This window comes from Equus caballus, chromosome 15, assembly GCF_041296265.1.
Source record: "Equus caballus isolate H_3958 breed thoroughbred chromosome 15, TB-T2T, whole genome shotgun sequence".
In the NCBI taxonomy this organism is placed as follows: domain Eukaryota; kingdom Metazoa; phylum Chordata; class Mammalia; order Perissodactyla; family Equidae; genus Equus; species Equus caballus.
Window position 1 is genome coordinate 27,084,054 of NC_091698.1, and position 121,953 is coordinate 27,206,006.

The following is a 121,953-nucleotide window of genomic DNA, read 5'->3' on the forward strand; positions in this document are numbered from 1 at the left end:
GCTGTTTGCATTTTCGGTTCCCTGACTTCTAAGGCAGCTGAGCCTCTTTTAGTATGTTTATTGGTCATTTGCATTTCCTTTGCTGCGAACTGCAGAGCTCAACCACTCGGGTGGGCAAGCTCCTTAACCTCTTTTTTGCCTCAGTTCCTTTTCTTTAAAATGGGCATAGCACCACCTCTGGGGCTGTTGTGAGGACTAAAGGTATTAACACTTGTAAAGCACTCAGAACTGTGCCTACCACATTATAAGCGCCCAGTTAATGCTGGCGTACAAACTATTTAATATATTCATAGTTGCTTGTGTTTACCTAGAGGAACTCTGGGAGGATGCACAGGAAACTAACACAAGTAGCTACCTCTGTGTATGCACGGGTTGGGGGGACACGACACTGGGCCCCTGAGGGCAGGGGTGGGAGTGAGACTTCACTGCAGACCTCTCATGCTATTTGGGGTGTTTTAACTATGTGAATGGATTACCTATTCAGAAATAAAATAAACAGTTTTTTAAATTGTCTATTCATATTCTTATTTGGGGAGGTTGTTTATCTTCTTGACCTTCAGAGACGCTTTGAATGTTAGGAAGATTACATCCAGTCCTTTCCACGGGCCAAGGCTGGTCACTATTCAAGAGTGAGTAAAACGTGGTTTCTGCATGGAATCTCAAAGTGGAAGGGCAGGAGGTTGTTCTTGATTTGGGCAGAGTTCACACAAGCTTGAAGTAATGTGGTCAAAAAGGGACTTAATCTGCATTTTTGTCACCCGAAGGAGCAGCTCCGACCACAGAGGCCCTGACCACTTAGAAGGTACAAGTCAGGCCAGTTTTTAATTATAACAGGGAGTCGGGGAGATGGTTGCTGAACGCAGGCCTGCCCAGATCCCACATCAGCTAGGGACAGTCCAGAACCCCGAGGGCCCCCTATGGAGACCTGATGAAGATGTGACAAAGTGGCTTAACCTCCGGCAGGCTGCTGGGAGCTGGGACCCTTCCTGCTGAAAAGCCAGGTCAGAACAAACAGAACGTTTTTATGCAGATGCCTCAAATCCAAAATGGGTCGCACGGAACAGCTGTCAGCATGGGGCCTCGCCACAGTTGGGGCTGAGGGATCAGAGGAGGTTTCTTAATTAAAGGTTTTCTGTGTATGTGGTTTTTTAAGAAATAAAAGGAGTCTGGTGAGCTGACAGGCAGCACAGGGCACCTCACACAGGAGAAAACATGAATTGCCACCCTTCCCTCCCAGGACCCTTCGCTCACCCACTGACCCCCACTTCCCAATGCCCTGGAGCCCCACTTATTATTCCCGAGAGGAACTTGAGCTCCACCTGGGAAATTCTAGTATTCCTCTCTTCCCCCACACCCACCTCTTCTTTCCCCTACTCCTTCTCCCTCCACCCCCTCCTGCTGGGCCGGCCCCACCCCCCTCCTTCAGGGCCCCTGCCGAACCACGTGGAAGAGGTTAGTAAAAGACTGCTTGCAGAGGGGTGTGCAGGGTTGAGGGAGCCCCAAGGGATGGTGAGGACCAGGGTCAGGCACGGTGGGATGCTCTGACCACCCTACTAGCCCCGGTGATATTGGCACCTGGTGAGAGCTGTAGCAGCAAGAGGAGCTGTGCCAGTGCCAGAGCCTTGGTGTGTGTGTGGGGGGGGGGGGGGGGGGGTTGGGTGGAGGTGCCGGACAAATATGACATCTCTCTCCTCCTACTCTCTTCATTCCTGCCAGTGAACCTAACTGGCAACCAGAAGGTGAGAAAGTCCCTGATGGGAGTCACAGAAGACAACCCCCCAGGCACAGAGAGTGGGGAGAAGGCTGCAGGGCAGGTCTGGAGGGGCAACAGGGGGTGACCAGCATGGGTCTCTACCTGGGACAATCCCCTGCTCAGATGTTCAACCACACTGTCACGGACATTCTCGGTTCCTTTCTCCCTTGCCCACTGATACCCAACACTAAATTTGCCCAATCATTTGTTTTCTGGGTTCCTGCTTCCAAGGTGGCTAGAACTGCTGGAAAAAATCATACACCATGACAGGCCTGTGACTGTCACCCTTGGCTGAGCCATTGATGTTGGGAGTTTAGCCATTCTTTCACTCTCGGTCAAGAAGAATTCTTTCTTATTCATTCATTCTTTTGCTGTCCTTAAGCCCCAGCCCTGCCCATCTTGTATTTCACTCAGCCTCCCTTCCCTCCTCTTCCCCTTCCTTCATCCTTTCCCTCTGGTCTTGGAGGAACTGGGTCTCTCTTCCCCAGGTCTACCCTTTCAGCTGCTGGGCTCTTCGCCCTCTCCCTGCATCAGGCCCCTTCCCTTGGCCTTTGAGGATGCTGAGACACAATCTTTCCTCAGCACAGCGCCTCTCAGTCATGAGCTGTCTCCTGCTTCCATTTACTTCCAGGCTTCTTAGAAGAACCGCTCCCTCTCTCTGTCTACGTCCTCACCAACCACTTATGGGTGGTCTCACCCAACCTGCCTTCCTACCCCACTGTGCCCTGAAATTCTGTTACTAAGGTCACCCCTGGCCTCCTATTTGTCACCTCCAGGCTCTGTTTACAACCTCATTCTCTTAGACACCTTCCCGTTGTTAACCACTTCCACCTTGCCTTCCCCCAAACTAAGCTTCCTCGACCCTGCCTTTCGGCCTCTCTTCTTGCCTCTCCTTCCTCTACTGGAGCTTGGTCCACAGCTGCTGTTTCTCTCGTTCACGCCCCAGGAGAGCCCTCTTTCCACTCCCAGCCCTCTCTCCCAGCTAAGCTGCCTATCCTCATCTCCACCTCATGGTTCTTTGGGACTGCTAAGTCAAGTTTTCCAAACTCACCTTCTTTCCCCTCCAAGTCTCCTCCACCCCTTCCTCTCCCATCCCTCTCTTCCCAGCTTACAAGCCTTCAGTGACTCCCACTCTCCCAGACAAGGAAGGCCAAATATCCTGGCAAGTCTTTAAATCCTGCCCCCTCTGCTCTTGCCCATCGCTTTCCAACCACAACACATTCTTTGCTGTTTCCCCAAAGGCCTCTCTGCTTTTTCCCTTTAGGGATTTCAGGACCAGTTCTGATACTTGCCTCCTAGGATGGGGAGTTAATCATTCCCCCATCTTGTTTACTCATAGCACTTTGCACAAACCTAAGGAGCTGGGTTTGGATCCAGTGTCCTCTTCTTTTTTTTTCAGGAAGATTAGCCCCGAGCTAACATCTGCTGCCAATCCTCTTCTTTTTGCTGAGGAAGACTGGTCCTGAGCTAACATCTGTGCCCATCTTCCTCTACTTTATACGTGGGATGCCTGCCACAGCATGGCTTGCCAAGTGGTGCCATGTCCGCACCCAGGATCCAAACCTTCAAAGCCCGGGCCGCTGAAGCAGAACATGCGAACTTAACCACTGCGCCACTGGGCTGGCCTCCAGTGTCCTCTTCTTTATTAGCTCTGTGACCTTAGCCAAGTAGCTTTACCTCTCTGAACCTCTGTCAAGTGGTGATAGAAATGCCCACCTCAGTCCAGAAATAACCCTACATATTTATGGTCAATTGATTTTCAACAAGGGTGTCAAGACAATTCAGCAGGGGAAAGAATTGTTTTTTCAACAAATAGTGTTGGGACAACTACACAGCCACGTGCAAAAGAATGTGGACCCCTTCACGGCACGCACAAAAATTAACTCCCAATGGATCAAAGACTTAAATCAAAGCTAAAACCATAAGATTCTTAGAAGAAAGCATAGGTGTAAGTCTTAGTGAGCTTGAGTTAAGCAATGGTTTCTTAGATATGACACCTTACGTACAAGCAACAAAAGAGCAAGTAAACAAACTAGATTTTATCAAAATTGAAAACTTTTGTGCTTCAAGGACAGTATCAATAAAGTGAAAAAGAGAAAATATTTGCAAATCATATATTTGATAACAGTCTAGTATCCAGGATTTATAAAAGACTCTTACAAGTCAACAGAAAGACAAAAAACCTAATTAACAAGTGGGCAAGGGTTCTGAATAGACATTTCTCCAAAGAAGATACACAAATGGCCAATAAGCACATGGAAATATGTTAACATCATTAGTCACCAGAGAAATGCAAGTCAAAACCACAATGAGATACCACTTTATACCACATAAAGTGGAAGCTATGTGGTTTATTCATTCATTTAATAAATGAATAAAATAATTGAAAGTGTCACTCCAGGCTGGCCCTTGGAAGAATAAGCAGCTACTTACATGGGATGACTTGAGAAGGAGCAAGGCCAACTTGCCTAAAGCCCTTGTCTCCTGAGTCAGCCCCATCACTAGGGTCACTATTCAAAGGACTCTTGGAAACACAGCTTTTGAACTGGGTTAAGTAAGAGATCAAGTCACTAGGAGTGGGCACACACAGCACATGGTCCCACAGAGCAGGGCCTGAGGGAACAGGGGTCCTAAAAAGGATGCAGAGGAGGAGGAGCAGCAGGTGGTTGACCTGGAGGAGGGAGAGACTGGGCGGGTCCTCAGCTGTGTGTGGTCAGGCCATGCAAGGGCCCTCTACTGGGGTCCCTAAGCAAACTTTCTTGGCCAAACCTCCTTTTCTGCTCCTTCCAGGGTCCTCTGGGAGGAACGTGGAGGGCCTCAAGGACACAGAGCCTGAACAGACAATGAAGTGAGGACAACGGGTCCCTAAAATGAAGGCAAAACCCTGGGAGATGGGGTTAAAAACGTAGGCCAGTAACAAGAGCCCTGGGACTCAGTGTACGGCCCTGGGCCAGGCAGGTGGCCTCCAAGCCTCAATTTCTCCATCTGAAAAATGAAAGTAGTAATAGTGCCTCCTGCCTGCTGTGAAGATCGAATGAGGTAATGTTGATGGAAGCAATTTGTACACTGAAAAAGGATTATTCTTGCATAGGTTATTTTCAATTTTGCCTGGGGCCGGCTCGGTTTCTTTATTTTAAACTTTCAAATGCTCATCACAAGGGATCTACCTACGTATGTTTAAAACATTGAAAATGGCAGTTCTCCAAAGAACAGTACGGAGTTCAGATGGGATCCTTTCAACTTTTCCAATATCCCTTTTGGCAACTGGAAGTCAGATGAATGAATGGGCCCAATCTCTGAGAGGAGTTGATCAAAAGAAGTAAAGGTCAAGTAGCAATGTTGCTGGGAAGGCCTCCCAGTGCCCCAGGCCCACTGCCTTCCACCCATCACATCCTGGGCCCAGAAGGGCCAGCTCAGGGGATGGGCTTTGCCAGAGGCCCAGCCGTAACATTGGCTAGCCGAGTTCTGCTCTACCACCCTCCTCCCTGGAGAACCAGGAAGGAGAATTATTAATTAGTTCTTCACAATGCCTAATTAAAAAACGGTTTCCCAGAAGAGTAGGAGGTGGGTTTTAGCTGATGACAGGGCTGGCTGAGGATAAAGAGAAACAGTGTGTGCCAGGCACAGGGGAGAGACTCAACCACTATTTGTGAGTCTGAGGGCCGACATCACACACACTCAGATACACGCCCGGAACAGATCTGTTCTCAAAGCAGAAAGAACGCTGCGAATAACAACGGTGGACGGTGAGCGGAGTGCTCTCCACACACAAGGCCTGCAAGTGTCTCAATTTTGGAAAGACCCGAAGCGGTCGGACGGTGGCCAAGTGGCCAGGCTCCGTTCTGAGTTCAAACCTTGGCGCTACCTGCTTCTGTCTGTGTGCCCTAGGCAAGTGGCCCTTTCCCTCTGGGCCTCAGTGTCCCCATCTGTAAAATGAAGTCATGGTCCCCAAGTGAGGATTCACTGATTTACTAAAACGCGGCACAGAGAAGGGGCCCGAGAACAGCGAGCCGTGGTCAGCGCAGTGGGCGGGCGAGCAGCAGACGGTGTGACCTGCAGGAAGAACCCCACTCCGGCTCCCGCGCACGTGGGCGCGCACGCAGCGAGCCTGCAGGAAGCGACCCGCCCGGCCTCCCGCGCGCGTGGGCGCGTACGTGGGTGCGCACGCAGCCGGCTGCGCACACGGGGCGGCCCGGGCGGGTTGCGGGGCGCGGGACCGCAGGACTGTCCTCACGGCGAGCCCGGAACTGGCTGGCTGTTGCCTGCCCGGGTGCAACGTTGGGGCGCGGGGAGCTCGGCGGCCTGGGAGGTAGGGACCCGCGCCTCTGCCGGGCCCACCAGCACCCCCGTCCGCCCCCCACCCTCCGGGAAGCCTGCGCCCGCTTCCTTTGCCCTCCAAGGCCTGTGCCCGCGCCTCTGGCCACCCTCCCTGGCCTCCTGCCCTGCCAGCCCTTCAGGGTGAAGGCTTCCTGCTGTGTGTGGGCCTCACCCCGCAACTCACGTGGTGGCAAGCTCTACTTTACAGGTGAGGAAACTGAGGCTGAGGAACCTCGGGGCCCGTGGTGGGCACACAGTTAGTCAACGGCCACCGGGACTCCTGCCCGGCCCAGGCCTGGACAGGGTCAGCTCTGGCACAGCTGGGCGCCGCCTCTTCTGCGCTGTCACGGATTCCTTTGTTCAACACGTGTGTGTGCCTTTTACTCTGAACCGGCCACGTGTTGGGCGCAGGGCTAGCCCAGACCAGGACCGGCCAGGCCCTCCTCTCCTGGGGGGCACAGTTTGCTTTCTTGAGGTGACAGTTTCTTCAAACTAAGTTGAGAATTGGCTTGTTTTGCTTGATTTGGCTTTTTTTTTTTTTTTAATGTTCCCCAGGGTACAAAGTTGCTGAGAATAGAGCAGTGAATAAAATAAAGCCCTAAGACCTCATGGGTGGCGGAGACAGACTGCGCAAATGAACTGATAATAGCTAGTAATGATCTATTACCATTATTATGAAGCAATATAAGGTTTGCAATGCCGAATAGTACTGTCCCGGCTGTTAAATAATGGGGCAAGTATCTCTAAATGAGTGCTGCAGAAACTTGCAAAAGGATATGCCAGACCAAGATATTTTATTAGAAAATTTGCATTTTAATAAATTTTCCTTATCATATACATCTATTCTGTGGTTGACCTAAAAAGCCAGTAGCTGCTGTTTTCTTTCCAGAAAGGCTTTGTGTTCCCAGTGTGATGGATGTGCAGTTTATGATGTTAGAGACTGTTTAACTTTTCTTTGTGGGTTAAACTCATCTCGTTTCATCTTTCAAATTGCAGGCAGAGTCCTCGCTGACCAGGGCCACTGCCCTCACGAACATTCCTAAGCTATTAAATATTTGTTTAAAAGGACAGACATAAGGCTTGGTGTTAGGAATAAGGCATCTTGAAAAAGCAGTATTCATAGAAACAGGCCACTTGTAATATTCTGAGTTAATCTTCGATCTTTTTTTTTTTTTTAAAGATTTTATTTTTTTCCCCTTTCTCCCCAAAGCCCCCCAGTACATAGTTGTACACTCTTCGCTGTAGGTCCTTCTAGCTGTGGCATGTGGGACGCTGCCTCAGCGTGGTTCGATGAGCAGCGCCATGTCCGCGCCCAGGATTCGAACCAACGAAACACTGGGCCACCTGCAGCGGAGCGCGCAAACTTAACCACTCGGCCACGGGGCCAGCCCCAATCTTGGATCTTTTTACATCAAGGCTCAGTGCATTTTGGATTCCATAATTATTTGGCCTCATGGCTACACTTTAAGACAGGATTATTTTTTAATTATTTTACTGAGGTCTGACTGGTTTATAACGTGTAATTTCAGGTGTACCTTATTTTATGTCATTTTCTGTATAGGCTGCATCATGCTCACACCCAATATTCTAGTTTTTATCTGTCAGAATATATATGTGCCCTTTTGCTCTCCCTCGACCCTTGTTCTCTCTGGGAACCACTAATCTGTTCTCTTTATCCATGTGTTTGTTTATCTTCCACATATGAGTGAAATCAGACGGTGTTTGTCTGGCCTGTTTCACTTAATACCCTCAAGGTCCATCCATGCTGTTGCAAATGGGATGATTTTGTCTTTTCTGATGGCTGAGTAGTATTCCAGTGTATATATATACCACATCTTTATCCATTTATCCACTGGTGGGCACTTGGATTGCTTCCACGTCTTGGCTATTGTGACTAATGCTGCAGTGAACATAGGGGTGCATAAATCTCTTTGTAGTGTTGATTTCAAGTTCTTAGGATAGTTACCCGGTAGTGGGATGACTGGATTGTATGGTATTTCTATTTTTAATTTTTTGAGAAATTCCCATAGTTTTCCATAGTGGCTGCACCAGTTTGCATTCCTGCCAGCAGTGTATGCGGGTTCCCTTTTCTCCACATCCTCTCCAACATTTGGTATTTTTTGTCTTGTTAATTATAGCCATTCTGATGGGTGTAAGGTGATATCTCATTGTAGTTTTGATTTGCATTTCCCTAATAATTAGTGATGTTGAACATCTTTTCTTGTGCCTGTTAGCCATCTGTGTATCTTCTTTGGAAAAATGAAAGACAGATTATTTTATTTTTCTTGTAGCCAGGAAAGTAAGAGAAGGAGAAAGTGAGGTGACATGTTGAAATCACACTGTGAAACAGTGATGGGGAGTGGGAGAGGTTGGGGAGGGAGGCTGAAGGGTAAAGGCTGTGGGCTTGGGTTTGCAGGATTTGGGGAGGGACTGACCCTGCGGTGGGATGTGTTAGGCAGATGGAGCTGCAGTCTCTGGGCTGGACTAGAGAGGAGGGAGCGTGGCTGAAGACGAGATGGTTTTAGTCCTTAGCCTGGAAGGAATGAGTGAGCTTGAGGAGGAATGGAGTCCTGGCTGGTTGGGTGTTGGGGGCTTGGGAGGGAGAGGGTGGAAGAAGTAAAGTTTATATGTTGAGTGTGTCTCCTCATTTGACTGTGGAGGGGGTGGGGGGGCCCTTCACCTTGTCACTTTTGTCCCCTCTCATGTTCCTGTCTTGACACCTAGCACACAGTGCTTGGAGCATGGCAAACTAACCAGAATTGTCATTTTTAATGATTCTACAGTGCATCTTTGTTCACATTTTAACAGCTCTGAAGTTGAGCTGGCTCTCACAATGAGTGGTGTCTTCCTTTGTGTCATCATTCACTTGGCAGCTTTTTGTTTTTCTTAGTGACACAGAAAGTCATGGTGCTCTTAACATCAGAGGCATCTTTTTTTTTTTTTTTTTAAAGATTTTATTTTTTCCTTTTTCTCCCCAAAGCCCCCCGGTACATAGTTGTGTATTCTTCGCTGTGGGTTCCTCTAGTTGTGGCATGTGGGACGCTGCCTCAGCGTGGTCCGATGAGCAGTGCCATGTCCGCGCCCAGGATTCGAACCAACGAAACACTGGGCCGCCTGCAGCGGAGCGCGCGAACTTAACCACTCGGTCACGGGGCCAGCCCCAACATCAGAGGCATCTTAGCTCTGATGAAGTACTGTAGTTACCTGTGGCCTTGGTTCAGTAATGGCAGGTTTCGGAGTTGGAGACTCAGGCAGAAAAGATGACCTGTTATCAGACTGTACCTATCTACTGTCATTCATTTATTTTTCTTTAAATGGTAATGTTTTCAAGGAATGTGAGGGAGGAGGTTGGTAAAAGTGCAGAGCAACAGGTTCAAGTGTGAAGAATGTATTACGTCATGGGTTAAAGAGGGAAGAAATAGCTGGTGGCTGTGTCTCCTTTCCAGGTAGAATTGGACTGCCATATAACCACTGGTAGATCAGTACTTTTGAGTGAGCCTTGCTCTGTGGCCGCCAGGCTTAGCTGTCCACTGGGCTGGCAGCCCTGGCCCGTGAGCCTGCTCATGACCAGCCAGTCTGAATACACCTGTTGGAACAGTGAGGCCCAGGCTCCGCCATCTTCTGGAGTCTTGGTGACCCACTGCTGTAAGCTTCTCAAAGGCAAAGACTTTATCTTCCCCATCCTCGTTTCCCATGCTCAGCACAGTGCCTGACACATCAGGGATGCTAAATTGGGGTTTGCTGAGCAGGACTGTACTGACAGATTGGGGCAAGTTGTCTTCCAGGTGCCTAAGTCGAAGTCGTCATCTTGTGGGAGTCGTGCTCTGGGTCAAGGTTCTGTTCACACCCTTAGTCCTCTGTGCAGCTGCTTTGTGAGTTGTGAGTTTTGTGAGCTAACCTGGAGACCTCCAACCCCCATTCTTAGTTGTAACTGTTAGCTTGCAGGATGAGCTGACTTTGCTCCCAGAGAGCCTTGCTCGTTAAGCCACAGGATGTTAGGATCCTGGTTGGTGAGTCAGCTCTCTGTGCTGGGTTTGGTGGTTACACAGGTGAGCAGGTCCCAGCCTGGGAAGAGCTAGAAAGGTGAGTGAGAATCTCCTGGAAACACAAGGCCAAGGTTTACCTTTTGCTTTGTCACCAGAGGAGACATGGGCTGGACTCCAGGGGCCCTGAGGATCTGCTGAACTTGACCCCTGCTCCCCATCCCCATATAGAGTGTTTCGAAGTGGAGACTTTGAGGAGAGTTCCTTGTCCTCTTTGGCTAACTCTCAGGCTTCCCGAGGAGGGTTCCATTTTGCTTGGAAAGGCTGCTACAGTGACCACCACCACAGTTTACCAGTTTTATTTTTTTTAAACTTTGAAGGTGACTTTGGGGATGTTTTTAGGGTAAATGTCTGATGGTTTTCCAGAATTAAGTCTGATTTGTGAGAATTACTGATTATGACAGTAAGATTTTTGAAAAATTTGAAGCTATTAAAAACAAACAAAAACTAGGTTTAAACCACTCCCTTAAAAATTGTTTCAGGTGGGGCTGGCCTGGTGGTGCAGTGGTTAGGTGTGCTCGTTCCATGTCTGTGGCCTGGGGTTCGCCAGTTCAGATCCCAGGTGTGGACATGGCACCACTTGGCAAGCCATGCTGTGGTCGGCGTCCCACATATAAAGTAGAGGAAGATGGGCACGGATGTTAGCTCAGGGCCAGTCTTCCTCAGCAAAAAGAGGAGAATTGGCAGCAGATGTTAGCTCAGGACTAATCTTCCTCAAAAAAAAAAAAATTGTTTCAGGCAAGATGATGCTAAAACTAGGAAATGAAAGCATGATGAGAGACAGGATGTTTACATAATCTCAAAGCATCTTCCCATTAGATATGGATTAATTACAAAGGGAAATAAGAATATTACAGTGGAGAAACCTGGCAGATACCACCTTAGCCAAGAGATTAAAGTTAGCAACACCAGTAAAGGGACAAATCTGCATCATGTGCCTTCTGATATGACACACTAAGAAGAACACAGCATCACAGCTGTGTATTCCTGCCCAAAACATATAACCTGAATCTAATCATGAGGAAACATCATGCAAATCCAGATTTATAGAATCTACAAAGTAACTGGCTGATACCCTGCAACAGTGTCAAGATCATATATTTACACGCACACATGTGCACACGCACACATTAGAGAGATAATTAATGATAAAGTAAATATAGTGAAATGTTAACACTTGAGGAATTTGGATGAAGGGCATATGGGGATTTTTTGTATTATTTTTTGCAATTTGTGGTAAGTCTGAAATTATTTCAAAATAAAAAACAGAAAAGACTGGTTTTCACAATTTTTTTCCAATAAGAGTTATAGATATGGGAACTGAAAAATAGCTAGTGGGAGGGTAAATTCATTCTACCACTTTGAAGCTGTTTGCTCTTTATCTACTGCAAATGGACACACCTATTTGTGACCTGTCAATTTGACACCTAGCTGCATTCCCAACAGAAATGTTCGTAATTGGGTGTGTGTACAGAAGGCAAGTATAACAATGTTCATAGAACCATTATGTATAAGAGTCAAAAATTGGAAACGACAAAGGTGTCCATCAATAGTGGAAGAGTTAAGCCTATATTCGTGCAATGGAATACTATTCAGCAGTGAAAACATGCACAAATGTAACAGTGAACAAAAGAAATCAGACACGAAAGAATCAATAGTGTATGATTCTCTTTATACATTATCTAAAAAAACAGGCAAAACGAATCTGGGGTGTAAGCTCTTACCTTTGGGGCAGAGTGTGGAAGTACTGACTGGGAGGGAGCATGAGGAGGCCCCTGGGGTGCTGGCATATGCCATTTATTTGACTTAGGTAATGGTTACCTAGGTGTGTTCATTTTGTGAGAATTCATCAAGCTGTATTCTTACCCTGGTACACTTCTCTGTGTGTGTATTGTACTTTAATTTGAAGTTGACTGATTGGATTTGTACCTAGCATAGTGATGTTTGGTATATTGCATGTCGCTAAGGACTGAATTGTGTCTCCCCCAAATTCCTGTGTTGAAGCCCTAACTGCCAGTGTTACGGTATTTGAAGATGGGGCCTTTGGGAGGTAATTAAAGTTAGATGAGGTCATGAGAATGGGGCCCTGTGTCGGGATTAGTGTCTTTATAAGAAGAAGAGAGCAGAGCACGCCCACATGCTCTCTCTCTCTCCCACCCCCCATCATGAGCACACAGAGAGGTCGTGTGAGCACACTGAGAGATGGCAGCCTTCCACAAGCCATGAGAAAAGCCTTCAGAATAAAACCTACCATGCCAGCACCTTGATCTTAGACTTCCAGCCTCCAGAACTGTGAGAAATAAACCTGTTGTTGAAGCCCCCCAGCCTATGGTATTTTCTTATGGCAGCCCGAGCAGACTAAGATTCTTGTAAATGCGCGATAGCATCAGCCACCTAATTTCCTGAGACTCCATTCTGAGTGAAGCCTGGGCTGGGCGCCGGGGTACCAAGACAAGACTTCATGTGTGCACTCAAGTGACTCGAGGAGAGAACTAACTCATCAGCGTGGTGAAGAGCATGGCAGTGCTGTGAGGGTGGAGAGGAGGGCCTGAGAAATCGTACAGTGCCCTCAGGCAGCGACGACGTACTTACTCCTCTGATGCGCTCTAAAGCACTCCCTGCTCTATGCTCCACCTGGAGCAGTGAGCCACTGAACTCTCAGAAACCCGAGTGTGCTGCTTTTCATGATCTTGAGGAACAGCCAAAGCTGGAACAGCAAAAACCAGCAACTCTGGAGTGGAAGAAAGGCTGGTGTTGTGTTTCCTAAACTTAGTGGGCTGTGCATTGTTAGGAAGACACAGAAAGCACTTGTGCCCAGAAAAGAAACCAATTTAAAAAGGAGAAAATATCCTTCCCTCCCTCCCACCTCGTCGCCCGCAGCTTTTGCCGCATGGAATTGGTCTGGTTGTATCAGCAGTTTCTGATTCCTTTTATATTTTATTTTATCATCTCTATGGACGTCTGAACACTGAAACATTTGCTTGGTTTATGGCAGTTTTCTTGTCTTTGGCAAGTGTTGCAAACTCAACTTGGTACTTTAAGTTCTCCAAATGAAAGGTTTTTTAAAGAGCAGCTTTAATTCCCCTCCCCCCAATAAATTCTTAAAAGGCATGGTCAGTCACGTAGAATATTTCTGGAAGATTTTAGTGATACTTTTTATCCTCTGTTTCTCTTTTCCTTCTTGATTAGCATCTGCAGTGTGAACAGCTTTAAACACATTCTCCAGCTTCCTGTTGCTGTACACCTTTGTCCTCTTGGAAGGTTCGGCTGCACCATCAGCCTTGACATTTAATTTAGGTTTCCTTGTACTTTCTCTCTCTCTTTTTTTTTGGTGAGGAAGATAGGCCCTGAGCTAACATCTCTTACCAGTCTCCCTCTTTTTGCTTGAGGAAGATTGTCCCTGAGCTAACATCTGTGCCAGTCTTCTCCTATTTTGTGTGTGGGATGCCACCACAGTGTGGCCCGACAAGCAGTGCATAGGTCTGTGCACGGGATCCAAACCTACAAACCCTGGGCCACCAAAGCAGATCATGCAAACTTAACCACTATGCAACCGGGCTGGCCCCTGTACTCCTTTTTTTTTTTTTTTTTTGAGGAAGATTAGCCCTGAGCTAACTGCTGCCAATGCTCCTCTTTTTGCTGAGGAAGACTGGCCCTGAGCTAACATCTGTGCCCATCTTCCTCTACTTTATACGTGGGACACCTGCCACAGCATGGCTTGCCAAGCGGTGCCATGTCTGCACCTGGGATCCGAACCAGTGAACCCCTGGCCGCCGAAGCGGAACATGCGCACTTAACTGCTGCTCCACCGGGCTGGCCCTGTACTCTTTTTTTAAAAACAGTCTTTTGAGATATGATTCACGTACCACACAGTTCACCCACTTACAGTGTATAATTCATAGAGTTCTGCAGTCATCACTGCAGTGAATTTTAGACCACGTTCATCACCGCCACAGAGAAGTGCTGCACCTCTTAACTATCACCCCTCAATTTCCCTCTTCCAGTTCTGGGCAACCACTAATCTGCTTTCTGTCTCTATAGATTTGCCCATTCTGGACATTTCGCATAAATGGAACCACACAATATGTGGCCTTATGAGTCTGGCTTCTTTCACTTAGTATAATGTTTTGAGGGCTCATCCATGTTGTAGCGTGTGTCAGTGCTTCCTTCCTTTCATGGATGAATAATATTCCATTGTATGGACATACCAGTTTTCTTTGTCCATTTAACAATTGATGGACATTGGAGTTGTTTCCTCTTTTTGGTTCTTATGAACAGTGGTGCTCTGGATATTCATGTACAAGAGTTTGTGTGGACGTAGACTTTCACTTCCCTCTTGCATTCACCTAGGAATGGAATTGCTGGGTCATATGGTACCTCTATGTTTAGCCCTCTGAGAAACTGCCAGGCTGTTTTCCAAAGCCCTTTTCCTTGCATTATCAGTAAGCAGAGAAAATAGTTGACCGCTCTTTTAACTTTTGTAGGATTTTGCAGATTTTACTACTGACCAACTTTGCATTTTTGTGTTAAAAACTTTCATTAAAAAATTGAGGTGTTGGGGGCTGGCCGAGTGGTTAACTTCGTGCGCTCTGCTTTGGTGGGTTAGGGTTTCACCAGTTCGAATCCTGGGCATGGACATGGCACCGCTCATCAGGCCATGCTGAAGCAGCGTCCCACATTCCACAACTAGAAGGACCCACAACTAAAATATATACAGCTGTGTACTGGGGGGTTTTGGGGAGAAGAAGGAAAAAAAAATAAAGTCTTTAAAAAAAAAAAAGTTGAAAGTGTGGGGCCGGCCCCGTGGGTGAGTGGTTAAGTTCGCTGCTCTGCTTTGGCGGCGCAGGGTTTCGCTGGTTTGGATCCTGGGCGCGGACTTGGCACCGCTCGTTGGGTCATGCTAAGGCAGCGTCCCACATAGCACAAGCAGAGGCGCTTAGAACTAGAATGTACAACTATGTACTGGGAGGCTTTGGGGAGAAGAAGAAGAAGAAAAGAGATTGGCAACAGATGTTAGCTCAGGTGCCAGTCTTTAGGAAAAAAAAAATTGAAAGTGTAATCAGCATGCTTACACCTCCTCATCGCCAGGTATTCCTCATCCTCTTCAAGTCCTCAGTGACATTTCCCCTAGATGCATTGTTATTTATAGACCAAACAGTTTTTCTGATAATTCTGTTTATAAGAGCAGTTTCTTTTGCTCATCTTGACCTGTGGTCTTATTTACGTCTTGAACCATCGCGAGTTTCGGTGGAAGGTTGCTCACAACTCTTGGTTGCTTGAGCTGATTCTGGGTTGTCCTTCATGATCATGCTGATGTCGTGGCCATATCAACAGCAAATTGATGTCCAAATCAGGAACATGGGAAAGACCTTGGACTTTGAGTATCACTCTTTCTGATACACACAAAGGATTTTTAACATTTTCCAAGACCTCCACCTTCCACGGAGATCAGGGCTGTTGCCGCCAAATGTACAGTTGTGGGCTGAGTCGTGACCCCCTAAAATTCATATCTTGAAGTCCTAACCCCTTGTACCTCAGAATGTGACTATATTTGGACATAGGGTCTTTAAAGAGGTGATTAAGGTAAGATGAGGTCGTTGAGGGTGGGCCCTAATCCAGTATGACTGGTGTCTTTATAAGAAGGGGAGATTGGGACACAGACACACACACGGAGGTACCGTGTGACGACACAGGGAGAAGACAGCCGTGTGCAAGCCAAGGAGAGAGGCTCAGAGGAAACCAAACTCCCAGCACCTTGATCTTGGACTTGTAGCCTCCAGGATTGTGAGAAAATAAATGTGTGCTGCTTAGGCGCGCCCCAGTCTGTGGTATTTGTTAAGGCAGCTCAAGCTGACTGAGGGGTGCACCCTGAGGTTCCGTTGTCCTCACACCCCGCCTGCTCTGCCCTGTGGGCCTCATGGACAACTGCTCCCCTAATCCCAGACCATATCCTCCGCTTGGGTTGTCCCGAATCCTCTGTGCTGGCTCCCTTTCCCCTTGGCCTCACCCTGTCCTCCTTGTTTCCTCAGGACCAAAGGTGCCTCCCAGGTAGAAGGCATACCCTGGCCCAAGTATCACCCTACGTGGGGAGAGGAAATACCACGGGGAACTCCTATCAAGCCTTGAACCGCCCTCCCCCTAGCTTCCACCTCTCCTTTACAAGGGGAAGTTCAGTGATTCCTGACCAGGGTCCCCTAGGAGGGCTGGACTGGGAAGGCCAACAGTGGATGCTTTATACACAGAGGTGGCTATGGCCTGGTGGCACAGTGGTTAAGTGTGCACGTTCTGCTTTGGCGGCCCGGGGTTCGCTGGTTCGGATCCCGGGTGTGGACATGGCATGTCTTGGCACGCCATGCTGTGGTAGGCGTCCCACATATAAAGTAGAGGAAGATGGGTACAGATGTTAGCTCAGGGCCAGTCTTCCTCAGCAAAAAGAGGAGGGTTGGCAGCAGTTAGCTGAGGGTTAATCTTCCTCAAAAACAAAAATAAATAAATAAATAAAATACACAGAGGTGGCTTGATTATCCCAGGAGCATTTGCATTTCATTTAACAGACTTTGCATCTGTGTTTTCCGCCAGATGATTTCTAATGTGGAAGTAATGTTGTATGTTGAGAAGTTGGCTTCAACTTTGACTCAGTGGAAGCCGGTGATATTTTTAAGTTAGGTTTGTCGAAGTATAATTTACATACAGTTAAATTCACCCTTTCTAGACCTGCAGTGCAGTGAGCTTTGACAAGTGTGTGTAGTTTGAGTAACCACTGCCACAATCCAGATGGAGGACATTGTCACCAGCCTCTGAAGATCCCTCATCGTGAACCTTTGCCTGGCACTGGCTTCTGAGCCGAGGAAGTTACACGATTGAGTTGAAGCTCTAGGAAGGTTGAATCAGAAGCAATTTTTATGAAGACAAAGGAAAGGAGAGTGTAGAAGGAAAAGAGAGTGGTTATTTTTTGAGGCAGGAAAACTAGGAAAAAATTCCACTGGTGAGTGGAAGGATGGGTGATCCTGGGCAACACCTCTCAAAGGCCCAGAGGTGGGCAGGGTGTCAGAACCAGGACCGAGGATGTTTTTTCAGTGCCATCCTTGTCTCACTGGACCCCTAGGAGCTTCCGATGCTGCCCTCCAGTGCTTGGATAGGCACGGATTCAGAACACTTTATTATTTAAACAATTGTACAAAAGTTACATTGTATAAATCCTTCACTTAATATGGTTATTTCATATTTCTGTATTTTCCTCTTTTTGGTCCATGATTACTATCAAGTTGTATTGACCTCTACTTACTTGACATTATTTTACGTGCACTTTTCCTCCACGTATATTTATATGTATATTTATCTGTTGTTATGGTGAAATACATATAAAACTTAGCGCTTACAATGTGTAATTCTGTGGTGTTTAGTACATTCACGGTGTTGTACGACCATTGCCGCTTTCTAGTTCCAGAATATTTTCATCATCCAAAGAGGAAACCTTGTACCCATTAAGCAGTTACTCCCCGTTCCTCCTCCCCACCCCCACCCCGCCGAGCACCTGGCAATTACTAATCATCTTTCTCTCTCTATGGATTTGCCTATTCTGGACATTTCATAGATAGAGAATCATACAATATGTGGCCTTTTGTATCTGGCTTCTTTGACTTAGCATAATGTTTTTAAGGTTTATCCATTGTTATAGCAGGTATCAGTACTTCATTCCTTTTTGTGGCTCAGTAATTTTCTGTTGTATGGATATACCCCATTCAGTGGTTGATGGACACTTGCATTTTGGCTATGTGAATAGTGCTACTGTGAACATTCATGTACAAGGATTTGTCTGAGTACCTATTTTCATTTCTTCTGAGTATATCCGTAGGAGTGGAGTTTCTGGGTCATATGGTAATTCTGTGTTTTACTGAGGAACTGTTTTCCACAGTGGCTGCACCATTTTACATTCATACCAGCAATGTATGAGGGTTCTAATTTCTCTAATCCTCACCAACACTAGTTATTTTTTGTTTTTTTTCTGATGATAGCTGTCCTAGTGAGTGTACTTTTCAACAACAGAATTTCTGTTTGGTTCCATTTAATAATTTCTGTATCTTTATTGTTATTCTCTACTTGGTGAGACATCATTCTCCTGGTATCTTTTAGTTCTTTGTCCATCATTTCCTTTAGCTCTTAGAACATATTTTAGACAGTTAATTTAGTTTTTGTCTAGTAAGTCCAATATCTGGCCTTCCTCAGGGACAGTTTCTTTTCATTAATTTTTTCCTTTGAATGGGCCATACTTTCCTGTTTCTTTGCATGCTTTGTAATTTTTGTTGAAAATTGGACATTTTGAATATTCTAAGACAGTAACCCTGGAAAGAAGATTCTCCCCTCTCCCCAGGTTTGTTGTTGCTGCTTGTTGTGAGTTGTAGTTTTGTTTCTTTAGTGACTTTTCTAAACTATTTACTCTTTTTGTAAAGACTATATTATTTTGTTGTATATGGTCATTGAAGTTACTATTCCTTTAGCTTGGTGGTCAACTGATTATTTGATAGAGATTTCCTTAAATGCCTAGAGCCAAAAAAACCCTACAACAACAACAACAAAGCTCTCCTCGTCTTTGCAGACTGGCTCTGTTGGAGTAATCCTCCAATGCTTAGCAGGCTGTTTGCAGCTGTGCCTTAGTCTTCATTTCCTGATTATGTGGAGCCTAACAGGCAGCTGGGGTGGAAGCTCCCAGTCGTCTCAGGTCTTTCCTCAGCATGCCTTGGCCCTGGGCTTGCACGTGGCCTTCTAGACTCTCTGGTTTATATGGGAGCTTTTCAAAACCTTTATTCCTCTATGTATCTCCTTCCTCAGCCTCTTCCTTTTCAGGCTGTTCAGTCTCTCTGCTGCTGCCCCATCTGTTATCCCTTGCCTCAAGTGGCTGTGGCAAGTAGATGTGCCTTTAAACACTTAGGACAGCTGCTGCCCAGAAGACCATGCTAGCCCTGAGAAAGTGCTGAGGGAAGTAAAACAAAGGCACAGCCCTGAGTCGATCCCCCAGGGAACCACCAGAAAGGTCAAAACACACAACCACAGTTCTTTGAGAACAAGTTGGTATTGCCCCCTCTGGCATCAGCAAGCCATACCACGAATGCAGTCCCCATGGCTGCCCCTGGGCTGGGCAGTGAGGGCCGATAGGTGGCTAAGTCTAAAAGCCAGAGTGCAACCTTGCTGGAATTTAGCAGCTTCATTCTTCATTAAGCATTACCATACTTCTTAGTTTTTTGTTAGATTCCGGAGTTCTGTAAGTGTTGGTTGTGACAGTTTGCCAGCTTCATTGTTGCTTTTGTGAAGGGACAGATTTTTGGGGTTCCCTACTCCAAGGTATGGATATTTTTATTTCTATATTGATAGATTGCCTTCTGAAAAGAATAAACTGTTTTACTTTGCTATCAACAGTGCATCTCCTCACAGCCACATCCACATTCGTTGTTATAAATTTTCAATTTTTTGGTTATTATTGAATAATACTTCATAGTCGTATTGATTTGCATTTCCTTCACTGTTGTTGAGTTTGAACGCTTGTTGAGTTAGTGTTTGTTTTTTTGTAAACTGTTGTTTCCTTTGATCATTAGACTCTTTAGCTCGTTCAGATATTAGCCTTTCATCTGCATTTCAGTTTATCCGAGCCTGAGCTTGATGTGACGAGAGATGTTTATACATTTGGCATGGTCCATCTGAGCTGGAGATGGGCAGCTGCAAACACTGGAGGAGGTTTCTTGGGCTAGTCCTGGGGTCTCTTTAAATCATTTGTTCATTCAACAGAAATGCACTGAGCCCTACTGTGTACCAGGTCTGTGCTGGTGTTGGGGAAATGGCAGGGACCAGATAGCCTGCCCCACCCCTTGTCAGCAAACAGTCATACAGGGGTGACACCGAGTAAGCAAGACATGCAGGATGTCATCTCAGCATATAGCTTTCCTACTGGGCTGTGCTGGTTTTAATTTTATGCAGGTTTAAAAAAATGTGATGTCCTTATACTTGCCCATCACATCCTTGGAATGAGAAGTCAGATCAGGCCCCCTACACCTCAGCAGCTTGATCTTCGTGGTGCATGTGCTCAGTCCCTGGGCTGGAGCTGGAGGGGGAATTCCCTCCTGGGCACCAGTGGGCCAGGCCCTCCTTTCTGGGGGAACCTAGGGATTCAGAGCATTTAGCTTTCTTCTGGAGACTCCCCTCACTTGACAGGCAGCTCCTTCCAGGACAGAATGTCCAGCGGTTTGCAGATGGCCAGGTCCCAGAAGACTGTACAAGCCCTTCCTCAGAGAGAAGGTAGGTGTCTTTCACCTGCACAGGTAGAGCCCTTCTGAGGTTTGGGACCACAAGGGAGTGGAAAACCCATGGTTGAGGGATTCCCCTTTCCTGCCCGCAGCACTCCCAGCTTCCCCTTCTCACCCAGAGTGCTGCAGTGGCTGGGATGGTGGTGGGCAGGTGGGGATACCACAGTGCCATGTCCCATCCACAGAGGTCCAGGCAGCCGCCACCGTGCCCATCCTCCTGCCCAACCTGAAGTGCAGCTGCTTCAACCATCCCCGGCACCAGGGCCTCTTCCGCGCCACCCGGCGCCTCTGCAGTCCCACCTCAGCTCCAACTCCCAAACTGTCGAAGAAGCCCAAGATGCAGGCAACTGGGGACATGTTCCCCACTGACTGGAGCCCACCACCTGTAGAGTTCCTCAACCCGAGGGTACTTCAGGCTGGCAGGCAGGCCCCAGCCCAGAGCTGCCTGGGCACGGTGGGGCCTCAGGGCCCGAGGAGACTGGCCTGCCAGCTGCCTGAGGACTTAGAGCAGGAGCGCCGGGACTCAGACCCCAAGGGAGCCCTGGCCTCCCTGGAGGAGATGTTCTGGAACATGGCAGGCCCTAGCAAGAAGGCTGCAGCTCCAATGGTGGACACCCACACCTCGGTAAGCCAATGGCCACCCCTTGGCCTCCTCTCCTTACCACCGATCTTCGGCCATCCCTCTTTGGTCACCTCTCCCTTTATTTCTGCTCCTAACTCCTGCTAACAGATGGTGTGGGGGTAGTGCCAGATTTGATGTCACTCCTGTGTGGTGCCCGTCTAGGCCTTCACAGCCAACAGTGGGTTTATGGCCGTGGAGAAAGGAGGGACTGTGGTACTGGGGTCTGGGCTGGGTCAGGCACGAAGACTCAGGCTGACTCTGGTCCAATGGATCAATATTCCTAAATGGACTCTTCAGTGATGAACTTTAAGTTGGGAGTAAACTGCTGTTGCTGGGTAGACTGTGAGGGCATGTAAGGGTCCGTAGATCCAGGAAATTTATTTTAAGAATAGGGCTTAATTATTTGTAATAGCCCAAGGTTGTCAATAACCTAAATGCTTACCACAAGGGAACTAATAAGTTATGTTCTGTTCATACATCAGAGTACCCTGAAGGGTATTTTTTAAAAATTGTCTCTTTAGTATTGATATGGAATGATCCTCAAGCAGACTGCTAGTTGAAAAGAGCAAAATGCAGGATAGGCTGTATAGTATGCTATCATTTGTGCTAAAGAGGGGATCTGCGCTGCATTGCTCTCCACTTGTCTGTGCATAAAATGTCTCTGGCAGCAAACAAGGAAAGAACGCCCGTGGTCACCTGTGGGGAGGGACCTGGCTGGTGGGGCATAGGGTACGGAGGAGATGTGCTACTGTGTGCCGTATACTTTTTGGTTTTTTAATCATGTGAATGTATTGCCTATTCAGAAAAGTAAACAAAATAAATAAAAGACTTAATTTAGATGAAATGTTATTCTCCCCCCCCCCCATCTTTGTTTCTCTCCTCCTTCCCCATTCTCATGTGCGGTCTCTCCAGTTTACCTCTGGAGGCTCCGAGAGCTACATCAATACCTTAGACTACTTACTGCAGGAGAAGAGGTGAGTGTGGGAAAGGGTCCCTCCTGGGGTGTTTGTTTTTGTGGGGTTGGCAGTAATTTCAGGGGTTCGTCCTCTAATACTCATAGTAAATTCCTCTCAGATAAAGCAGCCTACCCCACCCCTACACAGCGTGCCTCCCGGAGCCCCACCACGTTCAGAGCCCCTGTTCCTGGTCCTCTCCCCACCTGGGCTCTATTCGGCACAATTCATGCCAGTCTGGGGGTCTCTCCACTCCCGTTCACATGTTCTATTAGAGAGAAGTGGAAAAAGCAGTAGCTTTGACAGAGGGGTGCAGCCTGGCTGTTGCCTCAGGGTGATGCAGGGCAGGCGTAGAGTGCTGCTCTGTCCTATGCCAGCACTTAAGCAGCTTCGCTCCTTTTCCCACAGCACTGCATCTGTTTCACGTCTGCCTTCTCCCTGGTGTTAGGGTGAGCCTCATCGTATGTAGAAGTTAGTTTCTAAAGGTGAAAGTCACATCCAGTCAGAAAAGGAAATCCCTTAGGGAGGTGGAGGTGGCATTGGAGACCAACAGACCAACACCACCGGTGCTCTTTCTTTAGTCCAGCAGCGTGCTAAGTGGTTGGCTTGCACTGAGGGCCCATTTTGAGTGAAAATACTAGAATCCTACTCTACACAATAGGCTCTTCACACTGCCCACAAGGGCTGGGGCCAGCGAGACAGCATGCTCCTGCCTTCAGGTGGACTTCACTCCTGGGCATGCTCTTTGATGGAACATATGTGTGGGACAAATTATTGTTTTCTCCCCTCTGTCCATTCCTGGCCTTCTGGCCCACCCCAGCATCACCTCCCTCCTCCGTACTACTCTTCTGGGCTCTTAATAACCCACAACTTTTGTTGTTTGACTCCTTCACCTGGGTATATTTTCTCCTGCCTAGAGTGTAAGTTAGGGGCAGGGCCGTGTGTGTTTCTTTCCACAGTGCCCAGGACTGTGCTGCAAATACAGTAGATGCCTTTCCTTTTCTTTTCTTTTTTCTTTTTTGGTTTGAGAGATGCAACAACCTTTATCATTGCAGCAAGTCTGATATGTATGTGCCATTCCCGGTTGGGCTTACCCCCACCCCACCCCACCCCTTGATCCTTGCCACTGTGGAACTTTGGCATGGGGCAGAATCCCTAAGCAGAGCAGGAGGGAGGCAAGTAGGACTAGTGAGTGTTGGGGTCACCCAGGACCAGGGATTCAACAAGGTCAGGACACCTGAATCCTTTGCCCAGTGGGGGCTGGGAACACTTGGGTCTTGGGTTCAAGATTTGGCAATGCCTTGAACTGGATTCAAAGCTGGGCCTTGGTCCAGGGTTCAAGATTTGAGAGTGCCTTGGTCCCAGACCTCAGCTTTGGGGCTGACCATGGGGGACAGGTGGGTCCCAGATTGCAACTGGGGGGAGTATTGCTGGGTCCAAAGTTTGAGATTGGTCATGGATGCTCTCGTCCCCAAGCAAGGAAGGTGAACAGTTGTGGGAAACTGCCATGCCTGCTCATCAGAGCACCTGGCATTGGGGAATTGTCCCTCTGCCCTGGGCCCTGGGCCAGGCAGTGGATACACAGAGCTGATGGTGCAGCCCCTGCTCGCCTGGTGATTTAACATGATGATTCTAGTATTTCCCATGCCGTAGAGTTACTATGGAGGGGCCCACCCAACTTAACCTGCAGGTCAGAAAAGGCTCCACAGAGGTGTCCCTGTCCTTGAACCTTGGAGGATAAGGAGGTTTGGGGGGTGGGGAGCAGCAGGGGTGAGCAGGGGTGTAAAGGTGGGTAGGACAGAAATTCTGGTGCCTGTCTAAGACTGAAATTGTCGGCGCTGGGAACTGGGGGATGGGGCAGTGGTCGTAGCAGGAGATATGGCCAAGATGTGAACCGGGGCTGGATCCTGAGGGGTCTCGTGGACATAAGGTCGAGTCATGGGAGAATTTTAAGCAGGTAGTGATGTGTTTTCCCATGTGTTTAAGTGAGATCACTCAGGCTGCATTATGGAGAATGGATGGGCAGGGCAAGAGAGCAAGTAGGGTAAATGGTGATAAGATGGGGTACCAGGGAGCGGCTCACAGCCAAGAGGCTCCTGGGAGGGGGGCAGTGGGGCTTCTGGTGAATCTGCTGACCTGGGTGGCTGGGTCGTTGGGGACTGTATAGAAAGGAATTCAGAACTGGACATGTGGTGTCAGAGGGGCCAGGGCATGTTCAGCTGGAAATCATCCAGTTTAGTGGCAGCCTAGGAGGATCTGAACTTGAGACGGAGATAAAATCTTTGAGAACTGAGGACCTGTGGGCAAAGCCAGGGCGAGCATCTAGAGGGGCAGGACAGGGGCTGGGGAGGCTCCCCGGGCTCCCTCAACAGCCTGAGGAAACAAGGACAGAGAAGGCGAGGGATGGGCTGGAGTCCCCTTGGGTTTGGGTTTGCCTTGTGGTTATGGCAGGAGGAGGGTGAGAGAGTTGGGCTGCTGGCAAGATAATATGGGCATGCAGGGCCTGTGCAGGGGCTGGTTGAAAGAGAAGTGAGGTGCTCAGGGCTGGGGGAGAACATGGGGCTCCGGGCCTCTGCAGCTAAAGGTCTCAGGGTAGGGAGAGTAAGGGAATGAGCAGGGTCTGGAGGGCTGTTGTTGGGGCTGGCGAGGCAGGCCATGTGTCAGGGCTCCAGGGAACTGGGGCACGGGGCCCTTGCCTGGTCATTGCAGCTGGACCCCAGGAGGAGCAGAAGGGCTAGGCACAGGCCTTGGTGTGATAAACAGTGAGCAAATGCTGAAACAAGGTACACAAATAAAGGCGCATTTGAAGTTGTATGGTGAGAATTTTCTTTCAGGCCTGTCTGCTCGTTCTCAGACAGCACAATCCATGCAATGCAATCCCTCCCCTCTGCCCCCCAGAATCTAAGTGTGAAAGCCATTGTGCAGGGAGACTGGGGCAACGTGGCCCTCTGGTCCTCCATTCCTAAGCTTTGCTGTGTTGGTGGTGGTCCCTGCAGTCCAGTGATAGGGCTGGATGACCAGGAGCAGTGCTGACCCCTGACGTTGGCTCTCGTCTCCCTGCAGGGAACAGGCCCAGGAGCAGGAGCGAGAGAAGCTGCTTCTGCAGGACTGTCCGGATCTCAACTCCCTGGATCTCAATGAAGATGAAGTCCCACTCACACCTGAGCACAGGTTGGGGGAGTGGGCACGGGGCAGTGGGGGGTGATGGTCTGCCCACTCAGGGCACAGTCCCCGCACCTGCCTCTCAAGGCAAAGGATTTAAGTGCTGACCTGCTCTAGGTTTTGGACAGAGTTTCAACCAGCAATTTGTATACATTTATGAGTTCCCAAGCTGCCTCCTTCTCTTAAACCTATATTCATTCATTGATTCAAGAAATATTTATTAGGGCCGGCCCAGTGGCGCAGCAGTTAAGTGAGCATGTTCCTCTTTGGTGGCCCGGGGTTCTCTGGTTTGGATCCCGGGTGTGGACATGGCACTGCTTGGCAAGCCATGCTGCCAAGTAGAGGAAGATGGGCACGGATGTGAGCTCAGGGCCAGTCTTCCTCAGCAAAAAGGAGGATTGGCAGCAGTTAGCTCAGGGCTAATCTTCCTCAAAAAAAAAGAAGAAAATGTTTATTCACCTACTGTGTGTCAGGGTCTAGCATGGGCCTTTGAGGACACAGATATAAAACACAGCCTGCTTTGCCCCTTGTCTGCCCAAATTTATAGAACCAGGTCTCTTGGGAAAATAACTACACAAAACTACAGTCTAAACGAAAACTGCCTTTAAAGGGGGGAGTACAGCCACGTGACAGTTTTCATCTTCCCCTGTCTGGGGGAAGGAGGTGGCTTCTGTCAGGGCTGTCGTCTAGGCAGGAGTCTGCAGGCCCATTGGCTAGAGGGAGGGCTGGATTCATCTGTACCACAGAGGCTTGGAGATGCCTGAGGCCCACAGTTGAATCCACCTTCAGAGTACCCTGTTATCCGACCATCCATTTGTCTGTCTGTCTATCTTTTCATCCTTCCTTCCTTCCTTCCTTCCATCTATCCTACAAACATCTATTGAGTGCCAACTTTGTGCCAGGCTCTGTTACAGACTCTGGGGATATAGCAGGAACAAATTGAAGCAGAAATCTCTTCCCTCATGTTGCTTGCTTTTGGGCAGGGAAACAAACAGTGAGCAAGATGAATGAAGATATGTGACAAGTGCTAATGAGAAAGGATAAAGTAGGGAGGGGCATAAGGAGGGTTGGGAGGGTTGGGAGATTTTGGACCAGTGATCAGGGAAGGCCTCCATGAGCAGATGACTTCTAACCAGAACCCTGAAGGAGGTGAGAGGCAGCTCTGGCAGGGCCCTGCAGTGGGAGTGCAGCTCGTGTGTTGGGGGAGCAGCGAGGAGCGGCAGGTCGGGGAGAGCAGATCAGGGTGGGCTTGGTGCCAGAGCTTTCTGCCTGAGCTGGCCATCACTCATCTGAACAGGATCCTCTGTCGCTGTGTTGAGGATAGACTGGAGGGGCCAGGGGGGCGAGGGTGGAAGAAGGGAGACAGAGGGGCAAAGGAGACCACGGCAGTAATCTGGGAGAGGTGGGAGTGACTGGGAGTGAATGTGGGGTGGTGAGGAGTAGGCAAGTTCTGGATATGTTTTCCGGGTAGAACTGACTGGATTCGCTGATGAACTGGATGGAGGCTGTGGGAGAAAGATGGGAATCAGGCACCTGAGGGTCCTGAGCAACTGGAAGGTTGGAGTTGTCTTTAATTAAATTGGGGAAGACTAAGTGACACCACCTGGGGTGGAGGTGGGGGCGTGGGATCAAGAGTTCGTTCGGGGGATCCCAGGAGTGAGATCAAGTAGGCGCTTGGATGCCCTTGTCTGGGGAGGCAAGCTGGGGAGTCACCACGTAGGAGTGATATTGAAAGCCACAGAACTGGATGAAATCACCTGGGGAGTGAGTTTATATAGAGAAGAGCAGGGGTCCCAGGGTGCAATGTAGAGGTCACAGTCACCTTGACAAGAGCAGCTCTTGTGGATGAGTTGGGATGAACCTGACTGGAATAGGTTTATAGGCGAACAGGAGGAGAAGTCGAAAGAGAAAAATGGGCAGTAATTGAAGAGGGAAGTGGCATCAGGATAGATCTGTCTTTCCTTTTTTTTCCCTCCTTCCCTCCTCCTCTTCCTCCCTCGGGAACCATGTGTCAGGAGGAACTGGGGTGGGCTCCAGAAGGAGGCCACCTCGGCCGTGTGACTGGGGCAGGGTGGTCAACATGCCCTGGATCACCTGCCTGTCCAGGCTTTGCTTTTTCTGTAAGTCTGAGTTATGTTATTTAGCGTTGGTCCAGGCAGCAATAGGGCAAGTTGTGATGCACACTCGAAGTTAGCATTCTGCATCCACTCACTAAGGGATCATTAAGTCGCAACATAGGACTTCCTCAGGGCCTCCACTTTTAGGATCCCCAAATTGTTTACATTGCTATTATTACCCAGAGATGATTATGAGCCACGCCTTGGCTGGCTGTTTGCTTTTTTCTCATGTTTTTCTGATAATTACATCTGGACTAGATCAGGGATCAGCAAACAGTAAAGTTTGTAAACAGTGAATATTTTTGGCTTTGAGAGCCATACAGTCTCTGTTGCAGCTACTCAGCTCTGCTCTGGTGTTGTAGCGGAGAGCTCCCGTAGGGGATACTTAAATGAGGGAGCCTCTCTTTGTTGCAGTAAAACCCTGTTTACAGCAACGGGCAGGCATTGGCTGCAGACTGCTGTTTACTGACCCCTGGCCTAGAGTAGGAGGACCCCTACCTCCTAATTGGCATCAGTTTTCACTGTGAAAATCTGTGAGTGTTGAGATTTGAAGAGCCATCCAGATAGGCTGAGAGCTACTCACACACTGCCCAGAGACCCAGGAAAAGGGTACTGTGCAAGCTGAATCCCAGAAGGGCAGATGTGGTGGAGCACAGAGACCTGGTGGAGTCAGCGGGATTGAGCTAAAGGCCTCCCTGGACAAGAGTGCCTTGGTGGCATCCTAAGTGATGAGAGCAATTTTCTCTCTGTGTTGGGGCTTGTGGATTTGGTTTCCAGGTTCCCATTCACTGGATAGACAGCCTTGGAATTAAACCTTTCAAAACCTCTTTAAAATCTCTGTAGCAAGAATAATTATTCTAGCTCTTTGCCTTTCTACTGAGTACATCCAGGATTCTGGAAGTCAGGGCTTGAATGTTTTGAAATTCCCCACAGAAAGGGAGTTATCTGGGCAGCTGGTGTAAGACAGAAGGTGTTCCAGGCTTTGAAATTGCTGATAATTTTCTGGGCCTGTGACATTTTCTAGTAGTACTTTGAGAAAGACTTTTTGACAACAGCCACTTTGAAGTGGTTGTTTTAATGTGGGATCATTTTGATGGGACTGTTCAACTCTGCTTCAAAGAAAATTACTCACCAGTGTACAAAGCAGCAGGCTCTTCCATCCCTGACTGGGGCCAGGGAGGAAAAAGGAGGGTGTGGGTCTGGAGGGGTAAGGCCAAGGCTGGGGGCTAGCCGTCATCTGCCAGACAAGTCACCTGTGAGCAGGAGTCACATGACTACCACAGTTGCCCATTGGAAAAGGACCGGAGCATCCCGAGCAGGTCATCTGCTCCTGGTCTAAGGATTGGCTTGCATCTTGAATGGATGATGTCCTGTATTCTCTCTTTCTTAAGTTAAAAGACCTTATGTGTGTGCTGATGCCGGGGGGTAAGGAGGGGGACAGAGAGGATATTTAAAGCACAACATCATCCTTTATCCTCACTTTTGGACTGCACAGGAAATCCTCAATTAGATGTGTGAGAGTCATCTCAGAACTCTTAATAATGCACATACATTATATTTAATATCACAAAAGTCCCTTTGTACGATGGTTTGAGGGACAGGGCTAAGACCCTTTTACAGATGGGCCTAGTTCTTATAGATGTTTAATAATTTGTACATTTTTAAAAATTATAAAAGGAACATAGGAAGCCATAGATACTCAAAAACGCAAACGGCAAAGAAATTAACAAAACAGAAAATTGTTTTACCACTTGTGTGGTGGTTTGCCGAGGCTGCTTCCAAAAGGCTGTGGGATCAGAATCTCTCTGGTTTTCCAAATGTCATTCCCATTCATTGTGCCATTTCATCCTCGGGACAACCCTGTCATGTGGGTCAGCACCTCACCTTGGGTCACTTGTTCAGAAAGTGAGACAGATTGTAGCTGGCCAGGGGCTGGCCACCAGCCACACTCCTCCACCTCCAGTGCCAGCTGCTTGTGTCCCAATTCCTGACAGGAGCCCCAAGTGCTGTTCCTTCTCCGTGTCACTGTCTCAGAGTTGGGCTGGGAACCTGTGTGTGGGCCACCCCTGTGAGAGGAGGGGCACAGTGCCTGTAACTTCTTTTATTTTGTTATTGTTGTTAAATGTGTGTTGTATTGCTACAAAGTCAAGCAGAACACAGCTGTATGAAGTAAACAGGAAATATCTCCCCTTCCTTCCCCCTCCCCTGATCCTGTTCCCTAGGGATGACCCGCAACCACAACTGGGTATGTCAGATATGTGTGGGGTGTTGCATGTGTCTAAGAATGTGTGTGCACATGTCTCTGTGTACACCTACACACACAGACATGCACACACACACACTTCCTGTTGTGCTGCTTAGTGTTTTCATCCCCAAGGTGCTCTGGTCAGGTGTCCATTCCACTCCTTCGTGTGCAAAGATTTACCTCATTCTTAGGAATCATCTTAACTGCCTCCCTTTCCCCCATTCCCTCATAAATGGATCTTGAAGTCCTGCCAGTTTTTACCCCTCCCGATATAGTTGGAATGCATGCCCTCTTCTTCTCCCTTTTCCTTCTCTCTGTGGGCCCAGCTCTGATCTGTAAGTCAGACTTGCAGGGCAGGGCAGGGCAGGGCAGGGCCTGGGCATCTGTGTTTACAGGCTTCCTGCGGAGTTCTTCTGATCACAGAGCTTGAGGAATGCTGCCCAGGGGGAGAGTCCAGGCTCCTTTACTGCATGATGCTGTCTTTGACCCTGGCTGCGCCCGGCGCTTCTCTCCTCAGCCCCTCACAGCCCCATGTAGGCAGCTCTGTGGCTGGTCCACTTACTGGAGGGCGTTGTGATGATTTGTTTACACTTTTCTTCTGCCTGCAAGGGCAGCCCACCCCCTTCATCCTGACCCATCCTTTACCACCTGGCACCCGCATGTCGTGGGCACTCAGTTAAAGTTTGAACCAGACACAGCCCACAGGTGGGGCTGGGTTTGGGACCAGGACTTCTGGCTCCTGGACGAAGGCTCTGAGGGAGGGATTGGGGTGTATACAGAGAGTGGGAGGGGGAAGGGCTCCTCAGTCTACCTCTCATGGGCTCTCCCTCTGTCAGCAGGTGGCGCTGTCCTCGCTGGTCCTCTCCCTACTAGGCCACCGCTGCAGGGGAGGTGCAGCCATCTGGCCTTCCCTGGCCTCTCCCATGCTGCAGACCAGGTGCACCTGCTGATTCCCGGCTCCCCTACCCCTTGTTTTGCCAGGATGCTGGTGGAGAGGTTCTCCGTGTCACTGCAGGTCATCCCACCAGTACATCCAGGCGAGACCGTGTTTCTACCCAGGTGTCACCCCCTGCCTTGCATCCTAGACTCTGCACACCTGAAGCCACGCAGCCACCTGGAAGGGCTGTTCCTAAGGTAAATGTCGGCCATGTGGCCAGACTGCCTGCCTCATGGAGTCCAGTGAGAATCATGGACCACCCCAAATGAGGAAATCTAGAGCTGTGTTTAGCCAATTGGACATGTCAATTTTTAGAGAGATAGATAGAAGTAGTCACATGTGTCTACTTATAATATTTAATTTACTAATTTAGATGCACATACTTTAAAAAAAATCCCACATTACAGCAAATATTAGACTGTATTGACATATTTATTTGGCTTTTTCCTCCCCTACACCCTGGTTTCATGGAATAACTAGGCAGACCCGTCATGCATGCTTTTGGGGTTATGTCTCCATCAACACTGGAGCCACTTTCTGGGCCATCCAGTAGTTTTCCAGAGCGTGTCATCATCCCTTGCATGTACTCATTGGAGACACTGTACTTCTTCAGTCTCTGTGTGATGCTCACACTGAAGAGTTGTCCCCAGCCACAAGTACCCTCTGTTTAGCATTAGGACAGCTGCCTGTTCCTCTTCTCTTTGGAAGTAAATTCACAATCATTGTCACATAACCACCATGCTGCTTTTTAAGGGGATTTGGAAAAAAAAAGCTTTACCACAGTAACATCCAACACTTGCAATTGTGTGTTCATATATCTAAGGATAAGAGAGAAAGCCAGCAGGATTCAGCGCAACCTGCTGGGCCTTGGCTGCCCATGGGATGGAGAGGCAGCCACCTGGCCCACCCCAGCCCATAAGGAGCACAGAGGTTGGACTGCTTCCGTGGCCTCTTTTAGCCACGTTAGGACTTGAATGCAGGAATCTTGTTCTCTTTTCCAGCTATTGAGAGCTTTGTTATGTCATTTCATTATTTCTAAATCCATCTTTTATATAATAGAAAGATAACGGTTTGATGTGTTTCCTTTAAAACTTTTTATCATGGAAAGTTTCAAGCATATGTAAAAGTAGGAAGAACCGTACAGTGTACCTCCATGTACTCATCACTCAACTTGAGCAATTATCAGCTCAAAGCCAATCTTGTTCCATCTCTACTTCTGCCCACTAACATTGTCCTGGCAGGATTATCTTTTAAGCAAATCTCAGACAGATATAATTTAACCTGTAAATACTTCAGTTTGTGTCTCTAAAAGATAGAACTCTAAGCATAATACCATTAAATACCATTATTACACCTAAAAAATACAGTCATTGCTTAATATCATTAATATCAGTCAGTATTCAGATTTCCTTGATTGTCGTGTAAATGTTTTTAATATATTGGTCAAATCAGGAACTAAATAAGACCCAAACATTGCAAATAAGCAATGTAATGTTAATGGTGAAATAATGCTGCATGGCATTGATACCCCAACACATTTAACCATTTTCCTCATTTTTTTGACATACATGTTATTTCCACCTTTTCCCTGTTATAAACAATGTGTTAGAGAATATCTTCATACGTAAATATTTGTCTGAAGGTCTGGACTGTATCCCTGGATGTGATGTGAATGATTGAGTCTGAGTGAATGAATATTGGTAAAGGTTCACTTTGCCAAATTGAAAAAGTATCCAATAAAGAGATGATGAAAAGGGAAAAAAGGAATGAAGGGAAACGAAGAAAGAAAGTAGAGCTAGAGAAAGGAGAGGGATGAAGCCTGTGCTGGGCAGGAATGGGCAGAAAGGGGCAGAGAAAGGAAGCATTTTTCAGAGCTGCTCCAGTCGCGCCCTCCTCTGGGTTTGTGCTGACAGCAGGTTCTCTGTCTGGGCTGGATGGCAGGCAGGAAGTGCTTCACAGAGGAGACTGCCCGTGGAGCGGGGACCTGAGATCAGAGCAGCCCTGCCAAATGGGGCCAGGTGGCTGGCTGGCTTCCCTGGAGCGAAGAATTCAGACCCTCCTCCCTTGAGTGTGCTAATGGAGCACAGAGGACACGGTGCGGCCAGCGCCTCAGATCTGAGGGCCTGGAGGAATGCCCGGCGCCTCGCACATGGTTGGGTTGGGGCCTCCTGCCATGCAGTGGGTAAGGGCCACTTCCTGAAGGTCACCATTTACCCTTGGGGTCATCTTTTATTTCCTGTTTGTGCCAAGGACTTCAAGTCCAGGCAGAAGAGTGGGAGAAACCAGTCATTCAATAATTATCCCGTTGTCTTCAGCAGGAAACATGAAAATGGAGGAAGAATAAAAGATTACTTGATCTCTCAAAAAGCGTTATGGTTCAATTTTTTGCCATACAAAAAGTTAACACTTTGTGAGATTACAGGTGGACTTTTATTTTCCTCATTATGTTCTCCTATGTTTTCCAAACTTTTATAATGAACATGTATCATTTTTGTCATTAGAGGCTTTGGAAAAAAAAAATGTGAATATGATTTTATAAAATCACCCTGGAAATAGATACACTTCTCCTTACCCGTCTGTGAAGGGGGATATTATTTCTCTTCCTACCACACAAAGTGGGAAATCTCGGCACCGAGTAAGCCCGCACTTTGTCTCAGATCACAGGGCAAGTGCAGGGGGCCTTGGTGTCTGAGCTCCAGGCCACGTCCTCATCCTCATCCTCGTCCTCCGGGATTGGACCTACGCAGGTTTCTGTGCAAGATCGCGTCTCCCAAGAGCCCACAGCTGTGGGACTGGAAATGACCTGGATGATCCTCTCTTGTTCATCACCCTGCTGGATGTGTGACCTCAGGTCAGTTCCCTGGGAGCAAAGTCACATGCCTTTATGACAGAAGTTGGTACCAGGGGCTGAACTTTTTCCTCCTCCTTTGACAACAGTCCAAAAGGAAATCCAATCCCCCAAGGGGAAAAGCTTCAGGGCCCCACGCCCACGTGCAGCTCAGAGGCAGGAGCAAGCTCCAGGGAAGGGTAGAGATTGCCTACGGAATTATTCACAGTCCTTTTGGGGCCCCCACAGTGTGCACAGGAGTGTCAGGACCCACATTTGTCCTCCAGATGCATCTGCCGCTGTTCCTGCGAGATGTTCGCAGAGTGTTTTCAGGGAGCCCAACATGCTGGCGGGGGGCCTCTGTCCAGGAATACTTCAGCAGGCAGGACAAAGTGGGGGGCTCTGAGCTTCCTTGATGTAAATGAGGCTTGTGCACCAGATCTCCCTGAGGCCAAGCCGCCCCAGCTCATGCTTGGCCACCACCTCCTCCTCTTCCTGGCATGCTGGGTTGAACCCTGGGTGAAATAAATTCAGCAGTTACGGAGTGTGGACAGGGCTGAGCCACCCAGCTGGCTGCAACTGCCCCCAGAAATCAAGAGGCAGAGGAAGCAGCCAGCTGGGGCGTTGCTAGGGTCCCTGGGCTCCTGATGGGGTCATACTCACTTATCTTTAAACAAAGGAAAGAAAGAGAAAGAAGAGGAGCAGGGATGAATGCTCTGACCATTACTCATTTCTGTCCTCCCTGGGCATTAAAGTTTCATTTGAGTGACTTGGCAAAGATGTGGAGACTGATGCTGTATAAATAACTACACTTGGTGTTTATCCCTCTGTGCCATCACTTGGGATTCCCAAGGCATTTAGAGACTTTGCCCTCTGGGACTGCTGCCCATAAAATAGACGAGGAGTAGAGGCTGGGGGAAGATTTACTTGGGCATTATCAGGAACAGAAAGTACAAGTACAAGGTCAGAGCTCTTCCCAGGAGCCCAACATGCTGACCCAAGCTGGCCCCCTCTTTTATTGTCCCCTTGTTTTGTCTTTTTGGCTAATTTCCCCCTTCCTTCCTTCTGTTCCTGTGGCCCTGTGTCCTTGCCATGATGGCTGGGAATTAGCAGTATTCTGACTGTGGTTGCTCCTTGTCCCAGGTGGGAACCTCCCTCACTGGGATGTCCAACAGCTGGGGCTTCGCACGCAGCCAGGCCTGCACGGCATCTGCTGCCAAGGGAGGCTCTGTCCTCCCTGTTCTTGCTCCAGGGTCCTCTGACATTCTCAGGATAACTTCTGACCTTAGCGTCCGCCCACTTGGACCCAGTGTCAGCATTCTTGATTTGTGGATGAGACGTGGGGTTTTGTAAATCTACCAAGAGTTCATTCTGTAACCCAAGGCTTTTGAGCTTTCAGGGAACACACCTCCCACCTCCTTCCCTTTTCTCCAGCTTTCCTGGACAGGTGCTGTGTTCCCCACCTCTCCCTCCTGCCTCAGATCAGGAAGTATCTGCATGCAAGACCCATCCCTGCCCTTCCACCAGGCTGGAGGTTACTCAGGCCGTTAGCCTCGCCCCTTCCACTGAAGGGAGAGAGGGCTCGTGCTTCATGAGGTGAAGCAGCACTCCCCTCGCGCCTGGCACGCACACTCGGCGTGGGATCCTGCCTGCAGAGGAGATTCCTTGCATCTCATCCAGCTCCAGGCACAGAATTCCTTGAAAGCCATTCGCTTCAAGACACAGCTGGACTATGCCCTTTCTGCCTGTCTCTTGCTCCTGGTCTTACAGACTAAACCTGACTCAGCGGCAGTGAACTTCGAGTCTGACCGTTTCTGTGGCAGAAACTGTGCTGCAAGGCTGTGTAGCAGAAGGGAGATTTTGTGACCTGGGAGGTATCTCTCTTGGAGCAGCAGTTGGAAATGTGCTGGTCTGAGCCAACAGGGGCTTGTACAATCAATTCCCCTACTGAGAAACTGGCGGGGTGCCCCCCTGAGCAGAATGCCAGAGCCTCCTCAGAGTGCCCGGAGCGCCAGCCTCCTTGCCACATGGCCCCTGGCCAGGTCCTGCCAATTTGTGAGGTCTTCCAGACATCGTTTGCTTGGGTATTGTCTGCATTCGGGGTGCTAGACCATGCGTCCATCGCACGGTCAGTTCGTGAAAGTGTCTGTGTGACCGAGCGCGTGGAGCAGAGTGGAGTGTGCCAGCAGCCCTGGGGTGCACACGTGTTTGTATGTACAAATAAAGGTCTATTTTAGAGCAGTCAACTTCACAAACACAGGAACAAAGCCGCTTTCTCCTCTGAACTTAAATGATTAGGGAAAAAAAATATACAATTTGTGAATTGCCTGGACATACTCAAGGAGACAGCAGCTTGGCTCGGAGGAGAATCTTTGTTTTGGAGCATTCTGTTCCTGGCAGATTAAAATATGTCCTTTTTTAAAAAGGAGAAGAGGGAGCTTGGGCTGACCAAGGAAATTTCTATCTGGAGTCATGACTTTAAATGCTGTCTGAAATGTTCTTTGCATGGATTTGGTGATTAAAAAGAAGAAAAAACATGAAATTATTTTTTCATTTCCTGGAATCCATATTAATTGCATTTAGGACATTATCTAGAAAGAGAAGGCAAGAGTATTCACAAAATGCAAAGAGAGTTGGAGAATCCTGCCCCAAACCCAGCCTCCCTGGGGAGGACCAAGAGCACAGCAAGGGTGATGACCTCCAGCCACCCCCTCTGAAATGACCTTCCAGCGGAGGCCCTAAAACCACACGGAATATTTCAACTGCTGATTTTTCAGGGATCTGGGATCCTGTAGGTCCAGATGACCTACCAGGGCAACAATGGATTAAAGCAGGCCTCCTTCCCACACCAGCAGTCTGATTTTGAGAGCTCCTGGTAGGAGGGAGTGGCTCGACAGCACCGCGTTGTGAATGGAATCGCAGCACGTGGCGAGTCTGAGCGCCATTCCCTCAGCTCTGTGACAGTTGCTACCCATTGGTTTCTTAAAAATCCTCCATGGCACCCTCATTTGTTATTTCCTTCCCAGAACTTCCCTGTCTTGGGCCCCTTTCTGTTATTTTCCCATCTTCTCAGATGTCCCCTTTGTTTTGGAAAACACAAGACCGGGCAGAAATGCTCTGTGTAACCAAACCCCAGACGCTGGCCCCACCTGGGCCTCATGGGTAATTCTGTCTGCCTGGTGCAGCCGGAGCCCTCGGCTGAGAGGTGTGACTCCTGGGTTTGTTCCTCATCTCGACACAGATCCTTTTTGCAACCTGGTAAATACCTCAGTTTTCCCTTCCATCAAATGGAAAGTATGCCGCCATCGTGTGTTTAAAACACTGTGAGATGTGTTCACGGAGAGCAGATGATTCTGATGGTGACGTGAGTTGTTTTCCTTCCAACAGCTGCTCACATCATGGGCTCTGTAAGCATTTTGTCCGTAGCAGTTCCTGAGGTGATTCTGGTGTCCCAGTGAAGCTGAAATATGAAAATCTCCCTCAGTTTTACTGAGACAGGTGTGTTGAGGACGGCTGCAGGCGGCCTCTCTTAACCTCGCTCCTCTGCCCCCGCAGCTCCCCGCCGGCCCAGCAGCTCTCCTTCCTTCGCAGCGGCCTCCTGAGCAACCTGTACCTCCACACGCATGACTGCCCCGTGCCCCTGCTCCAGTGGCTGTTCCAGGTGAGGACCACAGACCTGCCACTAGGTGGCGGGAGCATTCTGGCCGAATAGCTCATACAGGGAGGGGCTGGGCACGCACCCTCTTCTGGTCTTGGGGGCTGTTGCATTTGTCCCAGCTGAGGCAAGAGGAGGGAGGAAGGCTTGTGATGACTGAGGCAGGGAGATGCAGGGACCAGCCTGTGGTCTCACTCTGCTCCCCCTCAGGGCAGTGCCTCCCAGGGTGTTTCCTCTGCCACCAGAAGCCCTCTCTGAGGTTCAGTCCGTGCTACTCAACAGGGGCTTCCATTGTGTCCAAGCTGATCTCTACTCTAGGTTACAAGTCCTGGCCCTGGTCCCATAAGCAGCAGGAGGCCTGCTCAGGGGCCACCGTAGGCCCTGCAGCGCGCTTGGAGGTGTGAAGACATCTCATGAGTTTAGAGCTGTTGGTGCTCAGGTGTTTGTTTGCCTTCCTCTGTCGGGTTGTAGGTCAACTGGAAAAGCCTAGGACAGCTGCTCTGTCTTCCCTTCTGGTTGCTGCTGGAGCACTTTGCCTTGGGGGAACATGCATTCTGCCCCACACTTGAAACCTCTGTACTGAGAAAGACAGTGAGAAGCCAGCAGGGACAGCCCAGGAACCAGCTGCTGTGATCTGAATGCAAGGCATGAGGATGCAGCCTTGGCCCCCATCCAGGACCATCCCTGCCTGGGGACGGGCAGGTCACAAGTTCCAGCTGGTCTCATTCCTGCCAGTTGGAGCCTGGACCCCAGCTGTAAATTAGAGCCCCCGTGCTGGGTGGATTGTTCTAGGAACTTCTCAGCATCAGCAGACTGGCTGCCTTCCAGAAAGAGCCCTCCAGATCTCTCTTCTGCCCTCTGGGATCCTTCCTATTGCCCCTCCCTGCCCCAGCGGAAAAAGATACCCTCGGTTTTTGGGGCCCTTGTGTGTGGCTGCTGCTCTTGCCCTTCCCCCAGGCCCAGTGGGAATGGCAGGCCAATAACAGGGAACAGTGCGGCCATTATTCTCTGCCCCTAGTCAGTGCAGCTCCTCATTGCTCCTTGCACAGTGTATGACAAAACACATAATCGAGCATTGGGAGGTACAAAGAGCTCGTCTGAGACATCGCCGACAGAGGGTCCTTGTGTGACCCTGACACGGTGTGGACAGCCTTCCCTGTCGATTAGCCCTCAGAGGGTTGGCCAACCCCCCCCCCACCCCCACCGGTCTCTTCTCCCACCTCTGTCACCCTGGGAGGGGCCATGGAGCAGAGGACCCATCTCTGAGGCCAGACAGACTAGGTGCGAGTTCCAGCTCTGCCACTTAGTACTCTGTAACCTGGGGCCAATAGTCCCATGTGAAGGTTAAAGGAGGGAATCCTGGGACCTGTCTTGTCTGTGTGGTCCCCCCAAAGCTCTGCCTAGGGCCTGGCGTCATCTGGAAGGAATGGTGTTAGTGCAGCAGTTGGTTCTGGTTCTCCATCTTGAGGAAGGAGAAACGAAAGCTCCTCCTGCCCCACGGCTGAAGCCACACGGGTGGAAGGGATGCCTGGGCCTCGGGACCCTCCTTGGCCAGACTCTGTCCAACGTCTTTGGCTCTGGAGGGGAAGGAGGGGCAGGGTCGCTGACGGTTGCCCAACACAGTGACCATGTGGCCACTCACATGGTCTCACAACAGGCCTTAGCAGAATGGACTCTGATATTTCACTTTTGAGGTTTTGGTTTTCTTGCCACTTGGGACATATTTTCCCATAGAAATAGTAGCGTTTCTTCATTCATAGGCAGACCTGAGGACCTGCTACATCCTAAGCTCTAGGGGTAGAAAGATGTTGGAAATGTTGTCCCAAGTAAGTGCACAGAATGTGGCCGTGGTGCGCAGCAAACTTCAGCACCTCCGCTCTCAGTGAGGACTCTGCTTGCAGAGACAGAGTCCGTGGGGTCTCCCTGAAGCTGCTGAGGGGATTCTTATAAAGGTGCAAGGGTAGTTGGTGGGATCCAAGGGCAGGGATACAGCTGGGCCTCAGGAAGAGCTGGAACCAGGATGGAGAAGGGTCGAGATCCTAGGACAGGCCTTAGCTTTTCTCTATTCCTCAGGTTCCATGGCTAAGAAAATTCCCAGGAAGGAGAGTCTGGTTGGCCTAAGAGGGGTTAAGTGACCCCCTCAATCAAAAAGTCCAATCAAAGGCAACTAGGTGAACAAGGTCACTGGGGTTGCATACCTGGGTTGATTCTGGAAGGTAAGGGATGGGTGAGTTGGGCAGACCTCCCAATCCTGCTCATTCAGCCGTTTCTTTGGAAAAGGCATTCCGAGTTCCCATGGGGACTAGGTCCTGCTGCCTGCCCCCTCCCTTTCCCAGGGTCTTCAGTAAAGTGTACAGTGGGTGCTGGGTGAATAGTCTTCAACGTTAGTGCTCACGAATTACCTAAGCTCGTCACCTAGTTTGTATCTGCCAGGTGAGCCTTGCTGGGGAGGCTAGACAAAAGCAGGTAGCACACTCTCTCGGTGAATTTATATTCATGCTGGGAGACGAGCCAGTGTTCAACTGTGAAGACGTTGGAGAGGAAGGCAGAGTCCTGGTGTCTCTGGTCAGGTCCCGGGAAGCGGAGTCTGAGAGGCGGTTTCTCTGCAGGTTTCCTGGGGAGTGCTCTCAGGAACCACACCCTGGAGGGAGGGCGGGAGAGCAGCAGCTTCACAGAGAGAGAAGCTGAGGGGAAAAGCAAATGCACGAAGCCACAGCCACCTGCCGGGGCCTCTGGAACTGGGGTGACCCTTTAGAGTTGTGCTAGTTGAAGCAAGGGGTCCAGCCCTTTGGACCCCAGCATCGGCTAGTTATCAGATGAAGGCTGCACTTGGAGAGGGAGTGTGACCTCTGGTGACCACTCCCTCCTTCCAAGGTTGATGCCCAGAGAGGGACTCAGCTCAGGGCCCCCAGCCAGCAGCAGTGCCCAGCCCCTGGGGATGAGAGCCTCGGTCGTGAAAGCATCGTGCCCAGATTGCCCACCACAGTGGGCTTTCCTCGGCAGTCTGGGGAGGATGGCGTAATGCACAGCCTGGCTGACCACGGGCAGGAGCAGGGTGCCAAGGCACTGCCCTACCTCTGAGGTCTGGCCTCGGTTGTGTGTCCCCAGACTGGATGGCACTGGTGGAGAGGGTACTGTCCCACTGCCCCTGTTCATATCATGCTCTCTTCACATTCCAAATTCCCAGCTTATGGCCCTCAGACTCAAGGAGCATTCAAGTCAGGTGAGTTGAGTCAGGTGGGGACCTGCCCCCTGGCAGGTTGTTTGAGGCTCTGTGCGCGGTGCCAAGGACTGCTGGTGCTCTCAGATGGCTGGAAGTTAAGGTGCTGACCTGGAAATGACGTGAGGATCACGGACAGGGTCCGAGTTCTTGTTGTTCAGCTGACTGTACCTTCGAGTGCCTTCAAGTCCTTTCTCTTTCCTACACTGGCCCTGCCCCAGAGGGGCATGCTGTGACCACTGGGAGTGAGGGGCGAAAGGAGCAGGTCTCTCACACGTGGAGGTGGACAAAGTAGGTGATTTTAAGTCACAGAGACCTGGGGAAGTTGCTTGACCCCTCTGAGCTTGGTTTCCTCATCTGTAAAATGGCAGTAATGACAATATCCTTCTACCATGTGGACTTGTGAGGATTAAATGGTATTTACTTAATGTGGAGTGGTAAAGGTTTACTACTATTATTCCGTAGGAATGACCCAGTAACCTGTTTTTTCTCTTCCTAGCTGTTGACATGGCCTCCAGAAACTTCTTTGGGAGCCTTTGGTCTCCTGTGGGATCTCAGCGTGGATGGGCTCTTCTGTCAGTCCGGTCAGTACTGGGATGCGGGGTGGAGACTTGTGCCCTGAGTACCCAAGCTGGAGAGCTGATATAGTTCCCAGCTCTGGGGCCCTCTGGAGCCTGGCATGCAGGAGAGGTGCTAGTGGGGAAATTACCTCACCGGGATGTGAGACATCAGGCCATCTTTGGCTCTTGTGCCGGTGTTAGCAAAAAGCTGAGCCAACAGGCTCCTTGGCCTCTTGATCTGGCCTCAGATCTGTGTCACCGTGGCCAGGTCCAGGGTGACCTCACAGACTCTTGGGATCCTACAACAGTCTGGAAGGTGGGTTCTCTGTATTTAAGGGGCCAGCTTGCCTCTGAGCTCTTCCTGAAAGCCCCAGTTTGTTTGGGAGGGTTCCCGGAGCATCTGCATCAGATCAGGGGAGCTCCTTGGGTTGGAGTCACCAAGGGGGAGGGCCCTGAAGCTGTGCCCCCACCAGCAGCCCTCCTTGGTTCCTCGGGTGTCAGCAGAGCCTCTAAGTTTGGGCTGGGCTGAAATGAGAGCCTTGAGTCTGTGCCTTGGTCCTGACATTTAAGGGGTGCATTTAAGTCATCCTTATACGTTAAGATGTTCAGAGTTCCACAGAAGCAATTAATTTGCCCCTTAGTGCCTGTACCCTTCGCAGGCTGTCATCATTTGGTACCTGAACCTAGACACCTTGGCACCAAAAGATATCATGTAACCAGTTGAAAGTTGCTTACAGCAGAGGGTGAGAGGGATTCACAGGTGTCCAGACCCGGCCTTTTCCTGCTGGCTGTGATCTGCCCACCCTCCCACTAAAACACCAAAGCACATGGCTCTGAAGGTCAAGGTTATAGACAATGATGCACCATTAACCGCCCCCCTGCCCTTGAATTTCTGCTTTGTGTCTTCCCTACTTCAGGAGTTGGCTGAGCTGGGGGCCATCTGTCAAATTAGAGCATTCCAGACTCCTCCTGCTTCCCCCTCCCCCATACCCCACACCCACGCCTGGGACCCATCTAACTGAGGTCTTCTGAATAGCACCAGTCTTGATGTCCTCTCCCTTTTCATAACCTCTGCCCCTGCAGACTGGGCTGCCCTTTCTCCAGCCTCTGAGGCCGCCTCTGCGGCATGCCTGCCCTTTCGGGGAACAGAGGCCTCCCTTGTCCCGCTCTTCTCCTCTGTGCAATGGTATGTGTCTCCTCCTGCAGAGACAAAGGGGACGTCCCACTCATCTTTGCTTCTTGGCACATTGTCCCTGATTCCCTCTCCATCAGGAGGGGCCAGGAACCTGCTTCTGAGTTCCCAGTCAGGGACTCCAGAGCGTTTCTCATGGCATCACCTAAGAGCCCAGCCTGGGGTTCTCTTTCCCTCCTGTTAGAATAGAGGCTGGCCTAGAGAATTGCACACCCAAGGTCAGGATCTTGACTAATTCAGGAAAAGTCAAAGGTCCACAAAAGAAGTGAAAGCAGGGACTCAAACAGATATTTGTACACCCGTGTTCACAGCAGCATTAGTCACAATAGCCATAAGGTGGAAGTAATCCAGATGTCCACTGATGGATGAATGGATAAACAAAATATGGTATACACATGGAATTAAATGTTATTTGGCGTTAAAAAGGAAGGAAATTCTGATACCTGCTGTAACTTGGATGAACCTTGAGGACATTATGCTAAATTAAATAAGCCAGACACAGAAGAACAAAAGCTATGTGATTCTGTCTATATGAAGTACGTAGACCAGTCAGATTCATAGAGACACAAAGGAGAATGGTGGTTGCCAGGGACCAGGGGGAGGGGGAATGGAGAGCTGTTGTTTAACGGGTACAGAGTTTCAGTCTGGGATGATGAAGAGGTTCTGAAAATGGATAGTGGTGACTGTTGCACAACAATGTGAATATGCTTAACACTACTGAACTGTACACATCTTAAAATGGTTAAGGTGGCCAATTTTATGTTACATGTTTTTCACCATAATTTTTTTAAAAGCCAAGTCCAGAGCCAAGAGCCAGGTCCCAGGAGAGAATCTACCAGAAGCTGGACCAGAAAATCAGCATCCAGTTCAGGAAGCATTTGTAAGGTTAAATTAGACCCAGGATTGATATGAAAGGAAGTCATGCTCCTTAGGATCTGTCAACAGGTTGAGGTGCTCTGAGTGTCCTTGTCCTCGGCAGGGAGCACAGCGTCTGACGCAGAACCATGGGCCTGCCTTCCCTCCCATTTGCATCTGTGACTGGTGTGTGTGTTTTCAAGTTGCCTGGCCTTTCTCTTGTAAAATGGGGAAGATTTGTCTGTGTGTCAGTTTCCATCCTTTCCTGGAGTGTGTGGTGACTGGTGGTAATTCCCAGACTGACCTGGGAAGGGTCTTATACAATTGCCTTTATCCCGCTTACTCCTGAGTAAGGGGAGAGCCAAGGCAGGGCCTGGGATGCAGGCTTCAGAGTGTGCTCCAGGTGCCTGGGGCTCACGGCTGAGGAGCCTAGGAGTATTGGGATGTGGTGGGAATTATTCTCCTGGATTGAGAAGCAGCACACGTCACCCGTTAAAAGCTCCTTGGTGAGCCTGGAGAATGGGATATCCTGGAACACTGGCATTCTTTGTTGCAGGCAGTGTTTATTCATTGATTCAGCAAACATACATTGAATGCCTCCTGTATTCAGGCACCTCACTAGATGGCAGAGGGAGATACAGGGATGAATGAGATGTGGTTCCTGCCCTCAGAAGACTGATAGCCATGTGGGAGGGAATGAAAGACGCAATTACAGTGGGATTTAGAAAGGAGGCAGTGGCACAACTGGGAGTTTCCAAGAGAGGGAAATTACTTCTAGCTAGATGGGGTTGGCAGGGGGGAAGGCAGGAATAGGGAGTAGCTTTGTAGAAGAGGAGGCAGTTGATCCAGCTCTCAAAAGATACGTAGTGCAGGGATTGCAAACTCAGTTTCCTACAGGGACCAGCTGGGATCGTACCCGGGCTAAAGAGGCTGGCAGGTCCCGTATTGCCAGATCTCTCCATTTGCAAGAGAAGCTGTGTTTTAGTGAGGATCTACTTTGACTATAAGTAACAAATACCCAAGTAAGAGAGGTTTATCTCAGACAACAAGAAATCCAGAAGCAGGTCCATGGCCTGTGCAGCAGATCAGCAGGATCAGGGCTCTGGCTTAGCTTCTGTGTCTCCCTTCTCACTACTTCCCCCCAAGGTTGCAAAGTAGCTGCCATAGCTCCAAGCACCATCATGTTTTCTTAAAACAACAGTATTCAAGGTGGAGGATAAGAGATCTGCTCTTCTCATACTTTTCTCTTTTTATCAGGACATTCTTTCCATTTTGTTTCATTAGACAGAACAGGGTCACAGTCTTTAGAGGACACTTGCCGTGTTTTCTGACTGTCTGGTGCCCTTTGAACAGCATGGCTGTGTCTGAAGAATTTTCAGCCTCATGAATCCTACCCCTCAGGGTAGAATCCAGGAGATTCACTTTTCCAGCCTCCTTTCAAATACTTGAATTTTCAGTTTGGGAATGTCCGCTTAGTTCTTTATTTTTTTTTTAATAGATTCTATTTCTCTACTGGGATTTCTTATTTGTTCATTCAATATGAGCATATTTTCCTTTACTACCTTGGGCATAGTTATAATAGTTGCTTTAAAATCTTTTTATGTAATTCTAACATCTGAGTCATCTAATTCATTACATGGAAAACTAAGTATGAAAGTGAACATTTATTTAGAATGAACAAAGAAATCATACCAAATATTGAGCCTTGGGTGGTTCAGGTCCCTTTCTCCTATATCTCTTTAGGATATTTTCCAGAAATGTTTGTGTAGAAGTACCTGCTGATTGCCACCTGGCCTCCCTGCCTAACCTAGAACACTCACAGGGGGCCGTGCAGGCGAGGGGCCCTGGCACTGAAGCTTCATTAGCTTTATGGTCAGTTGGCTTCTGACATGTAAGAAAACTGTTTTCTGCTCAAACTGCCAGAGCCTGTTTCTGTTTCGTGTGGCTCAGAGTTCTGACCGTTCCAGTAGTCACCCTTGACCAGGCCCTGCAAAGATAATTGGGATGACGTGGTTCATCCGCTGGGGTGGACCCACTTTCCCTGCACAGTCACTGGGACAAAACCCGGGCTCCCTTACCAGGGAAGAAGGGAAACATGGCGCTTGGACAGGCAGCCAGCAGAATCTGCCATATGCAGTATATGGACATTTACGTGAAGTCTCTTGGTAACTAATTCAGCTAAAAAACAAAACCCAAAAACCTCCCACTGTGAACCCATCTGCAGACTATATTTCACTGTAGATGGAATATAGCTCCACTGGTTTGCAACCAGGGGATAAGATTTGGATGTGGAGAGATACGAGGTAAGCAGGGAGCAGTGGGAACAAAGACGAGAGTAGGGAGACTGGGGCATCCTTAAAGGGGGCAAAGTAGGAGATAAGCTGGAACTTTTGGGGCCAGATCTTGGAGGACAGTGGGGGCCCTTGCAGGCACAGTGAAGTATTTGGCAAGACTGGGACAGAATTGTTGTCGTTCACATACCATATAATTCACTCATTTAAAGTATATAATTCAATATGATTCATAGAGCTGTTCAACCATCTCCACTATCTAGTCCTAGAACATTGTCATCACCCCAAAAAGAGAAACCTTATACCCATCAGGAGTCACTTCCCACTCTCCACTCTTCCTAGCCCCTGGCAATCCCTAATCTTATGTTCTGTCTCCATGGAGTTGCTTATTCTGGACATTTCATATAAATGGAATTATAGAATATGTGACCTTTTGTGACTGGCTTCTTAGCATAATGTTTTCAAGGTTCGTGCATGTTGTAGCATGTATTAGTACTTCATTCCTTTTTGTGGCTGAATAATATTCCATTGTAAGGATATACCACATTTTATCCATTCACCAGTTGATAGACACTTGGGTTGTTTCCACTTTTTGGCTATTGTGAATGATACTGCTATGAACATTTGAATTCAAGTGTTTATGGGGACATATGTTTTCAGTTCTCTTAAATATATACTTAAGAGTGGAATCGCTGGGTCATATGTTGACTCTATGTTTAACTTTTTGAGAGACTGCCAAACTGTTTTCTGAGGTGGCTGCATCATTTTACATTCCCACCAGCAATGTATGAGGGTTCCAATTTCTTCACATCCTTGCCAACATTTGTTATTGTCCATCTCTTGACAGTTGCCAGACTAGTGGGTGTGAAGTGGTATCTCATTGTGGTTTGGATTTGCATTTCTTTAATGACTAAGGATGTTGAGCATCTGTTCATGTACTTATTGGCCGTTTGTATATCTTCTTTGGAGAAACATCTATTCAAATACTTTGCCCATTTCTTGATTGGGTTATTTGGTTTTTTTTGTTGAGTTGCAAGAGTTCTTTATATACTCTGGATACTAGACTTTTACCAGATATGTGATTTGCAAATATTTCCTCACGCTGTGTGAGTTATCTTTTCATTCTCTTAATAGTGGCCTTTGATGCACAAAGGTTTTTAATTTTTATAAAGTCTAATTAATTTTTTTCTATTGTTGCTTGTGCTTTTGGTGTCAAAACACCATTGCCTAGTCCAAGGTCATGAAGATTTTCCCTTATGTTTTCTTCTGAGAGTTCTATAGTTTTGGTTCTTGCATTCAGGTCTTTGATTCTTTTTGAGTTGATTTTTGTATATGGTGTGAGGTAGGGACCCAGCTTCATTCTTTTTCATGTGGATATTCAGTTTCCCAGCACTGAATTTGTCAAAAAGACTGTTCTTCCCCCATGGAGTTGTCTTGGCACCCTTGTCGAAAATCAGTTGACATAGATGTATGAGTTTATTTCTGGACTCTCAATTGTATTCCTTGATTTATATTATATATCTATCCTTATGCCAGTACACCAAATTTGTGATTACTGTAGCTTGTAGTAAGTCTTGAAATTTGGAAGTATGAGTTCTCCAACTTTGCGGTTTTCAAAATTGTTTTGGCTATTCTGGGTCCCTTGTATTACCATATTAATTTTAGGATTGGCTTGTCAGTCTCTGCAAAAATTATAGCTGGGGTTTTGATAGTAATTGTGTTGAATCTGTAAATACCTTTGACTGTTACTGCCTTCTTAATAATGTTGAGTCTTCCAATCTATGAACATGAGATATCTTTCCATTTATTTAGATTTTCTTTAATTTCTTTCACTCATGTTTTGTAATTTTTAGTGTACAAGTCTTTTGTTAAGTGTATTCCTAAATATTTTATTGTTTTTGATGCTATTATGAATGGAATTGTTTTCTTCATTTTCATTTCAGATTGTTCCCTGCTAGTGTGTAGAAATACAGCAGATTTTTATATATTGACCTTGTATCCTACAACCTTGCTGAAGTCGTTTATTAGCTCTAATCATTTTTTTTATGGCACAATTTGGTTTTGAAAGCAAACATATTCTTGTGCAACGAATTGCTTGAAAGAAATGACCTCATGTTTCTTTAACAGCCATGCTTTGGCTGTGCCAATGTAGGCCTGGCCAGTAACCCAGTGCCAATCATGCTGAGGGGGCAGCAGGGCCTGGAGAGAAGGCGCTCCATCAGGGAGATGGAAACACTGCAGAAAAGGAAGAAAACACGCCTGGGTCCTTTCCCGTTAGCTTCCAGGACAGTGTAGTTCATTCTTACCTATCCCTTCCATTCCCTGCCAACTTCTACAATATTTGTGTAGGAGAGGGAGAATATAATAAAATAAAATGGCCCTGTCCAGTACATTCTTTGGATGCTTTTTAAGTGGGTGAGAAATTCAGCTCTCAGAACAAATCAGTTTCATTTTCATGAACATGTCTTTGGATGCTTTGTTCTTCCTCACTTGGTCACTGTGCTTTTCACTCTGTCCCCAGAGCTCCAGTGTCGTGGTCGTTGGGGCTTTGGGGCTCTCTTGGACAGGCCCCTGTTTTGTGGGTCACTTTCTTTTCTGTCACTGCTTGCTTGCGTTCTCTCTCCTTTCTCCTTCTGTACCTTCCTTCCTTCCTCCCTCCCAGATAATATTTATAAGATCGCTTCTTGTAAAAAGAATAAAACCAAAAAAAGACTAATAATGTCACTAGCCAGATAACCCTTTTTTTTTTAAGTATTCTATATACCAAGTGCAGAAAATTCAAATACCAGAGAAAGGTACCAAATGAAAACTGAAAGCCTTTCTCCCACCCTCACTCCCCGGTGAGTTCCTCTCCCCAAAGGCTCATTATTAACAGTTTCTGGTGATTCGTTCCAGGCAGAAAATTAATGCACAGTCCACAGAATACATGTTTTTGTATTTATGGATTTATTCACACCGTATTTCTTCTGTCACTTTGGTATTCATCTGAAATTACCTCCCGATACTCTTCGCGGAGTTTCCCAGTTCTCTCCCCTGGATGTCGGGAGAGGCGACAGCGTACACAGCACAAGTCAGGCAGGGTTTTCTGGATGAGGGGTCTCCAGAGTAGAGGCTCCTAGAGGTGGGATGAGCCACCACAGTGCAGAAAGAAAACATTAACACTTATATTTATGTTTTAGCTCATCTTTTTTTAGAAAGCACTTTTATTGAGGTATAATTGGCATACATTAACCTGTACACATTTAAAGTGTACAGTTGATACACTGGACATGTGTATATACCCATAAAACTGTCTCCACAGTCAAGATAATAGTGTCCATTGCCCTCAAAGTTTTCTTGTCACTCTGTAATTAATTCATCTCCTTCACCCCTTTTGTCTCTAGGAAACCACTGACCTACTTTCTATCACTACAGATTAGTTTGCATTTTCTAGAATTTTATATAAATGGAATCATGCAGTAGGTACTGTTTTTTGTGTCTGACTTCTTTCACTCAGCATAATTATTTTGAAATTATCCATATTGTTGTGTATCTCAGTAGTTTATTCCATTTCATAGCCGAGTAGTATTCTTTTTTTTTTTTTAAAGATTGGCTCTGAGCTAACATCTGTTGCCAGTATTTGTTTTTTTCTTCTTCTTCTCCCCAAAGCCCCCCATACTTAGTTGTATATTCTAGTTGTAGGTCCTCCTAGTTGTGCTATGAGGGGACACCACCTCAACATGGCTTGATGAGTGGTGCCGTGTCTGTGTCCAGGATCCAAACCGGTGAAACCCTGGGCTTCCGAAGCAGAGCGCACTAATTTAACCACTCGGCCACGGGCCCGGCCTGGCCCAGAGAAGTATTCTGTTGTATGGATGTACTACAGTTTGTTTATCTAGTCACCCTATCGATGGGCATTTTGGTTGTTTTCACTTTGGGGGCTATCAAAATAAAGCTGCTGTAAACATTCTTATGCAAGGCTTTGTGTGGACATCTGCTTTCTTTCCCCTTGAGGTAAATATCTACAAGTGGATGGGCTGGGTCATGTCGTAAATGTATGCTTAAGTTTTTAAGATATTGCCAAACTGTTTTCTAAAGTGGTTGTACCATTTCCCGCCAGCAGAGTAGGAGAGTTCTAGTTGCTCCACAGCCTCCCCACCATTTGCAATAGTCAGTGTTTTTAATAGGTATGTAGTGGTAGCTCATTGTGGTTTTAATTTGCATTTCCCTAAAGACTGATGATCAGCTTATTTGCCATCTGTATATCTTCTTTAGTGAAGTGTCTGTTTAGGTCTTTTTGTCCATTTTTTTTACTGAGTTGTCTTCTTATTGAATTGTAGGAGTTCTTTATATATTCTAGTTACAGTTCTTTGTCAGATACATGTTTTGCAAATCTTCCCCAATCTGTGGCTTTCCTTTTCATTTGCATGACAGTATCTTTTGAAGAACAAAAGTTTTTGTATTTTAGTGAGGTACAATTTATTGATATTTTATAGTTTGTGCTTTTAGTGTCATATTTAAGAAATATTTGTGAAACCCAGGTCACTGAGATCTTTTCCTGTTTTCTTCTAGAAGTTTTTTTTTTTTTTTTTTTTTTTTTAAAGATTTTATTTTTTCCTTTTTCTCCCCAAAGCCCCCCGGTACATAGTTGTATATTCTTCGTTGTGGGTCCTTCTAGTTGTGGCATGTGGGACGCTGCCTCAGCGTGGTTTGGTGAGCAGTGCCATGTCCGCGCCCAGGATTCGAACCAACGAAACACTGGGCCGCCTGCAGCGGAGTGCGCGAACTTAACCGCTCGGCCACGGGGCCAGCCCCTCTTCTAGAAGTTTTATACTTTAGTTTTATAATTTATCATTTTTATAATTAAAATAAGTTTTATAATTTATAGTTAGCTTTACTTTTAGGTCAATGATTCATTTCAAGTTAATTTTTGTTTACGGTGTAAGATAAGGTTAATTTCTTTACACATGGCTATCTACTTGTTCCAACACCATTTTTTGAAAAGATTATCCTTTCTGAATTGAATTATCTTGACACCTTTATCAGAAATCAATTGATCATATATGTGTGGGTCTATTTCTGGACTCTGTTGTGTTTCATTGATTTATATGTCTAAGTTTACCCCCACTGTCTTGGTTACTGTAGCTTTATAAGTGTTGAATTCAGATAGTTTAAATCCTTCAACTTTGTTCTTTTTCAAAATTGTTTTGGCTCTTCTGGGTCCTTAGCATTTTCATATAAATTCTAGAATGAGCTTGTCGTTTTCCACCAAAAAAAATCCTGCTGGAGTCTTTATTGGGATTGCACTGAATCTTAGATCAATTTGGGGCAAATTGATACTCTTAACAATATTAAATCCTCCAATCCATGAACATGGGTGTCTTTCCATTTATTTAGATCTTCTTTAGTTTCTTTCAACATTTCAATGTACAAGTCTTAGAATTCTTTTGCTAAGTTTATTCCTAAGTATTTTATTCTTTTTGATGCTATTGTAAATGGAATTTTTTTCTTAATTTCATTTTTAAATTGTTAATTGCTAGTGTATTGATAGACAATTGATATTTGTGTATTGACCTTGTATCCTATAACCTTGATAAACTCCTACTTTGCTGAGAATTTTTATGAGGAATGGATGTTGGATTCTGAAATTATTAGATAATTTTTCTTCTTTAGTCTCTTAATATGATGAATTACACTGATTGATTTTTTAATGTTTATTCATTCATCTTTGCATTCTGGAATAAATCCTACTTGGTCATGATGTATTAATTTGTTAAATATTGTTGGATTCAATTTGCTAATTTTTTTTTTTAAGATTTTATTTTTCCTTTTTCTCCCCAAAGCCCCCTGGTACATAGTTGTATATTTCTAGTTGTGGCATGTGGGATGCCGCCTCAGCATGGCTCAAGTGGTGCCATGTCCACGCCCAGGACTTGACCTGGCGAAATCCTGAACCGCCAAAGTGGAGCACACGAACTTAACCACTTGACCCAAATTTTTGTTGCCAACCCTTACATTTATGTTCATGAATGATACTAGTCTGTAGTTTTCTCTTTCTAGTTTTGGTATCAGGATAATGCTGGCTTCATAGAATGTGTTAAGAAGTATTCCCTCATCCTCAATTTTCTGGAAGAGTTTGTGTAGATTGGTATTATTTCTTCCTTAAATGTTTGGTGAAATTAGCCATTAAAGCCATCTGGGTCTTGAGTTTTCTTTGTGGGGAGATTTTTAACTACAAATCTGATTTTTTAAACTAGATAAATGGCTATTTATACATTCTGTTTCTTCTTGAGTGAGCTTTGTTGTGTCAATTTCATCTAAGTTGTCTGATTTATTGGCACAGATTTGTTCACTATATTCCTTTATTATTTTTAATGTCTGTTGCATTGTTATGATGACCTCTCACTCTGATATTGGTAATTTGTGTTTCTGTCTTCCTCCTGACCAGTCACGTTAGAGGTTTATCAACTTTATTGATCTTCTCAAAGAACCAGCTTTTGGTTTCATTGATTTTCCTTATTATCTTTCTGTTTTCTATTTCACTGATTGCTGCTCTTACTTTTATTTCCTTTATTCTGCTTGTTTTAGGTTTGATTTGCTCTTTTTTCCCCCAGTTTCTTATGTGGAAACTTAGGTCATACTAGCTCATCTTTTTTAAGTTCTTTTTAATGTAAGTTATATCATGTACTTAGCATATCAGTATCATAGTACATTTATATAGCTTATCAGTGTATATTTGTTGGAGGCATAAATTAATTTTTTTTGATGATAGGTATGCACCATCAAAAAAGTATGGAGACAGCAAAAGCTTTGATTGGAGCTGACTCCTTATTGGAAATTTTGAGCAGCAGCATATCATGGGAACACAGGGATACATGATTGATGACAGAACATAGGTTGGGGTAGTGGAGTGGAGACAGGATACCCGACAGTCACTCCCTTGGAAAAACGTGCAGCAGCATGGAGCAGGACCAGGACCAGATGGAGCTCAGCCATCAGGCTGGCAGAGGTCTCACCTGAGTGGCCAGCACAGAGCACTCAAGGTTGTTTTCTGAGTTGAGAGTGATAATGTACGTGAAGTACCTGGTGTATAGCGGACACTCAAAATATGATAGTTATTATCAAAACAAAAACATATTTCTTTATCAATCAGAGATCATCAGATAAACCGAAGGAACTAAGTAGCACAAATGTTCTAAGTACAGTCATTATTGCTTAATGATGGGGATATGTTCTGAGAAATGCCTCGTTAGGCCATTTCATCGTTGTGTGAACATCACAGAGTGTACTTACACAAACCTAGATGGCACAGTGTACTACACACCTATGCTGTATGGTACTAATGTTATGGGACCACTGTCGTATATGTGGTCCATCCTTGACTGAAATGTCGTTATGCGGAGCATGACTGTACTATCTGTACCTCTTCTTAATGTGTATCATTTTGTTTTGGCCATTTGTATCTCAGTGTATTCTCAGATGGTTGGTTGGTGGTGGTCTTTTTGTTTTCTCAGATGGTTTTTAAGCAATCAGAAATCCTTTAGTCTATGTATCCAGTTGACACTTTCTGCTCTTCACTGTCTTATTAGGAGTTGTCCTCACTTCGCCAGATCTGCCTCTCATGGTGGTCAGGACTGTCTCCAGCTCAGGGGGGAGGAAACAATCCGTTCACAGCCTCCCAGAGTGGAAGCCCCACTGTTGACAGCTACCCCTTGGGGCTCCACACTCCAGCTGTCTTGTGGTGGCAGCGGTGGCCACCCACGTGTGAGGAGTACTTGTATGCCTGGCCCAGGGCACAACTGTCTATTCACGTGGGGCCGCCTGTCACTCCTTCACAGGGCAGGTGCCTCTCTCCCCAGGGCTGGAGAGGCAGGCTGGGATCCAGGTCTGCTGTCCAGCTGTGCTCTTAATCCCCACACTGGTCCTGTGAGAACGTTGCGTAGACCCAAATGGGCAGGAAAGCACTTGGAGGACCACCCAGGAGATCCCCTTGCCTAGTTCCCTTGGAGCTGTCATTTCCTCGGCATGGCCCCTTCAAAGTCCCCAGTTATGATACACGATAATAAGAGTAATTCAACTTCATAACTGATCCTCATTTTTAAAACGTATAGTTGTCTGTTGTGATAAAAAAGTAGTTTCATTGAAAATAATAGCTAAAATTTCTAGAGAGCTTGTGCCAGGCCCTGAGCCCAGGGCTGTGACCATTGCATTCAATCACCACAGCAATCCAACAAGTAGACACTATTATTTTCCCACTTTACAGATAATCAGGGGGCTGGAAAGCCCGAGCTTCCCATTGTGTGATGCACACAGTCTCGTGCATGGTCGCCCAAGATCCGGTCCAGCTCATTGTATCCTATTCTCTCTCTCACTCCCTGTGCTCCAGCCTCCTGGCCTTTTCTTTTCTTTTCATCTCCTCTCCTGCTACAGGGCCTTTGCATGTCCCAGTTTCTCCATCTGGAATGGTCCTTTCCCTCCTCCCAGCAGCTCCCTGGCTTTTGCCTTCTTACCTCCATCTCTCCCTCTGGATCTCTCGGCCTCTCTGGCATTGCCTCCTCATGGAGGTCTGCCTCGCACTCCCTTCCTTCTGCTCTCATGGCTCTGGCTGTAGTTGACATGTGGATTCTTTGATTAATATTGTCTCTCTCATTAGGCTGTGAGCTCCGGAGTGCGGGGACCATGTCTTCGCTTGTTTTAGTTTTAGCCTTCTCTTGAGTTCCTGGCAGCAACATGAGCCAGGCACACAGTAGGACTTAGGTAGTATTCGTTGAATAGCAGAGGACTCTCAGGGAATGTGTGCATTGCCCACAGCAGATATCAGCATCTTTTCCCACCGGCTTCTCTGATCCCATGTGGTCAGTCAGCTGTGGAGCTGCGTATTCCAGCCAAACTCTGAATGTGCTGTCTGGTCCTCCAAGGTCAGGACACGGGGTCCACTGACCCCATGGGGACAGGCACACGTGCTTTACCCCAGCTCAGCCAGCATCTCCCTCGTCTCCCTGCCTTCTGGAGCATTCACCTCTTGACCTGCCACTTGGTCCCACCACCTGTACATCTGGGGTCATGTGGTGCCACTCCATGGGTGCTGCTGAGGCGCAGGCTGGTTTGCTCCTGTAACACACCTAGAAGAGGTCCTGGCACAGGACTTTTTAAAGCCTCCCAGGTGATTCTAATGTGCAGCCAGGCTGAGAAGGCACCAGGTTAGGACTTTGACCAAGTGCACAAACCTCTTGGTGGAGCACAGAGAGGCCAGGCAATAACAGGGGCTTATCCCACCTCTTAAGCTGAAGACTCACAACCCCTCTTTTAAAATGAGGGGAAATAAATTTAAATGACTTGAACATGGGCAGCACTTCTTAATGCTTGTCTTTTAGACCCAGATCAGAGGGCGTCAGTGGCTCCCGCAGGACTCAGCCTCCAGCCGCCACAGTTTTCACCTGTGGCTGAGCATTAAAAAATGCTGAGGCTGGGGTCCTGCCCTCTGAGATTGATCTGGGCTGCAGTCAGGGCATGGGCATTTTAAAACCCCTCCAGATGATTCCAGTGAACAGCCAGGGCTGAGGAGCCCCTGGGCTACGGGGCCACAGGCAGGTGGCCTCAGGTGCAAGGCTGAGAGCTGTGGGTTTGACGGGGAGCTGGGGCTGCCTGCTGTTGATCCCTCCCCACCCACCCTGCCGGAGCCTGTGAGGATGAGCTGCTGCATGCTGTTCTGGAGCGAGGGCCGCAGCTTTCATTAGCTCAGTGGTTCCCGAAGTCGCGTGCGTACTAGAATCACTTGGGAATTTTTAAAATTTCCAAAGCCCAAGCCACGCCCCAGACTAGTTAAACCAGTCACTGGGGGTGGGACACAGGTGGCAATAATGTTTGAAGTTGCTCCATAAGTGGTTCCAAAATGTGCAGACAAGTCTGAGAACCGCTGCGTTAGGTTCTCAGCTGGGTCTTTGATCCAGAATACAGCAACCACCACCATCCCTTGGAGCACGGGGATCCGCTGCCCGGGTGCTGTGTGCAAACCTTCTCCTCGGTGTCTTTCTTTTAAGAGTTCTTTGTTTTTCTTCTTATTTTTTAGAGCAGTTTTAGGCTTACAGAAAAATTGATCAGGAAGTACAGAGAGTTCCAATATTCTCCCCCCACTACGGTTTTTCCTATTAGTGACATCTTGCATTAGTATGGGATATTTGTTAGGTTTGATGAGCCATTATTGATACATTATTATTAACTGAAAGCCGTTGTTTAAATTAGGGTTCACTCTTTGTGTTGTCCAGTTCTGTGGGTTTTGATAAATGTATGACGTGTCCATCATTACTGTACAGAATAGTTTCACTGCTCTAAAAAGCCTCTGTGCTCTGCCTGTTCGTTCCTCCCTCTCTCCCTTCAAACTCCTGGCAACCCCGATATTTTTACTGTCTTTATAGCTTTGCCTTTTCCAGAATATCCTGTAGTTGGAATCGTACATTGTGTAGCCTTTTCAGACTGGCTTCTTTCCCTTAACAATCTGCATTAGATGTTTCCCCATGTCTTTTCATAGCTTAATAATGTATTTCTTTTTATTGCTCAATAGTATTCCATTGTCTGGATATACCACAGTTTGTTTATCCATTCATCTATTGCAGGACATTTGGGTGGCTTCCAATTTTTGACAATTAGGAACAAAGCTGCTATAAACATTCATGTGCAGCTTTTTGTGTGGGCATATGTCTTCAGTTCTTTTGGGTAAATACCAAGGAACGCAGTTGCTGGATTGTATGGTGAGAGTATGGTTAGGTTTGTAAGAAACTACCAGACTGTCTTCCAAAATGGCTGTAACATCTTGCATTCCCACCAACAATGAATGAGCATTCCTGTTGCTCCACATCCTTGCCATCATTTGGTGTCTACTGTTTCATTTTATTTCGGAGATCAGGAATATTCTAAAAATCTCAGGTTCAGAAATCCAAAGTGCGGGGCCAGCCCCGTGGCCAAGTGGTTAAGTCCGCGCGCTCTGCTTCAGCAGCCCAGGGTTCGGATCCTGGGCGCAGACATGGCACCGCTCATTAGGCCACATTGAGGCGGCATCCCACATGCCACAACTAGAAGGACCCACAACTAAAACATACAACTATGTACTGGGGGGATTTGGGGAGAAAATAGCAGGAAAAAAAAAAAAGAAGATGAGTAACAGTTGTTAGCTCAGGTGCCAATCTTTAAAAAAAAAAGAAATCCAAAGTGAGAGAGAACCTGGTGGGCCCTACATTCAGGGGCATTACTGGGAGCTCTTTGGTTGAGTCTAAATCAGTTTCAAATTCTTGCCTTTTAAACCTGAGGGAGTGGTTTGCTCCTGTCTTCCTGAGTCACACTGAGGGAGCCTTGCATCCTTGAAAACAACTCGAGAATGTATGCTTAGGTGGCAAAGTGAGGAAGTTGTTGGTTGGAGTTGAGACATAACAGCAGGGCCTCTAGCAGCCATCCTGGACCGTGAGGCGACCTTGAGAATGAGAGGCATGTGCAAAGAATTCTTGGCAGAGCAGAAGGTGGGCACCCAGGGTCATACACATCAGTCGGGTCATACACATCAGTCAGGTCCCTGCACCAGTGTGGCTTGCCCACCTCCAGATTTCTTTTTCATCAGCGAGAAATAAAATTCTAGCTTGTTTAAGCCCAGGTGAGTTTTTTGCTTTGTTTTTGGTCTTTTTGTTATTTGGAGCTGAACCTAATTCTATCGGATACGAGTGGTTCAGTATTGGCACAATGCAAGTCTGTCCTACACACTGGGGGCCTGGAATGCTCAGCAGTGTTAGGTGACACCAGGCAGTGGTGTGAGTTACAGAGGGCAAGAGAGATGAGAGGTGGCCTGGGGACGTCATCGCCTACCCTGTACACACCCTCAGTCTCATGAATAAGAGGGGCTGTCAGGGGCTGATATAGACTCCGTGTGTGTATGTGTGTGTGTTGTGGGATGTATGTGTGTGGATGGGTGAAGTGTGTGTGTGTTGTGGGGTGCATGGGGGGGGTGAGTACATGGGTGTGTATGTGTGTGGGGATATGTGTAAATGGTGTGGCATGTGATGTTTATGTGGTGTGTATGTGTGTGGGGTGTGTATTGTGGGAGTATGTGTGGATGGGTGGTGGGTGTATGGGTGTACATGTGTGTGTGGTAGGTGGATATATGGGTGTGGGGGTGTGTGCATGTGTGTGTGGTGGGTGGATATTGGGGGGGTGTGTATGAGTGGGGAGGTGTGCACGGGGTATGTGGTGGGTAGATATTTAGGGGTATGTGTATGGGTTTGGGGGTGTGCATGAGTGTCTGGTGGGTGGATATATGGGTGTGTATGGGTTTGGAGGGAGGTGTGCGCGGGCTGGGTTACAGCAAGGCAGACAGGGAGGTTGTGGGGGCACCAAAGGGAGGGCCTCAGCTCAGGGTGAGTGGGAAGAAAAAGGAAAGCGAAGAGGCCATCAGGGTGGGTTGCATAGCAGAGAAGAAACAAAGAGAAGATTCTGAAAGAATGTGGGGAGAGCAGGTCTGGAGAAGGAGCCAGAGTGGGGAGAGGCCAAGGACGGGAGTGAGTCAGAGTTTATGGGGGTCCTGCTGAGCGCAGTCTCTGCGGTGAGGCAGCATTGTGTCAGGAGCGCCTGGGCTCCGTCTGTGCTCACGCTGTAGTCGGGGCAATGGACTGCATGATTTTAAAACAGGAACTTGATAGGATTCTCTGTGTTTTCCCCACAGACGTGGATCTCTTTGATAATGTCACTCCCTTCTTACGAGACGGTGGCTTTCCTTTGCCCTTCGTCCTGGCCCCAGTCTGCAAGGTGGGCAGACCCCCGCCCTCTCCCTGCCTCCCACCTCTCTGTCCTCACCCCAACCCTGGGCTCCTTGCTGAACCTGAAACAAAGGCCCTGGCCTCAGGGCTCTGCCAGGCTCTTCATTCTTCTGTAACATCGCCTCCCACGTGCCCTGACCACCTTTCTTCTGTGGCGTTTATACCACCTGGTGTCATTTTGCATTTGTTTTCCTGTGCCTTGTCTGTCTCCCCACCAAACCATCAGCGTCATGAGACAAGGACTCCTCTCTCTTGTACACTGCCACCCTCCTCCACCCCCCACATTTAGAACAGCGCCTGGTATTCAGTTACCGTTTGTTGAGCAAATAAAAATTTTAAATGACTAAGGCTAAAGCTGATATTGAAACAAGCTTAAGTTTAAGTACAAAAGTGGTGACGGAAGTTAAGTAATTAGAGTTGGGAAGATAAAAAACAACAAGATTTTAAGCCTCCCCTAAATGTTGTGACCCCCCACATTCCTGTTAGGGTTGGGGCTCAGGTTGCTTGCTTTCCTTTAGGAACCAGCATCCTCCTTTAAAGCTGATGGGAACTACCCCTGCTGTGCACTGTGGGGTCTCTGAGATGGTGTCAGAGAATCAGGACTCAGGCAGATGGTGCCATGCTGCCCCTCCCAGTGCAGTCACCCCAGAATGCTCCTTAGCAACTCAGTTTGGGGGGCGGGTTGGGGGGGTGAACAACAACAGAGGCCTGTGGACCCTGCTCCCTGTCATCTTACCCCTGAGGCCCAAGGTGGGACCTGGTGGGTGAGACGAAGGGGTGAGGGAGGCCTAGGGAGGCATGGCAGGCGCCCAGGAGGTTCTTGGGATGTGTGTGGTTTTCCCATTCCACACAGATGGTGCCAGGAGAACGGTGACGTTACATGAAGTAACAGCTTCTCCTGAGGCACAGATGGAAAAGTCACTTTTATTTTAGGTCTGATACTTTTCTTCCTCTGCCTTCCCCCAAAGCATCAGTTCCATCCCAGGAGAGCCACCAAAAGGGACGCTTTCAGACTCGCAGCCTCTAAACAGAGCCCAGATGCTCTGGCTCTTAGCACTGGAGCTCCCCAGGGGAATCGCCTCAAATGACTGTGCTGTGGGCGTGGAGAAACCGAGTTGGGGAGATGGAGCTTCGTGTCTGAATTTTCTTCTGTGTCAGCTCTCCATAAAACCCCCATTCGGGACAAACAGCGCTCAGGAAAAGCTGAGCACATGGCCTACTTATAGGCAGCGTTAATTATGGGCTCTGGGGTGGCTGTCGTCACTTCACCAACTTCCGGGGCTGTTGACTGACGGGCCTGATTTACCCCGAGGCAGCCCAGGCCCCTTTCTGTGAAACTACGCCTGACACAGCCTGGGTCAAGCTGTGGCATGGAGTAATTACTGGGTAGGAGCAGGGAAAAGGGACAGTGGAAGGCTCCAGGCTTGACGCCCGTGGGATCTGCGCTGCTGCTGTCAAGGGGCTTAAAGCAGCAGATGCTCCTGCGGGGGCTGAGGTGGGCGTGCGAGGGGCCGCCACACAGCACCCTCTGGGGTCTGAGACTGCTGGCAGGATGTTCCCGCCCAGCTGGGCCTCCCAGGGCCTCGCCCTAGGTTGATGCTCTTTCCACACACATCTTCCCCTCCCTGGAAAGTTCATCGGCCCGCCCACACATGTGTGCAAGTACGTGCACAGTCCCCTGAGGGCCCTGGCAAACAGTTCCCTCTCTGAGTGGAGTCTCATTGTGTTTTGCAGATTTCATTTTCCCAGCCTGTTTGAGAAGCGGGCAAGGGGTATCATTACCTTTCTCTTGCTTGTTAAGTTGCCTGAGAGGAAAAAAACAAACAAGAAAGTTTTTCCTCCTCCAAGAGTCTAATTACTTGTTGGGTGAGCCCTGACCCGTATACATTTCCGAAGAAGACGACACTCGATGCCGTTGGAAGAAATGTCCTTTGGCGGGATTCAGAGACCCTCTGCCCTTCATTCCACAGTGTGCTGGCTTTGCAGCCGTACCAGACTGTTGCCAAAACTTCTTGATAAGTTTGGGATGCTCTTTTTCTTGCCTTGGGTCACTGGACTTGCCGTACTCTTTCATGCCTCTCTGCATTTGTCATTTCTGTCCCTTCACTGGGTGTGAGCTTCCTTTCCTGTCACCTGTGCTGTGTTCCTTGTCTCCCCACCCCCAATTAATTTCCCATCCGTCCTCTGAGCAGGCTCTGCCCCTTTGACCTGCTCTGGGTTTTGCACAAACACACCCTCTTGTGTTTATTTATCTGTCTGGCTCCTTTCCCTCCAGACTGTGAGCTCCCTGAGGTCAAGGTCTCCACCGGGTCACCTTTTTATCTTTGGCACCTGGCATGGTTCATGCACACAGTAGGATGCATTGAGGTGGGCCCTTAGGAGGGAACACTTAGCCTCCCGGATGGCAAAGGTTCAAGCCTGCACTATTCATGCTCCCCCTAACCCAGCTTCCAAGTTCTTCATTGTGATGCCTCTCCCATTGTCAGTTCAACATTTGTGTTCTTGACACCGCCAGCTTATCTTGTGACTTGTTTTCAATTTCCCTCTTAGTCATGTACTACTTGATCAGGTTTGTTTAGGATTCTCTCCATTCATTCATTCATTCATTCATTCAACTTCTTACACCAGCCACTCCTCTAGGCACTGGGTGTGTAGGGATGAACAACAGAGAGTGGTCCCTGCCCTCATGGAGTTTACATTCTAATGGGGAGAGACAGACAGGAAGCAAGTAAATCAATAAATAAGGCTATGTGGAGGAGTGCTGGGGTGGAGACATGGACTCTGCCCCGCAGTGGGGCGTGGGTGGGTCCCGGTGCGCAAGAGCAGATGGGATGGGAGATCTTGTTGCAGCCGTCTTTGGGAAAAACGCTATGCCACATTGTGGGGTTTTTTCCTATTTTCCTGGTTCTGAAAATGTCCTTAAAGAGTCTGAGAGAAGAAAAAGCCCTGAGTACGTAAGGTTCTTCCTCTTTGTTGATGTGGCCAGGTTATCGTTCATGTTTCGTTGAACTAGTCATGTGATAATAGTACTCGTAGCTGGAGCTTACTGAGAAGACACCTCCCAGGCTGCAAGGAGTGCCCCCGGCAGGGACCATGGCCCTGGGAACACCCAGATGTTGCAGCAAGGGTGATGTCAAGTCAGCAGTAGGCTCAGAGCTGGCCTCAGCCCGTAGTGGCAGAGAGCCTGGGGTGCTGAGACTAGTGTCTTCTGAGTCGTGCAGTTTTGAGGCCTCTGGTTCAGGACTCTTCATGTGGCTCAGCTATGGGCAGCTCAGTGCCCAGAGGCTGCCTGAGGAAGAAGGTCTGGGTGCTGCCATCCCTCGGCCCTTGCACTTCATGGTGGCCATAGCTTGAAGACCAGAGAATGAACATCCAGGTTCCCAAAGCTCCAGCGAGTGTCTAAAAAACACTGGTTGCTTCATGTCTCCAGATCGCACCCCCAGTGCCAGAGAAGGCAGAAATGGGGCTCCTCGAGCCAGGGGTCAGCATGCCCAGCCCCTCCTGTGGGGAGTGCGCCTGCCCTCCTCTGCTACTCTGACCCTCTGCCCTCCCTTGGCCTGACAGATGAAGACGTGCACTTGTGGTGCCCCTCGCTGCAAGAGGTCAAGGAGGTGTTTCACAGCCTGGGAGCTCACAGCCCTGCTCTGTACCCCCAGGGGCCCTTCCAGCACAGAGGGAGGTGAGTAGTTCGCCCTCCTCACTGCCCCTTCTCATTTGTTCAACAGTTAATGAGCTCACTTCAAACCCATCAAATTGAATACATTAGATATGTGCAGGTTTTTCCATACCAATTAGACCTCCGTAAAAATGTTGAAAAACAAAACAAAATGTTACCCAAAAGAGAGAGATTCTTCTAAACACATATTCATGCTAGGAAATATTAAAGTATTTCCCATTCTATAAATGTAATACAACTGGCCATTCATTGCACAAAGCTATCGATTTTAGTATTGTTTATGGTATGCATCCTCAGCTCAATGAACATTTATAAGTTAGAAAAAGGAAAGATTTCCTCTGAATATTATATAAAATTATCTGCATTTTTTGAAGTAAAAAGTTACCAAACCGGGCCTCTAGCCCACCTGGGGAACCACCGAGTCTGAGGGACTTGCAGAACAGCCACACAAGTACCTGTGAATATAAATATCCCAGCCGGAATGGCGTGTGGGTTACCAGGCCCCCACCCTGGGTGGGCCAGGAAGACCCAGGCCCGGAAGAGTCCTGCTGCTCTGGCTGATGTCTGCCCCGCCCCTTCCTGCCTCAGAGCCCTCGCTGTCCTTCCTCCAAGACATGTCCCCAATCTCTCTGGTCTATCTCCAGGCCTCTCTTTTGGCCCAATACCTAATATCAACTCATGGCCAGCAAGGCACAGTTCTACATATAATTTCCACAATGCTCAATTTTGGTTTGTGGGTGCCCCCTTTGTACCCTGGGTTGGGTTGGGGAGTGGGGAGGGCAGTGATGCTAACTTGCATACGTGTTGTCCCTGCCCTCTAGGAACAGAGCCACATAATCATAAGTCACTGTTGTTGGGTGGAGGTGACTAGATCTGGGTTGCAGAAGCGTTACATATCATAAGCTTGTTCTACACATTATAGCACATCCAGACTCTTTCTTGAGAATTCTTTGAGAAGTTGGTTTGAGAGATAACGGTTTTTAGAACCCTGGACCGGCTGTTAGATGGGAGCCACCCCCATCCTGCCAACAATCCCTGGGCCCAAGGGGGTGCCGGGACTCTTTTCCTTGGAGTGGTGGGCAGATGTTACTCTGCAAGGAAAGCCAGAGAAGGCCGGAGCTTTCTTAAGAACCTGTTCCACGACTGTGTTTAGTAATTGTCTGCCAAACCAAACCATCCTTCTGCTATAAATACCCCATGCATGTGCCAGCCTGCCGCACCCCTGCCCCTCTCCCTCCCCTCAGAGCTCCATAACTGGTGTAATAAGCCACTTGCTTCCTCAGCAACACAGAGCTTCAGTCATACTACCTTCCAGGATGAGTCGAAGAAAGAATTCCACTCAGAAAAACAAATGCACGTCAGGAGGCAGCTCTGGAGGCCTGCAGGGTTCAGAGGAGCCACTTCTGACTGTTCTGAGGAGCACCGGTGTCCACTTGGAAATTGGGAGGGGGTACCAGAGGCTTATAACCACCAGGTTTACTCTGTGCTCTGCAAAGAGCCACTTTGCCCCTGCCCTCCCTCCCTCTCCCTTCACCCAGGATTTGCTGCTTCCTGGCTCTTATGCTTCAGGACAAATCCACCCTCTCTGCAGGTGGTGTTAGAACTGTGGCCATTAACACATGACATCTCAGACACTTGGGAACACAGACCACCCCCCCACCCCCATGCAGACGTCCAGCTTTACAGGTGCGGTCAGCTCTGTGTGGGAGGAAGGCCCAGAGTGCTGCCGGAGCCACTCACTGGTGTCCCAGATGTGCTACTTGACACCCCTGCCTCTTTCCTTGGGCCCCACACCTTGAGCTGGCTGTTGGCAGTGTTTCCCAACAGATGACTCAGAACTAGCCAGGCCGAAGGGGTGATTTCCCTGTTGTGACTCTGAGACAGCAGCCTGGGACCACCTGCCAAGCCACTCAGCCTGGGGACATTTTTCTGCCTGAACACAACCTGCTTTTGAGAAGCACACACATTCTGGAGACCTCTCCCATGACCTCCCTGGGGAAGGGAGTGGCAAAGATGCTCTGGTGGGTTTCCTGAGTTGCTGGCTGGCTGCTGTGATTGGGGAAGCTCTGGGAATCATGGAGTTGGAAGACGACTCTTCCAGAGTATTCAGGAAACACCAAAAAGGTTCCGGCATCTCCTCCTCTTAGGGTTGTGGCGTCTTTCACGGATACATGGGCCACAAGGGAAACTTCAGGGCAAGCTGCCTTCTCCCCACTGTCGTCTTCATCCTGTTCCTGACCAAGCTCAGAGGCTCTTTCCATGCCAGTTGGTTCCATTTCAGGCACTTCTCTGTTGACTTCCAGGGATGTCCCCATCTAGGGCTTCCTTGGAAGAACAGGTACTCTGGGCTCCTCTGGGACACCCACAGAGCCTGGTAAATGCCAAAGCTGAAATGAGGACCTGAGGTATCTCTGCACATGGCCCCATGACTTGGCTGTCTTTCTTTCTTTTTTTTTTTTTTTAGATTTTATTTTTTCCTTTTTCTCCCCAAAGCCCCCCGGTACATAGTTGTATCTTCTTCGTTGTGGGTCCTTCTAGTTGTGGCATGTGGGACGCTGCCTCAGCGTGGTTTGATGAGCAGTGCCATGTCTGCGCCCAGGATTCGAACCAACGAAACACTGGGCCGCCTGCAGCGGAGCGCGCGAACTTAACCACTGGGCCACGGGGCCAGCCCCTTGGCTGTCTTTCTAATAACTATGAGAAAGACAGGTCTTTCACCATTTGTTCCTAATCTCAGATTTCCTTAAAAACCCATCGCCATCTCATTGAATGCTTCAAGATTTCCTTTCATAAAGAGACAGCCCTTCTGCTGCTGGACCTTGCAGATCGTCTGATGTCTGCTTTGTTGCAAGTAGAGTAGCACTCTGCTGAGTGATGAGGCTGGGGAAGGAGAAATCCAGAGGGCTGGGCAGAAGAGGAGGGATCAGAGCATGAACATTGAATGGGAAATGGGAGCAAGAGTTTCAGCATCCTCAGAGAGGGCTTGTGCCACATGGCTTTACAGACACTTCATCAGGTGCCCCAGTCTCACTTGGGAAGACAGGGCAGGGCCTTAAGTCACAGTGGCTGGTGTTCGAAGGCTGCTCCCTGATTAGGAAGCCCAGCTGAAGAACCCTGGTCAGATACTCAGGACTGGCTGCTAAAGACCAGCAGCCTGCTGCTCTTTCCTGGTGCCGGAAGCCTTCATCGACTGGGTTCTCTGAAAGAGTTGCCTGGGGCAGAGGCAAACTGGGTAAATAGATGGCAGTTAATCCATTGAAAGGGCATCCTGTCAGGTGTGGGGGCAGTTGGTAACTGGGAGACTTGGGACAGTAATTCAGTCCAGGTAAAATTTGCTTCTCTCTCCCTTTCGTTAGCTCAGCACTGATTCTTCTCCACTGCATTGACCTCGGCTGTGGAGCCGAGATTACAGTCCGTTTGGTTTAGCAGCACAGGCCTGGGGCAGAGCACCTTGCTCACAGCCTGCGTGGCGGGGCCCTTGACTGCTGGGCATCTTCGGAAGGGCTCTTGGTTACGGTGGCAGCCATGTTCAGACCCTTCCCTCTCCATCTTCCTGCTGAGGGTGTCAGAGCACTGAACAGATAGGAACTTCATTGTTTTCTTCAACCCTTGGGTAAAACAAACATCAAAACTGAGGTAGAGGTCAAGGAGTGCCCCTCTTAAGATTACTTAGTAGTGTAGAACAGTGTCATTGTAACCCAAACTCTGGCTCCTGGATCCTGGCCACAGGCTGCAAGTCTTAACCCAGGGGGCGGGGCTGAGGGGCATGGTGGGACAATGCAGCTGCTTTGCTCAGAGGCCAGTGGTGGGACCGGCAACTCGCCCTTAACCTGCAGAGTCCAGGAGGGGAGGGGGGTTATTAGACTGTGAATTCCTGGGCTCCGTGGCCTCCTGCTGGAGCGGTGGTAGAGACCTGGGGATCAGCTGATGCTGCATCCCAGAACAGCAGTAACAGACCCGATGTTTCAATCAAGTGGTTCCTCAGAAAGGCAGGGGATACAGGACCTCGTTATGTTGTCTGCTGTTCCCAGGCAGAGGCGGCACCCACCAGGAGACTGTCCCCCGTCTCCGCTTGGGAAGGTTGGCATTCCTTTCTGAGGAGAGGATGCTGGTTACAGCCACACTTCCCTCCCCAGCTCTGAGAAGACACATCATCAGCTCGCAGTTTCTACACTCCTCCTCCCTTTGGCAGCTCCAAACTGTGTGAAAGCCCGTTCCTCTTCAGCAGAGTCACGAAGTCGACTCTGACTGCCCCCACCCTTTGGGAAATCTGCGAGCATTCCCACCCCTGCTTGCATGCCCAGTGCAGGCTCACAGGCTGGCACTAACCTGAACTCCCCCCACATGCTGACACAGGCCCGGCGTGCGCCCAGGTGTGCGAACACCTGCCTCACTCATTCCCTGGCCTAATAAATGCTAAAGTCTGGAAGAATGGCCGAACCCTGTCCTAGCCCCTACAACTTTGGTTTGTTGGCACCAACTTCCCAGTGCCTAGAGATGGATTTCTGCTCCTTCCCCTCTGAGAGGCAGCGCCAGTGGCAGCAAGTAAAGACGAGCAGAGACTTCACTTTCACGCGCAGCGCTCTTCCCTTGGTGGCAGCCCCTGTACCTCCACCTGAGGCTGTTGCTGTCGACAGTGTTCTTGTCATCATCAGTGTCTTCGTTTGTAGAGAGCCCACTGTTATCAGGAGCTCCAGGCTAGTTGATAAGAGTGGATAAGTGGATGAGACAGCAAAGAGAGCCTTGTCATAAGCTCTCCTCACTCACATGAAATCAACAGTGTACGTTTGGCCAGGGAGAGAGAATCGTTTAGTGAGGTTGGTCCTCCTCAGTTTTTTATCCATGAGCGTGTGCCTGGGAACTTGTGCAAAGGGTGGTGTAGCTGCTGTCCACTAATGCCTCTCTCCCTGTAAGGGTCTTGTTTCCGTGAGTGTGGCCCTCATCTTTAAAGAAGGTTTTTTTAATGACCCTGGCCTCTAACTTGATCTGGGCTCCACCAGATTGGCTTCCTCACTAGGAAAAGTTGCCGTGCTGGGCTTCTCGCTGGACAGCATGTTGGTGTCACACCTTTGGAGGAGTTCTCAAGGGTCTTTTTACTCTGATTTTTCACCTTGCCGACGTTGGAAACTAACTCCAGTGTGAGTTACAACATAGTGCAATTTTCAGTGCTTGCAAAGAGTCACCATGTCTGTTTGGACAAAGAACTCTTTTGAGGAAGACTCTTTTGGGGCAATGGAGTATGTTTTCCTGGTTTCCACATCCCAGAAAACTAAAGCTGGATGCCTGACCAGAATCGCAGCATGAGGGAGCCAGCCCCAAGAGGCCCCCAGTGATCCCGTCTCTGGTGTTCATCCCCTGTGTAATGCTCTCCCACACCCTGTCACACTGGCCTGTGTAGCCAGTAGAAATCAGCAGAGGTGATGGGATGTCACTTCCAAGATTAGCGTATAAAAGGCTGTGGCTTCTGCGTTGTGCATTCTCTCTCGAATTGCTCACTTTAGGGGAAGCCAGCTGCCATGTGGAGGAACCCTGTGGAGAGGCCCACATGGCAAGGAACTGAGGCCTGCTGACGACCACCTGAGGGAGCTTGGAAGCAGCTCCTTCAGCCCAGTCAAACCTGAGATGACAGCAGCCTTCCCCACAACATCCTGGAGGCAACCTCCCTAGAGACCCCAAGCCAGAACCACCTGGCTTAGCTGCTTCTGGATTATTGACCCTCCGAAACTGCAGGAGATAATAAATATTTGTTGTTCTTAAGCCTTTACACTTTGGGGTCGTTTGTTACGCAGCAGCAGATGACCAACACACACAGGGTATCCATGTCCCAGGCTGAATGGGTCATCCATGGGCTTTCTGTTCTTGAGCAAGTGTGGGCCTCCCTCTGTGCCTAAGTTCTCCTCTTGTGCCCACCTCCTTCTGTTTCTTTTCCTTTGGTTTTATCTTACCTTAGAGAGCTTAAAAGAGAGGTGAGCCTGAGTGGGAGTGAGCAGCAGGACACCCCGCAGGAGACTGCCCTGGACATTAGCCTGAGCTACATCTATAAGGTGAGTCAGACACCCGTCTTTCTGCTCACAATCCAGACCTTTCAGCACTTTAACTCCATGAGTACTGCTGAGCACCTACAGTGGGCTCAGCACCACGACAGGCACCATGCTGGCTGCCAGGACTGATGCTAGGAACACTCGCACTCTCCCTGCCTGCGCCTGCCACCCAAGGACCCCATGGGGCCTCAACTCCAGGCCTCACTGCTTGTTCTTCTCAGCTCCTCCCAAGCATGGCCGAGGGGGCTCCCAGTGCCATTTCCTCCTGCCCTGACCCATCTCCCAGCAAGGCCACCCTGTCCTAGTGCTCTCTCTGCTCTCCAGTTCCTGACGCTGTGTGCCCTAGCCCAGCCAGGGGCCTACACCGATGCGAACCTCCTGGTCCTGATTGAGCTGCTGTGCCGAGCCGGCCTGGACATGGGGCTCCGCCTGCTGCCCAAGACCGATCTCCAGCAGCTCTTGCTTCTGCTCCTCGAGAACATCCAGGAGTGGCCGGGGAAGGTACCGCAACCCCTGAGCCAAAGCCAAAGCCCCTGGACTCATGCGCGGAGGAGGAATGAGGTCCTAGCACTCCTCACATGGCCTTGTCCCCAGGGTGAAGCTGCCCCTAGAGCACCCTGGATGGGGACAGCACTGCCTGGAGGTCATCGGAATACTGGGGACTGCTCCCTTTGGTCCCTGGCCTCCATGATCCACCCTCTTCCTCTCTGGGCTGTACCCCTGAATGGGCTGGTAGAGGGGTCAGGATGGAGGGCAGCCCCTCCCACAGCCCACCTCTCTGCTCCCTGTCCCTACAGCTCCGGCAGCTGTGCTGTGCCCTGAGCTGGGTGTCGGATCACCACCACAACCTGCTGGCCCTCGTGCAGTTCTTCCTGGACGTGACCCCCCGGGGCAGGTGAGTGCTCCTCCCCCCTCTGCCTCCTCCCTCTGACACTCATCCCCGCCCTGTGACAGGGTGGGGTGTGGGGATCCAGAATCCTCCCCATCAGTCTCTACAAACCTCCCCCACCCGCTCAACGTCTAAAACCCAGGAGAAAGAACTAAAAATACAACTCACTAATGAGTTCATTATAAACAGAAAAAAACCTAATTTTCTTAACATGGTCTTAATAGCAAAACAATTGCCTTGAACAATTAGTTTCAGATGGCAGCCTCTGCCCTCCTCCTTTGCTGCTCCCCCCACCGCAGTCCTTGGTTAGGGGCTCCTTCTTTCATTCAGACTTCAGCTGCAGTATGTCCTCTCCTTGAATCCCCTCCCAAACTCTTCTGCACAGCGTTGATGTCTGCCAGAAATTATCTGACTCTTTGTTCCTTGTTTATGGCTGCCTCTTCTCCATGTTATCTCCAGGAGAGCAGGTCCTTACTGGGGTCACTGCCCTATCACCCCGCATCTAGAACAGCGCCTGGCACGCTATTGGTGCTTTATAAATTCTTTTCAAATGAGTGACCAAGGTGAACAAACTCAGTCAGGGAGATGAGACTCGTCCGCTGGATGGCCTGTCTCTCCTCTCTCCGTCCTTCCCCCACATTGGCCACAGCTGCAGGGAATTCTTGCCCTTCCCTGAGCAGACCACCCCCATCTCCCCTCCTCTCCAGCCCATCCATTTGCAGCTCCTCCCGCCTGGGGTGACACCCCTTCCCACCTTCCCAGCAGGGCTGTCCTGGGCCCCTTCAGGAAGACCCCAGCCTTGGCAGGCACACCCTGGTAGCCCTTCACCGTGGCCATGCCCCAGCAGCTCCCTCCCCAAGGCGGGCTTCCAGGAGCAGGCTGGGGATTTCATCCAGACTCACATCCCCAGCATCCAGCCAGGGCAGTCATCCTGAGCTCAGCTTCAGTCTTGAGATGGGAAGCTCAGTCTCTTTCCTATGAATCTGATTGAAAGAGAGCAGGCCTTTCCACAGTCCTGAAAGGGAAGTTGTTGCTCTATGTTTGAAAGAACTGGGCTGCTGGAAGCTGTGTCTGAGGCCTTTGGGTGTGAGCACTGGAGCAGTCCTCAGGGGTGTCACCTCCATTAAGCCAGACACCTGGGACTTCTTTTTGAAGAGGTTGATCTCTGCCCAGGTTCCCTGCTCAACCCCATACAGCTAATCCGCTCCATTGCACAAGACAGAAACTGCAATCCTAGAGGCTTCTCCCATCCCCACCTCATTATCCCACTTCATTACTAAGTCCTGTCCATTCTGCCTTCTAAATCCTCAATCCTTGTTTATGGTTGCCTCTCCACGTCAGCTCCGTGAAAGCAGGTTCCTTGCCTGGGTCACTTTAAATCAGCTACCTCCTTCCCACCCCTCCTGTTTTCATTTCACCATCTCTCACCTGGATGGTGGCAGTGCCTTCTCCCTCTGCTTCCTCCCTCAAAGTCTGTCTGCTCTGTAGATGCTTGTGGTTATCGTGTCTCTGTCTTGCCTTGTTCCCCATCACTTGCACAGCCAAGTCCAAACACCTTAGCTAGCCTCCAAGGCCCTGTGTCATCCAGCCCAATGTCCCATTTACTCCAACAAGGCCACATTATTTGTATTTGTTCTTCTCACTCTTGTATATATATGTGTGTGTATGTGTGAGAGAGAGAGAGATATACACACACACATAAATACACATATATATAGGTATGTATATATTTTTATATATGTGCGTGTGTATATATTTGATGAACCTTGTTCTTTTTCATAGCTGCATAGTATTCCCTAGGATGTGCACAACAGTCCCCTATTCTGGATCTTCATCCACTATACAAGCTTTGTGCATCTTTGCAACTATTTCTGTAGGATAAATTGTTTGAAGTAAAATTGCATTGGTAAAGTATATACATTAAAATTTGGCCTCCAAAAAATAGTTGTACTGATTAATAATATGACCAAGTGGACATGAAAATGCCTGTTTCTCCACATTCTCATTAACACTGTGTATTCTCAGTTTTGTTTTTAAGTTTTGGTCAGTCTGGTAAGTGAAAAATGTCATCCTGTGGTTCTGATTTTCCTTTCCCTGATTGCCAGTGAAATTGAGAATCTTTTCATGTTTATTGACCTTTTGCATTTCTCTTATGGTAAATTATCTCTCGATATTCCTTGCCCATTTTTCCATGGGATAATTTATTTTCTTATTAATTATATTGATTTACAAATTGCTTATTAGGTATGTTTCAGAGTATATTTTCTCCTAAGGCTGTAAATTGTTCTTATTTCAACCTTTGTGTATGATATCTTCCCATAAACTGAATTTTTTTTTACTTTTCCAATAAACTTTTTGTTTTAGAATAGATTTAGATTTACAGAGAATAAATACAGAGATAATGTAGAGAGTTGATTGTAGTTGAATCTTTCTGTCCTGAAAAGGAAGGCCTTCCCCACTGTAAGACCATGAAAATATTGTGTTCTGCTTCTTTCAGCACTGATACAACTTTGTTTCAATTGGCTCTTAATCCCACCTGGGATCTATTTTTTATAGGTATGAGACAGGGATCTAACTTGATTTTTTCCACCCCAAAGAGCTAGTGGACCCAACACCAATTTTTTTGTTTTAATCCATCTTTTCCCAACTGGTTTGAAACTACCTTGGTCACATCCTACATTTATGATGTCGTTCATCTGTTAGCCACATGAAACTGTGATTTCAGGAATCACTGTCTCTCACAGGGTCTGTCTGTTGCTCCAGGGCCCTGGGTAAGTGCTTCTTCAATGCCAGGAGTGAATGTAATGGAGCAGTATCACCTCGCTATCAAACAGACACACCAACTAGGGTAGTCCCTCCTGATGAGAGCTGTGCTGGAAGGAGGGTTCATCATCCGGGTGGGTGTTATTTATTCATTTATTTAGAAATTTGGGGGGGGGTTCCTAAATAGATAAGGCATTCAAATAGAACAATTCAGAAGGCACCAAGGAGTACATATTGTAAATGTGCCCTACCCCTGCCCTGAGCCACCTAGCTTGTCACCATTTCTTGTCTGTGCTTATACGCATGTTCTCCCCGCCTCCTTTTCACATCAAGGTATGTTTTGGCAGTTGCTCCAAATTGGATCAGAAAGAGCTTCTAATTCTTTTTTACAGCTGTGCTGTATTCACTGTGGGCTTTAGGGCTCCCTGTGGTGGTGGTGTTGGAGGAGCTTGCTGGCGGCCTTGTTCTGCCTTGCTGGTGGCTGCCCCACTGGGCTCAGCGCCCAGACTGACCCCAGGAAGGACAGCATATTGTTGCACGTGGGTTGTCACCCTGTTAGTCTACTGACTTGTTAAACACAAAGCAAGAGCCCCACCAACATTTGTGTGATGCAAGCCCCCCCGACCCCCCACACCATTGACCAAGACTTCAAGGGATGCATGCTGTAAATTTAAGGCAAAGTTGAGCTTAACTATGAAATATAAAAGTAAAGACTAGAGCAAACCTCCTGAAATGGGGCCAATGGGAAGAGGAGGTTCTTGCGGGAAAGTCTGTCTGGGGACTATGGCCCTCTGGGCTAACTCCAAGGAGCCCTTGGGAAGAGTGGACTGCCATCCCAGCTTCTATCCAGGGTCTCCAGCATGTGATCTGAGCATGCTCTGCAGCCACTCCCAGAGCCCTGTTAGGAGGAAGATGGAGGCTGAGGGCTGTTTTTGCTCCACTGAAAGCTGAAGTTTCCAGGCTCCAGGGACCCTCTTCCTTCACCACCCGCGAGTATTTATTGAACACCCTGGTGCTGAGGGTAAGATGAAACCAGCTTAAGTAGACTGCCTGGTCAGCCGGATTCTGACCACCAAGGAGGAGGTGGCTGATGAAGTAGAAATGCAGGCGGCCCTGGGAGAAAGCAGCCCTCAACATCATTAGGTCTTTGGGCACTGGGGACGAGAGCAGTGACATGCAGGCGCACCACAGCTTTCCCCAAAGTCATCCTTGTTTCCTCCTGTGTTCCACACTGCTGGGGTGGGGGCGTTCACTCTCCTCAGGACAAAACAGAGGGTCACACCTTGAGTTCCCCCAGCTTACCCCTACCTCCAGACCCTGGACCAGTTCCTTTTCTCCCAGTCCATCAGCCTCTCCGGGCTTCACCGGGGCTCCTTGCTCCACCATCAACTCCCTGCCTGCACGTTCTTTAGATCTGCCCACCCTGAAAACTGCACTGCTACGTGGAGTAGTATCACCACACATGCCTTGTCCCTAGCTCAGCCCCTGACCCCTTTCAGGCTGCCCAGGAGCCACTCTGAGTTGCTGACCAGCCTCCTTGGGGCCCTCAGCAGATTCCAAACTTCAACCACACTTCCTGCTGCTGAAACCTCTGCAGCCGCAGCAAACATCAGGCTCCCTTCCTTCTCCTCTGCCAGACTGCCACCCCCCACTCAGTGGACCCTTAGTTCTCACCTCCTTCCTTTCTTCCTGATCCCTCCTCCCATTCTCAGGAGCCCAACAGTGCTGTCTCTTCCAGGACCTTCCTTCTGCAGTCATCCCTTCTTCTTCCTGTACCTTTAGCTTTTTATTCTCTACTGGCTCTTTCTCCTCAGCAAATACATGCGCTCCTATGTATGTCTCCTACCTTAAAACAACAATTCTGTCTCCACCCACCTCTCCCTCCAGCTCCTGCTGCATCTCCAAGCTCTTCCTCCCCCAGTTCTCACTCACTCCTTGTCTGAACCCTGCCCACCCCTACATGTTGGATTCTTCAGAGCTCAGAGTGTCGGAGGGAGTTCTCATCTGAGAACAGAGACATTTAAGCTTCTGGGGGTGGGCAAAGCCAGAACATTCTAGAAGGAGGTAGCCAAGGTCCAAAAAGCCTCAAGATTTCAGAAGGGCTTAAAATCTGGAGGAACGAGAGGCAAGATGGAGGTCACATCTAGGGATCAAGGGGCCATGGCTGGAGCTGGGAGGACAGCAAAGGAAAAGAGGATCACAGTGAAGCCAGGAGTGTGAGGGGCTGAAGAGCGTCTTTTACGAGTGGGTGTGTGTAGGGGGGTGGTAGGAATGACTTAAAGAGCCAGGAGTAGAGGAGACGCACTTCATCTGGCACCAACCACTCCATCTAAGCTGCTCTGTCACCAGTGACCTAATGACCTTTCCTCATAAACAAGCTTATCATTTTCTTCCTTGGCTGCACAATACCGTTCTGATTTCCTCCCCCTTCCCTGCTCCTGCCCTTCCTTCTCAGTCGCCATCATTGATTGCCCTTCCTCCACTCTTCTTTAAGCCTTGGTTTTTCTCAGGATTCTGTCCCAGTCCCTCTTCTCTGGTCACTGGTCTCAGTCTCAGGAAGCTCTCTGGGCAGGGTGCTGTGGCCCCACTTCAGGACTCAGGTGCCACCTCCCCAGCTACTGAGGGTGTTGCCCTGCCGGCCACCCTAGAACTTGCCTCTGCTGAAGACAATGACCTTACCCGACGTTGGCCCCCTGCTTGGGAGCAGCCCTGCCCCATTGCCTCAGTCTGGCATGTCCCTGAAGGACTGTGCCAGCTCCGGACTCTCTGCGGGGTCAGCTGAGGGCTTTGCTGTGACTACATCACTGCGACTAACATCACCGCCTGGCTTTCCCCTTGGCCCAAACCTCCTTCCTTCATTCCCCTACAGGAGGTGATCCCAAGAGTACCCTTCTCCCTCCCCCCCCCCCCCCCCATAAATTCCCTGACTTCATCTCTGTTTCAGAGTCCACCTCTTGGGGAATTTGCCCTGAGGCCCCATCTCATCCACATCCGTGGCTTCAACTCCAACAACATGCTAGGGGCTCCCAACTCAATACCCTTGGCCAGACTTTGCTGCTAAGCATGAGATGTGTGTGGGCAAGTATCTCAAATTCAGCATGTGCAAGACAAGTCACCACCTTTTGAGGAGGACCCCCGCCTCCTGTCTTTCATAGCCCCACGATGGCATCAGGACCTGCCCACTGTTTGAAGCCTGGGAGTCTGGGGCACCTTCTGTCTCTTAAAGCTTCCCCATCTCCCACAATAGTCATCTCTTTGTCACCCTCACTGTCACTGCCACAGTTCTGGCTTTAACTCTAGTGCCCCTAGATTTCTGCCCGGGAATCCAAGCTGTCTCCTTCTAGGTGCTCTCCCGTCTGACCCATCCCTACACTGTCCAGAAGTGTGACCTTCCTCCAGACACACATCTGGCCACATCACTCCTTTGCTTAAAATCCTCAGGCTTCCATCCTCAGAATGAAGTTCAAACAGCCCAGCCTGGTGTACAAGGAACTTTGTGCCTCCTTTCCTGATCCTACCTTCTCCCCTCCACAGCCCCAAATTCCCTGCAGGATCCCTTGTTCCAGCCACATCCTAAAACTTTGCAGCCACCCAAACTCATGATGAGCATTTGTCTCTGAGCTTTTCAGATCTCTTCCCTCTTCCCAAGAAGCCTCTTCCCCTGTCCTCCTCCTCTCTCTGCCTGGTTAACCTTTCCTCACCCTCAAGACCAGGCTCAGAGCAAGGTGAGAAACCTGATACAGGGCCCTGATGGTTGGTGCCCTTTGCTGACCCCTGGGGCTATGAGCATCTAGAGGACAGGAGCTGTGACTCTGCTCTCTGGGTCCTTGGAGCCTGGCACAGAGGAGGGGCTCAGGGAGCATGCTTGTGGAGTGGTTGCTTCTGGAGGGCGGATTTCAGAAAGCATAAAGATGAGTCTTTAGTAGCAGATTCCAAAAGGAAAGATGGCTCAGGTGGGCTAGGAGATCCAGCAGTAAAACTTTGAATACAGATTGCAAAGGAACCCAGTGAGGAAAAACACGGGGAGGAGCTAAAGGCTGCAGAGGCTGCACCCAGGGCCCATGCAGGATCTCAGACTTTGAAAGATATGGAAGACGGAAAGAAGGGTACAAAAACAAGACGACCAATGGATAGCATGGACCAGTGACAGTGTTGTTGGAAAAAGTAGGACCCATGGAATGAGCTTCTGTGTAGTTATTTTTGAGACCAGGAGTGCTGTTTTGGGCTGACAGTGAAATGTTAACACTGATGAAGAGAGAACAACGCTACATAATTCCTATTTTGCTTCTGTCTTCTTTGTTAAGGAGCATAATCTTTCATCGGGACTCAAATATCGATCAAAGGGAAGTGAAGTCTAAGGTAGTGGAGGAGACTGTATGACAGCATCTAGCTGTGCAGAACGAGTTTAAGTCCCCTCCAGTGGAAGGATGCCCCCCATCAGTCCTGGGAGATGTGAAAACGGGATGTCCTGAATTCAGGGAGACATCTGGAGGTGGGAAAGCTTCTGCAAGATGAGAGGGAGGATTGAGAAGGGGGCGTCTTCACTCAGCACTGCAGGCTTGATCTGCCCTGAACAAAATTCCCCAGGGGATGGTTTGTGCGCACATACATAGGAAAGCAACCACTGCTTTCCAGGATTCCTAAGAACAAATCGTCCCAGACCAACCTCGTTTACTTTTGAGAGGCCAACCTGAATGGTACTCTGGAGAGGACTGTCTGGGTTTCTGGAGGGCCTTTGGTAGTGGGCTGAGTGACGTAGAATTAGATGAGCTCTTCATCAGAAGGTACTGCTGGCCATCAGAGCCCACCTGGAGGGCAGGTCCCTGTGGCCACCCAGAGTTCTGTCTTCACTAACAGTTGGCCAGGGCAGGCCTAGTGTCTTGGACAAGGCCATTAATGGAACAATGACGAGATTCACACACGACATGAATACAACTGACAGCAAATTGAAGATCCCAGAAGATTTCAACAGACCATAATGATGGGCTGAGTGGAAAAGAGAGAGCCAGCTGCACAATTCAGAACAGGATCTGGGAGATGGGATTTGACAGCAAGATGTGTGAAAAAGACTTGGCTCAATCTGTTAACTGTGCAGTATCGCGGGGCTGCCACGAAAAGGAGCATCAGCCTCAGCTCTGAGCACTTCACTTGTCGGGAATATTGACACCCCCCCAACCCAGAATGGCAAAAAGATTGTGAAAGATAGAAAGGTAAGATTCTTGCGCCTGGAGGAGGGGTAGCTGTGGGAAATAGAGCAACTTCCTTCAAGTATGTGGAGGGCGTAATTAAATGGATGAATACGCAGACCTTAGACTAGGTGACCTTTGAGGTGTTTTCTAAGCCTAAGGTTCTATGGATTTTATCATAATACCAAAAAGAGAGGGAGGGAAGGAGATAAGGAGGGTGGACGTTGGGTTGTGATTGCCCATATGAACTTTATTTATTTACTAAATTGTAGTAAACTTTTTTTTTTTTACTGAGGTCATATTGGTTTATAACTTTGTGCAATTTAAGATGTACATTATTATATATCAGGTTCTGTATAGACTGCATCACACTCACCACCAACAGTCTAGTTTTTATCCGTCACCATACATATGTGCCCCTTTACCCCTTTTGCCCTCTCCCTACCCCTTTCCTCTCTGGTAACCACTCATATGTTCTCATTGGCCATGTATTTGTTTATCTTCTCCATATGAATGAAATCATGAAGTGTGTGTCTTTCTATGTCTAGCTTATTTCACTTAACATCATACCCTTAAGGGTATTTTGTCTTTTTTTATGGCTGAGTAGTATTCCATTGTGTGTGTATATATATATATATATATATATATATCACATCTTCTTTATTCATTTATCAGTTGATGAGCACTTGGGTTGCTTCCACGTCTTGGCTATTGTGAATAATGCTGCAGTGAACATGGGGGTGCATAGATCTCTCTGGACTGTTGATTTCAGGTTCTTTGGATAAATACCCAGTAGTGAGATAGCTGGATCGTATGGTATCTCTATTTTTAATTTTTTGAGAAATTTCCATACTGTTTTCCATAGTGACTGCACCAGTTTGTGTTCCTACCAGCAGTGTATGAGGGTTTCCTTTTTTCCACATCCTCTCCAACACTTATTATTTCTCATCTTGTTAATTATACCCATTCTGATGAGTGTGAGGTAATATCTCATTGTAGTTTTGATTTGCGTTTCCCTAATAGTTAGTGACATTGAACATGCTTTCATGTGCCTGTTGGAAAATTGTCTGTTTACATCCTCTGCCCATTTTTTTGCTTTTTTTTTTGTTTGGGGGCGAGTTTTTTTGGTGAGGAAGATTGGCCCTGAACTAACATCTGTTGCCAATCATCATCTTTTTGCTTGAGGAAGATTGTCACTGAGGTAACATCTGTGGCAATCTTCCTGTATTTTGTTTGTGGGACACGTACAAGCCACCACAGCATGACTTGATGGGCGGTACATAGGTCCGCGCCTAGGATCCAAGCTTGTGAAGCCCCAGCTGCTGAAGCAGAGCACACAAACTTAACACTGCACCACTGGGCCTACCCTGCTCTGCCTGTTTTTCGATCGGGTTGTTTGTTTTTTTGTTGTTGAGTTTTATGAGTTCTTTATATATTTTGCAAATTAACCCCTTGTTGGATATGTGATTTGCCAATATTGTCTCCCAGTTGGTGGGTTGTCTTTTCATTTTGCTCATGGTTTCCTTTGCCTTGCAGAAGGTTTTTAGTCTGATGTAGTCCCATTTGTTTATAGTAGTAATCTTTTTATTTAGTTGTCATATGCATGCAGGAAGGGACACATCAGAGGTAGACACTCAGTTCACTTTGCAAAGGGGACCGTTCTGTGTAACCACCACTACATCATGGGAAAAATGTCACCTGCTCCCCAGAAGCTCCCTCAGGCCCCTCCTAGGCATTCCCTCTGCAAGGAAAACCACTTCCTCAACTTCCATCCCATAGATTAGTTTTGCCTGTTTTTGACCATGTATACAGTCATGCATCCCTTAATGACAGGGATACGTCCTGAGAAGTGCATCGTTAGGCGATTTCATTGTTGTATGAACATCATAGAGTGTCCTTACACAAACTTAGATGGTCTAGCTTACTACACCTGGTTACTTGGTTCAGCCTATTGCTCCTCGACGACAAACCTGCACAGCACGTCTCTGTACTGAATACTGTAGGCACTTGTAACACAACGCTAAGTGTTTGTGTGTCTAAACATAGAAAAGGTACAGTAAAAATACAGTGTAAAAGATAAGAAATGGTACACGTGTCTAGGGCGCTTACCACGAATGGAGCCTGCAGGACTGGAAGTTGCTCGCGGTGAGTCAGTGGGCGAGTGGTGAGTGAGTGTGAGGCCGGGGACCCTACTGCACACTCCTGGAGACTCGACAACACCGTACACTTAGGCCACGCTAAATTTATTTTAAAAAGCTTTTCTTTCTTCATAATGAATTAACCTTAGCTTACTGTAACTTTTTTACTTTATAAACTTTTTCATGTTTTTAAACTTTTTGACTCTTTTGTAATAACACTTAGCTCAAAACACAAACACATTGTACAGCTGTACAAAAATATGTTCTTTATATCCTTATTCTCAGCTTTTCCTATTTTTAAAATTTTTAATTTTTGTTTACTTTTTAAGCTTTTTTGTTAAAAACTTAGACAGAAATACACACATTAGCCTAGGCCTACACAGGAGCAGGATCATCAACATCGCTGTCTTCTGCCTCCACATCTTCTCCCACTGGAAGGTCTCCAGGGGCAGTAACACACATGGAGCCGTCATCTCCTCTGATAACAGTGCCTCTTCTGGAACACCTCCTGAAGGATCTGAAGGTTTGCTTACACCAGCATCACCACACACGTGAGCAATGCTTTGCACTACAACTTTATAACAGCTATGACATCACTAGGCAATAGGAATTCTTCAGCTCTGTTATAATCTTAAAGGACTACTGTTGTATATGCGATCTGTTGTTGACCAAAACATGGTTATGCGGCAAGTGACTGTACAAATGGGACCATGCAGAACATTCTCTCTTGTGTCTGGCTTCCTTGGCGTAGCATCAGCATTTCGTTCCTGGGATCCATCCATGTTAAAGTGAGTGGTTGTAGATGGATCCTTTGCATTGCCGTGTGGTGGTCCACTGTATGGATCTGTGGCCGTCCATCTCCTGCTGTCTCTTCTTCTCCGCCCTGTGTATGCCCATATTCATGAGTGCCCCAAAGTGTGGATGACCAGGCAGACCCCGAGGAGGTTACCCTAGCCCCTCAGCTCAGGCCCTGGTTCTTCCTATCTGGGAGGCACATGATCATGTCCAAGGTAGAAGACTCCCAGTGACGGACTGAGGCACAGGTGGTGTGAGAGGCAGCCCATGAGAGGCAAGCTGGGCAGACGCCCCGAGGCAGGGTGTTGGGCAGCATTTCCACTGGCGGAACAGGCCACTGTTGTTGCTTCCTGAGCTGCCCTAGAGACATGGAAAAGGCAGCTCACGCCTTTGGCCAGATGCCCGATGGCCTTTTAGGGTAGTTCAGCCTTAGCAGGACCTGATTCCCCTCCAAAGGAGTGAACACCAGGAGCACCAGAGGGGGCTGTGTTGACCGTGTGGTTGTCTGACATCCTAGTGGCCCGCACTGGCCAGTGCCTCTGCCTTCCTTGGAGCTCCTGCAGGGTACCCAGCCACCCCTTGCAGGAGCTGGAGGGAGACTGGAGGCTAGGAAGCAGAGCACCTACATTCTGCTTCCCGGCTCCACTGTGGGTTTGGAAAAGTCATTTCCAAATTTCCCGGCTCCTTAGGCACCTCTGAGTGCTAATCCAGTGTCCTGGTCTTGCAGGGCCCTGTGGGGGTGGAGGGGGCAGGGCCAAAGCAGAGGCCTGGGCTGGTGTGAGCACAGGGGGCTGGAGCCTGTTGCCTTATATGACAGTGGCTGGGATGGCTCCAGTGGCTTCTGCATCCTCCTTTGTCCGCCTGGCTTGAGTTCCAGGGAGGCTTCCTTGGGTGGGGTCAGCAGTTTCTGACAGGGGAAGAGCTAATGGCCAACCTCAGCTGGGCCCCCAGGCCCTTTTGCCTGCCCCCTGCACAGTTTCGTTGGTGTTTGGGGTGAGTCTTTGCTTTTTCTTTTCTGTAGAGTAAGTTCTCAGTCTAAAATAAAAAAGTGGTCCTGTCTCCTCTCCCGGAGTCGCACTGGAAACTGAGCGCACAGAGGACTGTGTTTAAAAGGCAGGGAGGATGAAAGGTGGTGGGCAGGCGGGGACAGCGAGTGGAGTGCGCCACCCTCAGATGTGGGTTTCTTTTCATCCATTCACTCCCTCACTGCTTTTCCTGGTGCTTTTCTTCGTTTCTGGACAACAGCCCTGTCCTGACCCACCCTGGCCCGCCTCTTCCTTTCTGGAACCACCCCCAGCTCTCTTCGCCGGCCTGCGAGCACCCCTACCCCCAACTCGGCCCCTCCCCACCCACTGCGGTAAAGGAGCTCCCGCGCAGGCCTGGGTTTTGGATTAATGAAGCCCAGATGCAGGACTTCTGACTCTGGCTGCAAGTTCACTTCGGAGCAGCAGCACAGAGGGGCCATTTACCTCCCACTGTGTTCCCGGCCCAGCTGCTGCTGGGGCTCTCGGGGAACAGCTGGAGAGCAGGTCCTGGCTGACAGTGAGGTGGAGGCCATGCGGGTGTGTGGTGTGGCCAGGGACCAGGGAGAAACTGGAGGGTGGGGCTCTGGGTGAGAGGCGGGGGTCTGGCTGCACCCACAGGGGTCTAGTGTCGGGGACACCAGGATGAGGGGCTCTGTTTTAGGTCCCATGGTGCGGTCCAGATGGGGTGCCTCTCCTCGGGACTTGGAAGGTCAGGTACAGAGGTGCTCTGCAGGAAGGGGTCAAGGCTAGAGGGAGACAGGGTCAGGGAGGCCCCCACACTGGTTAATGTGAGGTCATTCCCGTCAGGAATGGATGGGATAGCTGGTCCCTTCCAAGGTTGCCAGATAAAACACAAACATTGGTTGGGAGCATCTTATGCTAAAGAAGTTATTCTTTGTTTATCTATAAGAAATTCAAATTTAACTGGGCATCCTGTATTTTTATTGGCTAGATCTGGTAATCCTATCTCCTCCTCCAGCTGAATTTCTTCTTTAAGTAATACTTTTATTGAACTGCAACATACAGATGCAACAGAATACAGACTGTAAGTGTGATTAGTGGATTTCCACAAGTGGAACACATGTGAAACCAGCACCCAGATTAAGACACGAAACATGAGCAGAACCTGCGCCAACCCCCCCTCCCGCCCCCGCCAGCTTCACCAGTCTCCTGACTTCCACTAGCTTGTATTTGCCCATTTTTGTACTTTATATAAGTGAAATCAACACAGATTCTTTTGTATCTGGCTTCTTTCACGCAACGCTGTGAAGATCATCCATGCTGTTGGGTGTAGTGGTGGCCCATTCACAGTCATTACGCATAGGAGCGAGTGCCATGGAGAAAGCCTGGTGTGTTTGTCCATTCTAACGGTGTCTCAGTACTGTACTTCTGCCCATATGCGCCCAGAAGCAGGACTGCTGGGTTGTGGGGTAAGCAGCTGTACATCTTTAGTAGATCTTGCCAAACAGTTTCCCGAAGTTGATGTCGCAATGTGTATTCCCACCAGCTGGGTGTGCGCGTCCCCATTGCCCTGTACCCTCACCAGCACTGGGCATTTCCCCTCTTTCATGTTCGCCCTTCTGGTGTGCGGTGGCACTGCCTGCTGCTTCTTTTTTTCTTTTTTTAATCAAGAGCTTCGTGCTTTCTTGATTCCTTTGACTTTCTAGAGTACGTGCTATCAAAGAAGATAAACAAGGCCCCTGGTTCAGATACCAGCCTGCCCAGCCCCATGGGCACTTTGGGGAAGCCATTCCCCCCTGAGTTCCCCATCACCCGGGAGCCTCCCCTAGGCCGAGGCCTGGGCCACAGCAGGCCCTGGGGAAGTTGCAGTGGAGCCCTCGCACCAGCGGGGAGCAGCCAGGCTGAGTCTGGCCTCCTCAGAGTACTTCCTCAGAGTACTTCCTGCGTGCTGCCACACTTGCTGTTCCAGACATCCCATCCTGCAGTTCCTTGTGGTGTCATCCAGGGATGTGGGTGACAGTGCCTGTGAGGCCCCTTCAGCAGTGTACATCTGAGGGCCTCTCTCCTCTAGGCAGCCTGTTTGAGCCCAAATGTCTTCCTTCATGTTCTTCAGTGTCCTCCAGCCTCAGGACCTCTCCTTGGCTTCCCCTGGTGGTAGCTTTCTGCAGGAATGAGGGACTGTGGCCACGTTAAAGTCCATGCCCAGGGCTGACATCTGCTGCCCGTGGGGGGCACCCGGTGTGTGGAGGCACGCGGAAGATGTGTCCCTCTTGGTGGAGATGGGCTGTGGCAGGGGAGCGCAGGTACAGGAGGGGCCTTCAACTCCTCTTCCCACTGCCCCTCCCCAGCCTCTCCTGGCTACTGCGCCCCTGCCCCATCCTCTGGTCTCCACCTCTCTTCTCTTTTTACTCATTCCAGCCCTCAAGGACCCATGAAAACCAGAGCCCTAAACGTTTGCGTCTGAAATCTCCATCAAAGTTCTTTCCTCTTAAAGAGAGGAGGTACCACCTCCATCCTGAGTGAATCAGGACTGTGTGGTGCTGGACTCAGAAGCCCAGCTCAATGACTGACTGATCAACCCACTGACCGAATGGTCCAGGTGCTGGAGGCTTCAGGCACGGAGGGCTCTGGGTGTTGTCGGGGCTCTGTCTCCATCCTCCGTCTCTGCTTCACCCTCCAGGCTCTCTCATAGGACACAGGATGGCCACCTGCAGCTGTAGGATCACCTCCTGCCAGATTAGTGGCCCTGCTGGAAAGGCTGATAGACCCTCTGCTGGTAGTTCCAGCCAAGACCCCAAGGCCACCTCTCAGTGGCTCTGTCACAGGAACTCTGATGGGCCAGGCCTGGGAGCCCGGGTTTGGGCTGGGTTGGGGAGGGGTTCTCCAAAGGAAAGTCACTGGATGCTGGGTGAAAAAAAACACTACAAAATTTGGTCTCACCGGGCCAGGTCCTCCACCTTCTACCACCCTATGAGGGCTGGAAGATTTTAACACTGCAAGGGAAAGAGAAGGCAAAGGTCTGTGCAGAAGCGGGTGAACGTTCCCCATCTCCACATAACAGACAAGAGTAAAGGCAGAGAAAAGACGCACTGAAATCAGCAGTGACCTTAAGGAGTTTTTCTGCTTTTTTTTAAAACTTTCTCATCATACCTGTTTTATTACTCGTAAAATCAACCATAAATTCTATAGACCAAAGGAGAAAGCCAAAGTACTTCAAAGAGAGAGTGGCCTTCCCATGTTCACCTCTCGGCGTGTCCCGCCCCCTGCATGGACTTCCAGCCCACCCCGTCAGACTGTTGCACCCCCTCAGCCTCTCTCTCCTTCTCTCACAGGCAGCTGCGAAGCCAGCTCAGCCTTGTGGTCATCGCCCGGATGCTGGGCCAGCAAGAGACGCTCCCTCTCTGGCAAGAGAAGGCCCAGGTGAGTGCTCACCTCATCTGGGTGTCTGTCCTTTGGGCCTGGGAAGGCTGTGGGTGAGCGGGTGGCTCTCCCGCGCCTGCTCGCTCCCTGTGCTTTTCCCAGAGGCGAGGAACCGCCAGCCGGGAGAGCCACGTGGAGCTTGAATTTTCCACTCATTTCCTTGCATTCGACAGTTTCTTTTTGTAGGCCTACTGTGTGTGCTGGGCACTGAGGATAGAGCAGTAAGCTGGGAGCGTATATTACTTTTTAAAAAAAATTACGGTAAAATATACATAACGTAGAATTAACTTTTTTTTTCCTATCAACTTTTTTTTTCCCTGTCATCCCAGAGACTCTATACGCGTTAAACACTTAACTCCCCATTCCCTCCTCCCCCAGCCCCTGGTTATGTTGCTTTTTATAGGTGGGAAAACAATAAAACTGAAAACAAATACTGCTAAATTAAAACTGCTCACTCCCAGTGTCTCTTCTGTCCCAGTGCCCATTCTTGGGCAGCGAGGGAGGTAGAGTTTTGTCTTCTTTCCTCACTCCTCTTCTTCCCAAAAAGTTCTGACTCGAACCTCCCCGCAGCTCAGAGAACCTCACCACAGGGGCCCTGGGGCAGCAGGGTGCAGGCAACCCGAGGACCAAGGGCAGGGAGCTGAGGAAGGCTCCCAACCCCCAGAATTCCCTGGAGCCCCAGAAGAGTTGCTGGGTTCCGCTGAACTTCTAGCTCAGCAACACGCGAGAGGAGAGGCAGTCGGCAAAAGGCCGTGCGTCTCTAGTCACTGCAGGTGTACAAGGCAGGTCTGCGGGCCCCTTGCCCAGAGTGCTCAGAGAATGTTCTGGCACATCCCAGGGCAGGGTGGACAATATGGCTGGGTCCAAGATGCTGTGTTTGCAGGGCGGGAGCTAAGAAAGGTGGCACTTGGGTTGGCTTGTCAGAGTGGTCCCAGCCTGGCTTTTACCCTGCCTGCCCCCTTTACCTTACATGCTTTCCCCCAGCACTTAGCATGGCTGGAGCTTCTTGTCATTCCAATTCCAGCTGAAATGTCACCTCCTCCAGGAGGCCTTTCCTGACCACCCAACCCAAAGTGCCCTGGCACCATCACCCTGTTTTAAATTATTCATGGGGTTCACCTCCTGATATTTCATGTTTGTTCAGAGTCTGCGTTCGCATACACACCAGCAGTTCACTGAGTGCAGGGACCAAATGGTTTCTGCTCGCTGCTGCCCCTCAGCACCTAGCATATTGCCTGGCTCACACAGGAACTCAGTGCACACTTGTAGAGTGAACAAGTGATTTGAGGTTGAGTTACTAGGGTGTGCAAGGGGAACGTTCCCCAGGCAGAGACCTTGGGAGGGGCGGGTGAGGGACTGGCCTGCACAGGGGTCACTTCATAGAGGCGAAGCCTGATGACAGAGCATCTCTGTGAAGGAGAACGGAGGGACCAAACAGTGTCATGGGAGGTGCCCAGCGGTTAGGGGCAGGGGCAGGCAGAGTTGCAGCCAGAGGGACAAGACCAAGTGGTCCCAGAGGGCTTTGGGGGGCAGCCTAATCGAGAGGCATTGGCATTGGCCAGGGGGAGGTCACTGAGCCCCTCAAGAACAGAGCACTGTCAGCAGAGTGGAAGCGAGAGGAAGATCAGGAAAGGCAGGACCAGCAGCAGGTGGTGGGTGAGGGTAGCCGCCCACCAGGAGCCTTTGGCAGTGGCTGGAAAGAGGATTTTCTGTTGATTTGGTTTTTTTCATTGGCCAGAGCCTATGCATGAGAGAGTGAGGGGAGCATGATGGGAGGCCTAAGAGTGGCGAGGAAGTGTAATGGAGGAAGAGCTGGGTTGTCTGGGCCAGGAGGCGCCAGTGAACAGGGCTCATAGGGTGGGAATGTTCCCCCTCCCCCAGCAGAAGAGCTGACCTGGGAGCTCCTGGCTGTTCCCAGGGCTGAGGGTCTCACAGCCTGTCCGGTCCAGCCCTGCCCTTGTAGTTCCCAGCTCCAGGGCTTTCCCACCATGCCAGTCGCCCACCTGCCCGGTGTCCACTGTGGCCCATCTGTTCATGAGACCTTCGCTGAGCACCTGCTGTGCCCAGGCCCTGCACCAGGAAACGACCTCAGAGGAGAGGGTGTGAGCAAGGCAGGCTGAGGGCACAGTGACTGACTCTACCCAAGGGCTGTGAAGTGTCTTCCAGAGAAGATGTCCTAAGCCAGGTCTTGAAGGATGAGTCAGTGCTTGTGCTGCAGAGAGGTGGGCAGGACGGCCCATGCAGAGCTGCACCAGACTCAAGGAGGCTTGAGGGGAGGAAGGGCCAGCTCAGGCCTGCCCATGGCCCTCCGATGTGTTTCCCCCTTCTCCGCTGCAAGCCTGGGGCTGCTGCACGGCCTCCTCCCAGGTCCCCAGGCTGCAGGCACTCCCCTTTCCAGTCTGGCTTGTCAGACGGATCCTCCAGAAACATGCCTTCAAAGGGCCACCTTGGGCCCACAGCCGCCCACGGCCAGCCCGCATACCCGCATGCCCCCTTTCCCAACTCCTTGACGTGGCCCGATGTGCTGCCTGTTCTTGGCCCTCCTTGCAGGCAAGCCCGGCTGCCCTCTGCACATCCTGGGACTTCTCCCTTTCCTCCCGTCACATCCCAACTGAATTGGTGACAGCAGCTGTGCCATATAGCACAGGCTGTGTCCCAAGTGCTGTTCTCAGAGCTTATGTCTCACAGCAGCCGCAGGCAGTAATGACCGTTACCATCATCCATCCTTTACAGCTGGGGAAACCGAGGCAGGTGTGTTTAGGAAACTTTTTGGGTCACACAACGGGAAAGCGTGGAGCTGGGATTCAAACCCAGGGACCCTGATGCCAGCGTCCATGCCCTTGACCACAGCAATGTGCCATCTCTGCTTCTCCAGCCCCTTCCTTGGTTCTCATTGAGGTGACAGCTTGGACCACACCTGCTGCTTCATGCTGAAGGTGCCCTGCTGGTCCCTTGAGCTTTAGTCCTGGATGGCAGGTACGGGGACAAGGGCCATCGCTTCCTCTTCCTTCATCGATGCATGAGTGCTTGGTAAACCTTATCAATTGACTCACTATGAAGGGAAGTAGGAGGGCTGAGAATCAACTCGTGTAGGAGGAGAGTATCTGGGGTAAGTGCCTGGGCAGAGGATTCTCAGCGCCGCTGGGCAGGAGTCCCTGACACCTGGATGGTTTAGTTCTCCATCTCAGGCTGCAGTCCGAGGCCCCGGGAGCAGGAGCAAGGCTGGAGAACTGAATTTGGGGGACAGGACTTCTGTAGGTGGTCAGGATGCAACAGCCCCAAGGCTTGCATGTTCTGGGAGAGGCTCAGGGTCAAACTACTGTTTGTTGATCCTGTGAATCTGGGAATATCCCAGAAACAGCATGGTTTTGGCCTCAGGCACCAGTGTGCTCCAGACATTGCTCAGGGCACTGAAGATACAGCCCTGAACAGAACTCAGTCCCTCCCTCGTGAAACTCAGGGTCCAGGGGAGGCGGACCCAGGCACCAAGAAAGAAGTAAATGTTTGGCATACCAGATAGTGATAAGTGCTATGGAGAAAAATAGATGAGAGGGAGTGTTGGGAGGATGCTGTTTTATAAGGGTGTGCAGAGAAGGGGACATGTGAGCACAGACCTGAAGGAGTCAGGCTGGCTTCTTGGGAAAGAGCATTCCAGGCAGAGGGAAAGACAAGTGCAAAGGCCCTGGGGCAGGCAAAGTCCTCTTAGGTTGGAGAAAAAACAGAAGCCACTGTGGCTAGAACCAAGAGCTGATGATAGAGTAGCAGAAGTTGAGGTCCAGCAGGTAAATGGGAACTCAGATCGCCGGAACCTCAAGGCTATGGTGGGGGCTTTGACTTTCATGACAAAGTGGAGAGCACTGGAAGGTTTTGTTAAGAGGAGAAATACCTGATTTATAAAATTTAAGAAGTGACTCTGGCTGCTGTGTTGAGAAGAGCCTGTTGCGGGGGAGGAAGGAGGCAACTGCAGTCATCCTGGAGGGAGATGATGGCAGTGTGGGTGGTGCCAAGTGGTCAGATTCGACGTGTATTTCCTAAGTACAGCCAGCGGCTTGTCAGATGGGAGAGAGAGGAGGCAAGGAGGCCCCAAGATCTATGCAGGTGACAGGATGGAGAAGCCCTTTACTGAGACAGGCAAGACACAGGTGGAACAGGTTTGGAGAGGAAGTCTGCAGCTTGTTTCTTATCCCAGGCCACCTCTTGCAACACAGAAACCTCTTTTGTCAGGCTGTATCTTCCAGTGTGGAGTTTGGAAAACATGGGTTTCAAATTGCCACAATTAAGGGGGATGCGGGTTTGCATCTACCAGGAAAGGCTGGCTGCCATCCTCACCTGCTGTTCAGTCTGTCGTTCAGTTAACAAATACTACTCGAATGCCACTTGCCAGGCGCTGTGCGAGGCTCTGGGGACACTGCAGTACACAAAACTGCCCTCTTGGAGCTTACAGTCTAGTGTGTGTAGGTGGGAACAGATAATCATAATAAACAAGTGAATTACATAGCCTGTTAGAAGGTGATGGGTGCTGTGGAGACCAAGGTGGTGTGGGGTAGGAGGATGGGCAAGTGCAGGGGTGTGCGCTCGCTGCAGGGCAGACAGGGAGCTGGGGCTGGAAGGAGGAGAGCAGGCAGCTGTGCAGTGTCTGGTCAGAAGGTCCAGTCAGGACACAGGCTCCAGGGAGCAGCAGGGGCCACCTGAGGCCTCCTGGATACTTAAGAGCCTGGCCTCCTCCACTGGGCAAGTAGGAGCCACTGTTGGGATTAGAGCACAGGAGCGACAAGCTGTGTGGATAGCTGCCTCGCTGGAATTCGTCTGCCTCCTCTTGCCAGGCAAACTGAGGAGGCCAGTGGAGGCCTGCCTTCCTGGGTGATCATTTGCTTCTTGCCTGAAGGTGTCTGTCCTCGTGGGCTGAGTGTTTACAGAGACAGCTCCCGGCAGTGGGACAAGGCAGGGAGATGCACTGGTCAGGCCTGGCCCTGCTGGGCCCCACGAGGCCCAAACAAGCCCTTATCCCAGAGAGGGCTGTCTGCCCGAGAGGGCCTGGCCGGGGCTCCAGAGCTGGAAACAAAAGAGAGTAAGCGATCAGAAGGCGGCAGCTTGCTGCGCTGCGCTGCGCTGAGCTGATCGAAGCTGTTTTCCTGGAGTGAGAGGAAAAACATGGGAGCTAGCGAGCTGTTGTTTGCTCCCCTGCCCAGCCCCACCCCGGGCTGCTGTAGCAGGGAGGTTCCCAACCCAGGCGAGGCTGCCTGCCTGAGGGCTGCTTCTGGGGGCGTGGGCTGCAAAGCCTGGCCCATGTGCGTGCACAGCTGTGAGCCTGGGGCAGGCAGAGCTGTTTTGGAAACCATCCCCTGACTTGCAAGGCCTGAGCAAAGCGGCCCAGCTATGGCTTTGGTGCAGCTCCAGATGGTGCTTCTCTTCGCCCAGAACCTTCCCTCTCTCTCTCTCCCTGACTCCTCCTCTCCCCTTCTAAAGGGATCAGACACTCGGCCAAGCAGCCCTGGCCTCCTTCCGAGAGCCAGAGCCCGGGCCTGATTTCTAGCCCTCAGCCCAGCTGCTCTTGTGGGCTGTCTAAGCCTGCGGCCGGCTGAGGTGCTGAGCAGGTGTCTGTGGGTGAGTCAGGGGGAGGAAGCCAGGTGTGCCGGGTAGGGCTGGGCTGGAGCAGGGAGCTGGGCCAGGGAGCTCAGGCCCTAGCCTTTTGGCCACCCTGCACCTGCTATATCTAAAGAGACAGTGTCTCTGTGAACTCCCCTAGCTCTGCTTCTTCGTTCTGCATCCTCCCTTTCCCCAGGGTTGCATGTGGCCTCGAAGAGGCTGTCCAAACCAGGTGCAGGGGCTGGGCGGGAAGGAGTGGCTCCCAGCAGACACCTGGACTTATGGAGGCCTCGTTCCCTGGTTGGGGGGAGGGCGTTCTCAGCCCATTTGTTCAGAGAGGGTGGGCAGTTTAAATGGGGGGTGGGGCGGCTAGCAGATTAAGTGACATATCAATCTAATGCAATGTGTGGACCTTGTGGGGAATCCCCATTTCAACAAAGCACCTGTGTAAGGACATTTTGGAGACAGAGAAAACTGAACACAGGTGTTAGGTTTTATAAGGAATTCTCGGTAATTTTGTTGGGCAAGAGAGTGATACTGTGAGTACATTGAGGTTTTGAAAAAATCCTTATCCTTTTCTGTCAGAAGCCCTTTATGGGTAAAATGATACGATGTTTGGATTTGCTTTAAAATTCTCTGGAAGGAAAAGGCGGGTGGTTGGGGGTGATGAACCGGGGCAGGCAGAGGGATGGTGACTGCAGTCATCGCTCACGGTGATGGAGGAGTGCACAGCCTCTCTCTGTCATGAGCGTTGAGACCCCCACGGTAACAAGTTAAACAAAAAGAGAAGGATGCAGGGAGAGTGGCCTGGCAGACATGAGCAGCAGCCCAGGGCGGAAAGGGTCTTGCGCGGTGGCAGAGGAGACCTCTCTGCTGGTCTTGGTTCTTCCAAACCTCAAGTGTCTGCTTCCTCCAGGGAAGTGGATTAGACTTCCAGCCCCTGGAGATCTTCCTAGTTCACTCTCTGAGGGGGCTTAGCCTGTGTCAGGTGCTATATGCGTGTGACCCTCCTCTTCTGGGAAGAGGGCGTGTGGCTGTCTCCATTTTACAGACAGGACACTCAGGCTCCAGGGGTCACCCAGCTCCAAGTGAGAGGTGAATCAGGTCCAGGAGGCCGGTGGTCTGGCTCCAGAGCCCACGCTCTGACCCACTGTTGCCAACCAAGGTGTCCAGGCCAAGAATCCCCCAAGTGGCCCAAGCACTGAGCTGCCACCCTCCGTGAGTGATGGCCTCCCTTCTCCTCCCCAGCTGTCCTCACTCAGCCAGCTCCTGAGCCGCATGAGGCCATCATCCCTCAGGCAGTACCTGGGCTCTGCGACCTCGCCACCCTGCCAGAAGCAACAGCCAAAGGCCAGTGCAGAGCTAGACCACAAGGTGAGCACCCAGCGCCTGCCCGCCTCTGCCAGGGCGCGGCCCCACAGGAAGCAAGGAAGGCAAGCTGTCCCCACTGCACAGCCTGTGGGGCTATACTGCCGTCAGTCCTCCTGAACGGGGCCCTGCGGGGACATCGCCCAGTGAACTGCCTCCCTCCAGCGAGAGGAGGTGCTGACACCACTGCACAGCCTGTAATTAGTGCCCTTGCCCATGCCTCTTGGAGACACAGCGGGGCACCGTGTGCACAGGCGTGTAGGCCGATGTCTGCCTGGCCCTTCTTGTGGGCTTCACTGTATCCTTATAGCCTGGCATGGCTTTATTAGCCGTGGGATGCTCTATTAGTCTCATACCAGTTTAGAGAGGATGCAGGAGCTGAAATGCTGGTGGGGGGAGTGGGGGTGGGAAGGGTACACACAAAAGGAAAAGCCCAGGGAACGTCCAGATGTGCAGGGTCCACCCTCCCTGTTCCTGTTCACTGTGGTTGTCACTGAGGCTGAGTCCTCAGCCTTTCCTCAATCCTTTGTAATTGACTTTACAGACATTACCCAACTTTCCTGAAAGTCATGCTTTGTCAGGAATCAGCTGCAGTAAGGTAGCCCAGGGCCTGCTGGTTGTGGGGCTTGGGACAGTGAGGCCCCTGGGGCAATGTCAAGCAGGGCTGGCAGTATAGGGCCTTCAGATTGGGATTGCCAAGCCTGGCTCCCTGGGGAGCTAGCGTGAATCTTGGTGAGCTCCGGTATCCCTGGGGACTCGGGGATGAAGAATGCAGATAGGCATCTTTCTAATTTAGGAAGGTGGTAATTCCAAAATCTCACTCAGAGGTTGTGTGTTGACGATCCAGAAGTCCAACCTTTGGGCATCGTTCTGCAAATCAGATAAATGAATTACTTAATGAGCACAAATGAACCATTAAGGAGACATGATGATCCCCGGGTGTATGCTCCTTGTCTGGAACATGTAGGGTAGGTTATCTTTCAGTTGTGTCTAATGTTAGTGCATTTACGAGGCTGCTGCCTCCCAGGAGAGTGTGAACTGTCTACATGCCCCATCCTCCTTTGCCAACTATTTCCCAAGAAGCTGAAGCTGTATGGAAGCTGTGTGGAGTCCAGGTGTTCCAGGGCCTCTAAAAAGGCAATGGGGTCAGCCCCTGGGGTTCTGTCTGAGCAGGGCATAAGTGGGCAGGCCCCAGGCCTGGGCTAGGAGAAGGGAAAAAGAGAGAGGGAGAAGGGAAAAAGAGAGAGGAAGAAGGGCAGTGGTGAGAGGGAAAAGAAAAGGCTTGTATCTGGACTGGCTAAGTGATGAGTGTGACTTCCAGGTGCCTTGGGGGCTGCTCCTGTGACCTCATCTAGCAGAGGTGTCCTTGCTGCCAGGCCAGAGGCTGCCGTTTTGCTCACTGCATTTCAGAGCCCATCTGGTGGCAGATGTCCACCCAACAGCCTGGGAAGAGAGGGGAATAAGTGAGCCGAGGGTGTACTTTATCGTGAGGACTGTTCTCGCACATCTGAAGGAGGCTGTGAAGCATTCGGCCTGCCCCCCCCGTCAGCTGCCATATTGGAAATGGCCCATTTGGCCTGGAAACATGGAGGGGCCGGCGTGTCTCAGCAGGGTGCCCCAAAAGTGCTGGGTTTGCTGGTCCAGGGCAGTGGGAGGGGCCCGTGAGGCCAAGGCAGCTCTCACGTGCTTTTGCTGCAGCTCAGGCCCACCTGGGATTGGTCCTGGTGGTGGGCACGGGTGGTCTGCACAGAAATGTGAATTGTTCTGTTTCCCTGGGCCAGGTACTGTTCTGACCGGAAGGGGCCAGGTGGGGCAGGTGGCTGGGCTCCCACAGCCCAGCCTCACTCCCACCTCAGCCGACTGACTCCTCATTAGGCCCGAGCATGTTTCATCTTCAAAGATGATCAGGCTATTCACCAGCCAAAAAGAGCAGCGGCGTCATCTACCCTGTTTTACAGGGAGTGGTGGTCTGGGCTGTGGCTGGGCCTTTTATCCCCAGAGCTTAAAGTCTGCCTTCTTTCTCCTTGAGATGCAGTGGGGAAACTAAGGCCAGAGTGAAGTTGGCCCGAGGTGACCAAGCCTGGAGGAAATGGGGATGGGCCCTTTCCCAGCCCTTGGGGCGCAGTGTCGAGCCCCATCCCCCAGGCCCTGCTCACTCCTGTCTGGGAGATTTCCTGCCCGACTGCTGGGTCACAGCCCTCCTCCAGCCCTGCAGATCAACACTTCTGCCAGGCTCTGCTCCCCATGGTCTCCCCACCTCCTCTCTGCCTGGTCCAGTCTCCTCCCTCCCCTGGGAAGCTCCCAGCCTTCTTTCCCTCCCTGTCCTGCCTTCCCAGGAGGCTGGGAGAGCTGCTTTCTGGTGCCCAAGACATGACTCCCTCTCCTCACTGATGTCTTACCTTTGCAGTTGTCCCTTTCCTTGTCTGCCTCCCCAGCTAGACTGTGGGCACAGCTGGTGTCTCTCAGCATAGCATGGTATTTTTGGCACTAGATGAGTGAATGAATGAATGAATGCACTTTTAATTCCTCTCTCCCTCTCTTCTTCCACCCCACTCTGGCCATCTTGCCCCCTTCTGGAAACCTCTGTCTGTCTGCACACCCCTGACCAGCCTCTGCGTGTCAGCCCCCTTGTTTCTTACTGTCCGTGTTTCATTACTGCTCCAAGAGTTTATAGCCTGGATTCTCCCACTGGAGGCCCTTGACTTCAGAAGTGTCACCTGCCTACGTGAGACCCAATCAGAGCACGTTGTTTGTAACTATGAGCTCATGAGATTCCTGCCTAGGAAAGCGAACCACCAGGTACAGCAAAGGAAGCCACACGCTCCTGCTGCAGCACTACGGTCACCGGCCGGCCAGCGGGTACAGGTGGGAGGCTGGAGAGGAGGCCGGGGCAGGGTTCCTGTGCGGGCTGTTTGTCCTGGCAGAGTCAGAGTCACAGAGTGTCCCAGCAAGTCTCTGCAGAGCTTGTGTGCAGGAGAAGAGTGCTACTTCTCACCAGGATGATTAGAACACCTCCAGCAGCTTAAAGTGCTTGTGGGTAAAGAAACGGTTGCTCAGCCTCCTGGTGGTTCTTGGTGGCCCTGTGCTTGCCTGGTTTGAGAGGGGTTCTCCAAGAGGAGAATAAACATGTAGGTCAGACAGATTTTCGGAGGTCTGAGACAGACCCGTGAGAGGCGGGGGTGCCCTGTGTATCTGTGGAAGGCAGGAGAGGATGACTCCATGCAGGAGGATCCTCTGAGAGTTGGCCTCCATGTGCTTCCCTCTGCCCACGGATCCCAGTTCTGCAGGAGCCCTGCGCCACTCCAGGCCTCCGTGTGTGACACTGTCCTTTGGGCCCTGGTGCAGACAGACAGACGCGTAACTGCACTGAATGGGCTTCTGTCTCCCCGAAGCTGCCAACTCAGCCTTCTGACCCAGAACCAGGGGCTTCCTGGGCTTCCCATTTCCTTTTAGTAACTTGTGTAAACCGTATCTGGCCAGATCTTGTCTGGTTGCGTTCTGCCCAGTCTCAGGGTCTGGCCCATTCGCTTCATGGAAGTGACTGCCCTTTCGGTCTTGTCAAAGCTTGTCATGTGTTGTCTTCTACTCACCACACTTTCCTGCTGTTTCTTGCTTTCCCTCTGGCCCTTTGCTGCATGGATGCTATAGTGAAGGGATTTTTTGGTTTTGTTTTTTCCCCTAAGGATTTGGAAGGTATACAGAATCAGAATCTTTATGGTGAGGTGGAAGTTTTTCCCGAGTTTGGTTAAATTTGGGAACTTTGAGGAAGTTTACTGTCTCTCATTGTGTGGAAAGAAAATGCAGGTCCACATAGTGGGGAGTCCCAGAATTGGGGCTGCGTTGAGGCCCTAGGAGCTGGCTCCCTGGGCACGTCCACCTCACAGCCCAGTGAGTGTCCTCATGGGATGGACGGCCTGGGGCCAGTGAGGGCTGTGCATCTGCAATGGTCCCCGTCTCCCCGGGGCCAGCTCTGAGAGGCCACACCACCCAGCCGGAGCCTGGCCGACTACAGGTGGCTCCTGTCAGCTTCCTCACCATGCACAATGCCTACGGTCCATCTCTGTGCTCACGAGGCTTGGGGTGGCTTGTTTATAGAAGTGTGTGTGTAAAGAGTTGATTTTGTGGGGCTGGGCATGTGCTCGAGCTTGGGTGATGCTGTGAGGTCAAGGCCACCATGCTGCACAGACTCCTTTGAGCTCACTCCTGGGGTCTCTGCACATTGTCTGCAGAGGGCGTGGGCCGGCCACTTGTTTGTGTATCTGTGTGTCCGTGTGTATGTGAGTGTGTGTTGTGTGCATCTCCTGTATCTCTTTGTAGTGTGCCCATGTGTTACTAGAGTTAACAAACAAGTTTTACCACTTTTGCTCCAGCTACTGCAACTACAGCTGGCCTATCCCTGTGTTGGGTGACCCTGCCAAGAGCTGCCTTAAGTGACTGGGGTGTGGTTTGGGAGGTTGTGGGGAGAAGGCAGGGAGGGTGCTGCTGCCCTTGGTGGCTCTGTGCTTGCCTCTGCACCTCCTGCTGGCACTAAACACTAGCAAGGGGAGGTGGACTTCCTCAGGCTTGGCTTGAGCCCAGGCCCCTTGCCCTATGTCCCCCAGAAGGACAGGTAGAGCAAGAACCTCTCCCTCCCCCCTCCACTTTCTGCCTTCTCCCCTACAAGTGCTTTCCTTCCTGCCCCTCACCCTGCACCTTAGGGAGAGCCAAGCCCCGCAGGGCTGATGACCTTGGTCAGGCTGAGATTAGGAATGTTACAAGGAAACTGACTGGTTTGGGGAACAGAAAATGGATATTCAGGGCTCCTGAGTCCCTCCCTTGACTAGTCTGTGGTAGGTTCCTCCTGACTTCCTCCAAAATGAGGAACACGAGACATCTTTTGAAATAAACCTCAAAGAGATGACAGGAAGCTGACCCTAAGGGGAGACCTGTGACCAGCCGCATGTCACATCCACCTAAGTGGCCGCTGAGCCTCTTCAGAATGGTATCTGTGAGCTTCTGAAGGACAGGCAGGCCCAGGCCCAGGCCAGCTTTGTTTGGGTCTCAGGAATTCTGGCTTCTTTGCAGGTGTCTGATCAGGGCTTGAAGTGACCGAGTGAAGCTGGGGGGACAGCATGGATTCTTCAGTCAGCTTTGGTTCAAGCCAAGCTAGCTCACTAGCTTGAGTCCTCAGCAGTTTCTGTGCTTGCTCTCTGCCCACCCCCACCCCCAGGTCCAGTCCTCTTCAGGGCCCTGCAGGGGTCCCTCCCCTAGGTACAGTCCTTACCCCATACGGGGGACTCAGTTACTTTTCACCTAACACCCTACCTGGGCCTCTTTGTCCTTCAAGTCCTCCTGGACAGCTCTGTGACTGTCTTCTTCCCATCCTTACTTAGGAAAAAGTGATCTCTAGTGCCTGTCCCATCGTATTAGAACCCTGCCGTCCACGGCCTCATCAGCTGGCCCTACTTCGTCCATGTGGCTTTTCTCCTGCAAATCCAGCCACACCATTTGATTCTGAGCAGTGGAAGTCTTTCCCAGAAACCCTCCATTCTCAGGCCCGTGACTGTACTCCTGCTGTTCCTCCTTCCTGGCAATGCCTGGCCTGTCTCTCCTATCTTTGGATTCCCGTCTGTTCACCCCAACTTGTGGCTTGTCCACATGTTGCTTCACACACCTAAACAGAGTTGTCTTCAAAGACCGGGTCCAGAGTCCATCTCAACCACATCCCCCAGACTCCCATCGAAATGCCTTACCCTTCCCCACCTCCCCTGTACCCAGCCCCCCCGACTCTGCCTCTTCTCCCAGCCCTGAGTGTGGGTGGAAGAGCAGTGCCTTCAAAGAGCTGCGTCTGAGTGGCTTGGGCTCAGCTCTGCCAGGCCCCTGCTGGGGACTAGGAAGAGAGTGTGAGGTCCCTCACTTGCTGTCCTTAGTCTGGAAGAGCAGTTGCCAGGCAGACCACCACCTTTTCTGACCCTTCTTCCCTTTCTGTGCCAGGACTCTGTAGTGATGGAAACACAAATCCACATCTGAAAGGCCCTGGGACAGTTTGTTAGGCTCTGCTGGACCAGGGGCCAAGCTATATCATGAAGCCTCAGTGTTGCTCTCTGCATCTCTCGGCTCTGCCCCTTGGTGCATTCCCACACAGTCTTTCCCTGCCGGTTCTGAGAAACTCTGGGCTTACATCCTTTCCTTAGCAACCCTAACCAGGGAGCCAGGAAGAGCTGCTGTTTTAGAGTCCTAACCAGAGTCCTAGAGTTGAGTCTCATTGGCTTGGCTTGGGTCATGTGCTCATCCCTAAGCCAGTCGCATAGCCAGGCACACAGTGATTGGCTAGCCTAGGTCATATGTCTTCCCCTGGAGTCAGAGCTGAAGTCACCACTGTGGAACAACATGGCCTGAGTTTGGGTGATAGAAGGCTGGGACACCCTGACAAAGGAGGGGGCAGGATCCTGAGCACCTGGAAACCTTAGACGTCCAGGGCATACCCCTGGTCTTCAGCCATGGCAGTGGCCCTACACTCTGATATCCGTGGGAAGTGTAAGAAGGGCAGTGTCTCCCAGGCTCCAGCCATGCCAACATGCCAGGAGACAATTCAGCAAGTAAGATAAGAAAGAGAAGGGAGGAAGCCATTGCTTTTGAGGAAATGGCTTTTGAGGAAGCCTCTGCTCTGTGCTGAGCCCCTGGAGATGCCCGTGCCAAGCTCCTGGCTGGTTTCAGTGGCTCCTCCAGCACTGACACCCATGTCCTGATGTGCACATGCACACCCAGTTGTAGATTCTCAAACATATACACCGAGAATCTCGTCCCTCTCTGGACAACCAGCAGAGCTGAGTTTCCGGTCCACATCCCCCCAGGGTCAGGGTCTCTAGTCCCAGCTGGAGGAGCAGGAAGAGCCAGCCAGTCCCCTCCTGTCATCTTCCCCACCCCCCAGGGCCAGCAGGAAGCCAGAAAGGAAGGGTGGGCTGGGTGGGAGCACTGTACAAGGGTTTGCCTACAGCCCCTTGGTTCCTCCCAGCAGCAGACATGGGAATGGGTCAGATGCTCTGAGATAACCTCCCTGCAGCAGATCCACAGGAACAGAAAGCCCACAGCCTTCCTGCTTTTGTCCCAACTCCATCTCTTTCCCACCTCGGCCCCACTGTGCTATGGCCTACTTGTCCCGTCGTATGCCCAGTAGCAATAGCAGGGGCCAGGGCTGCTCGGGGTATAATCCCAAATTCGGGTTAGAGCTTAAAAGAGAATCCTTCTGTCTCTTGTGAGTGAGTTCCAGATCTCAGGTCTCTGAACTCACTTTCTCTGGGCAGCTAGAAGTGTAGGTGAGGGGCTCATCTTCTGAGGAATCTGAAGAGGTGGACACAAGCTGGAGCCCCGAGGTCCTCCAGCAGCCTTGGCAGAGACGTCCCACCTCTTCACCCAGCAGGGGCCCTGAGAGCCTCTTTCCAGGCAGTGGCTGTTCCCAGCACCTGAGCCAGAAGTCCTGTTTCTGTCCAGATGCTGCCAGCCTGTCTCCCATCACCCTTAGCTGGCCTCATCTCGGCTCCATGTTTAGGGCTCCACCCACCCCTGCATCCAGGCAGGCACTTTCATTTACAGAATGGAGGGTCCGGCCTCACAAACCCAGGGCTGAGTCTGACAGGCCCCCCCTGTGGCATCTGCTCCCTGACCGCTCTGCCCCATGGTCTCTCTGCCCTGTGCCTTCAGGAACCCTGGGCAGGAAGAGGTGCTGGGTCACGCCTCATTTCCTAGTGAGCAGTCGTAGGTCCTCGTCATTTCCTTCTTACTAGGACTTATGGCTGATGACCTGTCCTGGTTGGAGTCACTTCCAGACCCAGCTTTCCTTTGGGCACAGCCCTCTGCTTCCTGCTTTAGTGCCTACCCCAGCCAAGCTCAGGGAGTGGAACCTTGGAGCAGGGCCCGCATGGGCAAGAGAAGTAGGTCATGCAGTTTGCTCATGGGGGGCAAGGAAGAAATAGTGCCCAGAGATGATGGCAGGTGCCACACTCAGGACGGGTCCAGGCAGGGTTCACCTAGGAAAATGCGTCCCCTCTCATCGTGTGTTCTGGTGGACACCTAGCCAGGCAAGCTTCAGCTCTCTCACCAGGCTGAGGCTCTTGGTCTTGGCCCGCAAGTAGCCCTACCTCAGGATTACTCATCCCTGCTGATTTTGGTTGCTACTTGCCCTGCCTGTGGTGGAGTACCTAGACCATGCCCTTGGGGCTCAGGCTTGGGACCCAGGAGCAGCCTACCCTCTCCCTCCCTGTCCTGCCTCCCCTTGGGCTCTTGTTGTGCAATGCAGGGGGATGTCACAGTGTGACATTCCCTTTAGGAAACACACACACGCATGCACCCACACACATGCATGGGGAGCTTGTCCAGCTAAAGAAAGAGAGTACACATGTCTGCTTCAGACCTAAGCCTTCTTGGAGATGGGCATGCTGTCAGCGGACCTCACTAAGCTCAGCTCTATCTGCTGATAGCGGGGCTCACCAGGCCCTCTCTGCCAGTCCCGCTGGGTCAGGGCACTGTGAAGTGGTGCTATGGATTTATGTTTAATTAAAAGAAGAAGGAAAGAAAGAAAGAAAAAGGATTCATCGGGCCCAGCTCTAGCATCCAGTCTGAAGTATGTCAAGGTGGACCAGCTCAGCTTCAGTCTTTCCCGGACTCCGTTGGTTCTAGAGTTGACCTCCAGCACATGTGCATGTAGCTAAGTGTCTCAGAGGAACAGGCCCCCTGAGAGGACCCACACATGGCAGTGATGGGACCCATGGCAGAATTCTCCTCCTGGGGTCAATTGTCAGGCTAGGCTGTACCTCCAGACTCTAGATGGGGCTGAGAGCAACCCAGCCAGATGGTGACTGAACTCAGGTCCCTGGGGCAGCCACCACCCGGAGCCTGTGGGCAAGGAGAGGTGAAACCAAAGGAGCTGCTCTGGGGTCCTGACATTCCAGGCAGGGAACCCAGGACCAGTAGGATCCAAGGCCAGCTTCCTGAGTGGGAGCTGGGGACACCTGCAGAGTGCGCCCCTGGGCCCCAGCAGCCTGGCTGGGAGGGCCGTGTCCTCTGGGTCAGTCTCTGTCCTCCTCAGCAGCTGTTCCTGGGTCAGCCGTGGTTCTTCCTCCGCTCCCCAGCCCCCACAGCAGCTGCCCCAGAGCCTGGCTGGACCTGCTCCCACCGGATCCTCCTGCCAGTGGCAAGATCTACCGTCCCCACCCAGCCTGGCAGCCTGCAGGGAAAGGGCTTGGTTTGAAGACTCGCCTGGGGGAAGACTGGATTCTTGGTCGTGACCGGAGATGGGAGAAACCAAAGTGTTCTGGCCAGAGCGTGGGGCTTCCTGGGAGATCCTCTCCCTCCTCTTTTCTGCCCTTTTTTAGCATAAATAACCCAGGCCACAGCCTGCTTCCTTGGCATTAGCTAGAGGGGAATTTTCTAAAGGATGAAGTTCTTGGGAAATGCCTACCCTTTTTCCCTTTCGTCTTATGACGAAAGTGCTGCAAATGAAGACTTGGCTGGTGGTTCCTGGGGTCAGAACTAGCTGGACCAGACCAAGGAGACATTGACCTTCCCGTCCCCCTTCCCCCACACAGTGGGTGACAAGCCCCGTTGGCTGTCTCCTGTCTCTCACCCTTGTCGTCCTTCCCCAGGGAGAGGACGGGGCCCGCTTTAAGGCTCTAGAGCTAAGAAGGAGGCATCCTAACAGAACTTCTCTGAAAAGTCGGCCTGCCAAACTCGGGGGAGAGACCCAGAAAATGGAAGCTGCAGGCCTTGCTGGCCGCAGTGGCAGGGGACAACCCCGTCTTGTCGGCATTGGGTTCGGGCACGTCTGTTCCTTGCCCTCAGACTCTGCCTCTCCCCACGTAGTTGACTGAGGTTTCCCTGCCCCCATTTCCCATGGAGGCTTCTCAGCCTCGGCTCACACCGAGTGAGGGAGGTACTGGGTGGCCTGAGCTGGCAAAGCCCCATTTTTCAGACAAGATCCTGAAGGCTGGACAAGCATCGCCCCCTACTTAAGGAGTGCCTCTGCACTGCTCCTTAACCCTGAAGCAGCCCTGACTCCCCCCCTCCCTCCCCCTACACACGCCCCTAGGGACTTGGAAGGGGCCTCAGGCCTGTGGAAGGACCATCTTGCACTTCCAGCTGGGGAGGAAATGGGAGCAGGCAGGGGGCTTGGGCATTGACAACCCCCAGCCAGTTCTTGAAAGGAAAGACAGAGCCCCATGTCTCCGTGGTGCCAGCCAGGACAGGAACAGGCTTGCTAAGTTCAGGAGTTGGTCACGGCGCAACTGGAGCAGGAAACGCAGCTCTCACACCTTGCTGTTTACTTTGTGTCCTATGGGAACAGGTCAGCTCTCGCCCACCCCTGCTGGCACTCCTGGGCCCGCCTCTGGTCTCCCAGAATCCACCAGGATTTTCAGAGGAAGGAGACTCAGGTTCAGCCCCCTCCTAGCTGCAGAGCCCCAGTTTCTGTGAATGTTTGCTTCTGACCTTCATAAAAACAGGGCAGGGGAGAGGAGCCTAGGGGCTGGGGGCGAGGGTGAGGTTCAGAAGAAGCCGTACATGCGCCCTGTGCAACCCGCTGTCCCTTTGTCTGGACCAGATCAGACCCTCTGTCACCTCTCCTCCACTCTGAGACTGCAGGTGTCAGGAAGTGAGGGGAGGAGGCGGGGCTGGGCACTTCTTATGCCAATGGTGAAGCCTTTTTTCCAGAAGTACAACTACTACCAAGTAAGACTACTGCTGTCTTTGTCATGATTTCTGACCCCAGGTGGACCTTTATTCCCTTAAGTTGGCTCAGAGTCTTCCTTAAAGGGCCTCCCCTCACCTAGGAGTTGGCTCCAGGGATCACCCTCACATGCAAAGAAAAATGCATCCTCTCTCCTACCTGGTAGAGGGCAGGGATCCCCCCACCTTTGGAAAATCAGCTTATAATATGTTGTTAACAGGGCTTTTCTTCAGAACTGTTTCCTTCTTCCTATTCCTGCCCCCCACCCACCAAAACAAACACATTCAGAATCATTTTCCTGGGATTTTCCCTCCAGATTCAGTTATGGGAATCAGCATAAGGACGAAGTTGTGAAACGGTACTTGCGCATAGTCCCAGTGCTTTTTCTCCCATAAATCTCCACTGCAGTTTTCCTCCAGGGAATTCCTCAGATCCTAGGCTCACCCCCACCACGCCTCCCTCCTAGGAGGATAAACTCTGCAGGGGAAGGAGGGGTGTGAGGGGGCGGGGAGCCCAACACCCCTGGGACCGGGACTGGCCTCTGCACCCATCCCAGGGTGGCTCCGAGGTCCGTTTTAGCCCTGGGCCTTGTACACAGCACAGGGGCCTCTGAAATGCAAAGGCGTCCAACTGGGCCCCAGGCAGAGGAAGAGCCTGGGAAATATCTACAAGTGAAAGGTCTGAGGGCGCCCCCTTTCTTTCCCTCTCTGCCCCACCCCCCAGGCTTTCACACCCACCCCCTATAGACGGGCCCCTTTCCCAGCCATCCTCTGACCTACTGATAGCTCCACCACCCTTGGAGATTTTCTTTGGCATCTCCTGCCACCTCACCATCAGCTTGTTCAACACCCTCTCAAAAAGGGGTGTTGGTCCTGGGAGCTCTGCTGCTTGTCAAGGTCATGTCCCGCTCCCTTGCCCTGCACCCACCCCAAACGCAACTAGACTCAGTCAGTTATAAATGGCATGGTCTTGTTAAAAATTAATTTTTAAAAACTTTCATTGTATTCTGATTATAGGAGTAAAGCGCACACATTGTAGAGAAACGATCTTAAAAAGAAAAAAAAAAGATGAAGAAGGATGTCCTATAATCCTTTCTCTCAGCCAGAGCTGCATTTTCCCTCTGGTGTATTCCATCCCAACCGATTCTATCACCTGCTTCTCCCAGGCGCCCCCAGTCTGTCCCTGACATCCCAGCCTGCCTGCTCGAGATCCTTGAGTGGCCTCCTCGGCCCACAGTCCAGACCCTCTGCTGCCAGCCCTGTCCTCAGGGCACCCCTTCCCTTCCCCCTGCTCCAGCCTAGCCAGCCACCTGGCGGTCAGTCCCCCAGCATGCCCTGCCTCTGTTTCTTGCATCAGCCCTGGGATCTGTCTGGTTTTGTAATCTCCACCCCAGCCCCGCCCCCACAGGGCCACCTTCACCTGAAATTCCACTGTTCCTTTGAGGCCTGGTTTAGCGTAGTCACTTCCTCCCTGAAGCCATCTGAGTTGCACTCCACCACCACCCCCCCCCCCAAAAACCTAGAAGGACCCTTTCTTCTTTTGGTCCATGGGGAAGCTGAGATTCAGTATTTGTTGACCCAGTGATTGCCTTTCTGAAGTGTCTTTCTCCCTGTAATGTCTGAGTGTTTGTGGCTGTGTCTTAGTCAAGGTACAGTGTCTGGCACACAGGCCTGAACCTGCTTTATGAGGGGAGGTGTGAGCCATTGCCAGGACTGCAGACTTTGGAAGGAGTTCTGAATGCTGTGGCCCTCTCTAGAGCAGGGCCAGGCTGGGGAAGGGGAACCTGTGGGAAGCAGCAGCTTGCTAGCCAGCCAGCCCACTGGGGGACTCGGGCACAGGCACAGGCGGCTGCAGGACCTGGCAGGGGGAGCTGGCTCAGAGAAGCTGCATCTTCCCCAGCCCAGGCAGCACGCCTGGAGGCACACCCTGTGGGCCCCCCAGCTGTCCCCACTGCGTCTTCTCTGTGCCTGCGGTGTGCAGTGCTGCTCACCTGGCCAGCCAGTGGGGTCAGGGCACCTTGGGCCTCAGCTGTTGTGCTAAAGAACAGGCTGAGTTCTGGGCAGGGCAGGTGCTGCTGGGGGAGGGGCAGGTGGCCCCCATCCTCAGGATTTTGCACCATGGTATTTGAGTTCAAGAAGACAGTATTCCATAGTGCCAAGTCTAGGACCCTCAGAAATGGTTCTTGCTTCTGTCCTAAGGAGGCTGCTGGGTCTGTGCAAAGAGGCGGCCGCTGTTTCTGGGGCACTGCCTGGTGCTCTAAGAGGGGAGGATGATAAGTAAGGGCAGGGGAAGTGGGGGGATGGGGGAGCCTTGGGCTGGTTCTAAGCTCCAACTGTGTTATCACCATGCTTGCGCACTGCGGGCCTGCCTCTCCCATCCCAGCTCAGCCTCAGGGCTGGTTATCTGCCCTGGGCACGATGATGGGGTTGTTTCCTGCCACCCGCCCCATCTTAGACATAAGGAGTCTGAAGGGGATGGGCAGCAGGCTCCTCTGAGTGGGGGAGGGGCATGCCCACAGGCAGGAGTTGAGAGTGCCAGGAGCAGGCTGTGTTCACATTAGAGCCTCGCGTGTCTTTGGGGTGCTCCCTGTACCTTGCTTTCTCTGCACAGCAGGTGAATGTCCCATAAATGAATGGGCACCAACAGAGTCCAAGGGCACCTTGGGATCAAACCATTCTCTGATCAGATGGAATTGGCCTTTGTCCTGTTTTCACCCCTCAGGGTATCCATCCGGCAAGAGTGAGGGTATGAACCGATGGGTAAGGTGCACAGATGCTCAACCCAAACTGTTTCCATCAGCCTCCCTCTCGTCGCCTCCCTCCTCATGTGAACAAGGTTTCCTTGTGCAGAGAGGGCTGCACATCTATCTGTGCAGGTGGTGTCCCATGAGGGGTGAACTGGGCACCCATGGGCCACATCCCACCATAGAGGATAGTGGCACCCGGTCACAGGGCCACAGGCACGGGTGCCTCAGGGAGCAGAGACCACTGACACTGAGCAGAGGTCAGAGTGAACAGGCCCCTCCCCACAACCAGCTTTCTCTGCTGGCACCCCAGGACAAGGCTGGGTGACAGAGTGGGTTTCTGGATGGCAGACATTTCTTCTTTTCCTGAAGGAAGGGAGGATAGTCATTCATCAGAGGGAGAGCTCTGAGTGAGTGGGCCCAGAGCCCTCCTTTAACATTTTGGAAACTGTCGCCCTCGGCCCACTGGGCCTGAGCACAAGGAATCTGGAAATTAAGGAGTTAGGGAAGCCTGTCTCTCTGTGCTCTCTCTCCAGGTCTGCTACCTGTGCCACAGCCTCCTGACACTGGCCGAGGTGGTGGTCAGCTGCCAGGACATTACTCCAGAGCAATGGGTGAGTCTCCCATGCGGCTGGCCTGGAGCCCAGCTGCTGTCAGGAACTGCAAAGAATGGGAGACTGAGAAAGAGGCAGGCCTAGGGAGCCAGGCCTCTTCCTTCCCCCACCATCCCAAGAGTGCTCCCTGGGGATACTGACCCGAGCCCCCGGCAGGTGCCCTGTCCCTCTCCTCCCTTTCCTGGTTGACTTCTGAGCAGCCACTCAACTGTGTCCCTCTTTTTCTCTGACTTGTTCTCCCTCCTCCCTGACTATGGATGTGCCTGGCCTGTGTCATACCCTCCCCCTCGCTCACCTCTGCAGGGGGAGCTGCAGCTGCTGTGCATGCAGTTGGACCGCCACATCAGCACCCATATCCGGGAGAGCCCCCAGGCCATGCACCGGACCAAACTCAAGGATCTGGCTGTCCAGACCTACATCCGCTGGCAGGAGCTGCTGACCCACTGCCAGCCCCAGGTGGTGCCCCCCTCAAGCCCCCAGACTTGGGAGGGGAGGGAAGTGGTCAGGCGGCTGACCAGCAACAACAGCGAGTCCACCCCAACTACAGCTGCTGAGCTCCTGGCTGGGAGATGGGTGGAGAGGGCAGTGTGGGGGAGGGTGGAGACGCCTCAGAGGACCTTCATCATCCTTATCAAGAGTCCAGTGCCTAGTGTGGGGATGTGGTGAGTGGGCTACAGAGAGGCCGACTTCTGAGCAAATGCAAAGAAAAACTTCATCCTGGAGAGGGAAGAGCCTGGGCCAGAGTACCAGTTTGTTGTGAGCAGTGCCAGGAAGGGACACCAGAGGCACCAGCTGTCCACCCTCTGCCTGCTTGTCCTGCAGCCCTGAGGCTGGGCTCCTGCTCTGCTAGGAGAAACGCTCCCAGGCTGCCCTAGTCCCTCCAATTTCTTGAGCAATAACCTCCACACACCTAATTTTCTCAGATTCTCTAGGTAATAATATTCATAGCTAATATTTATTGAATGAAGACCCTTTTCTCCATGAATCCACATAACCCCCATGGGGCAGGTATAGTTATGATCCCATTTTACAGATGAACAAGCTAACCAAAGTCACTGAGAGGTTAAATAGCTTGCCCCATCACACCCGCAGCATGTAAATGTCAGAACCAAGGCACAGAGCCAGCCTGACTCCAGGCCTGCAGACTTAAGCATCGTCCAGTCCCTACTCTGGCAGCCTCCCTTCTGGCCTCGGTCCCTCCAGCAGGCAGTACCAGCTGGCTTAGGGGCCCTCCCCTCCCCCAGCCCCCAACCCTTGATGGAGACAGCTGGGTCTGGTGAGAACTGTTTCTCCACCCACCCTCCCAGTGCTCCATGGCTCCAACTTGCCTTTCCTCCGACTTCTCCCTGCCTGTCCTTCCCTCTATAACCTCTGACTTGGGGCTGACACATCAGCCACAGGCTGTGGCTTGGGTCTCAGATTTCACAAGTCTCTGAGAAAGCTGGGGAGCAAACCTCACCCTCAATCCCCAAGGAACTAGATCACACTGGTCTCTGGTGGGAAACAAGGTGTTTGTCATGAAAAGAAAGAGAAGTGATTCGTGGCCTGGTCCAGCCAGGGGGCAGGCCCCACCTTCCTTTCACACCGCCGCCCTGGGCCTGCGAGCAGTGAGTAGAGGGAACCCAGGCAAGGCTGTGGTCAAGTGGCCTGTGGACCTGCCGTGTCCTTGCCTGCACTGTGAGCCTCAGGACTCTCGTTGCTCAGCACCTGGCGTAGAGGAGGCCAGTAGTGGATGATGAATGGATGCTGGAGAGTTGGGGAGCCTCAGGGTGCTGGGCACCAGCCGGGCCTAGCTATCGGCTTCTGTTTCCCTTCTTGCCACAGGCCCAGTACTTCAGCCCCTGGAAAGACATCTAATGGAGCAGGGCAGGGGGCCCAGGGCTATTGGCTCTGGCAGGAAGTGAACAGGGCCCAGGGAACTGGAGGAAGCGAAGAATGGACACCAGAGGAGGACCAGTCTGACGAAGCAAGAGCTGCCTGCCCCATTGCCCTGACCCTGCCGGGCGAGGGGTCCCTGTGTCTCTGCCTGGCCCACCCTCAGCTCTGCTTCCGCTCCCAGCCGTCTCCTCTTCCCCCGAGGCCTTTGTCTCCGCAGCTCTGGTTTCCCTGGGCCTCCCCACCCTCCCTCCTCTCTCTCTGTCACTAATGTGAAGTTTCTTTGTGCATACTAAAGTCTTATTTCAGTGTCAGTGGTTTAGAAGATTTCCTTCAATCCCTATCCTGAGGGCTCATGCCCAGCATCCAGTTTCCTGACATCTCTGCTTGAGCTTTGCCGTTCTCACCTCCGACAGCCCAGCCTTGTGTCTGGGTCTTCGGCCCCGCCCCCTGCAGCAGAGGGCTGTTTGTAAATCCTGAGGAAGAGCAGTTGGTTACTCCTGTGGCCCCAGAGCTGTCAGAAACCCAGGGAGCAGGGATGGGGAACATTTGTTTGGACCCGGTCTGGGACCACTCCCCACTGGCTGCCTCCACCGGGGAGGATCTACAGAATGAGATGGTGGATCAGGGCTGTAATTACACTTAATTCAGTTTATTGTTGAGCTCTGAAATCAACTCCCCAGATTTAGGAGTGAGGGGGTGGTGCCAAAAGACAATTCCAGTTACTGCTTTTGCTTTCCCTCAGCCTTACCCAAGATGAGTGTTGTGGGCCCTGATCCCTGATGGGGTGCTGGATGTCTCTGACCTGCCCACCTTGGGAAGTGAGTGGGCCCTGTGTACCCTGAGGAGATCCCTGGCATCCACTTTCTCTCTCTGCCCACTCCTCCAACCCTGAGAATCCATTTCCAGTCTCTGGCCCCTCCTGACTCTTTCTGGGTTGGGGTGGGGTTTTGCAGGGCCATAAGAGATAACAAGAAGTAGCAGAGGATGGCCTGTGCCCACTCCTCAGCTCAACCCGAGTGTCCACCAGTGGAGCTTCGCCATGGCTAGTGCTTGTGACTTCCTCTGTGTGTGTGTCCCTCTCCTTTGTACTTTCATGCCACAGGGCTCAGGGTCAGGCGGGATAACTAGGAGAGCAATTCCCACCAAATAAAGGACCTTCAGGCCAAGGGGCTCAGTTTGCAGACTTGAAATGTAGCCTGTCACTTCCTGGGGCTGCCTCCCTTGCTGGGTCCCCAGAATGCTCAGAGCCAGGGGCATCTATAATTCAGAAGGCACGAGCCCATGGCAGAGTGCTGGGTGCCGTATGGGACGTCTCCCTGCCTCCCAGCCTCTGCCAAGTGAGAGGTGGAACCCTCTGCCGGGGTGACTTGGATGCCCAGGTGACTTGCCTGAGAGTTCTGGTTTCCGTTGCTGGCTACATCACAGGCCTCCTTGGCCAGGGCACCACTGAGGCCCCAGCGGCCTCAGGTGGGCCTGAGATCCTCTGATAAGAATGGGAGGTTCTGGAGAGCCAGCCTCCTTCACGTTCCCTCAGGGCTGCCCCAGCTTCTGACACTGCACATCCTGACAGTTACTCCTCAGCTATTCAGTTTGCTCTGGAAACCTGGAAATCACCTTTGAAATTTCCCTTCTTTGTTCTCACTGCCAAGGGCAGAGAGGGAGTAGGGAGGCATGAGAGGCTGAACAGGGAGTTTCCAGTTCTCGAAGCTGCCCCTACTTCTCTGAGAAGGGGATCCAGCGGTCCATCAGCGTAGACATCTGGAGCATTTCTACTCAGGTCTGGATCTTGTTCACTGCCTCTCCTCCCCTGCTCCCCAAACACGCTCATCCCCAAGGAGAAATCGATACTAAGGAGAGAGGAGGTGTTGGTGACAACTTAGTCCCTCCAGAGACCTGGCTGTAACCTGAGCAGAGGTGTGCACTTTGAGGTCACCCAAGGGCACACAGTATCCCCTGGGACATGTAATAGGCCCTCTCTGGAACTGGCTGGGAGCTGACCAGATCTTCTAAAACTAGTCTGGGACCAGTGAGAGACTCAGCCTCCTCCGGGCCAAGAGTTCCACACTGGTGCTGGCGACTTCACCACTTGCCCTTTCCAGATCCCTGAGCCCCTGGGGAAAGGCGGAGGGACATCCTGGTTGAAGCCGCTGGAAAAGCAGCATCCGGGGCTGTGGTGACGGATGCTTTCCTGCTTCCTTTGGTGATGGTGGCAGGGAGGGGCTGGGAAGGGAAAGGCTTCCCAGGTGGGTGGCTTTGATAACTCTCTTTTAGGAGGAAGTAGAGAGAGGAAGTCCTTTTCCTATGGCCCCACTCACCTCAGTCCCCAAGCCCTCAGAAAGATCTCTGAAGGGTGGCTGACCCAGGCTTTCTCATTTCCCCTCTGTGGGTTGTCAGCAGCTCCTGGCTCCCTTGGGAGTTGGCCAGGCAATGTTGACTAGAGAGCTCCAGGATGAACCCTGGGCTCTGTCCTGTCAGAAAGCTGCCTCAGAGCTGGGGGGCAAGGAGCTCAGCTGAGAGGCACCATGACACATGACCAGTGTGGAGGACCAGGGGGGGCCTTGCTTTTCAAGTCAGACTCCTGGGCCCATCTCTGAGGGCTGGCCTGAGCTGCCAGTGCATTCTTAGAGAACCCCAGAAGGCAATGAGTACTTCTCTGTCCCTCCTTGAGTTGGGTACAAGTGGTTGAACGAATGGGGCAAGTAGGTGGGCCTGCCAAGGCCTGAGATCTGAATGGTGGGTACCTTCCATGGAATATGCCAGACAGGCCCCAGGGAGATTGATAGGTACGTGAGCCTCTTTTTTTTTTTTTTTTTGGTATTAGTAACTTTTTTTTCTTAATTTAAGACCCAGGAATCCTCATTTTCTACCAGTTGTGTTTCTATTAAAAGCTATGAATCATGAGCAAGTAGTCATGCAGGAAACTTATCCCCTACCCACCTACCCGTGGAAAAGGGCAGTGCACCGCCAGAAATGGGCAAAGGCAGAAAAAGGAGGGAAGAGGGGCTGCAGTCTTGTCTTTGAGGAGTGTTTAGGAGGGAAGGGCTCCCGGCGTCAGTCAGCAGGAATGGAGAAGCCTGCCCTGAGGTTCAGAAGACTGTCCCCGCCAGTGAAACCAAACCAGCTTTTGAAACTTTCCACTGGGGCCATCTTGCAGGTGGAGCCAGGAGCTCAAGTCTCTGCCTGGTAACCCTCACACCTAGTGGGGTGGGAGGGGTGGGGGGGAGGTAAGACTTGAAGGTGAGGAAAAACAGCAGAAAATGCAGTGTTTTAGGCCTAAAACTTGTCAGGAGACACTGTCACTTAGTGGAAAGACAGAATTGGGAGTCCCAAGACCTGATTTAACATTCTGACCTTGCTAATTATCTCCTTGACTTTGGGCAGATTGCTTAATCTTTTCTCTATAAAATGGGAGAAACAATACCTACTTTTTAAAGGGTGGTCATGAGGGTGGAGTGAGAAAGTGTACGTGAAGGCAGGTTGCAAAGTCTAAAGCACAGAGCAAAGGGGAAGGGTGTTTGCGCATCAGTTCACCTGTGCTTAGACACGGGCTCTAACCTGGACAGGGGTCCCAACACCGCCTCCCTCCCTCCCTTTAGTGCCAGCTCTGTGCTGTTGGTAATTGACTTGTCCCCTATCGGTGGCATCTCCAAGGCCACAGCTTTTTTCTGGTGAAAAGGAGCTGGGAATTGTGGCTTTGGCCAGCGAGGGAGAAGGGGCCTTTATGTGTATCAGCAAAGACCCAATTGTTACTGAATCCAAACTGGGCTGCTTTTCCCAACTATCTCCACTACTCTTCTGGGCTCCACTTGTCAGATGCCAAGTTTTAACCCAGAACAAAAGCTCCTGTCGGGACTGATTTATAATCCAGATCTGCTGACAGGCCCTAAAGTGTTCCTCCCCTCCATGACTGCACTGGGCTGAAAGTTACCACCGAAGCCTCAGGGCCCAAGTCTCTGCACCTCTGCCCTTTGCACCCAGCCAGGAGGTGGCATCTGTCCCCAGGTGCTGATGGGACAACCTGCCTGGGGTTCCTCTGTCCACCTGCCCAGCTCCGAGAACCGGCTGGCAAGGAGGCCACTCCAGCACCCCCAGGGGGCAAGAGCTACAAGTTACTTCTAGGAGCAGCCCGTGGGCGGAGGCTGGGGGATCTGAAGGTGGTGGTTCTCCTGGCTCCCCTCAGCCCCTTTCATCTGAACATCAGGGCTCATGTCACTTGTTATTCAGCCTTCTAGTGGCACCAGGAGCCATTTCCTGGGGGTAGGCTCTGTGCAACCGGAGTGGAGGGCTGTCTTCACAGCAGCTGGGCAAAGGGCACTGAGCAGGGTCCCTCTGCCTGGAGCGTGAGAAACAAGTGGCAAACTGCCCCGGAGCCTAGGGGGTCTTCTTGGCTGGTGAGGCCCGTTCCAGTCTGACTGTAGGGGCCACTGGGCGTTGGGGCCAAGAAACGAAGCAGAATTTGGAGCCAAAAGACAGACCACTCTGGTCTGCCCGAAGAGAAGCCTCGCTTTCCCCTGCGCCCCAAGGTGGCTTGCCCGCGTTCGTTCCTGTCGCCGCAGCGTGGGGAGCCCCTCAGCCCCATTCCCGAGCCCGGCCGCTCAGCCTGCGGTTGGCCTTGGGGACATTTCAGAGACCGGGTGAGTCCGATTCCCCCATGGCGATGCCTGGAGTCCCTCCCCCGCCCCACCTCCTGGCGCTGTGGCGCAGACCGCGACTGCGAGGCGCGGGGAGGCAGGGCACGGGCAGGGGCGGGGGTCCGAGCCCCGGGCCGGGGAGAGGGGGGGCCGGCGGGTCGCAGCGGGTCGCAGCCCCCTCCTGGGCGGGCCTTAGCGTCCCGCCCCCGGCCTCCGCTAGACCCCCCCGCCTGACGTCAGGGGGAGGGGGCGGAGAGCGGCAGCCGCGGTGGAGAAAGAGCCGGCGCCCGCCCCGGTGGCGCGGGGAGCCCGAGCCCAGGGGCGCCGAGCCGAGCCGAGCCGGGCCCGAGGGGCGGTGGCAGAGGGGCAGCGGCGGAGGAGGGCGGGCGCGCGCGGGCGGGCGGCGGCGCGCGGGTAGGGGCGGACCGTGGTCGGAGGCGAACGCGAGGGCGGCGCCCAGGGATTCAAGCCGCGAAGAAGAGGTGAGTGAGGGCAGGGCTGCGCGGGGCCGGAGCCCTGGGGCTCCGGGGCGGCCGCTTTGTCCCCCGACTCGGGCAGGGGCCGTCGCAGGCGCGAGGGCCAGGGTCTAGGGGTGCAGGGAGCGGCAGCGGGGGGAAGCTGTCCTCCCGAGATCCTTCGTGCGCCCCTCGCGGGCTGCCTCGCGGGGGCTCAGGAACGAGGCGAGCAGTGCCGGCAGCCTTAGGGTCCGGAGGCGCGGACCAGTCAGGGGAGCGGGGCTGAGGGGAGTGGGGGGGGGTCCCACGGCTGTCCGGTCGGCGGCTGGAATCCTCTCTGGGTCCCTGAACTGCCCCCGCTCCCACACCTCCGACGGAAAGTTTGGGGCGGGCTGGGACTGAGGCTGATGTTGTGGGATCGGATTTCCCTGCCGCGGCCCCTCGCTGGCCCGCTCGGCCGGCTTGGCCCGCTGAGGAGGCAGCTGGTCCTGGAAAGCCTGCTCCCGACCTGAGCCGGGCCGCCCGAGCCGGCTGGAGCGCTCGCCCTGCGGCCGCGGGAGCGCCGTCCGCGGCCCGCCGCTTGGCGTGGGCCAGGGTGGGGGTCGCACCACCTGGGTCTCGCACTCCTCCATCCCCACCCCGGGGCTGCCCCTGTTTCCCCCGTCCTGGGAGGGGTTGGGGGTGGGGGCACCGCTGTGCGGGCAGATCCTCGGAGCGCGCCGCGGGGTCCGGCCGGGGCCTGGGGTAAGGGGCAGAGGCAGGGCTGGGGGTGTGTTGGGGACGGGTGGGGAGGGGAACGTGTCCCCAGCCCCCCGCCCTTCCCGCGCTGGGGTACGAGGCCGACAGGGGGCGTCCGCAGGCCGGGCTCCACCACGCTCCCAGCGCCGCCGCTTTGTTTGCATTCAAATCCCCGGAGCTGGGGGAGGGGAGAACCCGGGGGACCAGGATCGGGGTCCTGGCGGGGACCCTTTGTTTTGGGGTGAGCAGGTCCCCAGCTTCGGTGTCTCTGTGCCCAACATCGGAGGGCTAGAGCAGTGGAAATTAACCCAGAGGGCCTGGCCTGGCCTCGCCAAGGTCCCAGGGGCGCAATCCCTGAGTTGGGAAGGTTCGTCAGACCCCGAGGGAGCACAGCAGGCGCCCGCCCTGCGCGGGGCAGCCCCCACGGCCCAAGAGGAAGCCCTCTTGGACTCTCCGCCCGGTCCTCACTGTCCCCCTCCCCCACCTGGGAGCGCCGCGGGGAGAACCCTGGTTAGAGCGGAGCCGCCTCTGTTGTCCCACCGCCCTCAGCCCGAGGGCTAGTGTCTCCTAGGAGGCTTTGCGAGGAACAGGATGAGGCCCCGGTCATTTCCACGCCCATCCCACCCACTTCCTGCCTCCCTTCTTGGGCAACAAAGGGGCCTCGGGAAGCTGGGCCCCTTCAGCTCCCGGCCCCACTTCGGCTCTGCTGATGTGAAACGGGGTTTTGGGCTCTGCCCGGCTATTGTCTGCGCCGGGGGAGGGGAGGGGCTGGGGCCGGGACCCCCCGCACGCCTGCTGCACCAGGTACCCCCTGGGGGAGGCTTTTCCAACCGCCCACATGCCCCCTCACCCTGTTAAGGGGTTTGCGTCGCAGAATTAGGTCTTGGGGCAGGCTGGAGCCCCAGTGGGGCCAGGTCCTGCCTCCAGAGGTTATTTTAAGAAATCCTCGAATCAGTCAGGCCTGAGCATGGGGGAGGGGGTCCTCTTTTTATTTTCTTGAACAACTTCCTGTTGGAGAGAGGGAGTGGGGAGGGCCTGGAGGCCAGAGAGCGTTTCTTGGAGTGTCCGCTCCTCCAGCTGATTCAGTTCGTCTCCTTCCCCTCAGGGAGACCCCATGGTCCTTTGGAGGCTATGGAGGTGTGGGAGGGGACTAGGTCTCTGCTCCAAGGAGCGGCAGCGGGGAATCCATGGGGCCTCCTGGGGAGGCCTGATCAGATCTTCTGTCCTGTCAGTGCCTCCTGGCATGGGCTTTGTGGGCCCCCTTCCGGTCCGTTTGCTCTGGCTGTGATTCTGACCTTTTCTTTTCCCCCAGCAGGGCAGCTGGCCTGGAGCTCAGAGCCGGGGGTGTGCCATGGCCCCACACTGGGCTGTCTGGCTGCTGACAGTGGGGCTGTGGGGCCTGGGCATTGGGGCTGAGGTGTGGTGGAACCTGGTGCCCCGGAAGACAGTATCTTCTGGGGGTGAGTGCCTGATGTCATGAGGGGAAAGACCAGTGTGGGACATGGGAGGCCAGGAGGGACTGCTGGGGGAGGCGGGATGCTAAGAAATTGCCCCCTAGACTGTGCCAGCTTTATTCTGTCAGGCTCAAGGCCCACCAATGTGACCTGGCTTTCTAAGAAATGTGAGTGGCCCCAGGGACCCAGAACTGGTAGTCCAGGTCAGGACCTGGATATCCCTCCTTCTGACGCTTAGGGCCCAGCTGCCCCTGTTATGCAAGGGAGAGATCATTCTGCATTGCTCTCCCCATGCCTCTTCCGGAATTATCACTAGCACTGAGAGCCCAGAGAGAAACCTGAGCCAGAATAGGCATAAAGTGAAGGGTGTCACCTTCCCCCCAGCAATACTTTCTAGTTCTCTGTCCCCAGGAGCCCCCTTATCAACTGTAACAGACCCCCTCTGCTGCCCTGGCACTCGGGGCCTTTGGGGCCCTGGATGGGTGGGTGTGTGTGCACGTGCTCATGTTGGGGGACAGTGCACCTGACAGCCCTTCTTGTGTGTATGCACCTGTGTGCAGAGGTGATGTCAGGTGTTTGTATCATCCATGTGCTCTGGGGACCTAGGATGAGCTCACCTCCCACAGGCTCCACTCAGGTGCTAATGAAGCCCTCCCTTGCTGGCCTGTGTCTGGGCCCCTCCTTGGCTCCAAAGACTAACGATGATTTAGGGGGACCCTGAGGACAAGTCAGCAGCTATTTTAGGGGCTGACATAGGAATCCTGAGACTATATGAATGTTGTAGTGCCCTGCATGGTGAATGGCAGCAAGGCTTCCCAGCCATCTCTGGTCCCCAGCCTCTAGTTTCCACTGACTTTCCAGGCCTGGCCTCCCAGTCATGACTCCATCTCCTGCCATCCCTGCTCGTCGCAGCGGCCAGCTGTGCTTGTGCCTGTGGCAGCCTGGATTTGGGTCCTGCTAGAGGGAAGGGTTTCCTAAGACAAAACACTCACACATTCTGAATGTCCTTCCAAGCTGTATCAGGGGCTGGGGCCTGGCTGGACCCCGATGTGGGTGATGGGCAGCAAAGCAAAGACGGAAGCAGCAGCTGAGGAAGCTGGAAGGGGAAGTGCCCGGCTCTGCAGCCAGAGGTGCTGCTGACCCTGAGAGTGAGAGCCATCAGTCTGATGGCTTCCTCTGGCCGGAAGCTGTGGCCGAGATATCCTTCCTTCCTCCTCACCAGCCCAGATTTGCCTCCTCCTGGGCTGGGAAAGGCCAAAGAGGCCTGGAGGGAGTTGTCGGCAAAAGGCTATTCAGAAAATGCCCTTTATTGCCAGTCAGGGGGCTTGGCTGACATCTGCTTGTGGGGTACTGGCTCTAATGTGGGGAACGGGTGATTAGGCTCAGGAGACCATTGTACAGAGCAAGGCTGACTCTGGGGTGAGGGGCCTGGAGCCCCAGGAAGGCCCACCCATCCACAGCACTGCTCATTCCCACCTTGTCCCTGCAGAGCTGGCCACAGTGGTGCGGCGCTTCTCCCAAACGGGCATCCAGGATTTCCTGACGCTGACCCTGACCGAACCGACCGGGCTCCTGTACGTGGGGGCCCGGGAGGCCCTGTTTGCCTTCAGCGAGGAGGCTCTGGAGCTGCAAGGAGTGGTGAGAGGTGGGGGAGTGGGAGGTATACAGGCAGGGTAGAGAGGCAGGACCCAGAGGGGCTCCGCTTGGTCAAGCTGTCCCCCTAGCCCAGCTGCCCCAGTCCCATTCTCCTCCCCCTGTGGGAATCTTCCTCATCTCCAGGACCCACCCTTGGCAGAGTGAGCATGTTGCTTTCCCCATGCCTGGGGGACTCACTGAATTCTGCTGCATTGGGGCGGTTTGGGGCTTCTGTCCTCAGCTGAAATAAGTGCCTAGAGAATCGGGACCGTGTGTTCTCACTTGGTGTCCCCATGTTGCTGCCATAGGCCATGTTTGTGGCACATGCCCAACAGTCTGTAGCTGTGACGTTGCTCATGTGCCCCCTCCCTGTCCCCAGATCTCGTGGGAGGCACCAGCTGAGAAGAAGGCCGAGTGTATCCAGAAAGGGAAGAGTAACCAGGTGGGTGCTCAGGACACTGTCTGGATCGCCAGAGCCCCTGGTGCCTCCCGCTGACCAGGCCTCATGGCACACGCTGTCTCCCCAGCGCTCACTCCATCTGTCCCAATGCTAGTCTGGGTCCTGCTCTTGGTCCTTGTGTCCCTATGTCCCAGGCTCTCATCCTTTAACTGGATGCCTTTCTCTTCCCAGACGGAATGTTTCAACTTCATCCGCTTCCTGCAGCCATACAACACGTCCCACCTGTACGTCTGCGGCACCTACGCCTTCCAGCCCAAGTGCGCCTACATCGTGAGTGCTCCTCCTCGCCCCTCAGCCCTGTCCTCGCCCCTCTCTGTACCCCTGGGCCCTTCCGCATCTCAGGCTTGTCGTCTCTTCCCTGCCCCAGGACATGCTCACCTTCACTTTGGAGCGCGGAGAGTTTGAGGATGGGAAGGGGAAGTGCCCCTATGACCCAGCTAAGGGCCACACTGGCCTCCTTGTGGGTGAGTGGCTGTCCCCATTGCAGGCTGGGGGAGGTGCCCAGGACTTGTTGGTGCTGTGGGGCCATGTGGCTGGAGTGCATCTTCACCTCACGTCTGGCCTGGCTGACCCTCTGTCTCCCACAGACGGCGAGCTGTACTCGGCCACGCTCAACAACTTCCTGGGCACGGAGCCTGTTATCCTGCGTAACATGGGGCCCCACCACTCCATGAAGACGGAGTACCTGGCCTTCTGGCTCAACGGTGAGCCCCGAGGAGCTGGCCGGGGGCCTGGGGGAGCTGAGGGTGGGAGGCACCGCAGGGCCTCGCTCTGCTAACCCTCCCCCGCTTCCCTTAGAACCTCACTTTGTAGGCTCGGCCTACATTCCAGAGAGTGTGGGCAGCTTCACGGGGGACGATGACAAGGTCTACTTCTTCTTCAGTGAGCGAGCAGTGGAGTACGACTGCTACGCGGAGCAGGTGGTGGCTCGTGTAGCCCGCGTCTGCAAGGTACAGAATCCCGCGGTGGGGAGCCCTGGGAGCCCTGCTGGCCTGGCAGAGCTGACCGGCAGCGTCCCCTTGCCATCTGCCAGGGAGACATGGGGGGTGCGCGGACCCTGCAGCGGAAGTGGACCACGTTCCTGAAGGCGCGGCTGGTGTGCTCAGCCCCCGACCGGCAGCTCTACTTCAACCAGCTGCAGGCGCTGCACACCCTGCAGGATACCTCTTGGCACAACACCACCTTCTTTGGGGTTTTTCAGGCACGATGGTGAGTTGGCCAGGAATCCTTGGGGGTGGGGAGGAGCAGCTGTGCGGGTTTAGGGATGGTTTATGGGTGCAGGCCTCGGAGAAGTCCCAGTGGTCAGTTGTCCGGAAGCCAAGGAAGATGTTGGCACCTTCCCCTCTTCAGAGCTCCCTGCAGGAGGTGGGCAGTGTCCCATGCACTTCAGAGCTGCCATCACATTGTTGTGCACATGGCTGCTTTGGGCTGGGCCCTGCCTTCCTGCTTTGTGTCCTGAGCTGGGCTAAAGGGGGCACTAGGCCTGACCCTTGGGGTCCCTCCCTTGCTGTGATAGGGGCGATGTGGACCTGTCAGCAGTCTGCGAGTACCAGTTAGAAGAGATCCAGAGGGTGTTCGAAGGTCCCTACAAGGAGTACCGCGAGCAGGCCCAGAAGTGGGGCCGCTATACCGACCCAGTCCCCAGCCCGCGGCCCGGCTCGGTGAGTGCTCGGGGCAGGGGTGCGCTCCTGCCCTCAGCTCCAGTGCCATTCCCACTGGGCTGACAGCTCTCCCCACTCAACCCAGTGCATCAACAACTGGCACCGGCGCCACGGCTACACCAGTTCTCTGGAGCTGCCTGACAACACCCTCAACTTCATCAAGAAGCACCCGCTGATGGAGGAGCAGGTGGGGCCTCGGTGGGGCCGGCCCCTGCTCGTGAAGAAGGACACCAACTTCACCCACCTCGTAGCTGACCGGGTTACGGGGCTTGACGGAGCCACCTATACCGTGCTGTTCATTGGCACAGGTGGGCACGTGGGCACGGCTGCTGGAGGCTGGGTGAAAGCCTGTGTGCCCAGGGCAGGGAGATCTGGAAATGCCCCAGGGTCCTGGCGCCCTCCCATTTACATCTGTCTTGCCCCACCCCCACAGGCGATGGCTGGCTGCTCAAGGCCGTAAGCCTGGGGCCCTGGGTCCACCTGATCGAGGAGCTGCAGGTGTTTGACCAGGAGCCGGTGGAAAGCCTGGTCCTGTCCCGGAGCAAGGTAGTAATCGGGCCCCACACACTGCTGTCCCTGAGCCTTCTCTAGTCTGGTGCTTGGTCACTGCAGGGGTGGGAGGCACGAGCACACCTCGTGGAGCTTGGGGCCGGTTCCAGGAAACACAGTGCTAACGGAATCTGCACTCATAGGCGTTATGTATAGCCAGGTCCCTGCGGGGCTGCCTTCCCAGATTTGGGCCCTGGCAGCTGCTCTGCACACCTCCTTCAGACCCCTCGAGGTTGTACGATGCCTCTGCTACCTACATCCTCTTCCCAGAGGGTGCCGCCGTCGGCCGGGCCTCAGGCTGCACTTGTTCACGATGCCAGCTTTCCTACCAGGCCCCCACTGCCCCCTACCGCCTTCTTGTCCTCCTGGATCAGCAGGGATCTGGTGGGGGATCTGTTGAGATGCGAGTGCTGCTTGCATCTTACTCTCGTGCAGTCCTCTTCTGGCCTGTTTGTGGCACCCTGAACTTTCGTGGGCTCCCCTTTTACCAACTGCTGTGGCTCAGATTATTCCCCAGAACATGGAATAATGGCAGAAAGAAAGTCTGTGGTTGAAGAAACACACAGATTGGCAACCGCCATTCAAACAGGAAAACACCTTATGCTGTGCTGATGCTATTGTGAGGGCTGGCGGGCCTTGCGGAAAACGGACTTCCTGCACTATTTATACTGTGCTGGAGTTGTGTGTGTGTGTGAGTGTGTGTGAGTGTGAATGAGCGTGATTATACTTCTCGGCCTCACAGTTCTGCTGTTCTTTCTAATAAGGTCACGTCTCTAAGGTGCTTAAGATCGGGTCTGGATTGCAGTAAGCCCTCCCTGCGTGCCTGGGTCCTTAGAGTTTGCTCCTCAGAATGGTGGCACTGCCCTCCTCCTCCCTTTGGCCCCGACTGTCCCAGTGCTCCCCGCAGCACTCCAGCTGTCCCGGCCTGGTCCTGGCCTGGCTGACCCTCCCTTCTGCCCCACTTCTCTGGCAGAAGCTGCTCTTTACGGGCTCGCGCTCTCAGCTGGTCCAGCTGCCCCTGGCTGACTGCATGAAGTACCGCTCCTGTGCAGACTGCGTCCTTGCTCGGGACCCCTACTGTGCCTGGAGCGTCAACACCAGCCATTGTGTGGCCGTGGGTGGCCACTCTGGGTGAGTGGGGCTCTGCCCGGGCTGGGACCAGGAGGGGAGAGCCGGGATGCTGACCAACTCTGCCTGCTCCTCCAGAGCCCTGCTGATCCAGCATGTGACAGTCTCAGACACCTCGGGCATCTGTAACTTCCGTGGCACTAAGAAAGGTAAGCCATCATTTTTGTCCCCCTCCCAGTGGCCTGGGCCCTGGGCCAGAGCTAGAATACCTGCATCAGCACCCCTTGGCCCCGGGTCTCCTGTCCTGACTCTGCTCTCTCTCCTCTCTGCTGCTGCAGTCAGGCTCACACCCAAAAACATCACAGTGGTGGCAGGCACAGACCTGGTGCTGCCGTGCCGCCTCTCTTCCAACCTCGCCCACGCCCGCTGGACCTTCGGGGGCCGGGACTTGCCTGCGGAACAGCCTGGCTCCTTCCTCTATGATGCCCGACTACAGGCCCTGGTCGTGATGGCAGCCCAGCCCCGCCATGCTGGGGCCTACCACTGTTTTTCGGAGGAGCAGGGGGCACGGCTGGCTGCAGAAGGCTACCTGGTGGCTGTGGTGGCAGGCCCATCGGTGACCCTGGAGGCCCGGGCACCCCTGGAAAACCTGGGGTTGGTGTGGCTGGCTGTGGTGGCCCTGGGGGCCGTGTGCCTGGTGCTGCTGCTGCTGGTTTTGTCACTGCGCCGGCGGCTGCGGGAGGAACTGGAGAAAGGTGCCAAGGCAGCAGAGAGGACCCTGGTGTACCCTCTGGAGCTGCCCAAGGAGCCCACCAGTCCCCCCTTCCGGCCCGGCCCCGAAACCGACGAGAAACTCTGGGATCCTGTTGGCTACTACTACTCCGACGGCTCCCTCAAGATCGTGCCTGGACACGCCCGGTGCCAGCCTGGGGGTGGGCCCCCTTCTCCGCCTCCGGGCATCCCCGGCCAGCCCCTGCCTTCTCCAACTCGGCTTCACCTGGGGGGTGGGCGGAACTCAAATGCCAACGGTTATGTGCGCTTACAACTGGGGGGCGAGGACCGGGGAGGGCTCGGGCACCCCCTGCCTGAGCTCGCCGACGAACTGAGGCGCAAGCTGCAGCAGCGCCAGCCTCTGCCAGACTCCAACCCCGAGGAGTCCTCGGTATGAGGGGAGCCCCACTGCAAAGGTGGGCGCGGCGCGGGAGGTGCAGCTCCTCCGTTTGCACAGGCACCAGCTACCTCAGGGACATGGCGCGGGCACCTGCTCTGCCTGGGACAGACCCTGCCCAGCACCCGCCCGGCCATGAGGACCTGCTCTGCTCAGCACGGGCACTGCCACTTGGTGTGGCTCACCAGGGCACCAGCCTCACAGAAGGCATCTTCCTCCTCTGTGAGGGGCTGTGAATCACAGACACATGGGACCCCAGCAGCCAAAACTTTTCAAGGCAGAAGTTGGAGATGTGGGTGTGTTTGTGTGTCTTTGTGTGTGTGTGTGCACGTGCATCTGTGTGCATGTGACATAGTCTTCCTTTCGGTCCAGTCTCCCCTTGGAGAAGTGGCTGTGTGTCTGTGTGTCTGATGTGGTCTTCCTTTCTGTCAAGTCTTCCCTTGGCCTGGGGTCCTCCTGGTGAGTCTTTGGAGCTATGAAGGGGAAGGGGTCGTCTCACTTTGCCTCTCCTACCCCCCTGTCCCAGTGTGGGGCAGCAATGTACATATGGGGGTGGGCTGGGCAGGGTGCTGTGTGCCCCTTTTTGGGGGAGTGAAGGGCTCTGGGGTGGGCCTAGTCCTGCTCCTAGGGCTGTGAATGTTTCAGGGTGGGGGGAGGGAGATGAAGCCTCCTGTGTGTTTGGGGGGAAGGGTGGGGGGGCCTCCCACTTGGCTCTGGGGTTCAGTGGTATTTTATACTTGTCCTCCATTACTGGGCTGGGAAAGGTTGTGTGGGGGAGGGGGAGGGAGGAGAGAGGGTGGGCACGCTGCAGATGTCGCACATCCTCTCCCAGCCCTAGGAGGAGGGCTCCTAACAGTGTAACTTATTGTGTCCCCGCGTATTTATTTGTTGTAAATATTTGAGTATTTTTATATTGACAAATAAAATGGAAAAAATTAAACTTACTGTGATGGGGATGAGACATTCGGGCTAAAGCCTTCTGCGCGCCAAGAGGGAATGCTCCCTGTGGGTTGAGGGAGGCCCAGCTGGCCCCACCTCCCCGTAGTACTGGGGCAGCTGCCCCTTCTGTGGTCCCCGCCTGCCTGCACCCCTCTCCAGAGGGGGCACGGCCCAGGTTCCAGTGTTTTCCCACAGTGGTGGCTCTGGGGCTGGGAACCAGACCAGGGCTGCAGCCTCTTGGGAGCCAGTCTTGGCTTCTGGCCAAAGGGAGAAGTCAGAGCACTGGGAGTCAAAGCTGGAGAGGAGGGGCCTGGCCTCCTAGAACTCTGGGAGGGGAAGTGGGGACGCCTGGCTGAAGGAGGGGAACTTACTCCATCAGCTTGTGTGGAGGCGCATCTGAGGATGGGCTCCCAACTAGCTTAGCGGAGGAAACATTACTTCCAGCTTTCTACCCTCCAGGAATATCGGAGTCGTAAACGCTTCAGCTACGTGGGACATGGAACCTTCCCCACTGCCACCCAGTGTGCACCAAGCCACTGTCCTATGGAAGGAGTGGTACAGGCCCCAGCCTGGCTTCTGTAATTCGTGCCCAC

At 51.5% G+C, this 121,953-nt stretch overlaps 2 protein-coding genes across 7 annotated transcripts; both read left to right on the forward strand.

Moving 5' to 3' along the window:
* Window positions 1-5,886: 5,886 nt before the first annotated feature.
* Window positions 5,887-106,913, forward strand: FAM178B (family with sequence similarity 178 member B). Of its 5 annotated transcripts, none has more exons than XM_023618627.2 (17): window positions 5,887-6,278; window positions 20,331-20,400; window positions 20,594-21,033; window positions 21,943-22,004; window positions 25,047-25,154; window positions 30,489-30,641; window positions 36,827-36,932; window positions 40,646-40,730; window positions 61,385-61,499; window positions 67,447-67,540; window positions 67,862-68,038; window positions 68,335-68,432; window positions 83,627-83,714; window positions 90,549-90,674; window positions 104,647-104,724; window positions 105,028-105,180; window positions 106,549-106,913. In XM_023618627.2, the coding sequence occupies exons 2-17, from the start codon at window positions 20,337-20,339 to the stop codon at window positions 106,579-106,581; spliced, it is 1,980 nt and encodes a 659-aa protein (XP_023474395.1). In that variant the 5' UTR covers window positions 5,887-6,278; window positions 20,331-20,336; the 3' UTR covers window positions 106,582-106,913. The 5 variants fall into 5 exon arrangements, with proteins under 5 accessions (XP_023474395.1, XP_023474397.1, XP_023474396.1 ...); XM_023618628.2 differs by having other exon boundaries at window positions 5,923-6,278; window positions 20,317-20,400; XM_023618629.2 differs by lacking the exon at window positions 90,549-90,674 and having other exon boundaries at window positions 5,916-6,278; window positions 20,317-20,400.
* A 4,563-nt stretch (window positions 106,914-111,476) lies between these two features.
* SEMA4C (semaphorin 4C) lies at window positions 111,477-121,361 on the forward strand. 2 transcript variants are annotated; one of them, XM_023618625.2, is made up of 15 exons: window positions 111,477-111,715; window positions 113,739-113,886; window positions 115,370-115,518; window positions 115,895-115,957; window positions 116,147-116,245; window positions 116,343-116,439; window positions 116,563-116,679; window positions 116,774-116,925; window positions 117,009-117,184; window positions 117,492-117,636; window positions 117,722-117,944; window positions 118,070-118,182; window positions 119,159-119,316; window positions 119,392-119,462; window positions 119,592-121,361. In XM_023618625.2, the coding sequence occupies exons 2-15, from the start codon at window positions 113,778-113,780 to the stop codon at window positions 120,419-120,421; spliced, it is 2,502 nt and encodes an 833-aa protein (XP_023474393.1). In that variant the 5' UTR covers window positions 111,477-111,715; window positions 113,739-113,777; the 3' UTR covers window positions 120,422-121,361. The 2 variants fall into 2 exon arrangements, with proteins under 2 accessions (XP_023474393.1, XP_023474394.1); XM_023618626.2 differs by having other exon boundaries at window positions 113,742-113,886.
* Window positions 121,362-121,953: the final 592 nt, after the last annotated feature.

Bases quoted from the DNA above. Each gene is read 5' to 3' on its own strand.
- SEMA4C (XM_023618625.2), top strand. From the start codon at position 113,778: ATGGCCCCACACTGGGCTGTCTGGCTGCTGACAGTGGGGCTGTGGGGC. The intron at 116,440-116,562 runs GTGAGTGGCTGT...TGTCTCCCACAG, and splicing joins CCACACTGGCCTCCTTGTGG to ACGGCGAGCTGTACTCGGCC. The intron at 117,185-117,491 runs GTGAGTTGGCCA...TTGCTGTGATAG, and splicing joins GGGGTTTTTCAGGCACGATG to GGGCGATGTGGACCTGTCAG.
- FAM178B (XM_023618627.2), top strand. From the start codon at position 20,337: ATGTCCAGCGGTTTGCAGATGGCCAGGTCCCAGAAGACTGTACAAGCC. The intron at 21,034-21,942 runs GTAAGCCAATGG...CGGTCTCTCCAG, and splicing joins TGGTGGACACCCACACCTCG to TTTACCTCTGGAGGCTCCGA. The intron at 61,500-67,446 runs GTGAGTAGTTCG...ATCTTACCTTAG, and splicing joins CCCTTCCAGCACAGAGGGAG to AGAGCTTAAAAGAGAGGTGA.